At 50.5% G+C, this 121,896-nt stretch overlaps 3 protein-coding genes across 6 annotated transcripts; 1 reads left to right on the top strand and 2 right to left on the bottom strand.

Moving 5' to 3' along the window:
• Window positions 1-1,960: 1,960 nt before the first annotated feature.
• syt11a (synaptotagmin XIa) lies at window positions 1,961-29,509 on the bottom strand. 2 transcript variants are annotated; one of them, XM_063032373.1, is made up of 4 exons: window positions 29,270-29,509; window positions 16,463-17,268; window positions 10,181-10,304; window positions 1,961-2,751 (listed from the first exon to the last, which is right to left on the bottom strand). In XM_063032373.1, exons 1-4 carry the CDS (start codon window positions 29,481-29,483, stop codon window positions 2,441-2,443), a joined length of 1,455 nt encoding a protein of 484 aa, XP_062888443.1. In that variant the 5' UTR covers window positions 29,484-29,509; the 3' UTR covers window positions 1,961-2,440. The 2 variants fall into 2 exon arrangements, with proteins under 2 accessions (XP_062888443.1, XP_062888449.1); XM_063032379.1 differs by having other exon boundaries at window positions 1,962-2,751; window positions 10,184-10,304; window positions 29,270-29,508.
• Window positions 29,510-34,719: 5,210 nt separating this feature from the next.
• Window positions 34,720-99,975, top strand: LOC134343032 (GON-4-like protein). Of its 3 annotated transcripts, none has more exons than XM_063041855.1 (31): window positions 34,720-34,841; window positions 45,309-45,592; window positions 48,120-48,338; window positions 51,474-51,670; window positions 54,360-54,434; window positions 55,331-55,381; window positions 56,438-56,488; window positions 60,173-60,268; window positions 61,019-61,138; window positions 63,194-63,391; window positions 65,718-65,907; window positions 66,702-66,794; window positions 69,556-69,596; window positions 73,611-73,711; window positions 74,558-74,756; window positions 75,798-75,884; window positions 79,626-79,812; window positions 80,433-80,577; window positions 82,481-82,631; window positions 83,177-83,293; window positions 84,377-85,720; window positions 88,160-88,409; window positions 89,116-89,297; window positions 89,690-89,887; window positions 91,399-91,542; window positions 92,133-92,276; window positions 93,866-93,979; window positions 94,356-94,536; window positions 96,742-97,075; window positions 98,481-98,583; window positions 99,012-99,975. In XM_063041855.1, exons 2-31 carry the CDS (start codon window positions 45,334-45,336, stop codon window positions 99,153-99,155), a joined length of 5,715 nt encoding a protein of 1,904 aa, XP_062897925.1. In that variant the 5' UTR covers window positions 34,720-34,841; window positions 45,309-45,333; the 3' UTR covers window positions 99,156-99,975. The 3 variants fall into 3 exon arrangements, with proteins under 3 accessions (XP_062897925.1, XP_062897926.1, XP_062897924.1); XM_063041856.1 differs by lacking the exon at window positions 34,720-34,841 and adding an exon at window positions 35,198-35,247 and having other exon boundaries at window positions 63,197-63,391; XM_063041854.1 differs by lacking the exon at window positions 34,720-34,841 and adding an exon at window positions 35,198-35,247.
• Window positions 99,976-100,099: 124 nt separating this feature from the next.
• Window positions 100,100-117,853, bottom strand: msto1 (misato mitochondrial distribution and morphology regulator 1). Its single transcript, XM_063041857.1, has 14 exons — window positions 117,680-117,853; window positions 114,934-115,069; window positions 109,269-109,338; window positions 108,120-108,195; window positions 105,742-105,793; window positions 105,512-105,650; window positions 105,299-105,416; window positions 104,479-104,613; window positions 103,095-103,250; window positions 102,539-102,670; window positions 101,918-102,102; window positions 101,429-101,533; window positions 100,993-101,108; window positions 100,100-100,844 (listed from the first exon to the last, which is right to left on the bottom strand). Exons 1-14 carry the CDS (start codon window positions 117,761-117,763, stop codon window positions 100,606-100,608), a joined length of 1,743 nt encoding a protein of 580 aa, XP_062897927.1. The 5' UTR covers window positions 117,764-117,853; the 3' UTR covers window positions 100,100-100,605.
• Between the last annotated feature and the right edge of the window lie 4,043 nt (window positions 117,854-121,896).

Here is a 121,896-nt window from a genome sequence, read left to right as displayed (position 1 = left end):
GGCCAAATGTACTGGTCTTGATGAACCTCAATTAACTGGAATCTACTCTATACCCTTATAACTATGAGGAGCTCGTGATAACTATAACTATATATATCCTTGTAATTACTGGAGGTTCTTTGTAATTATGGGCGAAGCCTTTATAGAGGTTTAAACTAATTAGTTGGGGGAGGGGGCCAACAGCTTGGAATGTGAGTGCGGTGGGGGCCTGCTAGCTGTACTAAGCACTCTGCACTCTCCGATGTTGGGGCGACTGTGTGCAACCACCCCGCCTGCTGAGTGGTCGCCCTAGTGATGTGGCGGAGCGGTAACACACCTCAGAGGTGGTTCCAACCCCGGACTCCTCCCCACGGAGGAACCATCACCCCAGCCCCGGGCTCGCTGGAAAGCGGCACATCCCATATCCCCCCCCCCCCGCCGAGAGTGCAGGCCATTTGGGTGCTGGAGGCTGGCCCATCCGCTCAGTACCTCGCAACGTGGCCGAGAGGTTTGGTAGTCCAAACTGCAAGACCGTCAGATACAGAGCGAATCAGGCCATTCAGCCCATCAAATCTGCTGCACCATTCAATCGTGTTTGATTTTATTTTTCTCCAACCCATTCTCCCACCTTCTCCCCGGACACCTTAACTCCCTCACCAATCAAGAACCTATCAACCTCTGCCTTAAATATTCTCAGTGACTTGTCCTCCACTGCCATCAGTGGCAATGAATTCCACAGAGTCTGGCTAAAGAAACTCCCCCTCATCTCTGTTCCACAGGGACGTCCCTCTATTCTGAGGATGTGCCCCTGGATGTAAGACTCTGCACATCCACTCTACCCAGGCCTTTCAGTGTCCAGTAGGTTTCAATGAGATCTCCCCCACCCCTCGTCCTTCTGAACTCCACCGAGTACAGACCCTGAGATTTCAAAGAGTCCTCATACGTTAATCCTTTCATTCCTGGGTTCATTGTCGGGGGGGGAGGGAGGGAGCTGGATGTGGGGTCAGCACATCTTTCCTGGAGTAACAGGCACAAAACTGTTCACAATATCAACCTGATTGGGAAATATTTGGAGGACAGGGTACTGACCCCCCCCCACTGTCTTTACATCCCACCCTACTGCTCTCATCCGTGTCACTGTCCAGCGCCACCCCCCAGAAATCCCTGTGGAGTCTGCACGCTCCCACCGCCCCCCCAGGTGCTGCAGTTCTCTCCCACGCCCCACTGAAGTGCGGGGTCAGTGGGTTAACTGGCGACCAGGAGAACCAGGGGCAGGGGAGCCCGGGGGGGGGCGGATGGGCTCACGAGAGACAAGGACGCAGGGCAGCAAGGGGGGGATGACTGGGATCACTGAGGCAGGCTAGAATAGACGGGTCGAGCGGCCTACCAACTTCTCCATCCCTTCACCGCCTGCTTCAGCGGACTCCCCTTCGCCCTGCAGCCTTTTGACCACCCCAGAGAGGAGGCTGGAGAGCCTGAGTGAGGGTGGGAGAAACCGTGGGTGACAAGGAACCCCACAACACCCCCCACCCCCCAAAATCCCCGCCCCACCATCCTCATTGCTTCAGGATCACAGTTCCGAAAAATCTGCCCGTCACAGCCGTGGATACATTTAACGACTCTGCCCCCACCACCCCCAAGCTCCCAGATTCCCAAAGATCTTCAACTCTCCCGGAAAAGAAGAAAGAATTCTCTGCCTAACACAGGCAGCTGAGATTGTTTCCTCCGGTCCTGGATACCCCCAGATTCTCTCAGAACCTGCTACCTTTCAGCAATGTCGCCCCACATCCATCTCGCTTAACTTCCCCTCCCTCACCCTCCTTCCCCCTCCTCCAAACGGCCTCCTTCCTCAAATAAAAAGACCGGATAGGCCCATCCCTTCATCCCCTGCGCTCTGATCCGTGGGTCAGGTGCAAAGCAATTTCCCCCCCACCCCCCGCCAACCTCTCGCGGCCCTCCCTGTGGCGGAGCCTAGCCGAGAATCCCCCAGCGCCCACCCCGCTCCCCCAATTCCCGGCCACCCAACCTGTCAGGGGATGCCGCGCGCCAACGCTTGAGGTCGGTCTCACCACCTGGAGGGGTCTCCCACCTCTGACCTGCTTCCCCCAACGCTCCCACACTGAGAACACACAAAAGTAACAGGTCAACGGACAAAGGTCAAGATTGGGCAACGTCAAAGTGCGTTAAGTATTTGCAAATAAGGTACAGGCTTCGGTTAGACATGCAGGTAACGTGGGTGGTTTGTGGAATACATAAGACTCACGGTTTTTTTGAACTCGACAGCGTGAGTGGGTCACACTGCAGCAAACAAGAATTTTTTTTTGTCACAGTTTTTCTTTGACGTAGTTTTCTTCTACCACTAGATCCGAGTTCCTGTATATGGTTCAAGCTCCAGGCACCCTCCTTTCTCCCCTCTCTCTCTCTCTCTCTCTCTCTCTCTCTCCCCTCCCGTTCCCTGGGTCTAATACTCAATCAAGGGATGCCATTTTGCGAGCTGTCTTCGGGGGGTCTCGCAGATCTCCCGCCAGTGATCGAGGCCGCTGGGGCTGGGGCTGTTGGTACCCAGCATCGCGCACCCTACCACCGCGTTCTTGGTCGTCCGGTCGAAGTCGATGACCAGGAACTCCACGCTGACGTCCCGCAGGCTGTCGGCCCCCACGTCGAAGATGAAGGACTCGTTGAAGACCGGGTTCAGCGTGCACTTCTTGACGTGCGTCTTCTTCTTGGCCACCCGTCTCTGACCGTAGTAGACGTTGACTTTGACGTAGGGGTCTGTGGGGAGAGGGACGAGAGAGAGAGAGAGAGAGGACAAAAGTTGTGCAGAAGTCAGGACTATAAAGGAAACAGGCCACTCGGCCCTGCACACCTGTGCTGACCATTGGGCACCCAGGTGTATCAATCCCAATCCCCAACACTTGGCCCACTCCTCTCTCACCACGGACATCCTCTCCTCGCCCAGGCCTTGATGGAAAGCATCCTCTCTGGTCCAGCGTGTGACGGCTAGAAACTACAGAGAGTTGTGGACACATCTCTGAACCAGCCTCCCCTCCCTGGACTCTGTCTACACGTCTCACTGCCTCATTAAAACTGCCAACATAATCACAGGCCTCACCCACCCCAGACATCCTCTCTTCTCTCCACTCCCTTCGGCAGGAGATACAAAAGCCTGAAAGCACATCCCACCAGGCTCAAATGCTGCACCTATCCCACCACTAGAAGGCTATTGAGTGGTCCCCTGGTACTCTTGACCTCACAATCTACCTTGGCATGTCCCTGCATCTTATTGTCTGCCTGCACTGAACTTTTTCTGTAAGTTAACCATAAGACATAGGAACAGAATTAGGCCATTCAGCCCATCAAGTCTGCTCCACCATTCCATCATGGCTGACTTATCATCTCTCTCAACACCATTCTCCCGCCTTCTCCCCGTAACCTTCGACACCCTGACTAGTCAATAACCTACTAACCTCCACTTTAAATATACTCAATGACTTGGACTCCACGGCCACCTGTGGCAATGAATTCCACAGATTCACCACCCTCTGGATAAAGAAATTTCACCTCATCTCTCTTCTAAAGGGACATCCTCTATTCTGAGTCTTTGCCCTCTGGTCCTACACTCTTCCACTATAGAAACATCTCCACGTCCACTCTATCCAGGCCTTTCAATATTCAGTACTTTACAATGAGAACCCCTCTTCTTTATTCTGTTATTCCTTTTCCCTTGTGTAAGTTTATTTAACCTATTGTTTGTAAATTACCTATATTGATGGCATGCCAGACAATGTTGTTCACTGTACATCGATATGTGTGGCAGTATAAAACCAATTACCAAAGCAATTAAGGTGCTGATCCAGACACCGAAAACATGTCCTTCTGAAGATTCCAGCTTCTTCAGCCATTTACCTCTTCCACCTATCACCTGCCAGCTTCACTTCACACCCGACTCACCCACCTTCCCCCTCACCCGATCTCACCTATCACCTGCCAGCTCCTCACTTCACACCTCACCCGATCTCACCTATCACCTGCCAGCTCCTCACTTCACACCTCACCCGATCTCACCTATCACCTGCCAGCTTCACTTCACAACCCACTCACCCACCTTCCCCCTCACCCGATCTCACCTATCACCTGCCAGCTCCTCACTTCACACCTCACCCGATCTCACCTATTACCTGCCAGCTTCACTTCATACCCCACTCACTCACCTTCCCCCTCACCCGATCTCACCTATCACCTGCCAGCTTCACTTCACACCCCACTCACCCACCTTCCCCCTCACCCGATCTCACCTATCACCTGCCAGCTTCACTTCACACCCCACTCACCCACCTTCCCCCTCACCCGATCTCACCTATCACCTGCCAGCTTCACTTCACACCCCACTCACCCACCTTACCCCTCACCTGATCTCACCTATCACCTGCCAGCTTCACTTCACACCCCACTCACCCACCATCCCCCTCACCCGATCTCACCCACCTTCCCCCTCACCCGATCTCACCCATCACCTGCCAGCTTCACTTCACACCCCACTCACTCACCTTCCCCCTCAACCGATCTCACCTATCACCTGCCAGCTTCACTTCACACCCCACTCACCCACCTTCCCCCTCACCCGATCTCACCTATCACCTGCCAGCTTCACTTCACACCCCACTCACCCACCTTACCCCTCACCTGATCTCACCTATCACCTGCCAGCTTCTCACTTCACACCCCACTCACTCACCTTCCCCCTCACCCGATCTCACCTATCACCTGCCAGCTCCTCACTTCACACCCCACTCACCCACCTTCCCCCTCACCCGATCTCACCCATCACCTGCCAGCTTCACTTCACACCCCACTCACCCACCTTCCCCCTCACCCGATCTCACCCATCACCTGCCAGCTTCACTTCACACCTCACTCACCCACCTTCCCCCTCACCCGATCTCACCTATCACCTGACAGCTTCACCACACTCCACTCACCCACCTTCCCCCTCACCCGATCTCACCTATCACCTGCCAGCTTCACTTCACACCCCACTCACCCACCATCCCCCTCACCCGATCTCACCCATCACCTGCCAGCTTCACTTCACACCCCACTCACCCACCTTCCCCCTCACCCGATCTCACCTATCACCTGCCAGCTTCTCACTTCACACCCCACTCACTCACCTTCCCCCTCACCCGATCTCACCTATCACCTGCCAGCTTCACTTCACACCCCACTCACCCACCTTCCCCCTCACCCGATCTCACCCATCACCTGCCAGCTTCACTTCACACCCCACTCACCCACCTTACCCCTCACCTGATCTCACCTATCACCTGCCAGCTCCTCACTTCACATCCCACTCACCCACCTTCCCCCTCACCCGATCTCACCCATCACCTGCCAGCTTCACTTCACACCCCACTCACCCACCTTCCCCCTCACCCGATCTCACCTATCACCTGCCAGCTTCACTTCACACCCTACTCACCCACCTTCCCCCTCACCCGATCTCACCTATCACCTGCCAGCTTCACTTCACACCCCACTCACCCACCTTCCCCCTCACCCGATCTCACCTATCACCTGCCAGCTTCACTTCATACCCCACTCACTCACCTTCCCCCTCACCCGATCTCACCTATCACCTGCCAGCTTCTCACTTCACACCCCACTCACCCACCATCCCCCTCATCCGATCTCACCTATCACCTGCCAGCTTCACTTCACACCCCACTCACCCACCTTCCCCACCTTCCCCCTCACCCGATCTCACCCATCACCTGCCAGCTTCACTTCACACCCCACTCACCCACCTTCCCCCTCACCCGATCTCACCTATCACCTGCCAGCTTCACTTCACACCCCACTCACCCACCTTCCCCCTCACCCGATCTCACCTATCACCTTTGGAGGGGAATAATCAGACAATATTTCAGGCTGTCCACCCTTCCCATCATCTATTCCTTCCTCTCTGTAGATGCTGCCTGACCTGCTGAGTTCCTCCAGCATTTTTTAAGTGTTCTTCCGGATTTCCAGCATCTGCAGAATCTCATGTTTACAATATAATCCCACTATGATAACTTTTTCTCGATTGGGGAGAAGGTTAAGAACACGTACCACCAGGGTCGAGAGGAGCCTCAGTGAAGCTGTCAGTGTCAGCAGAGACCCCGCCCACGTTGGACTATTCTCTCTTGTCCCCTCTCCCATCGGGCAGAAGATACAAAAGCCTGAAAGCACGTACTAGCAGGCTCGAGGACAGTGTCTATCCCGCTGTTATCAGACTGTTGAATGGGCCTCTCACTCTAAAGATGAATTCTTATCCTCTCTATCTAGTTCATCGTGGCTCCCGCACTTCATCCGTCTGTATCATACTCTGTCTGTATCTGTAACACTCTATTCTGTATTCTGGCACTGCTTTTCGTTTTGTACTACATCAATTTACGTTTCCAGTGATCTGTTTGGATGAGGGTCTTGGCCAGAACATAGACTGCTTATTCCCTTCCTGGACGCTGCCTGACCTGCCGAGTTCCTCCAGCATTTTGTGTGTGTTCTTGCTCAAGATTTCCAGCATCTGCAGGACCTCGTGTCACTGAAATGTTGTCAGTGACCCTGCGTCCACTGCTCCCTCTGGCAGTGACCCTGCGCCCGCTGCTCCCTCTGGCAGTGACCCTGCGTCCACTGCTCCCTCTGGCAGTGACCCTGCACCCGCTGCTCCCTCTGGCAGCGACCCGGCACCCACTGCTCCCTCTGGCAGTGACCCTGCGCCCGCTGCTCCCTCTGGCAGTGACCCTGCACCAGCTGCTCCCTCTGGCAGCGACCCCGCATCCGCTGCTCCCTCTGGCAGTGACCCTGCGTCCGCTGCTCCCTCTGGCAGTGACCCTGTGTCCGCTGCTCCCTCTGGCAGTGCCCCTGTGCCCGCTGCTCCCTCTGGCAGTGACCCTGCGTCCACTGCTCCCTCTGGCAGCGACCCTGCGCCCGCTGCTCCCTCTGGCAGTGACCCTGCGTCCACTGCTCCCTCTGGCAGTGACCCTGCACCCGCTGCTCCCTCTGGCAGCGACCCGGCACCCACTGCTCCCTCTGGCAGTGACCCTGCGCCCGCTGCTCCCTCTGGCAGCGACCCTGGGTCTGCTGCTCCCTCTGGCAGTGACCCTGCGCCCGCTGCTCCCTCTGGCAGTGACCCTGCGCCCGCTGCTCCCTCTGGCAGCGACCCTGTGCCCGCTGCTCCCTCTGACAGCGACCCTGCTCCCACTGCCCCCTCTGGCAGCGACCCTGCACCCACTGCTCCCTCTGGCAGTGACTCTGCATCCGCTGCTCCCTCTGGCAGTGACCCTGTGCCCGCTGCTCCCTCTGGCAGCGACCCTGCTCCCACTGCTCCCTCTGGCAGCGACCCTGGGGTCTGCTGCTCCCTCTGGCAGTGACCCTGCGCCCGCTGCTCCCTCTGGCAGTGACCCTGTGCCCGCTGCTCCCTCTGACAGCGACCCTGCTCCCTCTGGCAGCGACCCTGCGTCCGCTGCTCCCTCTAGCAGTGACCCTGTGCCCGCTGCTCCCTCTGGCAGCGGCCCTGCTCCCTCTGGCAGTGATCCTGTGTCCACTGCCCCCCTCTGGCAGCAACCCTGCTCCCACTGCTCCCTCTGGCAGTGACCCTGCATCCGCTGCTCCCTCTGGCAGCGACCCTGTGCCCGATGCTCCCTCTGGCAGCGACCCTGCTCCCACTGCTCCCTCTGGCAGAGTGCTCCAGCTACTCACCGCCCTCCGGTGGAGAAGGTCCCCCTCAGATTCCCTCCAAGTCTCTTCCCCCTTCCCCCTTTGGTAACTGCTTCATCACTGTCACACGTACTGAGATCCAGTGATATTTTTGATCCTTCGGTTAAATTTGAAGAGACCTGGAAACCATTTATTCAACACTTTCATATGACATAATTTGACCTTTCCGAATCCCTTGTATTAACTTAAAATATCTGAATAGAGGAGTGGGGTTGATGACATTACTGAACCTGTTCGATTTAAGATATTGGTCTAGTCTTGTTTTGTTCTGTTTGCTTTGTTAGGTTTAGTATTTAGTTCTTTTTTTGTGGGGGGGTTTCTTTGGTTTTTTTAAATTTTTTTTCTATGATTAATTACATCGTGAGTTTGGAAGTCTACTATACTTGTTATCTGAAATTTTTCTGTATATGTTTATTAACAATAAGATTATTCCATTCTCTTTATATCAACATTGTTATTTTGTCTATAATCTTGGAAAAATTAATGAAAAGATTTTTTTTAAAGTGGAGGGGCCGCAACGAGGTCCGCTGGGAGGTCAAGAGTTCATCCACATAATGCACACACACTCACACACACGCTCACACTCGCGCACACACACGCTCACACTCGCACACTGAAGAATAAACTGAAGAATCAGACTGAGAGGCCCAACACCTAAACGACTCTCTCTGCATGAGAGAGTTCAGTTGTTCCTTATACTGGGGGAGTCTGGGACAAGAGGGCACAGCCTCAGAATAGAGGGACGTCCATTTAGAACAGGGATGAGGAGGAATTTCTTTAGCCAGGGGGTGGTGAATCTGTGGAATTCATTGTCACAGACGGCTGTGGAGGCCAAGTCATGGGGTGTATTTAAAGCAGAGGTCGATAGGTTCATGATTAGTAAGGGTGTCAAAGGTTACGGGGAGAAGGCAGGAGAATGAAGTTGGGAGGGAAGATAAATCAGCCATGGAAAATGAAACAGACTCAATGGGCCATGTGGCCGAATTCTGCTCTAGGTCTTTTGACGTTAACAGTGGGACAGGAGTCTCTGTCCTCGGGCTTCCCTGTATTCACTCGCACTTGGAGTACTGTGTACAGTTCTGGTCACCCCTCCCCTCGTTATAGGATGTGGAGGTTTTGAAGAGGGTGCAGGAGAGGTTCACCGGGGTGCTGCTCAGATTGCAGGGTACGAGCACTGGACAAACATGGGTCGTTTTACTCTGGAGTAGAGGAAGCTGAGGGGAAGACCTGGGAGGTCTCTAGTCTGAGAGGAGTAGATAAGTAGACAGAACCTTTTCTCCCAGGGTACAGACATCAAGTACCCGGGGGGGGGGGATTTTAAAGGAGATGTGTGTGGGGCCAGTTTCAGTTTACACAGAGAGTAAGTGGGTGTGTGGTGGAAGCAAGAGATGACTGAAACACACGAATATGTAGGCTGGAGGGATACAGATAGTGTGCAGGCAGAGGTGGTTTAGTGTAGTTGGTGTTCCTTTTTGCACCTTGTGGAGAAGCGGGTGGCATTTTTGCCACTTCGTAGAATTTGACTGTTTTTATGAGGAAAGCAAGGGGATTCGAACCCGGGACTTTTCGCCTCGAGGTCTGTTGCTGATACCACTATACCACCAGCTGGCCACTTTGGTTTAGTGACACACAAACACATAAAATGCTGGAGGAACTCAGCTGGTCAGGCAGAAGGGGCATAAACAGTCGGTGTTTGTGGCCGAGACCCTTCATAGTAGTCATAGTCATACTTTATTGATCCCAGGGGAAATTGGTTTTCGTTACAGTTGCACCATAAATAATTAAATAGTAATAAACCGTAAATAATTTTATCAGATCTTTGCCCCCTCTGCAGATGTTGTTCAGCTTGCTGAGTTCCTTCGGCACTTTGTGTGCATTGCCAGTGTCTGCAGAACCTCTTGTGTCCGAGCTTTCGTTTAATTCAACACGGCGGGCACTGAGGGGCCTGACTGTTCTATGAAAGGGGCGAAGGAGGGTGAGAAGTGGCTTGATAGAGGTGGACAAGATGATAAGAGTGGGCAGCCAGAAACAAAAATGGACATCATTTTAAGATGGTTGGTAGAAAGTATAAGGAGGGGGGGATGTCAGAGACAGGTTTTTGTTTTACACACAGAGCGGTGGGTGTGTGGGACACCCTGCCAGGGCAGGTGGGAGAGGCAGATATATAAGGGACATTTAAGAGACTCTTTGATAGGCCTGTGAGTGAAATAAAAATGGAGGGCTCTGTGGGAGGGAAGGGTTAGATAGATCTTGGAGTAGGTTAAAGGGTCAACACAACATTGTGGGCTGAGGGGCCTGTAGCGTTCTGCATTTAACTTCAGCTCCGGTGTCTGAGGTTTCGTTTATCGGGTTAAGCACAGACATCGCAAGCCGAAGGGCCTATTCCTGTCCTGTTCTACCAAAGGACACAAGAGCTTCAAGAGGGAGGCTTGGAATAAATAACTACTACCTGAGAGGCCGCTGATGTCCATCTTGGGCAGGTGCCTGGCCTTTAGCACCACCACACTCAGCCTGTGTGTGACGGGCTGGTAACAGAGAGACACCAGGAGTTCCCCTCTGCTGACGCACTTCTGCAAGAAAAGACAAACAGGCGGGTCAGGCTCGGCGAGGCGGGGAGGGGGCGCGCTGGAGTCCAAATAGTCAGGCTCGTGAACGCCCACCCGCCCCGGACGCATCACATCGCCCCTTCGCCGCTACCCCCTCCCTCCCCTCCCGCAACAACACCCTCCAACTCGCGGCCGACGCACCTCCAACTTGCCCCAGAACCGACCGAGGAACTCAGCGGGTGCAGTGGTGTCTGTGGAGGTTGGGGGGGGGGGTGAGGGGACTGGTCAACGTTTCAGGCTGGGCAGGGGGAGGAGAGACCCAGGGGTCCCGAGCAGACTGGGGGAGAGATGCAAGATAATGGATAATGTAAGAGGTGTGCCAAAGGAGTGGGGAGGAAAGTTGGAGCTGGGAGACGGGGTCAGGTGAATGAGACACGTGGGTGGGGGAGGGTGAGGGTGAACAGACAGAGAGATACACACACACACACGTCCTGGGAACGATGGCCTCATCCGAGAGCAGATGGAGACACCGGAGTGAAAGCGAATATTGTATCATTTCTTAATGCATGCATTACTAAATGACAATAAAAGAGGACTGCGTGTCCTCATAACCTAATCTAATCTGAAAAAGAGACAGTGGGGTGGGACGAGGCGTGACCTCAGCAGCCACTGGGGTTGGGGTTTACAGAATCAGCAGATGGTTTCTCCCCTGAGACAGGTAGAGGAGGGGGTGGTGATGTGGGGAAGAGAGAGAAGGCAGAAGCTGCAAGATGGACCCGCGAGTATTTGGCCGCCACACGTTGACCAGCTCCTCTCCAGTCTGAGAAACGTTTATAGACGCACTGTGGAGGGCTTTCTGACTGGGGGGGGCGTCACGGCCTGGTATGGAAACAGCAACCAGGACCCAAACACAGCCCAGTCCATCACAGGAAAAGCCCACAACAACTACAAGGACGTTGACAAAGCGCACTGCATGAGAAAGCAGCATCCGTCATGGAGGAGTCCAACCATCCAGACCGTGCCCTCTTCTCACTGAGGGAGCCCCACCGTCATTCGGCAGGAGGCACAGACCCACGGACCCAGGTTCAGGAACAGCTATCACCCCTCAACCATCAGGCTCCTGAACCAGGGGGGATAACTTCACTCACCTCAACTCTGAACCGGTTCCACAACCTACAGACTCACTCAGTGACTTGACAACTCCTTGTTCTCAGTGTATTTATTCATTTGCTATTTTTTACTATTTGCATAGTTTATATTTTGCACATTAGCTGTTTGTCAATCTTTCTTATTTATCAGTTTTCATCAATGGCATTCCCTGACGGAACCGGTGGTGATCCCATCACTAATGGTCTGCAGCCTCCTTCAGTGCCCAGAGCATCGCCTCGGACTCTCTCCCGCTCTCCAGGTCGCTCTTTGGCCACAGCCCAGCAGATATTCCTTCTTTCCGAACCATTACCTACTCTTTCTCACTGTCACACAGCAAGGAGGCTTTTGGGCCCATCAGTTCTGTTTCTCCCTCAGCTGTCATTTCTTCATCCACCTATCCCCCTTTCTCCCCCTCTCCATCTCTCTCCATTCTTAATCTCTGTCCACCTCTCTCTATCTGCCTCCTTCCATCTCTCACCATCCCTTTCTCCCCTCCCCATCTCTCTTCTCCCTCCCCATTTCCCTCTCCCCCAACTCTCTTTCTCCCTCCCCTTTCTCTCTCCCTCCCCCGTTCTCGATCTCTCACCCCTCCCTCTCTTTCCTTCTCTCCCTCTCTATCTCTCTATCTCCCTCCCTATCTATCACTCTCCCCCTCACCTGCCCAGGGACTTGCCCTTTAACCCTTTCTCTTGTCTACATGAAGTGCCAGCGCCAGGGAGAGCGTGCAAACTCCACACAGACAGTGCTGGAGGTGGAGAGCAAACCCAAGTCTCTGGAGTTGTGAGATGATGGCCCTGCACGCCCCCCCCCCACCCCGACACTGTGACAAACTTTGAGGTAAGCTGGTGCCAATCATCACTCTGCTGCTGATCAGCCCTCTGGCAAACACTGGGACCCACCTCGTCTTCTCTGGCAAACACTGGGACCCACCTCGTCTTCTCTGGCAAACACTGGGACCCACCTCGTCTTCTCTGGCAAACACTGGGACCCACCTCGTCTTCTCTGGCAAACACTGGGACCCACCTCGTCTTCTCTGGCAAACACTGGGACCCACCTCGTCTTCTCTGGCAAACACTGGGACCCACCTCGTCTTCTCTGGCAAACACTGGGACCCACCTCGTCTTCTCTGGCAAACACTGGGACCCACCTCGTCTTCTCTGGCAAACACTGGGACTCACCTCGTCTTCTCTGGCAAACACTGGGACCCACCTCATCTTCTCTGGCAAACACTGGGACCCACCTCGTCTTCTCTGGCAAACACTGGGACCGGCCTCGTCTTCTCTGGCAAACACTGGGACCGGCCTCGTCTTCTCTGGCAAACACTGGGACCCGCCTCATCTTCTCTGGCAAACACTGGGACCCACCTCATCTTCTCTGGCAAACACTGGGACCCACCTCATCTTCTCTGGCAAACACTGGGACCCGCCTCATCTTCTCTGGCAAACTCTGGGACCTGCCTCTTCTTATTTTCCCATCAAAACCCCCTTCCCACTTTGAATGCATCGCAGCTCTCTGAACTCTGATGTGAACTCCAGCCAATCACCCAGCACCACCCTGATGTACGCGGACAGGAGGATTACCTATTCCAGCACACACAAAGTGCTGCAGGAACTCAGCAGCCCAGGCAGGAGGGGAGAAAACAGCCAGCGGTTCCGGCTGAGATCTGACGTCAGAGCTGGAAAGGAAGGGTGGGGGGGGGGCAAAAGCTAGAATAAGGAAGTGGTGGGAGTGGGAGAAGAACAAGCTGGCAGGTGACATGACCACTTCCTTTCCAGTCCTGATGAAGGGTCTTGGCCCAAAACATTGCCTCTCCATAGCTGCTGCCAGACCTGCCGAGTTCCTCCGGCATTTTGTGTGTGTTGCTGACTCTAATTGTATCGAAATTATAATTTCTGTCCAAAAACCTTCCTGCTGTCAGTTTATTCGCATCCGTATCTGACCCAAGTTCCTGCAGCATTGTGTGTGTGTGTGTGTTGCTCTGGATTTCCAGCATCTGCAGAATTTCTTGCTTTCAGAACGATCTATTCTACCACTAATTTCAAGATATTTCTCAGAGAATCAATCAATCCTCAATCCAGTGACAACAAAACAGAGAGGTGCTGAGCACACATAGCCAGGAAAGGACAGAAATGCTGGAATTCACAAAGGCAAAATAGCCGGGAGTTTGACCTCTGGAGTTTGTGACAGGACAGTGTAGGGGGAGCTTCACTCTGTGTCTGACCCCGGGAGTGTGTGACCGGACGGCGCGGGGGGAGCTTCACTCTGGGTCTGACCCCGGGAGCGTGTGACCGGACGGCGCGGGGGGAGCTTCACTCTGGGTCTGACCCCGGGAGCGTGTGACCGGACGGCGCGGGGGGAGCTTCACTCTGGGTCTGACCCCGGGAGCGTGTGACCGGACGGCGCGGGGGGAGCTTCACTCTGGGTCTGACCCCGGGAGCGTGTGACCGGACGGCGCGGGGGGAGCTTCACTCTGGGTCTGACCCCGGGAGCGTGTGACCGGACGGCGCGGGGGGAGCTTCACTCTGGGTCTGACCCCGGGAGCGTGTGACCGGACGGCGCGGAGGGAGCTTCACTCTGGGTCTGACCCCGGGAGCGTGTGACCGGACGGCGCGGAGGGAGCTTCACTCTGGGTCTGACCCCGGGAGCGTGTGACCGGACGGCGCTTCACTCTGGGTCTGACCCCGGGAGCGTGTGACCGGACGGCGCGGAGGGAGCTTCACTCTGGGTCTGACCCCGGGAGCGTGTGACCGGACGGCGCGGAGGGAGCTTCACTCTGGGTCTGACCCCGGGAGCGTGTGACCGGACGGCGCGGAGGGAGCTTCACTCTGGGTCTGACCCCGGGAGCGTGTGACCGGACGGCGCGGAGGGAGCTTCACTCTGGGTCTGACCCCGGGAGCGCGTGACGGGACGGCGCGGAGGGAGCTTCACTCTGTGTCTGACCCCGGGAGTGTATGATGGGATGGTGTAGAGGGAGCTTCACTCTGTGTCATCTTCCTGCTTCATGACCCTCCACACCCACCCCCATCCATGTACTTATCCAAACTTCTCTTCAATGTTACAATTGAACCAGCATCTACCCATTCTTCTGGCGGCTCATTCCACACTCGCTTCTCCCTCTAAGTAAAGAAGCCTCCCCTCAGATTCACCTTTCACTCTAAGCCCACGTCCTCCAGTTCTGGTCTCACCCAACCTGAGTGGAAAAATTCTTGCATTTACCCCTATGATATCTCTCCTCATTCTCCTTTCGTCCAGAGAATAAAGTCCTAACTTCTTCAGTCTTTCCTTTTAACTCAGGTCCTCAAATCCCGGCAACGTTCTTGTAAATTTTCTCTGTACTCTTTCAATCTTATTTATATCTTTCCTATAGGTTCAAAGTTCAATGAATGAACAAAGTACATATATATATGTCACCATATACAACTCTGAGAAGGGGAGGTAGGTGACTAGAACTGCATATAATACTCCAAATTAGACCTCATCAACATCCTGTGCAACTTCACCGTAACATCTGAAGTCCTGTACTCCTGATTTGTGAAGGCCAGTTTCGAAAAACTCTCTTTATGACCTCAGGTACCTGTCTTGCCAGGTACAATTCCTAATGTACCTGCCTCAACTACTTTCTCTGGAATCTCATTCCATATACAGACCACTCTCTGGGTGAAAATTGACCCTCAGGTTGTGATTAAACATTCCCCTTCTCACTTTAAAGTTTATTCACCCATTCACCAGGGCACTATGTCAGGATAACGGTTAGTTGTAACTCTTTTCTACGCCAGCGAATTGGATTCAATTCCCACCGCTGTCTGTAAGGAGTTCGTACGTTCTCTCTGTGACCACGTGGGTTTCCTCTGGGTGCTCCAGTTTCCTCCCACTTTCCAAAAAGGTTGAAAGGCTCAGTTTATTGTCAAGGTATGCGTGTACAATACAACTCTGAGATCCGACTTCTCCAGATAGCCATGAAATTCAGGAAAAACTACTGAAAGAAGTCATTGAAAGAAAAGACATCACCCCCCCACACGAAAAGAAAAAAATAAATAAAACTCCCAAACCCTAACCCCACCCAACTCCTCCCTTGCACAAAAAAAAACTAACAGATTGACCACACGGAAAATGGCTGACAGAACATCAAAAACCCCTAACCCCCAATCCCCTCCCATGTAAAAAAGCACAGCACCAACATCAAACCCCCAACCCCCTCCCCTGTAAAAAAAAGAATAGCATCAACAACATCAAACTCCCAATCCCCCCTCTCACACACAAAAACAATAGGTGTTTGGGTTGAAGTTGGGAAGTTATGAGCATGTTCTGTTGGCGTCAGAAGTATGGCAACATTTGACCTGTGCTCCAGCACGACGTATTTCACTGTGTGTTTTAAACACAAGGAAACCGTCTCGTCCCGAAACATTGACTGTATATTCTCCTCTGCAGATGCTGCCCGACTTGGTGTCTGTTTCAATGTTTTGACGTACAAGTCACAAATTAATCAAACCCTAATCTAAGACATAAACAGAAAGGATTCTGCAAATTCTGGATATCCAAGACAAAACACACAGAAGGCTGGAGGAACTCAGCAGGTCAGGCAGCATCTGTGGAGGGGAATAAACAGTCGACATTTCTATACAAGATCCTTCATTAGGATTGTCACAGAAGCAAGCTGATCCCATTCATGCTGAGTTCTTCCAGCATTTTGTATGTGTTAATCAAATGTTATGCATTTGTCGTTAATGCAAATGATGCATTTTACTGTCGAGCATGTTTCAATGCTTGTCTCTTCCAAAATCTCACTATTTTATGCACCTGCATAACACCTCCATCCCTCAATCTACATTGTGCTGGAAAAAAGTCCCAAACTGCTCAGCCTCTCTCCATAACCCAATCCCTCAAGAATTCTGAAAACCGGATAGGTTTATACACAGCCTCATCCCTTTAAATTGGTGGAAATTTTCTCCGAGCTCTTCCCAGCTTCAAGGCTTCCCTTACAGCAGGGCAGCCCCAGCCCCAGCCCGATACTCCACGTACGATGCCAGCCTCACCTGTATGCTTCGGGGTAAGATCTCCCGCGTCAGCTGCACCCTCCCGCTGCCGGGGTCAATCCCGGCCAGTGGCACCGTCACCTCTCCGATCACGTCGTCCCGGGAGAACCGGTCGAAGCTGAGGACCAGGAAGTGGAGGAGCAGTTCTTGAAGCTGGCTGTAGGGGATGCCGTAGAAAGTGAAGGTCTCGTCGAACACCGGGTCCAGGGTCTTCCTCATCACCCGCGTCTTGACGCGGTGCTTCTTCTCGGGCAGTATGGTCATCTTGATGTAGGGGTCAGAGGTCAGTGTGGTCTCGTCCATAACCGGCAGGCCATGGGCCCCCTGGATCATCACCACCAGGGCCTTCTTCGGGAAGTTGTAGTCCACTGTGATGCTCAGGTTGCCCAGGCTGACCTCCGTCTCTGGCGAGGAGGGCGAGGGCGTCTTGCTATCCAAGGAGCTGGCGCTGTCCTTGGGAGAGGCTTCCTCATCCGGGATCTCCTGGTAACCTGATGTCAAGGGCAGCCCCTCGACGAAGGGGGCGGAGCAGTGTGTGGACTCCGGAGGGAAGCCGTCACCCCCCGCCTCCTGCCCCCCTCCTCCGGCACCATCCTTCTCCCGCCGCGAGCGTCCCAGCTTCTTGCGGCTGCTCAGCGTCTCTGGGTAGATGCTGATGCCCTTCAGCATGTGGACGAACTTGTAGGGGGGGTTCTTGGTGTTGCCGGCCAGGCGCCTCTGGCAGCAGGTCCACACGAAGACCGTCAGTGAGACCGACACCACCAGTACTGTGGCCCCGATGAACCCAGCCACGATGGGCGAGACATCTGAAACAGAGAGGACAGAGCCAGGTCAAAGTCAAAGCAAACTGATTAAGGCAAAGCAGTGGAAGTTGCTCAGTCGCCATTTTATTAGGTACGCCTGTATACCTCGTTACTGCAAATATCTAATCAGCAGCTCAATGCACAGAAGCATGCAGACATGGTCAAGAGCTTCAGTTGTTCAGAGCAGACATCAGAATGGGCAAGAAATATAATCTAAGTGACTTTGACCATGGAATGATTGTTGGCGCCAGATGGGGTGGTTTGAGTATCTCAGGAACTGTTGGATTTTCACAGCAACACTCTCTAGAGTTTACAGAGAATGGTGCAAGAAACAGAAATATCTGGTGAGTGGCTGATCTGTGGATGAAAACTCCTTACTAAATGAGGTCAGAGGTGAGAGGAGAATGGCCAGACTGGTTCAAGCTAGCGTGCAGGCAACAGTAACTCAAATAACCACGTGTTATAACAGGGGTGGGCCGGCCGGTGGATTAGTGGCATCGGCGCCGGACTTCGGAGCGAAGGCTCCCGAGTTCGAATCCAGCCGGCTCCCCCCAGGCACACTTTCCATCCGTGCTGGGTTGAGCATCGAGCGAGCGACTCAACCTCGTAAAAAAGAAATTGCCTGCTACAGAAACATCAACAGCAAAAAAAGTTGATGGCCTGTGCTCTCTCGTGAGTTTAAAAGGCAATTTCCTTTCCTCTATAACAGGGGTGTGCGGAAGAGCATCTCAACATGAACCGCGAAGTGGATGGGCTACAGCAGCAGCAGACACTGAGTGTACATTGATCTTAGTAAGGCGTTCGATAAGGTTCCCCACGGTAGGCTCATTGAAAAGTCAGAAGGCATGGAAACCTGGTTGTGTGGGTTCAGAACTGGTTTGCCCACAGAAGGCACAGGGTGTTTGTGGCAGCTGACGCATTGGTTAGAATGATTTTGGAGTATTCTGGGTAGTTTTGGGCCGCTTATCCAGAAAGGGGCGTTGCTGGAATTGGTGATGGTCCAGGAGGTTCATGAGAATATTCCCAGTAATGAAAGGGTTAATGTCTCAGGAATGTTTAGTGGCTCTGAGCTTAGAAGAATGAGGGGAGCTTAGAAGAATGAAGGCATGGATAAAGACACCATGAAAACCTTACAAATTTTGAAAGGGCCAGTTAGAGTTCTAATAGTGGGGGGAGTGTGGGATCAGAGGGAACAGGCTCAGAATAGATGAATGTCCATTTAGAACAGAGATGAGGTGGAATTTCTTCAGTCAGAGCATAATGAATCTGTGGAATTCACTGCCATGATCGGCCGGGAAGGCCAGGCCACTGGGTATATTTAAAGTGCAGGTTGATAGGTTCTTGATTAGTTTGGATGTCAAAGGTTATGGAGAGAAGGTTGGAAAATGGTGTCGGGAGGGATAAGAAATCAGCCGTGATGGAATGGTGGAGCAGACTCGATGGGTTGAATGGCCTCATTCAGCTCCTGTATTTTATAAATGGAGCATATTCTACCCAGAGGTCAGTAATTAATAGCGTTCTGCTAGATACCATTCAGGGGCCCCTGATCATTGTGACTGTTATAAATGACCTGGCTGAGGAAGTGGAAGGCTGGGTTATTAAGTTTGCAGATGACACAAAGATTGGTGGAGTTGTGGATAGTGTGGAGGGTTGTTGTAGGTTGCAATGGGACATTGAGAGGATGCAGGGCTGGGCTGAGAAATGGCTGATGGAGAACAGTGAAGTGATTCACTTTGGAAACTCAAACATGAGGCAGAGTATAGGGTGAATGGACTCTTAACAGTGTGGATGAGTGGAGAGCTCCTGGGTCCACATCATTAGATCCCTCAAAGCTGCTGTGCAAATTGATAGGATAGTGAAGAAAGCCTTCACTAGTCAGGACATTGAGTTCAAGAGCCGTAAGGTAAAGTTGCAGCTCTATAAAACCCTGGTTTGATCACACTTGGGATATTGTGTTCAGTTCTGGTCACCTCATTATAGGAAGCTTTAGGGAGGGTGCAGAGGAGATTTACCAGAATACTGCCCGGTCTAGAGGGCACGCCTTGTGATGATAGGCTGTGTGAGCTCGGGCTTTTCTTTCTGGAGTGAAGAAGAATGAGAGGTGTACGAGATGATAAAGAGTGGACAGCCAGAGACTTTTTCCCCAGGGGTGAAATGAGAGGGCATAACTTTAAGATGGTTGGAGGAAACACTGGGGAGGATGTCAGAGGTACAGTAGACATACGAGTGGTGGGTGTGTGGAAGATGCTGTCTTGGACGATGGTCGAGGCAGATACATTAGGGACATTTAAGAAATAGATTGATCTTAAAGGTTGGCACTGTTGTATGTTCATGTTACACGCGCAGATACACGTACTCAAAGGAGATGGCAGAACAAGCTCCTGAGATTGAGAGGCATGGATAAAGATACCTAGCATAAGAACAACTTCTTCCCGGTCGTCATCAGATTTCTGACCCTATGAACGCTACCTCACTATTCCTCTTGTGCGTTATTTATTTATTTTTTTAAACTTATTGTAACTGCTGCGGCAAATCGACAAGGTTGGGAAGTGGTTAGCACAACGGCTTACAGTTCCAGTGACCCGGGTTCAATTCTTGTCACTTGTAAGGAGTTTGTATGTTCTCCCCGTCACCGTGTGGGTTTCCAAAGACATGGGAGTTGGTGGGTTAATTGGTCATTGTAAATTGTCCTAGGGTTAAATCAAGGACAGTTGCATTGCACGGGCTCACTGTATCTCAAGAGATAAATACAAATAAAAATTTCACTTAGTATGTCAGCAAAAATAAACCTGATCTCAAACATATGGAAATCTGCAGATGCTGGAAACCCAAAGCAAAACACACACACACACAAAATGCTGGAGGAACTCAGCAGGTCAGGCAGCATCTCTGGAAATGAAATCCGATCTGATTCCTTTTCCCTAGCATTCAAATGTTTGGCAGTGGAGGCCTTGCATTCAAGTTCAGTTCAAAGGAGATGAGAAGTGGACGTGCTTTATTTCTCCCCCACACAGAGTGTGGTGGACATCTGGAACGGGCAGCCAGAAGTGGTGTTTGAGAAGCTCTATTGGAATTGGATTACTATTGACTTCATGAGTCCTGATGAAGGGTCTCAGACTGAAATCTTGGCTCGTTAATTCACCTCCTTAGATGCTGGCTGACCTGCTGAGTTCCTCCAGCATTTTGTGTGTGTTGCTCTGGATTTCCAGCATCTGCAGAATCTCCTGTGTCTATGATCTGGCGAGTGGCGAGGTTTTGTCCATCGTAGGGTGTTGGGCTTTGGGCGTTTAAATGCCACTGCAGGTGTGCAGTCAATAGTCACTCACTGACAATACTTTCTCAGAAATTCAGCATGTCCCCATTGACCAATACCAATTTTTATGGAGTATTGTGTGCAGTTTTGGTCCCCTAATCTGAGGAAAGACATCCTTGCCATAGAGGGGGTACAAAGAAGGTTCACCAGATTGATTCCTGGGATGGCAGGACTTTCATATGATGAAAGACTGGATCGACTACGCTTGTACTCATTGGAATTTAGAAGATTGAGGGGGGATCTTATTGAAACGTATAAAATCCTAAAGGGATTGGACAGGCTAGATGCAGGAAGATTGTTCCCAATGTTGGGGAAGTCCAGAACGGGAGGTCACAGTTTGAGGATAAAGGGGAAGCCTTTTAGGACTGAGATGAGGAAAAACTTCTTCACACAGAGAGTGGTGACTCTGTGGAATTCTCTGCCACAGGAAACAGTTGAGGCCAGTTCATTAGCTATATTTAAGAGGGAGTTAGATATGGGCCTTGTGGCTACGGGGATCAGGGGGTATGGAGGGAAGGCAGGTACAGGGTTCTGAGTTGGATGATCAGCCATGATCGTACTGAATGGCGGTGCAGGCTCGAAGGGCCGAATGGCCTACTCCTGCACCTATTTTCTATGTTTCTAAAACATCGCCTCCAGATGGCAACGGCAGAGTTTTGTGGATGCAGCTCAGCACATCACAAAACCTGCCTCCCCTCCGCGAACTCTGTTTACACTTCTCACTGCCCCGGTAAAGCAACCAGTGTAATCAAAGCCCCCCCCCCACCCACCCCAAACAATCCCTCTTCTCCCCCTCCCACCAGGCAGAAGGTACAAAAGCCTGAAAGCACATACCACCAACTCAAGGACAGCGCCCACCCCTCCAATAACCAATTTAACCAATTTCCCCCGGGATCAATAAAGTATGACTATGACAATTATCAGACTCTTGTGCGATAAGATGGACTACTGACATCACAATCTACCTCATTATGATCGTGGACTTTATTTCTTACTCACGCTTTCTCTGGAGCTGTTAGACTTTATTCTGTTGCTTTATTCTGTTCCAGCTCAGTGCACTGTGTAATGATTTGATCTGTGTGAACAGCATGCAAGACAAGCTTTGCACTGGGCCTTGGTGCATGTGACAACAGCAACACAGGGGGTGCAAGTGCATCGCTCGCTGAGAGTGACACGGTAAGTGGCTGACCTCCTCAAGGTCAGCCGAGGGGAAGCTTGGCTCTGGTCAGCTTAAGTGACAGTGAGAGTCTGCTGGACAACAGCCCTAAGCCAGGCATCTGGTAGATCTGCCGAACTGTCACTGCTGTTTGAGGACAGTCTGTTCACACGTCTCCCACAGTGACAGACTGTCCTCTCCGAAACATGTCCACGCACCGCTCCCTGCATCCCTGGGACTGAATGACACAAATTAAAGCTCCCTCTACACCGTCCCATCACACACTCCCGGGATCAGACACAGAGTGAAACTCTCTACACTGTCCCATCACACACACTCCCGGGGTCAGACACAGAGAGAAACTCCCTCTACACCGTCCCATCACACACTTCTGGGATCAGACACAGAGTGAAGCTCCCTCTACAATGTCCCATCACACACTCCCGGGATCAGACACAGAGTGAACTCCCTCTACACCGTCCCATCACACACTCCCAGGGTCAGACACAGAGTGAAACTCCCTTTACACTGTCCCAGCACACACTCCCGGGGTCAGTCACAGAGTGAAACTCCCTCTACACTGTCCCATCACACACTCCCTGGGTCAGACACAGAGAGAAACTCCCTCTACACCATCCCATCACACACTCCCGGGGTCAGTCACAGAGTGAAACTCCCTCTACACTGTCCCATCACACACTCCCTGGGTCAGACACAGAGAGAAACTCCCTCTACACCGTCCCATCACACACTCCCGGGGTCAGACACAGAGTGAAACTCTCTACACTGTCCCATCACACACTCCCTGGGTCAGACACAGAGAGAAACTCCCTCTACACTGTCCCATCACACACTCCCTGGGTCAGACACAGAGAGAAACTCCCTCTACACCGTCCCATCACACACTCCCGGGGTCAGACACAGAGTGAAACTCCCTCTACACTGTCCCATCACACACTCCCGGGGTCAGACACAGAGAGAAACTCCCTCCACACCGTCCCATCACACACTCCCGGGGTCAGACACAGAGAGAAACTCCCTCCACACCGTCCCATCACACACTCCCGGGGTCAGACACAGAGTGAAGCTCCCTCTACACTGCCCCATCACACACACTCCTGGAGTGAGATAGAGTGGGACTTCCTGTACCATCAGGGAGGAGGTACAGGAGCCTCGAGAATCACACCCAATGATTCAAGAGCAGCTTCTTCCCCTCTGCCACCTGATTTCTGAATGGACATTGAACCCATGAACACCAGCTTGTTATTCCTTGCACTTTGCCCCGTTTATTTTGGGAGGTGTGACAGAGATTAATAAAATTAAGAGAGGCATAGAAATGGTAGACAGGATAACTTAAACACCAGAAAGCCTGCTTTTAAGGATGGGGGAATTTAAAATATTTTTTTGTACAGAGACAGTAGTAAGTTCACAGAATCGGTCGTCGGGGTAGTAATGGAAGCGGGCAGATTTAAGAGGCACAAGAACGTGAAGAGAATGGAGAGATATGGATAATAGACAGGGGGAGGACATTTGGGTGTAAATTGGCACTACATCACGGGCCAAATGGCCTGTCCAGAGCTGCACTGGTCTGCGTAATTTACAGACTGTCAGAGGACATGGACAGGATGCGGAGCTGGCAGATAGTGTTCAATCCAAAAAAAAAGTGTGAAGTGATTCACTCTGGGGGGTTGAACTTGAAGGTAGAGTGCAGGGTTCATGGCAGGATTCTCAGGGTCCGTGTTCATGGATCCCTCAGAGTTGCCAGGAATTTGATAGGACGGTTAAGAAAGCCTATGATCTGTTGGCTTTCATTAGTCGGGCATCGAGTTCAAGAGCTGCGAGATAATGTTGCAGCTCTACAAAATTCTGGTTAGAATACACTTGGATATCATGTTTCATTCTGGTCGCCTCATTATAGGAAAGATGAGGAAGCTTTAGAGAGGGTGCAGAGGTGATTTACCAGGATGCTTCCTGCAGTAGAGAGCATGTCTCATGAGGAAAGGCTGAGTGAGCTAGGGTCTTACTTGTTGGAGAGAAAGAGGATGAGAGGTGATCTGCTAGAGGTGTATAAGATGATAAGAAGCAAAGATCAAGTGGACAGCATCAGTTCTCCACCCTCCCCCGCCCCACCAGAGTGGCAATGGCTAATACAAAGGGGATAATTTTAAGGTGACTGGAGGAGAGTATAGGGGGATGCTTGAGGTGGGATTTTTACTCAGAAAGTGGTTAAATGAAAGGTGATTTTCAGAGGGTGGTGAAGAATCAGGAAATAGGAGGGAGATTGAAAATCTGGCTGAGTGGTGCCTCTTACTCAATGTCAGCAAGACCAAGGAGTCTTCAGGAGGAGGAAACCAGTGGTCATCTGACATTCTCATCAGGAGATCAGAGGTGGAGAGGGTCAACAACTCGGTGTTACTCTTTCAGAGGACCTGTCCTGGGTCCCAGCACGTAAATGTAATTACTAAGAAAGCACGGCAGCACCTCTACTTCCTGAGAAGTTTGCGAAGATTTGGCATGACACCTAAAACTTTGGCAAACTTTTATAGATGTGTGGTGCAGAGTATATTGACTGTCCGCATCACAGACTGGTAAGAAAACACCAAAGTTCTTGTACGAAAAATCTTACAAAAAGGAGTGCATATGAGTAAAGCCCTCCCCACCACTGAGCACAGTTACTCGAGCATTGTCGCAGGAAAGCAGCCTCTGTCATCACCACCACCCAGGTCATGCTCTCTTCTCACTGCTACCATCAGGAAGAAGGTACAGGAGCCTCAGGACCTACACCACCAGGTTTAGGAAGGGTTATTACCCCTCAACCATCAGACTCTTAACTCAGAGGGGATAACTGCACCCAACTTCACTTGCCCCATCACTGAACTGTTCCCACAACCTACAGCCCCACTTTCAAGGACGCTTCATCTCATATCCTTGATATTTATTTAGTATTTATTATTCCCTTTTTTCCCCTATTTTTGTATTTGCAGTTTGTTGTCTTTTGCATTATCAGTTGTCTTTTGCATTATTATTCCCTGTTGGTGCAGTCTTTCACTGATTCTATTTATGGTTATTGGATTTATCGAGTAGGCCTGCAAGAAAATGAATCTCAGGGTTGTATCTGGTGACATATATGTAGTTTGATAATAAATTTACTTTGAACTTTAGAACTTTGGTGGGTGCGTTGACGGCACTGCTGGGGTGGAATTAGACACAAGTACATTAGAGGTGATTAGGAGACAATCTTACGTAGGCATCTGGATGAAATTAAAATGGAGGGTTATGGGGGAGCAGGTTAAAGGGTTAGCACAACATTGTGGGCTGAAGGGCCTGTACTGTTCTACTGCCACAAAACAACAAATTTCACGTAACCAAATAAATCTGACTCGAGAGTCATAGAACACTGTGGCACGGAAACAGGCCCTTCAGCCCATCTAAACCAGGTTGAACCATTAACCTTCCTCGTCCCATCAACCTCCGTATCTCTCCCATGCATATACCGACCCAAATTTCTCTTAACTGTTGAAATCGAGCCTGGATCCACCACTTGCGCTGGCCACTCATTCTACACTCTCACCGCCCTCTGAGTGAATAAGTTGCCCCTCATGTTCCCCTTAAACATTTCGCCTTTCACCCTCACCAACCTCAGTGGAAAAAGCCTGCTTGTGTTTAGCCTATCTGTACTGAAGTAAAGAAGGCTGCAGAGGGATATGGACGGGCAGGATGGTGAGGAGGAGGGGGGGAGTGAATTGTCACATTCGGCAAGAGAAAGGAAGCATTTGTCTAAAGGATGAGAAGTTGTTGGACAGTGGGACGTACGTGGTTCTGGGAGAGCTGGTACTGGGCTGGAGTACACTGATTCAGAATGCTAACAACGTGGTATTGTTCATGGTGAAGGGAGCTGAATGCACAAAGAGCCAGGAGGTGACAGTTTTGTTATCAGGGCACGGTTACCACAACACGTTACAACCCCAGCTGTAAGATTCCCTGCATTGTCTGTACAGAGTTTGTGCGTTCACCCCGTGGCTGTGTGGGTTTCCTCCCGGGGCTCCAATTTTCTCCCACAGTCCAAAGACTTGCGGCTTGGTGAATTGTGGACATGCTGTGTTGGCATTAGAAGCATGGCAGTGCTCCAGGCGTGGGCCCACTAAGCCTCCCCCCACCTCTCTTCCCCGCCTCTATCCCCAATCCCCCTCCCTCTCCCCTCCAATCTATCTCTCTCCCTCCCCCTCTCCTTATCCCCCCATCTTTTCCCTTCCTCTATCCCCACTCCCCCTCTCTTCCTCTCTCTCCCCTCCTCCTCTCCCCTTCTCTCTCCCCTCCTCCTCTCCCCTTCCCTCTCCCCCTCCTCCTCTCCCCTTCCCTCTCCCCCTCCTCCTCTCCCCTTCCCTCTCCCCCCTCCTCTCCCCCCTCCTCCTCTCCCCCTCTCCCCCTTCCCCTCTCTTCCTCTCTCCCCTCCCCCCTCTCTCCCCTTCCCCTCTTCCTCTCTCCCCTCCCCCTCTCTCTCCCCCCTCCTCTTCCCCCTCTCCCCCTCCTCCTCCCCCTCTCCCCCTCCCCCCTCCCCCTCCCACCTCTCCCCTCCCCCTCCCACCTCTCCCCCTCCCCCCTCTCCCCTTCTCCCCCTCCCCCTCCCCCCTCTCCCCTCCCCCTCCCACCTCTCCCCCTCCCCCCTCTCCCCTTCTCCCCCTCCCCCTCCCCCCTCTTCTTCCCCCTCTTCTTCCCCCTCTAATCTTTCTCCCCTCCCCTCTCCCCCTCCCCCTCCTCCTCTGTCCCCCTTTCTTCCTCTCCCCCTCTCTCCCTCCCCCTCTAATCTTTCTCCCCTCCCTCTCTTCTCTCTCTCCTCCCCTCTCTTCCTCTCTCCCCCTTTCTCCCCCTCTCTTCCTCTCTCCCTCCTCTCTTTGCCCCCTCTTTCCCTCCCCATCTCCCCTCCTCTCTCTCCCCTACCCTCTCTCTCTCTCCTTCTCTCCCTCCCTCCCTCCCTGTTGAGTTTCACAGGACACAGGAGCTCCTGGAGAGAGTGCAGAAGAGATTTCTGAGGACTTTGCTACCCTGACGTGTTCCTCACTGTCACTGGGCCAGGCACCCGCAGTGAGGAGTGGGCCAGGGCTTTTCTCCCTTTGGGGCGAAGGAGGATGAGAGTGGCTTTACCGAGGTGCCCAAGATGCTAAGAGGCAGAGATCGAGTGGACATCCAGAGATTTTCCCCAGGGCGGAAGTGGTTAGTATGAAGGGGCATAACTTTCAGGTGTTTGAACCAGCGTACGGGCATACGAGGTGGGGGGGGGGCGGAATGTCTGAGGTAGAGTTCTTTTAACGCAGAGAGTGGTGGGTGTGTGGAGCCCATTACCGGGGGTGGTGGTACAGACAGATACATTAGGTTCGTTTAAGAGATTCTTAGATAAGCACATGGATGATAAATGGAGGGGGGGGTTGAGTTAGATGGATCTTACTGCAGTTTGAAAGGTCAGAACTTTATGGACTACAGGGCCTGTACTGTGATGTTCTATGTCAGAGCAGAAGACAGGCTGGAGATCCTCTGGTGAGTTATTCTCAGAATGCCATCACAATTTACAGGTACAAGTCAGCAGATGATGGGACACCCTGCACACAACATCCACCAACTTATCTCTTCACCAGCCATACAGGGGCGAGATGGAAGTCCACAGGTTCTATGGAACTCAAGACCCACGGATGCTCCACACAGATAACACCCCACCACCACCGTCCGTTGTAGGTCAGACTTTCAACCGACCAGTTTTCGGAAGACAGCATCAGAACGCGGCCTGAAGTTCTGGCCCTCTCGGTCTCTACCTGAGCCCAGGTTCAGGAGTGGAAAGGGAACAAGAAGGTGGGGACGGTGGGGGGGGGGAACAAGCTCAAAGGTGGGTGGGGTGGGGGACGGATGCAGTGAGAAACTGGGAGGTAAAGGGCTGGAGAAGAGGGCATCCGACAGGACAGGAAGTGGGAGAAAGGGAATGAGGAGTAGCACTAGTGGGAGGTGATGGGCAGGTAATGGGGGGGTGGGGTGAGGGGTGCCAGAGTGGGGAATTGAAGAGGGAAGGGGAGGGGAAATTTTCATGCTGGGCTTGTAGCCTAGGAGACTGTTCAGGGCTGAAGCGGAGAAAACATTATGAGGAGTATTGACAGGGGTGTAGAGGCCGGAGGGGGTTAAAGAGACTGGGAATAGAGGCTGGAGGAGGAGGGAAAGGGTTAAAGAGACTGGGAATCACAGAGGTGGGCAGGGGTGTAGGACCAGTGGGGGTTACAGAGATCGGAGCCGGAGGGAGTTAGAGAGATGGAGAGGTGTCTACGGCTGGGGGTTCACAGAGACAGGAAGGGGTGTAGGAGCCGGAGGGCAATTACAGAGGAAGGGATGGAGGAACAGGAGAGGGTTGGGTCAGGAAATGAGGGGGGTGTGAAGGGGGAATCACAGAGACAGGGATGGGTGCAGAGATGGCGAAGAGTGTCAGGGATGGAGGGGGAAATCACAGAGACCGGGGAGGGCTATAGAAACCTCCTCCCCCCACACCCCCCGCAAGAGTGCAGCTCTCCCTCAGCATTGCACCGGAGGGTCGGCCTAGATTTCACCTTTAGGACCAGCCTCCGATATGGTCCCTAAATCCACAACGGCTTGACTCGGGAGCCAGACCACCACGCACTGACCCGGCCGGCAATAGCTGGCAGGGGATGGGGAGGGGGGGAGGGGTGGAGGGAGAGAGGGACGGAGGAGGGCCGAGGACAGGCCTTATAGACAATTACTTATGATGTGACGAATTCTTCAGTACAGCCCAACACATCCAACGCAAATGATCTAACCGGCAAGCGCACTCGTTAAATCTCCCCCCCCCCAAAGGGATCTGATGATAACTTCAAAAAAAAAAGTCCATTTGAATTTACTCTCTCTTAACTCGGGGACTGGGCTGTGTCTTTGCAAAAACTGCATTCCATTCTCAGGATTGTCGCTGCACAGTAACTTTTGCTTTAGACCGGCCTGACTTTAGAATTATCGTTGCGGGGGGATTAAAATGCACGCTGGAGTTTGCAAGAGAGTATACTACTTTAATTATACACTTTGTGTGTGTGCGTGCGTGTATCGGGGGGTGAAGACTTACTTGGGTTTGCTAACAATAGCAGCAGCAACTCTCGCTACCTTGAAATAGACATCACGTCATTCTCATAGGCCAGCAACGCAAATACAGGCAAGACAAGGCCACTTGGAGATTGCAAAAAAAAATCATTGCACAGGAATATGGGAATATTTTTTCACCCAAGTATGATGCATCCAGAATACTGTGCCACACATTTAGACCAGCGACAGCTGATCATAGCCCAGCCTGCATTAATCCCCCACTGTATTTGCGTTTCGAATAATATTACGAAATATTGAATTTAATTTTACTAGGTCAAACCTTGCAGAACTCGAACGTATTTTTTATAAGGTGGGTCCTTTCCCCTACCCCAACTGCCCTGTAATTACAACATCATTGCGATTAACGATGAAATATCTTGCATACGGCTGATTTTATTGAATGCAACACTTACCAAAGGATGGTCTGATATTGGTGATTTCAGCCATTTGCCCGGTGTTAATATTGCAATTGTTTTTCCTCTTGTTTATCGAGCCTTGCGGTGTTTTTCCATGTAGCAGCTGATGAAGTTTGGTTGGTAACGGGGGAGGTAAGGGGTAGGAAACGGTGCTCCGCCGTTGCAATCCGCTGTGTCTCTGGTGCTCCGCTAGACGCTGCCGGAATCTCATCAGCACCGCAGCCGCGGCGAGCTCCGGCGGAAACAGCCGAGCGCGGCTTCGGCAAACTCCGGCCCCAGCGAAGGCGTGGGCAGGGAGCACCCGGGGGAACCGCCCCGCTCACGGAAAGAGCCGAGCCGGCGTTCGGCTGCCTGTGGCCCGAGTCCCTCCACTCGCCGCCATCCTGTCGGGTGCCACCCGGCTCACGGAAAAAGCCGAGTGCTCCATCCGCCCCAGCCAAGGACCGGTCCCGACGAGCGGAGACAGCCGAGTGACCCGGAGAGAACTACCCGGCTCACGGAAATACCCGAGTTCACTTCGGGGATTTAAAGGGGCAAATTTAGTTTAAAAAAAGGGTATGAAAAATTGCCTAGCTCTAAAACAGAGGTCCCCAACCTTTTTCTAAGGAAGCTGAGATCCTAAGAATCTTCACTGTATGTAGCCGGATGATGGAGATCTTTTACCAGTCTGTTGTAGCGAGTGCAGTCTTCTTTGCAGCTTTAGGATGGTGATGCAAAAAGACTAAATAAACTCATCAGAAAGGCTGGATCCGTCTTTGGCTACAACCCGGACTCTTTCGAGTCAGTGGCGGAGAGAAGGTCACGAAACAAACTGTTATCCATTATGGACAGTCAGGCACACCCTCTCCATGACCAACTGAATAAGCAGCGGAACACCCTTTCAAACACTCATCCAGCTCCGCTGTCTCAAAGATCGTTATAGAAAATGTTTCCTATCAAATGTAATAAGCATCTACAACAGTTCATCTCTGTGCGACAGGAGAGCACACACCATAGTCTCTGTTTTATTATTCGGTACATTATTGCACATTGGAAAATTAGTATTGTGTATATTATTCTGTCCGTTATTATTAGTTAATATTATTATATTTATTATTGCTGTGTATTTTAAACGTTGCTGCTGTAATGGAATACTTTCCCACTTGGAATCAATAAAGTAATTATTATCATTGTTATTATTATTTTATACCATGGACCCCAAGTTATGAACCCCTGCTCCAGAAGACTCTTATAATCTCACGATGCTCAGAAATAAAATGTCTCACTTTATGTAGTGTCCCAACGCAGGAAGGGGTGGGGGTGTGGCAGTATTTTATGCACAGCAAGATTCAATTAGCAGCGGTGTGACAGTGACCAAGTCTTGGGAAGAAGAAGCTGCCAATCACACTGGGCTGCTTACTTCTTAACAGTTTGATCCGGAACTCATTTTCCCCCTTTTATATCTCGCCCAATCTCTCTCCTTCTTTCCACCTCTCTCTCTCCCTCCTCCTCTCTGTCTTTCTCCTACTCTTCTCTTTTGCTCTATCTCTCTCCTTCTCCTCCCTCTCTCTCTCTCTCTCTCTCTTTTTCTCTCTGTCTGTCTCTTTCTCTCTCTGACTCTCTCTCTGTCTCTGTCTCTATCTTTCTCTCTCTCTCTCTCTCGTTCTCCTCTCTCTCTGTCTCTCTCCTTCTCCTCTCTCTATCTCTCTTTCTTCCTCTCTCTCTGTCTCTCTCCTTTTCCTCTCTCTATCTCTCTTTCTTCCTCACTCTCTGTCTCTCTGTTTGTGAGAGCCATTTTAAGATTAGCTCTATTTGTCACATTGTACATCGCAGCATTCAGTGAATTACATTGTTTTGTGTTGACAACCACCACAGTCAGAGGATGTGTTGGGGGCAGCCCGCTAGTGTCTCCATGCTTCTGGCACCAACAGAGTATGGCCACAACTCGCTGACCCTCACTGTTACGTCCTGGAGAGAGGGAGAGAACTGGAGCACCCAGAGGAAACACACGTGGTCACATAGAGAACGTTGTTACAGACAGTGGCGGGAATTGAACACCGATCTTATAGTTGCCGCTGTAAATCATTACGCCAACTGCTACACAACTGCGCTGCCTTTATTAATAATTATTAATAGCAATAATAATATTCAATGAAACATAGAAATCTACAGCACATTACAGGCCCTTCAGCCCACAATGTTGTGCTGACTAAGTAACCTACTCTAGCAACCGCCTAATCTGCAAATTCTAAATTGGACTCATAGTTACACAGCCTGGAAACAGGTCCTTCAGCCAAACCTGTCCACAGTGCCCAACTGGCCCTTTCTAATCCATTTTATTTGTCCCTAAACACAAGGAAATCTGCAGATGCTGGAATTTCAAGCAACACACATAAAAAAATGCTGGTGAACACAGCAGGCCAGGCAGCATCTATAGGAAGAAGTACAGTTGACGTTTCGTCAGGTCTCTTCCTATAGGTGCTGCCTGGCTTGCTGCGTTCACCAGCATTTTTTATGTGTGTTGTTTGAATTTCCAGCATCTGCAGATTTCCTCGTGTTTGGCTGGCACAACATTCCTAGGCTGGGCAGATGACTCCTTATCTTGGCAGAAATCATTATAGTGGATTGTGAAGCTTAATTAACAGAACGGTCCTGACGAAGGGTCTCGGCCCGAAACGTCGACTGTACCTCTTCCTAGAGATACTGCCTGGCTTGCTGTGTTCACCAGCATTTTTTGTGTGTGTTATTTATCCCTCTTTTTTTTTGAATGGTGAGAGAGGTTAAGTTCAAAGGGCATGTGGATGGCAAGTAGTTTTTACAGGGAGGAGGGAGTCAGGGTCAGTAATATGATGAGGGGTTTAAGAGGCTCTTAGGCACGTGACTGAGCAGAAAATGGAGTGATATGGTCATTGTGCAGGTGGAATGGATTCATTTGATTACTAATTCAATTGTAATTGACACTGCTGAACCTCTCATCACAGCACTAAGCAGTATTGCATCCGTATTGTACTGTCTCAGTACTTTTATATTTGTGTGCTGTAGCACTTCTTTTAAATTCGCAATTATTTAGTAAATAATGCTATTATTTGCATTTCTGGTCAGATGCTAAATGCATTTCATTGGCTTTGTATCTGTACTCGGCATAATGACAATAAAGTTGAATCTAATCTAATTACCTTGACACGATATCAGGGCCAAGGGGCCTGTTTCTGTGCTGTAATGTTCCATGAACCTGCTTCCTTGCCAGCTTGTCACATGTACCAAGATACAGTGAAAAGCTTTGACTTTGGATTCCTCCCGGACAGATTGTTCTGTACGTCACGGTGGTAAAAGAGGAAAGAAAATGCAACTGCAGAGAACGTGCAGTGCAGGCAGGCAAAGAGCAAGGCCACGCTGAGGTAGATCATGAGGTCATGGGCCCACCTTATCGTACAAGAGGTCCATTCAAGAGTGTGCTAACAGTCCTTGAACCTGGTGGCAGGTGCTTTCGGGCTTCTGTACCTTCTGCCTGATGGGAGGGGAGAGAAGAGAGAATGGCTGGGGCGGGAGGAGTCCTTGGTTATGTTGGCGGCTCTCTCGAGGCAGCGGGAAACGTGGATGGAGAGGGCAGCAGGGTGGAGGGGCTGGTTTGTGGGATGGACTGGCCTGTGTCTACGACCCTCTGCAGTTTCTTGCAGCGCCTGGCAGAGCAGGTGCCGTACCAAACCGTGATGCATCTGTACAAATTGGCAAGGGTTGGGGGTCAAATCTCCTGAGCCTCCTGAGGAAGACCGTAAGACAGACGGCAGAATTAGGCCATTCAGCCCTTCGAGAATGCTCCACCATTCCGTCATGGCTGACAAATGCAATATTAGCATTTATTTCGAGGGGAATAGAACATAAAAGCAAGGAGATAATGCTTAGCCTTTCTAAGACACTAGTCAGGCCACACTTGGAGTATTGTCAACAGTTGTGGGCCTATCTCTTGGAAAGGATGTGTTGTCATTGGAGAGGGTCCAGAGGAGGTTCACGAGGATGATTCCGTGATGAAGGGGTTAACATATGAAGAGTGTTTGGCAGTTTTGGCCCCGTACTCACTGGAATTTAGAAGAACGCAGAGGGATCTCATTGAAGCCTACCGAATGTTGAAAGGACTAGACAGGGTGGATGTAAAGAGGATGTTTCCTATGGTGGGGTATCCAGAACTAGAGGGCACAGCCTCAAAACTGAGGGGTGACCCTTTAGAACAGAGGTAAGGAGGAATGTTTTTAGCCAGCGAGTAGTGAATCTGTGGAATGCTCTGCCACAGACTGCGGTGGAGGCCAAGTCCGAGGGTATATTTAAAGGCAGAAGTTGATAAGGCAGTCCTGACGAAGGGTCTCGGCCCGAAACATTGACTGTTCGTTTCCACGGATGCTGCCCGATCTGCTGAGTTCCTCCAGCGTTTTGTGCTTGTTGCTTTGACCCCAGCATCTGCAGAATATTTTGTGTGTAGGTTGATTATTTCCTGATTGGTCAGGGCATCAAAGGATATGGTGAGAAGGCATGTGTATGGGATTGAGTGGGATCTGGGGTCGGCCGTGATGGAATGGTGGAGCAGACTTAATGGGTAGAATAGCCCAATTCTGCTGTTATGTCTTATGGCTGATTTATTATCTCCCTCAACCCTGTTCTCCTGCGTTCTCCCCATAACCAACACACACAACACGCTGGAGGAACTCAGCAGGTCGGGCAGCATCCGTGGAAAAGATCGGTCGACATTTCGGGCCGGAACCCTTCATCAGGACTGTAGAGGGAAGGGGCAGAGGCCCTATAAAGAAGGTGGGGGAAGGGTGGGAAGGAGAAGGCTGGTAGGTTCCAGGTGAAAACCAGTAAGGGGAAAGATAAAGGGGTGGGGGAGGGGAAGCGGGGAGGTGATAGGCAGGAAAGGTGAAGAAGGAATAGGGGAAAACACAGTGGGTAGTAGAAGGAGGAGGGACCATGATAGGCAGCTGGGGGAGGGGGCAGAGTGACATAGGGATAGGGGAAGGGAGGGAGAGGGAATTACCGGAAGTTGGAGAATTCTATGTTCATACCAAGGGGCTGGAGACTACCGAGACGGTATATGAGGTGTTGCTCCTCCAAACTGAGTCTAGCCTCAGCATGGCAGCAGAGGAGGCCATGTATGGACACTAGACTGTATATGAGGTGTTAATCCACCATCTCCCCATAACCCTTGGCACCCTTACTAATGAAGAACATACCAAACTCAGCTTTAAATATTTTGGCCTCCACTATCTGGAGCAATTAACTCCACAGATGCATCACACTTGGGCTGAAGAAATTCCTCCTCAGCTCTCTGCCTTGTATTCTGAAGCTGTGCTTACACTCTCCCACTATTGGAAACATCCTCTCCACGCCCACGCTATCTAGGCCTTTCAATATTCGATAGGTTTCAATAAGATCCCCCCTCATTGTTCTAAACTCTAGTGAGTACAGGCCCAGAGCCATCAAATGTCCTCATACTGTTAACTCTTTCATCTGAAGTCGTTGTTGAGCCGCGTTTGGCCGTGGCGTCTGCTCCCTGCCAGTAAACTGGAAGGCTGCTCTGTCAGCCCTGCTCTTGTAGCTGGTAAGTGCGGGTCGCCCCACAACACGACTTGTTATTCCAGAAGCAAATTCCTCTCCACTCGAGGGCATTGACTTAGAGCAGAGACAATACATTGCTTAAAATGCAACTAACTGCAATGAATTTATCGAGCTGGGGAAAACGAACGTTGCATTTGCGACTTGAACGTCGGTGTTTGCTTTCGACGGTTTACGAAATGTCAAGGGCTGGGGGTTTATGCCGAAACCACCGAGGAGCAACAAGGCGGCTGACGGGAAGCGGACCCGGAACGTTTGTTCGGGGCTCGAGTTGCAGCCGGTGGAGTCGGGAGGTTCGTCCGGCGCGGAGCTGGGGGGCCGGGGGGGGGGGTACCGGCGGAAACGGGGCGGCAGGAGTCGAGGAAACGGGCGGGAGATGTGGGGCTGCAAAGGTAATGGGATGGGGGGAGTGAGTGAAGAGGGAGGGAGGAAGAGAGGAGGGAGTTAGAGGGTGGAGGGTGTGGGGGGAAAAGGACAATGTGGAGGGTGTTTGGGGAGAAAAGGGAAGATATGGAGGAGGGGGTGTAGGGGTGTGAGGACTGGGGGGGATGTGGAATAGTATGGAGATGGGTGGGGGGTATCCCTAATTTAATAGAAAAGTGGTAGAAATTCATCTCCCCTCAGCATTCTCCAGACCTCATTCAAGATCCTTCCCACCCTTGAGGTTCCCTCCACTCTACATAATTCACCCCCCACCCAGACTGTCACCCCTTCAGCTCTTTCCTTTTATTCCCCCTCCCCTACATCTCTATCTCTGCTCCCACCCGTACACCCTCCCCTCTGAGATCCTGGGCGGTGTTGCCAGTATGTTCCAGCGCTGTGGGTTGTGTGGCGAGAATGGAAAAGCAAGGGGGTTCTGCCTTCAGACCAGAGAAGGTCACGGGGACATTTAACTAAAGTTTTCAAAATCGTAAGGAGTTTTGGTGGAGTGAATATGGAAAAATGAGTTGTTTCTTCAGTTAGTTGGGTTTGCTCGGGTGCTAAGGAACGCGAATGCAATATTGGTATTCATTTCGAGAGGACTAGAGTGTAATAGACAGGCTGAAATGCTGACGCTTTGTAATAAGATAATTGATAAATGTAAAGGGGGCATTAAATATCCTTGGGTGTCTTGGGGTACTACACAAAAACCTCTGTTGACCGTTTATATTTTTGTTTAATTAATCTGTACTTGATTATGGCTGTGTAGCTTATGGATCAACTTTAAAATGTTTCGATGTGATACAAGCACAGGTGTTAAATCTGTTGTGGTGCAGTAAAGCTCTGTTTCAGCTTTTCTGGTTGAAATGGGACAATTACCCTTACAGCTGCGGAGGATGAAGTTGTTGTTATCATACTGGGTTAACTTGAGGGGACAGAGAAATGATCACCCTCTGTTAAAGGTCTGTTGAAAAACTGTGGGGAACATCACAAGGGGAGTGTTTTTAGTTTGGGTGGCTGGGTTCTCATCACGCTAGGAATATGGGTTTGCTGGATTACACAATATGTTTCACTGTAGCTTTCTCGGTAACCCCACCGTGGTGTTTTCCAATGGCTTTAGCTGATTTTAGGTTGCATGGTTTAATGAAATCCAAGGATCTTGATTTGCCCGAGAGTCTGTTGGTTCACTAATATGTTAAAGAAAATTATTGAGATATGTTAACCATTTTTACTGATGGATCAAAAGATAATTTAACTAGGAATGTTGGAGTGGCTGTTTTTGTGCCTGAATTACAGGGAACAATAAAGAAACATCTTCCTAGCTATTTGTCAGTGTATACTGCAGAACTGGTTGCCATCATTTTGGGCTTACAGTGGGTGGAGGAAATCTGTCCTTACAAAGTTATAATTTGTTCAGATTCTTTATTTCGGTTTTGACTAGTCTTAAAACAGGTCGTTCTAGCAGTAGGTCAGATTTACTGCTGGAAGCTCTTCAAACTTTATTTCATATTCAAAGTATTGGTCTTCATGTCTTCTTGTGGGTCCCTGCACATAGAGGTGTTGAGGGGAATGAGCGGGTCGATTGTTTGGCCAAAAAGGCTGTTAAAAGTTCACCTGTGGATATCGACCTTCCACTGAGCAAATCAGAAGCGAAAGGGGTTGGTGGGGTGAAGAATGAGGGGATTCTGACAAGACCTGTTGGATAATGGGCATAAGGGGAGACACCTTTACAGAATACATCAAACTGTTGGATTGATGGGAGAAGGGGGTAAGATGAGAAGGGAAGGGATTATATTGACTTGATTTAGAATTGGGCATACTGTGCTTAATTATTCCTTATATCTTGTTGGAAAACATTACTCTGGGGTGTGTAGGTTTTATCATCATTATGAAACGGTTGAACATATTCTTTCACAATGTGAAGCATACAAGGTTGAGAGAAAGCAAATTCAGGCTGCACTACTAGCTTTGGGGATTGACAGTTTTCGCTTAAAAACTTTACTAAGTTATGGACGCAAGCGAGGAAATCTGCAGATGCTGGAAATTCAAGCAACACACATAAAAGTTGCTGGTGAACGCAGCAGGCCAGGCAGCATCTCTAGGAAGAGGTACAGTCGACGTTTTGGGCTGAGACCCTTCGTCTGTCCTGACGAAGGGTTATGGAAGTGACTTTAATTCACAATATTGTCTTTCATTATTTGCAATCTATGGGGCTTTTTGGGGTAACTCAGTTTAAATTGACTAAGAACTAGTAAGGGTTTTATTTCCCAGCTCTCTACACCACACTTGAGTTCAGTCGAAGGCGGTAATGCACCTTTAAGTTGGACTGCCAACCGCCATTAAAGGTCAGAAGAAGAGGCTTTGTAAGGTGTTGGTAAAACTGCATTTGGACTACTGTGAGCAGTTTTGGGCCTCTTAAGAACGTGCTGGCATTGGAGAGGGTCCAGCGGAGTTTCATGAGAATGATCTTGGGAATGAAAAGGTTTATGTATGAATGTTTAATAGCTCTGGGCCTGTACTTGATGGAGTTCAGAAGAATGAGGGTGGAATTTGATTGAAACCTATTGAATATTGAAAGGCCTAGATAGAGTGGATGTGGAGAGGATGCTTCCTATAGTGGGAGTCCAAGACCAGAAGGCACAGCCTCAGAATAGAAGGACATCTATTTACAACTGAGAAGCGGAGGAATTTCTTTAGCCAGAGGATGGTGAATCTGTGGAATTCATTGCCCCACAGACGGCTGTGGAGGCCAAGTCATTGTGTATATTTAAAGCAGAGATTTATAAGTTCTTGATTAGTGAGAGTATCACAGGCTGTGGGGAGAAGGCAGGAGAATGGGGTGGAGAGGGAAAATGAGTCATAATGGATGGTGGAGCCGTCGATTGGCCAAATGGTCAGTGTTGGGAACACTTCTTTTCATGTTATATGTCAATGATATAGATGACGGAATTGATGGCTTTGTGGCCAAGTTTGCAGATAGTTGGAGGGGCAGGTAGTATTGAGGAAACTTAGATTAGAATGGGCAAAGGAGTGACAGATGATATAGAAACATAGAAACATAGAAAATAGGTGCAGGAGTAGGCCATTCGGCCCTTCGAGCCTGCACCGCCATTTATTATGATCATGGCTGATCATCCAACTCAGAACCCTGCCCCAGCCTTCCCTCCATACCCCCTGATCCCCGTAGCCACAAGGGCCATATCTAACTCTCTCTTAAATATAGCCAATGAACTGGCCTCAACAGTTTGCTGTGGCAGAGAATTCCACAGATTCACCACTCTCTGTGTGAAGAAGTTTTTCCTAATCTCAGTCCTAAAAGGCTTCCCCTTTATCCTCAAACTGTGGCCCCTAGTTCTGGACTTCCCCAACATCGGGAACAATCTTCCTGCATCTAGCCTGTCCAATCCCTTTAGGATTTTATACGTTTCAATCAGATCCCCCCTCAATCTTCTAAATTCCAACGAGTACAAGCCCAGTTCATCCAGTCTTTCTTCATATGAAAGTCCTGCCATCCCAGGAATCAATCTGGTGAACCTTCTTTGTACTCCCTCTATGGCAAGGATGTCTTTCCTCAGATTAGGGGACCAAAACTGCACACAATACTCCAGGTGTGGTCTCACCAAGGCCTTGTACAACTGCAGTAGTACCTCCCTGCTCCTGTACTCGAATCCTCTCGCTATAAATGCCAACATACCATTCGCCTTTTTCACCGCCTGCTGTACCTGCATGCCCACTTTCAATGACTGGTGTATAACGACACCCAGGTCTCATTGCACCTCCCCTTTTCCTAATCGGCCACCATTCAGATAATAATCTGTTTTCCTATTTTTGCCACCAAAGTGGATAACTTCACATTTATCCACATTAAATTGCATCTGCCATGAATTTGCCCACTCACCCAACCTATCCAAGTCACTCTGCATCCTCTTAGCATCCTCCTCACAGCTAACACTGCCACCCAGCTTCGTGTCATCCGCAAACTTGGAGATGCTGCATTTAATTCCCTCATCCAAGTCATTAACATATATTGTAAACAACTGGGGTCCCAGCACTGAGCCTTGCGGTACCCCACTAGTCACCGCCTGCCATTCTGAAAAGGTCCCGTTTATTCCCACTCTTTGCTTCCTGTCTGCTAACCAATTCTCCATCCACATCAATACCTTACCCCCAATACCGTGTGCTTTAAGTTTGTACACTAATCTCCTGTGTGGGACCTTGTCAAACGCCTTTTGAAAATCCAAATATACCACATCCACTGGTTCTCCCCTATCCACTCTACTAGTTACATCCTCAAAAAATTCTATGAGATTCGTCAGACATGATTTTCCTTTCACAAATCCATGCTGACTTTGTCCGATGATTTCACCGCTTTCCAAATGTGCTGTTATCACATCTTTGATAACTGACTCCAGCAGTTTCCCCACCACCGACGTTAGGCTAACCGGTCTATAATTCCCCGGTTTCTCTCTCCCTCCTTTTTTAAAAAGTGGGGTTACATTAGCCACCCTCCAATCCTCAGGAACTAGTCCAGAATCTAAGGAGTTTTGAAAAATTATCACTAATGCATCCACTATTTCTTGGGCTACTTCCTTAAGCACTCTGGGATGCAGACCATCTGGCCCTGGGGATTTATCTGCCTTCAATCCCTTCAATTTACCTAACACCACTTCTCTACTAACATGTATTTTGCTCAGTTCCTCCATCTCACTGGACCCTCTGTCCCCTACTATTTCTGGAAGATTATTTATGTCCTCCTTAGTGAAGACAGAACCAAAGTAATTATTCAATTGGTCTGCCATGTCCTTGCTCCCCATAATCAATTCACCTGTTTCTGTCTGTAGGGGACCTACATTTGTCTTTACCAGTCTTTTCCTTTTTACATATCTATAAAAGCTTTTACAGTCAGTTTTTATGTTCCCTGCCAGTTTTCTCTCATAATCTTTTTTCCCCTTCCTAATTAAGCCCTTTGTCCTCCTCTGCTGAACTCTGAATTTCTCCCAGTCCTCAGGTGAGCCACTTTCTCTGGCTAATTTGTATGCTTCTTCTTTGGAATTGATACTATCCCTAATTTCTCTTGTCAGCCACGGGTGCACTACCTTCCTTGTTTTATTCTTTTGCCAAACTGGGATGAACAATTGTTGTAGTTCATCCATGCAACCTTTAAATGCTTGCCATTGCATATTCACCGTCAATCCTTTGAGTGTCATTTGCCAGTCTATCTTAGCTAATTCACGTCTCATACCTTCAAAGTTACCCCTCTTTAAGTTCAGAACCTTTGTTTCTGAATTAACTATGTCACTCTCCATCTTAATGAAGAATTCCACCATATTATGGTCACTCTTACCTAAGGGGCCTCTCACGACAAGATTGCTAATTAACCCTTCCTCATTGCTCAAAACCCAGTCCAGAATAGCCTGCTCTCTAGTTGGTTCCTCGACATGTTGGTTCAAAAAACCATCCCGCATACATTCCAAGAAATCCTCTTCCTCAGCACCTTTACCAATTTGGTTCACCCAATCTACATGTAGATTGAAGTCACCCATTATAACTGCTGTTCCTTTATTGCACACATTTCTAATTTCCTGTTTAATACCATCTCTGACCTCACTACTACTGTTAGGTGTCCTGTACACAATTCCCACCAGCGTCTTCTGCCCCTTAGTGTTACGCAGCTCTACCCATATCGATTCCACATCTTCCCGGCTTATGTCCTTCCTTTCTATTGCATTAATCTCTTCTTTAACCAGCAATGCCACCCCACCTCCCCTTCCTTCAAGTCTATCCCTCCTGAATATTGAATATCCCTGAACGTTGAGCTCCCATCCTTGGTCACCCTGGAGCCATGTCTCTGTGATCCCAACTATATCATAATCATTAATAACAATCTGCACTTTCAATTCATCCACCTTGTTACGAATGCTCCTGGCATTGACACACAAAGCCTTCAGGCGCTCTTTTACAGCTCTCTTAGCCCTTCTTGATGCTTGCCTTGGATTTGTCGGCCTGCCACTTTTACTTTTCTCCTTTGTACTTTTTGCTTCTACCCTCACTTTACACCCCTCTGTCTCTCTGCACTGGTTCCCATCCCCCTGTTGTGAACTAACCTCCTCACGCCTAGCCTCTTTAATTTGATTCCCTCTTTAATTTGATTAGTGCTGGGAAGTGTATGGTAATGCACTTTGGTAGAAGGAATAAAGGCAAAGACTATTTTTTAAATGGGGAATTAATTCAAAAATCAGACGTACAAAGGGGTTTGGGAGCCCTCGTGCAAGATTCCCTAAAGGTTAACCTGCAGGTTGTGTCAGTGGTGGGAAAGGCAAATGAGATGTTAGCATTCATTTCAAGGGGACTGGAGTATAAAAGCAAAGATGTAATACTGAGGCTTTAGAAGGCATTGGCCAATCTATACTTAGAGTATTGTGAGCAGTTTTTGCTTCCTTACTGAAGAAAGAACGTGCTGGCATTGGAGAAGGTTCAGAGAGTCTTTACGGGAGTTATCCTGGGAATGAAAATCCTGCATGTGAGGAGCGTTTGCTGGCCCTGGGCCTGTACTCACTGGAGTTTATTGAAAAACCTTGATAGAGTGGGCACAGGGAAGGTGTTCCCTGTAGTGGGGGAGCCTAGGACCAAAGAGCACAGCCTCAGAATAGAACAGGTGAGGACACACTTCTTTAGCCAGAGAGTGGTAAATCTGTGGAATCCATTGCCCTAGCCGGGCTGTAGAGACCAAGTCACTTGGTATGTTTAAAGAAAAAGTTGCTAGGTTCTTGATTAGTAAGGTTATGGGGAGAAGACAGGAGAGAGAGAGGTTGAGAGGGAAAGCAGATCAGAGCGAGCAGACTCAATAGGCCTAATTCTGGCCCTATTTATTATAGTCTTAGAAGGCAATCAAGGCAAGAAGACTTAAAAGGGTGTGCCTTTGACTCTGAATGGCAGTAGTTGGAAACGGACCTGGGTGAATACTGGAAGGCAAGTTACTTACAGATAATTGTGGTGGAAATGGAGGACCAATTGCAGGGTTCCAGCAAAGAGCAAGCACAGGCACAATGGATCAAATGGACTCCTCGTTGATCTTGGTGTGTAAAACAAAGGAGGGGTGACTTTATTTCAAGCCTGTAAGGGGACTTGACGGTAGATGTTGAGGTGTTTCCACTGGTGGGGTTGTCACAACAAGAGGACAGTTGCTAGATTAGAAGCTGGTCATTTCAATCTGAGGCATGGAGAACTTTCTCATCGCAGACCTGAGGGCAACTCTTTCCACCCCGGCAATGGTCAGTATACGGTACAAAAGGTGCTACAGGTGGTAAATAAGCAACAATGAAAAGAATGTTGGAGTTGTACATGGACAGGATGGGGATGTGGGGAAATAAGACCAACTGAGTTAGGCACAAGAGGTTCTGCAGATGCTGGTAATCTGAGCAACACACGCACACGAAATGCTGGAGGAACTCAGCAGGTCAGAGCATCTATGGGGTAGAATAAATCGTTGACATTTTGGGCAGAGACCTTTTATTAGGACTCTCATCCTAAAACGTTGACTGTTTATTCCCCTCCATAGATGCTGCCGGACCTGCTGAGTTCCTCCAGCATTTTGTGTGTGCTGCTCTGTTAGACGTCATAAGAGAAGAGACAACGCCTCTACTTTCTTGGAAGGTTGCACAGATTTGGCATATCATCTAAAACTTAGAGAAACTTCTGTAGATGCACAGTGGAGATTTGGTATGGAGATACCAGCTCTCAAGAATGGGAAACCCTCCAAACAGTACTGTGTACAGCCCAGTCCGTCACAGGCAAAGCCCTTCCCACCGCTGAGCACATCTACAAGGAGTGCTGCCACAAGGTTGGTTGTTCGTCCATCGTTGACGTCGATGAGGACCTCGACACCATTATGATGGTGTCGAGACTAGTGCGTGATTTGGATTTAAGTGAGGGAGAGTTGCGCAGCGTCAGCCTCACTCTCTCTTCCCAATTCCCATCTGGATCCAGTGGCAAGACAGAGTCGAGATGGCTGGAGATGGGACTAGGCGCAGTGGATGACCGGGACGTTTTCTGTGTCTTGTCTTGCTCTACACGTTCCACGACGCTTGCAGAGACCGCTTTCTTGACCGTTGGACCTTCCATTGGTCTCGTCCACTCAATCCGCCGGAGTCTGTCTTCACATGCTGGGATGGACAACTCCCTATCACACCGAGGGTTTGAGACCCGTCAGCTACCCTCACCTGGTTTAGCTGGCTTGTCGAAACCGTTGCCCGGGGTGTGGCCGCTGTCGCATGCAAACAGCTATGGGGAGCCACAGGTGAGAGCTGAGTGCCAGGTGGGGACCAAAGGTGGACAAACCGCCCTGAAAAGGACGTGACATGTTCCCCCACCAGAGGTGCTACCCCTCCCTGACACCCCATGCTGCCACAAGAAAGCAGCGTCCATCATCGAGCACCCCACCCCACCTCCCTCCACTCCCTACCATCCAGACCATGCTCTCTCCTCACGGTCTCCATCAGGCTGGAGGTACGGGAGCCTCAGGTCCCACACCAGCAGGATCAGGAACAGTGAACACCCCTCAGTAATCCGGCTCCTGAACCAGTGTGGATAACTTCACTCACCTCAGCTCTGAACTGATTCCACAACCGACGGACTCACTTTCAAGGATTCTACAACCTGCCTCCGTACTATTTATTTATTTTCTACTTGCACAGTTTGTCTTCTTTTGCACTTTGTGTGACGGTCTGTGCATAGTTTTTAAAGATTGCTCAATGACATTTCCAGTACAGAGGTATAGGAGGAGGAGAAGATGGCGACACGACGCAGCTCGCAGCGGCCACTCCGGTGGTGATGTCTGTTATTTGTCAAGTAGGTTGCCGTGCACAATCCTGATTTGATGGAGATGGACGTGAGAGCACGGAGGAACATCTGGTGAAACTTCTGAAATGCCTGCTTCGCTGCTGCTGCTACTGTGTGATCCAGAATCTCCGGAGGGGAAGGCCCCGAGTCCTCGGCTTTGCTTGTTGCTCGGCGGCTGGGGCGGGGTTGAATCGCTCGGCAGAGGATGGTGCTCGGAGAGGCTGTGTTGGAGGGGCTGGTCGGAGGCTTGAAGTTTTCGGACAGACTCAGAGTCCGCTGCGGTCGGGTGCTTCCAATGGTGCTACATCGGCAAGTTGCCGGTGCTTGGAGGTTCATAGCAGGGAGAGTTCCTCCCTTCTGCCGTCTGCGTGAGATGATGAGTCTATCGGGACTTTGAGACTTTTTTTTACTGTGCCCATGGTCTGCTCTTTATCAAATTATGGTATTGCTTTGCATTGTTGTAATTATATAGTTTTGTCAGTTTTAGTCTTGGTTTATCCTGTGTTTTCTTGTGATATCATTCTGGAGGAACGTATCATTTTTTAATGCATGCATTTCTAAATGACAATAAACGAGGACTGAGTGTCCTCATAATCTAAATCTAATCTAAATATAGGAGACTGAAATAATTGTGACTCCAGATTCAGTGCAGCACAAAAAAACACACTTAAGATAAAGAACACAATAATTTTTTAAAAAACAGAATAAATACCTGTAATAGCTTCTAATCACAGGCTGTTTGTATGTACATAAAGTGGCACGATGCAGGAGTGTGTGTACATAAGGTGACTGACAGGAAATGATAAAGGATTGGTGGGGGGGTGGTGTGAATCCATTGTATTTCTACTGTGAATGCCTGCAAAAAGATGAACCTCAAGGTCGTATACAGTGGCGTGTATGTATTTTGATAACGTAGTTTGAAGACAGGTTGAAGGGCCTTTATCCGTACCGTATGACTCCAGTGTCTGGAATCTTCTGCCCCAGGGGATAGATCATTAGGTATGTTCTAAGTTGGAGTGGGTAAGTAACTTATAGATTGAGGAATTTGAGGACACTAGGGAGCTGGTGCAGAAGATTAGTTGGGAGTCAGTGTAGATTCGGTGACGAGGCAGGACTGAAAGGCCAAATGGCCACCTCATGACGTCCACGTTATCCAAGCTCTCTGTCCTCATCGCGACGTGCTTTCTCTCCACAGACTAGCCCGGGGGGAGGAGTGGGAGATGCTGCCGGCCGAGAAGAGGAAGGCGGTCTCCGCGCCGCCTTCTCCGCAGAGGGCGAAGGCCGCCCGGACGGACGAGCAGACGAGCCCACTGTCTGACCCCGGCGGGGTGGACCGCCCTGCAGCTGCACGGCAGGTGGCCCCCTGCCACCGGGAGGATGGAGAGGAGGAGGAGGGGGAGGCTGGCCAGTGTCCCGGAGCTGAGCACCAGCCAGCGGAGCTGACATCCCCAGAGGACAGTGAAGCCCACAGGCAGGCAGGTGAGGACCAGTCAGGACGGGGGCACGTCGTTAGTGTGCCCCGGGCACTCCATGGCACTGGGGTAATACCATTTTCATTGCAATGTCAGAGGGTGTTTTGTGGCGAGCAGAATCCTATCCTCAGTCGCCCGATGGTGCTGGGTGAGGGAGTGAACCGTTGACATTCTCCCTGCCGTAGTAGAAGAGACCTTGGCTAAGCATGTCACTGAAAGATGGGACCATTCCACCGGGCCCCCTCTTCGTCACCCCTCCCATGGTGCAAGGCGCCTGCCCGGTGGGAGCTGTGAGAAGACGGCGTGGCCTGATGGTGCGGATCTTTGACGATGGACGTTGCCTTCTCGAGGCAGCGCCTCCTGCAGACACGACCGATGGTGGGGAGGGATGCGCCCGTGGTGCTTCGGGCAGAGTCTGCTGCTCGCCGAAACTTTTTGCATTCCTGTGCATTGAAATTGATACAACCGGCCGGTATATCTGTTGAAGACTGTTCAGTGACAAGCTGTACCTCCTTAATAGGAATCATTGAGGAAAAAAAAAATCAGCAAAACAGGCCCTTCAGCCTATCTAGTGTAGTACTGACCTCGATGCCGATCTAAGCAAGCCCTACTTGCCTGTGTTCGGCTCATACCCCTCTTTACCTGGGGTCCATTATTTAATGGTATTGGTTCGTGGCATATGTGGAAACCCCTGCTCTAAACCTTCCCTCTCCATGTATCTGACCAAGTGACTTTTAATTGGTACTGTACTTGGCTCAACCACTTCCTCTGGCAGCTCAACTGATATACCGATCGCCCTCAGTAGACCACCAGTTACCCATTGGGCTCTTTATAAATCTCTCCCCTTTCATCATAAACCTGTGCTCTCTGTTTTTTGATTCCCAGACCTGGGGAAAAAGACTGAACATTTGCCCAATCCATGCCCTCATTATTTAAATAATAATCTCTACAAGATCATATATGTAATTTTTCTGGTTCCTTAAGGTTGTTATAGCTGGGAGCGGTAGTGTGGACTGGCTCCCCCTACTTATAAACTGCTCCCAATGGCATCCACCTCAAATAGCCTCTGATAACCAAGTCCAGCTCCTGGCCTTCACGTGTGGCTTAGTTACTAAGCCCAGCAGAACCATTTCTACTGATAGAAGAGGCAAAGGTGGATTACTGGCACCTTAAAACCAGTCGCTTTGGGCAGATGGGGCTCATCTGCTGTGGTTGGCGGCTCATCTAGGAGAAGGAAAACTCTGATCTCAAACCTCCGTTCCCTTGCGGCTATACCCACTCATGGGGAAGGCTTTGGGAGTAAACCCCAAGGAAAAATATGGAGTTAGAGCCCCTAAGGCAGTCCTATGTTGAGTTCACTGCTGACTGGCAACTGTTACGATGCCATTGGTGTCAAACTGTATCGGTCTCTGCTGTTCCTGTGGATTCATCAGCTGGGGGAGTCTGCTGCATGGGCAGCAGCTTACTCTCCATATCGCACTGCCCTGGCTTGTGTATCACAGTGACAGCAACATCCAGCGGAGGGCCTCAATAATCTCTATAAGATCATCTTTTGTTTTCTCGGCTCCATTCAATAAAGTCCCAACCTGCTCAACCTCTCCCTATAACTCAGTCCCTCAAGTTGCAGTAACAGAATCTCCTCTACATTCTTTCCAGCTTAATAGCATCTTTCCTGTAGCAGGGTGACCAAAACTGCACACATTAATTCGGCCTCACTAACATCTTGTAGAAAGCAGTATCAGTCATCAGGAACCCCGACCATCCAGACCAATGCTCTCTTCTCACTGCTGTAATGAAGGAGGTATAGGAGCCTCAGGACTCTCACTACCAGGTTCAGGAACAGTCATTACCCCTCAACCTGGCTCTTGAACCAAAGTGGATAACTTCACTCACCCCAATGCTGAATTATTCCCACAACCTATGGACCCACTTTCAAGGACTCTTCATGTTATGTTCTTGATATCTATTGTTTATTTATTATTAATATTTTTTCTTTATGTGTTTGCTCAGTTTGTCTTTTGCACACTGGTCGTTTGTCCGTGTTGTGTGTTTTTTCATTTATTCTATCATGTTTCTTTGTATTTACTGTAAGTGTGCACGAAAGTGAATCTCAGGGTAGTATACGGTGACTTTGATAATAAATTTGCTTTCCTAATTTTCATACTCAGTGCCCTGATTAATGAAGCCATTGTGTCAAACACATCCATCAACCTGTCTACCTGCGATGCAACTTTCCAGGAACTATGTACTTTTACTTCTCAGTCCTCTTCTACAATACTCCCCAAGGCCTCACCTAGCCTGATTTGTTGATACAACACCTGCCCTTATCAGAATTGAGCCTATTTGCCATTCCTCAGTCCACATCTCCAGCTGATTAAACCCCCCACCCCGGTAAGACGCTGGTATGCGAGGATCCCAGCGAGAAATTCTGGGGACATCAAAGCTGAACAGAGCTGTGTTCCTCTAGGTTTCTTCTGATGGCCCCTCTGCTTGCTTGAGAGTCCTTTACCTTGCACTGTGCTGTCTTCCTTCAGGCACATCCACCCCTGACAGCTGGGAGGGGACACCTCCTGCAATCGCAGGTCCCTCCGGGAACGCGGCTTCCCCGAAACTAGAGAGCCAGCTGACTGCCCAGGGCAGCCCTGAGCTGGATGCGAGTCAGGGGCTGAGAGAAGGACCGCCCACCCCACAGGGAGCTGCTGCCAGCGACAACGAGAAGGACGAAGGCGAGAGGGAGCTGATCATCACAATCGGTAGGTCATGTAATCATGGGCTGGGTGGGGTGGAGTGGGGGCGGTTGGAATAGAGTACAGATCCTCCCTGGGCAACAACAGGGAACTGTTTGAATCCAGAAATTTGGCTGCCACGCTATATTTAAACAACAGCACGGGCAACCAGAACATTTAACTCAACAATTCAGAATTCTTTACGAGATTCAATGATATTGTAGTTGCCACGAACGTACTGTGTGTGGGATCAAACAGCGGTTTATTTCATCCAGCATTTCAGAAGCATACACTCAGTGGCCACTATATTACATACAGATGCTCCTTAAAGCGAATATCTGATCAGCCAATCACGTGGCAGCAACTCAATGCATAAAAGCATGCAGACGTGGTCAAGAGGTTCGGACCAAACATCAGAACGGGGAAGAAATGTGACCTAAGTGACTTTGACCATTTGGTGCCAGTTAGGGTGGTTTGACTATCTCAGAAACGGCTGATCTCCTGAGACTTTCACACACAACAGAATGGTGCGAAAAACAGGAAAAAAGTTGAGTGGCAGTTTTGTGGGCGAAAATGCTTCGTTAATGAGAGGAATCGGAGGAGAGCAGCCGGACTTGTTCAGGCTGGTGTGCAGAAGAGCATCTCTGAATACACAACATCTCAAACTTTGAAGTGGATGAGGTACAGCAGCAAAAGACCATGAACTCACAGTAAGTGGTCGCTGTATAAAGTCACTAATAAAGTGACAATTGAGTCTAGAAAGTGTATTGTGATCTTGGCAGAAGATGCCTGCAGCCTCACTTCAGCCAGCGGGTCTCCCAGACGCTCCCCCTGTGTGTATAGGGGGCTGTCCGTAAGTCTGGAGTTTGTAACTTGGGAAAGACCTTATTGTACTAAGGGACAATTCAAAACTGTGGGATAGAAGCTGTCCTTGAGCCTGGTGGTTTGTGTTCTCAGGGTTTTGTATCTTCTACCTGATGGGAGAGGGGAGAAGAGAGAATGCCCGGGGTGAGTGGGATCCTTGATTCTGCTGGCCGCAGGAAGTGTGGACAGAGTCCATGGAGGTGCTGCTCGTTCCTGTGACGTGCTGGGCTGTGCCCACCACTGCAGTATCTTGTGGTCATATCCAGACCAGTTGCTGAACTGACCCATGGTGATTCCAGACTGGATGCTTTCTGTGGTGTACTTGTGAAAGTTGGTGAGGGTCAGCGGGTGCATGCTGAATTTCCTTAGCCTCCTGGGGAAGTAGAGCTGCCTGTGACGTCCATGTGGTTAGACCAGGACAAGGTACTGGTGATGTTGATGCCTCGGAACCGGAAACTCCCAGCTCGCAATCTCTGCCCCATTGATGTAGATGGGGAGCATGTGCACTGCCCCCTTCCTACCTGAAACCAATGGCCAGCTCTTTTGTTTGGCTGACTTTGAGAAAAATGTAACGGGAAAGTCAAATACAATTTATGTTTAACTAAAGAGTTGGCATGGTTTCAGCTGACAGAATGGATCTGTTTCTATACTGTACGGCTTGGTAAAAGGCGTCTCTGTTTAAAAATAGAGGCACCCATTGAAGACTGCATTGAAGCAACAGGTTTTCTGTCAGAGGGTGGCGAGACTTTTGGGCAGACATAGTTCGATTCTTGAGAAGTGAGGGTGGGGTGTGGTTATTGGGGACGCAGGACTGCAAGATTGAGATTATAAACATGAGAAATTCTGCAGGTCCTGGAAATCCAAAGCTATGGGCACAAAATGCTGGAGGAACTCAACAGGCCAGGCCTGTTGAAGGGAATTAAGAGACAAAGGCCGAGACCCCGAATCAGGACTGGAAAGGAAAGGGTAGAAGCCAGCATAAGAAGGTGGTGGTGAGGGGGGTGGGGTAGAGGAGTACAGGTGATGGCTGTGAGACCAGGTGAGGGAGAAGGTGGGTGGGTGATGGAGTGGGGATGAAGTAAGGATGTAGGAAGTGAGGAAAAAGGCTGAAGAAGGGGTCTGATGGGAGAGGACAGAGGACCATGAAGGAAGAGGAAGGAGGAGGGGCACCAGAGGAAGGTGATGGGCAGGTGAGGAGTGAGAGAGAAATCAGAATGAAGAATGGATAAAAGGAAGAGGAGGGATGGGGGAGAAATTATGGACATTGGAGAAATCGATGTTGATACTATCAGGTTGGAGGCTACCCAGACAGAATGCGAGGTGTTGCTCCTCCAGCCTGAGTTTGGCCTCCCTCATCATGGCAGTAGAGAAGGCCGTGGACAGACACATCAGAATGGGAAGTCGAATTGAAATGGGTCGTGAAAGGGAGATCCTGCCTTTTGTAGCGATCAGATTGAAGGTGTTTAACAAAGCTGACCTCATTGGCTCTCATGGATGTAGAGGAGGCTGCACTGGGAACACCAGATACAGTCGATGACCCTGAGTGACTCACATGTGAAGTGACACCTCACTTGGGGCCCTGAGTGACAGTGATGGAGGAGGTGTCACACTTGTCATGCTCGCCTTGGATAATTGCCAGGAGGAAGATCAGTGGGGAAGGACGTGTAGACAAGGGAATCACAGAGAGAGCAATGCCTGTAGAAAACGGAGACGGGTGGAGGGAAAGATGTGCTTAGTGGTCAGACCCTGTGATTAGAGCTTTGCTGGTCAGTTCTAGAAGCAAATGGCTGAAGGGAGGTGGCTGCTTTTGAACCTGGCGGAGTGGGACTTAAGGTTTCTGTAACTCCTGCTCGGATGGCAGCTACAAGAGGGTGGCCTGGCCCGGATGGTGGGGATCTTTGGCGACAGACGTTGCCTTCTTGAGGCGGGAATCCACGTAGGTGCACCGATGGTGGGGAGGGATGTGCCCTTGTTGTTTTGGGCTGAGTTCACTGCTCTCTTTGCAGCATCTTGTGCTCCTGCAGATTTGAACTGCCGTGCCATCACAGGCTTCAACAAGTGAACAAATTTTCTCTAAAGCAGTCCTTCATAAACATTGTAATACAAATAAAGTCATGACTGCTCAAATTGTTAAGTGAGTCCAGTTTTGGAATAGTTTCTGGGTCAATGATATGGGAAATAGGCAGGGCAGATAAGGGATCGGTGAATTATTTACTGAGAAGTAGGCATTAGGGAGCGAGCAGCCGCCTCCTTTCTGCCGAGCCCTATGAGACTGTGAATCCTTTCTTTCACTTGCAGAGGAGGGAGGGAGCGAGATGAGAAGGCCGAGGAGGAAGAAGGGTGTGAAGCGGGGGAGGAAGACGAAGGAAACCAAGAGCTCGGAGGCGGCTGATCCCGAGTGTGACATTCAGCTGGACGACAGCTTTGAACGGGCACTGGAGGATGGAGCAAAGCAGCACAACCTAACTGCCGTCAATGTGCGGAACATCCTGCACGTGAGTGTCCACTGCTGTGCCCTTCGCCAGTACCTGAAACAGAACAGAGAACCGTAGAGCTCAGAAATAGGCCCTTTGGCCCACAGTGTCTGCATTGAACGGGATGTCAAATCTAACTGAATCTTCTCTGCCTGCGCATGATCCATATCCCTCCACTCCCTGCTGCTTTAGCACCTCAGTCTTATCTGCTTCCACCCACTCCCACCTGACAGCCCGTTCCAGACACCCACCATTCTCTGTGTGTAAAACAAAAATACTTGTCCCCCATGTCTCCTTTGAACTTCGCCCTCCCACCTTAAGTGCATGTCCTCCAGTATAGACCATGAGATATAAGACTATAAAATATCGGAGTAGAATTAGGCAGTTTGGCCCATTGAGTCTGCTCCACCATTCCGTCATGGTTGATTTATTGTCCCTCTCAATCCCATTCTCCTGCCTTTTCCCCGTAACTTATGCTTCACATATCTGGAATAATCTTCCAGAGGATCCGAAGTCTGCCCCAACTTCAAACTCTTTTAAATCAAGACTTAAAGCTTTACTTTTCACTGTAGCTTTTAATTAGAATCTCCTGCACTATAACTGCTATGTATCATATCTATTTTTTGTGTGTTTTTTTTCTCTTATGTTATCTGAAGTTTGATGTTTGATTTTTATATCTTGTTCTATTAAAGCACTTTGAACTGCCTCGTGTTTGAAAAGTGCTAAATGAATAAACTTGCGTGCCCTTACTAATCAAGAACATATCAGCCTCTGCTTTAAATATATCCAATGGCTTTGTCTCCACAGCTGTCTGTGGTAATGAATTCTGCAGTGTCTGGCACCCTGGGGAAAAACATTCTGACTGTCTACCCCTATGACTCTTATAATCTTTTAAGTTTTGACCAGATTTCCCCTCCGCCTCCTTCACTTCAGAGAAAACAATTGAAAAGTCGACTGCTCTTTCCCCTCCATTGATGCTGCCTGACTTGCTGAGTTCCTCCACAGTTTTGTGTGTGCTGCCCAACCTTGCCCTATAGCTCATGCTGTCTAATCCAGGGCGTATTCTGCACCCTCGTACAGTTGTCCACAAGTGTTGCTTAACCAATGATTTATGCAACATGAATTCTTTGCTCTTATACTCAGTGCCCAGGGAACAATGAAGGCAGGCAAGTCGTATGTGTTCTTCGCCACCCCTTCTACTTGCTTGGCCACTTTCAGGGATTTGTGGGTTTCAACCCTAAGATCCCTCTAAATCAGGGCTTTCCAACCTTTTGAATGTGTAGACCCCTGCACTGAACCGAGGGATCTGTGGACCCCTGCGAAACGCTGCTCTCTGTTAGCACTGTTAAGGGCCCTGCTATCAACTACATACGTTACCTTTATCATTTAACTTCGCCTCACACTTGCTCAGATTAAACTCTATCTACAGAGTTATTCATCCCATTTCTGTAACGGCTGTATATTCTGCTACATCCTGTGATAGCCCTCTACATTGTCCGCAGATACACCAATCACCTGCAATCTCAGCAGCCCGTCTCTTAATGTGGAAAATATCATAAACACAAGATGCTGGAAAACACACACATAATGCTGGAGGAACATTGCAAGAGACAGAATCTCCTGGTGGCTGCCCGTTTCAATTCAACTTCCCATTCCCACTCTGACAGACATGTCTGTCCATGGTCTCCTCTACTGCCACGATGAGGCTAAACTCGGGTTGGGTGGCCTCCAGCCTGTCAACATGAACATCAACTTTCCCAGCTTCTGGTAACTTCTCCCCTTCCCTCCTCCCTTTTTCCATTTGCCACTCTGGTTACTCTCTCACCCCTTCTCGTCTCCTAACCTGCCCATCACCTCCCTCTAATTCCCGTCCTCCTCGCTCTTCCTGATCCACTGTCCTCTCCTATTAGATTCCTACTTCATCGCTTCACCTCTTTCACCTATCACCCCCCCCAGCTTCTCACTTCTTCCACCACTCTCTGTGTAAAAAAACATTTACCTCTGACATTCCACACCCCCTATACTTTCCTCCAGTCAACCTAATATTATAACCCTCTCGTATTAGCCATTTCTGCCCTGAGGAAAAGTCTCTGGCTATCCACTCGATCTATGCCTCTTATCTTGTACACCTGTGTCAATTCTCTCATCCTCCTTTGCTCCAGAGAGAAAAGCCCGAGCTCGCTCAGCCTTTCCTCATAATCCAGGCTCTCTAATCTAGGCAGCCTCCTGGTAAACCTCCTCTGTGCCCTCTCTAAAGCTGCTACATCTTTCCTGTAGATGAGGCGCCCAGAAATGAACATAATATTCCAGGTGTACTTTAATCAGGGTTTCAAACGAGCTGATACATCATCTTGTGGCTCTTGAACGGAATCCCCCGACTAATGAAGGCCAACACACCCTCCTAATTTGCGCGGTCTGAGTGTTGAGTTCAGGAGCTGGGATGTCATGTTACAGCTATACCGGGTGTTGGTAAGGCTACGCTTGTAGTACTGAGTACAGTTCTGGCTGCTCTGCTATAGAGCGGGTTCTGAAGGTCATCACGGTGTACGGCTGCGGAAGCAGCAAGGGTTGGAGTGGTGGGTGGAGTTGTGGGAGTGTAAGGGATCTCATTTGTCTAGGGGGTCGTAGAGCAAGGATATGGGACCTGTCCTCCAGTTGGAGTCTGGGCAGGCAGGAGATGATGCTGTGTCTCTTCTCTTACCCCGTGCAGGAGGTGATCACCAATGAACACGTAGTGGCGATGATGAAGGCAGCGATAAACGACACCGAGCAGCAGCACATGTTTGTGAGTCTCTGAATGTTCGCCACGCGCTCATATCTTGTACGCGGACTCTACAGGCACTGACTGTTGGACCTGAATGGCTTAATTGTCTATGTGTCCCATCCATTTGGCCCCACATCCAATCAGGCCTGAAACATTTTCCTTCCCAACCCCTTCTTCCTGTAACCTTTGACACTAGCCTATCGACCACCATATCTTAAAAATATACTCAATGACTTGGCTTCCACAGACACCTGTGGCATTGAATTCCACAGATTCATCATCTTCTGGCTAAAGAAATTCATCATCTCTGTTCTAAAGGGACATCCTTTATTCTGAGTTTGTGCTCTCTGGTCCTAGACACCCCCACTACAGGAAACCTTCCACCCTTCCTCATCCTTCTAAACTCAGGCCCAGAGCCATCAGATACTCCTCTTAATTCCTGTTAGTTTAAGTCCCTGTGCTCTAGTTTTCCTGGTACATCTCTTGGAATTGATGTGTCTGGCTGGCCCTTGGAGAAGGGGCAGCTGGGCTCTCGGGGGACGGGACAGCAACACTCCCAGCGAGGGGGCAGTGGGGCTCTCGAGAGGCTTGGGCGAGATATTTTTAATTCTTTATTTAGAGATTCTGCATGGAACAGGGCCTTCCTGGCCCAATGAGCCACCCTACCCAGCATTCCACCTCTTTTAACCCCAGCCTAAATCACAGGACAATTTACAATGACCAATTAACCTACGATGTGTCTTTGGAATATGGGAGGAAACCAGAGCACCTGGAGGAAACCCATGTACTCATGGGAAGAACACACAAACTTTCTTACAGAAAGTCCTGGGATTGAACTATGAACTCCAGATCACTTACTGCTCCACTCCTGCAGCGCCTTACGTAATAATTCTAACCCCATGGCTTTGTCTTTTCAGGAGCCCAAGATGACTCGCTCCAAGCTGAAGGAGGTTGTGGAGAAGGGAGTGGTGAGTTCAGACTGGCAACTGCTTTAGTCTGCTGCTCGGTTGGGCATGCAGAGATCATGAGAGTGAGCAGCTTTATACGATAAGGGATGGGGTGGGGGGGGGTTGGAAACTGGAATCTAAATGGGGGAGAGGAGGGGAGAATCTAAAGGTGTGGGAACACAAGCTGTAGCGACACAGGTTGGGAATTACGAGCACTGGGCTTCATTCCCAGAGGGATGAATTTGAAAAGCAGAGAAGTACTTGTATTGAATTTTCATTGGGACACAGTTCTAGTCTCCACGTCCCTTGGTTAGACCACTGTGCACAATTCTGCTCTCTGTTTTCCCTTGGTGCACAAGTGCTCGTGAACCAGATCTCCTGCTACAAGTAGATAACCCCACTGCCTTGTGGGCAGCCTCAGGGGAGACGAAGGCTACGGGAGTAAACCCAGACAGAAAATCCGGAGTGGAACCCCTAAGGAGGCTGGACGTCACTGAACATCCTTCCAACAGCTCCAGCAGCCGAGCTGCTGCCAAACATGTTGGTTTGCTTTCCTTTGGACTGCACCGGTGAGGCCGAGAGGGGGATCTTGACGACTGGGCATCCCAGGATCTCCATACCTTCCACCCAGGCTTCGAGACAGACAGGTGCCATCATTCCCTTGTTTAGACCTCACTGGGAGAACCATGCACAGTTCCAGTCCCTGTATTCCTTGGCAAGACCACAGTGGGAGAAGTGTACACTGTTTTGGCCTCTGCATCCCTGGGTCAGACCCCAGTGGGTCTGGTTTTCATATCCCTGAACTAGAACACACTGGGAGCAAGGTGATCTTGCAGGCTGCCCCTGTGTTGGGCATTGACACAAATGATACATTTCACTGTCCATCTGACAAATAAAGCTAATCTTCATTCCATTGCTGTGGAACAGCTCCTCATCACTGCTCAGGGCTGACAGGGGAAGATGGCACACCAGGAGGGTGGAGGAGTGGGTGACAGAGTCAGAGAGAGATTGAGTATATAAACCTCCGTGCCCAGCCGCGTGAGAGGCAGTCACTGGTGTGTCATTAACTTTCTGCAGGTTCCTCCGACATGGAATATATCCCCAATGAAGAAGGAGAAAGAATCCAAGGTTTGTGAAACTTTTTGATGTTAGCTGCAGCCTTAGAATGTGTAATAGAAAGAAAGGACAAAGCTGCCAACTCCCTGGGTGTTTGCTCAAACCGCCTTCTCTTTGGCATACAGGAGTTGTTCACACGGAGGGGTTGGGTGATCAGTGTAAGATGCAGGGTTAGGGCATTCTACCCCCCCCCCCCAAGCCTGCAGATCCTTTAAGCTAAATGCACAGCAGGGAAGCAAAGGTTCAAAGGTACAATTTAATGTCAGAGAAATGTATACAATCTACATCCTGAAATGCTTTTACTTCACAACCATCCATGAAAACAGAGGAGTGCCCCAAAGCGTGAACAACAGTTAAATGTTAGAACCCCAAAGTACTCCCCAGCTCCCCCCTCCCTCCCGCGCATAAGCGGCAGTGAGCAGCAATCCCCCTCCCTCCACTGGCAAAAATAAAGCACACCTGCTACCAGCACTCAAACGTGAGCAAAGCAATAGCAAAGACACAGACTTGCAGTTACCCCAAAGACTACATTGCTCACCTGATAACTTCACATGCTGCAGGCTCTCTCTTTCCAAATAAGGGAGAAAGAGGTGACTCCATTTTCCAACGAGCGGGAGAGATAGTACAAACAACTCGCCGGTGTACGATGTTCAAAGTCCGTTATGTCGCTTTTTTTCGAACTCTGTCCCTGGAGATCGCAAGGATTCCAGGTCCCCAGGCACACAGCAGATGTTCTGACTCCCCCAACGACACACGGGTTTCCTGTGGCGACACTAACCCTTGATTCGCCCGTCTCCAGTTACTCGAGATCCCAGGCTTCTGAATCCGTGCCGAGATCTTAGGCCGAGACTTTGGCGTGTTGAATAGCGGCTGATAGTGGGACCCCAAGAGCGGGTCCCATTCCCGCAAAGAACCGGCTATTTATTTACAACCACACCGGCCAGCAGTCCCACAATTTAACCCTAATCACAGGACAATTTTCAATGACCAATTAACTTACTAACTGGTACGTCTTGGGACTGTGGGAGGAAACCAGAGCACCCGGAGGAAACCCACACGCACATGGGTGGAACGTACAAACTTTGGATGCTGGAATTGAACTCTGAAACCTTGAGCTTTTATAGCGTCTGGCTAACTGCTACGTTACTGTGGCACCCTGACCCAGACAGCAATCTAACTTGGTCTCATTTGCTGCACGTCCGTCTAATTCATCTTGTTCCAGTCCAAGGGGCTTTCAAATGTTGTTATTGTACCTGCCTTAACCACTTCCCCGGCAGCTTGTTCCACACACCCACCACCCTTGGCATGAAGAGGTTGCTCCTTAGGCCCCCTTTAAGTTTTTCCCTCTTACCTAAATCCCTAGTTTTTGATCCCATAATCCTGGGGAAACTGTGTGCATTCATCCTGTCTATGCCCTTCATAATTTTATGTAAGTTCATCTCTCAGTCTCCTACACTCCAATGAGAAAAGTCCTAAGCTGCTTAGCCTCTCTGTAACTCAGTCCTGCGAGTCCTGGCAGCATTTTCATTAACCCTTTCTGCACTCTTTCCAACTTTCCTACAACCGGATGACCAGAGCTGAGCGCAATATTCCATATGTGGCCTTACAAACATTTTACATAAGTATCATCTGAGACCTGTGCCCTCTAGTTTTTGGTGTGCTAACGCTGGGAAAAAGACTTCATGCATTCACCCATAGAACACTACAACACAGAAAACAGTCCATTCAGCCCTTCTAGTCTGTGCCGAAACTTTATTCCACTAGTCCCATTGACCTGCACCCAGTCCATAGCCGTCCAGATCCCTCCCATCCATGTATTCATCCAATTTATTCTTAAAACTTAAAAGTGAGCCTGCATTTACCACGTCAGATGGCAGCTCGTTCCACACTCCCACCATGCTCTGAGTGAAAAAGTTCCCCCTAAACTTTTCCCCTTTCACCCTAAAGCCATGTCCTCTCGTATTTATCTCTTCTAATCTAAGAGTGGGAAGAGCCTACTCGCATTTACTCTGTCTATATCCCTCATAATTTTGTAAACCTCTATCAAATCTCCCCACATTCTTCTACACTGCAAGGAATAAAGTCCTAACCTGTTCAATCTTTCCCTGTAACTCAACTCCTGAAGACCCGGCAACATCCTAGTAAATCTTCTCTGCACTCTTTCAATCTTACTGATATCCTTCCTATAGTTAGGTGACCAGAACTGTACACAATACTCCAAATACAACCTCACCATAACACCCCAACTCCTATACTCAGTACTTTGATTTATGAATGCCAGGATGCCAAAAGCCTTCATTACAACCCTGTCTACCTGTGATGCCACTTTTAGGGAATTATATATTTGAACTCCCAGATCCCTTTGTTCCTCAGTGCCCTACCATTTACTGTGTATTTACCCTGTCTATGATTTTATACAGCTCAATAAGATCACCCCTCAGTCTCCTGCGTTCCAAACAATAAAGCACTAGCCTGCCCAGCCTCTTCCTATAACTATATATGTTTGCACTCTTCCCAGTTCAATGATGTCTTTCCTATAATAGGGTAACCAAAACTCCAGGTTTGCCCTCACAGGTTGTGAAATTTGTTGTTTTGTGGCAGCAGTGTAGTTCAAGATGTAAAAAAAATTGCAATGTTAGTACAATAAATAGATGGTGCAAATGAGGAATATTTATGGGCCATTCAGATATCTGGTGGCAGATGGCCAGATGCCGTTCCTAAGATGTTGAGTGTTGGTCTTCAGCCTCCTGTACCTTCTCCCTCCGGAATGGTAGTAACGAGAAGAGGGCATGTCCTGGGTGGTGAGGGTCCTTCATGATGGGCACTGCCTTTTGAAGATGTCCTTGATGCTGGGAAGGCTCGTGCCAATGATGAAGATGGCCGAGTTGACAACTTTCTGCAGCTGTTTCCGATCCTTTGCAGTGTCCAGACTGAAGAAGACCAGTGTGTCAAACGTTGTCATCACACCACTTGGCGACACTATTCTGCACTACCCTATAGCCTAGCCTCACTGGGCATCACAGGGCTCAAACTTTCATTTCATGCTGAGGGGTCAGGACGGCACTTGGGTTGGGCTGAGGAATGGGGGTAACTCCCATCCATCAGAGAGATTGAGTACTCCCCACTCAATCACAGCCTGGTACGGAAACACCAAAGCCCTTTTACAGAAAACCTACAAAAAGTAGTGGATATGGCCCAGTCCGTCACGGGTCAAATCCACCCCACCACTGAGCACATCTACACGGAGTATTGTCACAGGAAAGCAGCATCCATCTTCAAGGACCCCCACCACCCTGGCCACGCTCTCTCCTCGCTGCTGCCATCAGGAAGAAGGTACAGGATTCCCAGGAACCACACCACCAGGTTCGGGAACAGTTAGTAGTTCCAACCATCAGGCTCTTGAACCGGAAGGGGATAACTTCACTCACCCAACACTGAACTATTCCCACAACCTATGGACTCAATTTCGAGGATTTCATCTCATATTCCCGATATTTATTGCTTATATTTTGCATTTGCACCATTTATGTTTTATTTTGCACACTGGTTATTTGCCCATCTTGTCGGGTGCAGTCTTTCATGGATTCTATTGTACTGTGATTGCTTGCATAAAAATCAATCTCGGGGTTGTATGTGATGATCTATATGTACTTTGATAATAAATTTTACTTCGAGTGACAATGACCTGTATTGCAGGCTCCCCTATTTATCGACATCCCTCTGGAGGAGGAAGACTCGTCTGATGAAGAATACAAACCCGAGGAAGAGGAGGAAGATGAGACCGCGGAAGAGGTACGCACTCCCATTCAGCATCTACATCGATGTGCCCGTGCATGGCATTGATGTTTGCTGGTAATTGGCTATTGTCCATGCACTGAAATACAGTGCAAAGCCTTTTGTCTGTGTGTTATATGATCAGTTCATCCCAGGTGTACGTACATAGGGGTAGTACAAAAGGAAGAAAAAATGTGTAATAAAGTGTTACAGCTACAGTACAGAGAAAGCACAGTACAGGCAGACAATAAGGTTCAAGGGCCACAAGATAAATAGCTTTACTATGGTCACACACAGAGGTACAGTGAAAAACTTAGTTTTGCATGAATTCCATACAGATTATTCATTAAGCCTGTACATTGTTATAGCACAAGGGACAAACAATAACAGAATGCAGAAAAAATGTTACGGTTACAGACAAAGAGCAGTGCAGGCAGCCAGTAGGATGCAAGGGCCATAACAAGGTAGATTGTGAAGTCAAGAGCCCATCTTATTGTACTAGAGAACAGTGTTATAATAGCAGGGTAGAAGCTGTCCTCGAGCCTGGTTTTACGTGCTTTCAGTCACTTTGCATCTCGCATCTCGCCTCTCTGTTTCGTCCTGTGTCCCCCACTCTCTCTCTCTCTCGCTTCTCCTCCCCCTCGGCCCCTCTCCCATGCGTCACCCCTCGCTCTTGCGCCCCTGCTCCTTCAGGAATCACAGACTCCAACTCCAGGTTGTACCTGTTCTCTTTGCCGCACCCCCTAATAGAGTTTCTCCAATCCGCAGAGCTTCCTGGAGAGCGACAATGAGAGTGCGATCTGCTCTCCCTCCACTGGCCGTCGACCGAAGTTGGCCCAGGATGTGCCCGAGGTCCCGGAGGTGGTTGAGGCTGCCTCTTCGGTTGAGGTGAGTGGGGTACCCTGCGGCGTGCCCACAGCTCAGTAAGAGACAATTTCCCCACAGCTGTTGCTGTTTCCCTCCCACCCACTCCCCTTCTCTTCCCGCTCTGTCATCCTTTTACCCCCGATGCTCAGCTGTGAAACAGGGTTTCATCCCTTCTTCAGGGGAGCAAAGCTGGAGGGTGGCATACAGTTTTGGTCATCCCGTTAAAGGGAAGGTGTCGTTACGCTGGAAAAACGTGCAGAGGAGATTTATGAGGACGTGGCGGGGACTGAAGGGGTTGAGTTATAATGAGAGGTTGGTCAGCTAACATTTTCTTCCTTGGAGCTTGGGAAACTTGAGAGGTGGATAAATTCATGAGGGGCAAATGCAAACAGTGTTCGTCGCAGGGAAAGGGAATCAAAACTAATAGGCATAGGCTCAACGTGAGGGAAGGAAAAATTTAAAACGGACCAGAGGGACAACTTCTTCAAGCAGAGGGTGATATGTTTGTGGAATGAACTGCCAGAGCAAGTTGTAGAGGTGGGTCAAATAGACAATTTGTAAGGAAAATTTTAGAGGGATTTGACAGGTTTGCAGGGACAAGTTGGGCAAAGAGACAAGAGATTCTGCAGATGCTGGAAATCTTGAGCAACACACACAAAATGTGGAGGAACTCAGCAGGTCCAGGCAGCAACTATGGAGGGGAATAAACAGTCGACACTTTTGGGCTGAGACCCTTCATCAGGACTGGAAAGGAAGAATGAAGAGGTCAGAATAAGAAGGTGGGGGGACAGGGGGAGTGCCTGCTGGCAGGTGATAAGTGAGACCAGGTGGATGGGGGAGTGCTGGTGGAGTAGGAAGCTGGGAGGGGATAGATGGAAGGGGTAAAGGGTTGAAGAATCAGATAGGACAAGACAGTGGAACGTGGGAGAAATGGAAGGAGGAGAGGAAACCAGAGGGAGGTGATGGATGGGTAGGAGAAAAAGAGAGAGGATGACCAGAATGGGGAATGGAAAAAGAGAGAGAAATTACCAGAAATTGGAGAAATCGATGTTCATGCCGTCAAGCTGGAGACTGTTGCTCATCCAACCTGAGTTTGGCTTCTTTGTGGCAGTGGAGGAGGCCGTGGACTGAGATATGGGAATGGGAAGTTGAATTGGAATGGGACTTGCCGTGGCTCTTCAACATTTTGTGACCTTTTTCCGTGCTGTATGACAACAGTAGGTATTTAAATTGACGGTGGGTAGAAACAGAGACTAGGGAGTTGCTAACCAGAGGGCAAAGGTATACGGTAATCATTAAGTGAGTCTCAACAGGCAGGCTTTAGGGTTTGGAGTTAAATTGGAAACTGGGTGAATATTTGGAGATAAAGTCTACAGAAAGTCTGTTGGAAGGAGGTACAGGAGCCTTGGGTCCCACACCACCAGGTTCAGAACAGTTATTGCCCTACAAATATCAGGCTCCTGAACTGGCATTGATAACTTCACTCAACACAACCCTGAACCAATTTCACAACCTACGGACTCAACAACTCACCTCAATGTTATTTTTTTTTTTGAGTTTATTTTGCACAATTTTTGTCTTTTTTTGCAAATTAGTTTTTAGTTTTTATATAGTTTTTCATAAATTCTATTGTATCTCAGAATTTTCCTGTAATCTTAGAGTTGTATTTGGTGACATTTATGTACTTGGATAATAAATTTACTTTGACTTTTGAAAGTCGCTAACAAAGTGGGAAAAGAGTGATTGGTAGAGTGCACAGATTCGATGGGTTGAGTGGTCTCTTTCAGTGCGTCATGTTTCTATTCTTCTAGAGTCCTGCCAGGATAAGAAGCGAGAGTTTATATTCGTGTGTGTCTGTGTGTGTGTGTGTGTATATGTGTGTGTCTGTGTGTGTGTGCGTGTGTCTGTGTGTGTGAGTGTGTGTGCGCGCGTGTGTCTGTGTGTGTGAGTGTGTGCGTGTGTGTGTGTGTGTGTGTCTGTGTGTATGAGTGTGTGTGCGCGCGTGTGTCTGTGTGTGTGTGTGGTTGGACAGGGTCCATGCTGCTTTAGTGGCTGTGTTGCTCTTGTGTTCCCCAGCAGCCACAGGAAGAGGAGAAGGCGGAGGAGAGCAGCCCAGCTGTGAGACACCTCAGTGTGGAGGTGATGCCCATGGGGCCGCCCCCGCTGCCGCCCACGGCCAAGCTCGCAGCCAGCAAGGACACCAGCTTCATGAAGAAGCTTTACACCGTGGATGAGGAGCTGGCATTGAACGAGGCCTGCTTGGATTCCTATCAGGTACTGGGGTGGGGTGGAGACTTAATTCATCTCAGAGACACACCGGCTGATCATCCATTCTCCGGTTAACCTTGTACATTTAATTGAATCTCTGAGGGGACAAAGCATTGGAACCAGCATAGGCCAGACAGAATGTTTTACCTAGAAAAAGAACAGGAACAAGCCAGTCAGCTCTTGCCGCCTGCAGTGTTGTTTCACATGATGACAGAATTCCCTCCTGTCTCATCCCTGCTCTCTCCCCATGTCCCTGGATGTCTTTTGACCCAGAAACCTATCTGCACCCTCCTTGAATGCTCATGGACTTGACCTTCTGTAGTAGGAGATTCCACAAGCTTCATCACCTTCTGAGTGAAACAAATTCTCCTGGTATCATTCCTCTTGGGTCCTAAAGGAGGAACGATGCCTTGAATTGGCTATTCCAGAGACCTCTGTTTAGATGCTGCTTCAGTTGTTGACTCAGCTTGTTCGATTTTCTCTGGCGTATTTTTGATTGGTGAGCAACACACACAAAACACTGGAGGATCTCAGTGGGTCAAGCAGCGTCTACGGAGGGGAATTAACAGACGATGTTTCGGGCTGAGACCCTTCGTCAGGACTAGAAAGGAAGTGGGAAGAAGGCAGCAGAATTGATTGGTCGGATTCTTGTGGAGTTAGCTCAGGGATGTTTTTGAATGTCATATCCAAGTTTATTGTGTGTCCACGTGCAGGTGGAATGAAAAATGTGCTTGCAGCTGCGTCACAGGCATTAAGCATCAGATACACACTGGAAAAACATGATACAGAACAGAACAGAATTAGAACAGCAACACTCCCTGTCCATCGTAGGGCAAGGTGGTAACCCTGAGGCCGTGATGAGGGTCGTGCTGGTTGGTTCAAGGTGCGAGTGGTAGTCTGGGCTTCATAGTGACTACAAAGCTGCTATATAAATGCAATTCTTGTCGGAGTTCATTGCAGGGAGTTGGGGATTGGGCAGTGATTTCACTGATTGACTTGGGACCCTCTGCTTGCTCCTCCTGTCCCAGGAGAGTTTTCGGGAAGGAACCTCGAGGAGTGGTGGGGGGACTAGAGAGGAGGGAGTGCTGGATCTTGCCTGCATGATCTGATTCCCAAAGAGGGTCGCCAGTGTAAGTGCCCGATGATCACGTCTTCCTCATCCTTTCCTCAACATCCCTGGGTGCTCTGGTTTCTTCCCACTTTCCAAAGGATCAGTGTTCAAATCCCAGCACTGTCTGTGGGGAGTTTATACGTTCTCCCCGTGACCGCATGGGTTTCCTCTGGGTGCTCCAGTTTCCTCCCATAGTCCAAAGATGTTAGGGTTGGTGAATTGTGGACATACCATGTTGGCACCAGAAACGTGGCAACACTTGCAGGCTGCCCTCCAGCGCATCCTCCCAAGCTGTGTTGCTCATTGACACAAAATGATGCATTTCACCGAATGTTTGGACATATATATGTGACACATAAAGCGACCCCCTCCCTCTCTGCCTTGCCTGGATTCTTGGGGAGGTGGGGACTGGTGCCCGGTGCTCCTGAAACAACCTCCGCTATTTTGATGAGACTCGACGTAAACTGGAAGACCGCTTTGTCGAGCACCTCAGCTCCAACCGCCAAAAGTAGAATTTCCCAGTGGCCAACCATTATAATTTCTATCTCCATTCCCATTTCTACATTTCTTTTGCCACAATGAGGCCACTCTCCAGATGGAGGAGCAAGACCTCATATTCTGTCTCGGTAGCCAACAACCTGATGGCATGAACATTGATTTCTTCTAATAATTTTTTCTTCATGCCTCTCCCCTCTTCTATTCCACACTCTGGCCTCTTACCTCTTCTTCTCACCTGCCTGTCACCTTCCCTGGTGCCCCACTGTCTTCCCTTTCTCCCATTATCTACTCTCCTCTCCTGTCAGATTCCTTCCTCTCCAGCCCCTTATCTTTTCTAGGCTTCACCTATCACCCTCTCGCTATCCTCCTTCCCCTCCCCCCCCCCCAACGTTTTATTCTGGCATCCTCCCCCTTCCTTTCCAGTCCTGACGCAGGACCTTGGCCTGAAAATTCGACTCTTTATTCACTGCCATAGATGCTGTCTGACCTGCTGTGTTCCTCCGCCATTTGTGTGTGTTGCTGTGGGAGAGGGTTGGCAGGTGAGATGAGAGGGGTGGTGGCAGTTTCACGTTCGCGTTTGGAAGCAGGTATTGATGAGATGAGAGGGGTGGTGGCAGTTTCACGTTCGCGTTTGGAAGCAGGTATTGATGAGATGAGAGGGGTGGTGGCAGTTTCACGTTCGCGTGTGGAAGCAGGTATTGAGACCCTCTCCCCCACCTGCAGAGCTTCGACGAGTCACTGATCGCGTCCCGCACCCGCTCGAAATGGCCACTCACCAACGTGTCGCTGGGGCTGCTGGAGGCAGAGCTGAAAGCGCCGGACATCACGGCGGACATGTACGAACCGGGCGCACAGGAGGACGTGTACTGGCAGAGCTGGATGAAGGCCGTGATGAATGACCTAGATTTCGAAGGTGAGCTGATGGGAGCACGGGGCCAGGCCAGGACGTTCTCTCTACCTGCTGCCTCGAGGTTGTCGCTCCGGGAGAACTCGCGTTGCATGTTAGCATAGTGGTTAGTGTAACACTGTGACCAGGCCAATGATTGGGGTTTGATTCTACTGCAGTCTGGACGTTCTCCCCGTGACTGCATGGATTTCCTTAGATTTCCTCCCACTTTCCAAATACGGGTCAGTGGTTATTCGGTCACACGGGTGGGCTTGTTGGTCCGAAAAGGGCCTGCTATTGTGCGTTATCTGTGAACAAATAACTAAATGTGAAAAGGTTCTGCCATCCCTGAGGGTCAGCTGAGGCAGCGTCTCTGCCCAGAGGCAACACCAAAGTTGCAGGTCTGAGTCTGTGTGGTGGCAAATCGAGGGCACGTCGTCAGAGCGGAGGAGTGTGGCGGTTTGGGGGGGGGCAGTGAGGAGGGAGTGGCAAGAGGGGAGCAGTCTGTGGTGGGGAGGGAGCGTGTTGTTGCGGGGGGAGCGGTGGCAAGGAGGGAGCGTCACGCTGCAGGAGGGGGCAGTGGAAAGGGAGCAGCGTGGGGGCAGGGCAGTGAACAGGAGGCTTGGCACCACAGGAGGAGTTGATTGAAGGAAGAGAGTACTGTGTTTCGGGAGGGAACACCACACAGTGGGCGAGGCTGAAGGATGACAAGAATTTCAAGTGTAAATTGAAATATATCCATTTCTTTCCTTCCCTTCACCCTCTCTTCCCATCGGCCTGCTAACTTTCACAATTTATCTCCCCGCGCCCCCAACTCCCAGATGATGAGGATGATCCCGAATACAACTTCTTGGAAGACCTAGACGAGCCGGACATGGAGGACTTCCGGAATGACCGGGCCGTGCAGATCACCAGTACGTAGCTGCTGGGTGTGGGTGCTGGCAGTTTCCCGTGATTTCTGTGGGTGGGGAACCCCTCAAGGTAACACTGGAGAGCGAGAAAGTTGGTGGACGTTTATTCAGATGAGACTGGATTGTAAAGGACATCCTCGCTTTTATAAAGTGCTGGGCAGACCACATTGGGGATATTTTTGAGTCCTGTGTCTAAGGGAAAAATCAGAATCGCATTTATTGTCACTGACATACGAGGGATGATTGATAATTTCGTGGCCTACAGTAGAAGGAGTCAATTTTAGAAAACCTAGCACATTTACTTTTCAACGTAGTCCCCTCCTACATTTACACACTTAGTCCAGCGGTCGTAGAGCATTCAATACATTTCAGAAGAGCAGTTGAGGTAAATTGGTTTATTATGGTAGCATTTATCAAGATACAGTGGGAACACTTGTCTTGCCTACTGTTCATATTGATCAGGGGCTCCCAACCTTTTTTCTGCCAGGGGTCCGTACACCACAGGTTGGGAACCCCAGCTTTAGATCAATTAATTACAATGTATTGAGGTAGTACAAGGTAAAACAATAACAGTGTAGGTTGAAGTGTCAGAGACAGTACAGAGTACAGCATTGGAGTGAAGGCAATCTTGAGTTCAAGAGCCGTGAGGTAATGTTACAGCTATATAAGACCTTGGTCAGACCCCACTTGCAGTACTGTGTGCAATTCTGGTCAGAAGGATGTGGATACCATGGAGAGAGTGCAGAGGAGATTTACAAGGATGTTGCCTGGATTGGAGAGCATGCCTTATGAGAATAGGTTGAGTGAACTCGGCCTTTTCTCCTTTGAGCGACGGAGGATGAGAGGTGACCTGATAGAGGTGTACAAGATGATGATAGGCATTGATCGTGTGGATAGTCAGAGGCTTTTTCCCAAGGCTGAAATGGCTAGCACGAGAGGGCACAGTCGTAAGGTGCTTGGAAGTAGGTACAGAGGGGATGTCAGGGGTAAGTTTTTTTTACAGAGAATGGTGGGTGTGTGCAATGCATTAACGATGATGGTGGTAGAGGTTGATACAATAGGGTCTTTTAAGAGACTCATAGGTAAGTAAATGGAGCTTAGAAAAATACAAGACTTTGCGGTAGGATAATTCTAGTCGGTTTCTAGAGTAGGCTACATGGTCGGCACAACATTGTGGGCCAAAGGGCCGGTAATGTGCTGTAGATTTCTATTTTCTATGCAGATCTTGGACCTCCAGAAAGTGCCCACAGCAGGGGTGATTGATAAGTACGTGGCCCAAGGTAGGAGGAGATGAGTTACACAAAATAATCTGCAGATGCTGGGGTCAAGGCAACACTCACAACACGCTGGAGGAACTCGGCAGGTTGGGCAGCATCCGTGGAAAAGATCAGTCGATGTTATACAGCTCTCGTTACATGCACATGCAGTTCAACTCTTTGAGTGATTATGCAGAAAGTTTGAAGTTAATACCTCATGAAGGGTGATTGATAAGTTCGTGGTCTAAGGTAGAAGGAGATGAGTTATTAACCGCATGTACTAGGTTTTCTAAAATTGACGCCGTCTACCTGAGGCCACAAACTAATCAATCACCCCTCGTACTGTGAATGGTGAGCTTCGTTGTTTTGTGGCAGCAGGACAGTGCAGTACATAACACATTAAAAAGTAAATAGGGTAAAAGAGGAATAGGGAGGTTGAGTGTTCAGAAATCTGATGGCAGAGGGGAAGGAGCTGTGCCTAAAGCATTGAGTGTGGGTCTCCAGGCTGTTGTACCTCCTCTCTGAAGGTAGCGATGTCCTGGATGGCGAGGGTTCTTAATGATAGACGCTGCTGTCTTGGGGCATTGCTTTTTGAAGATTGGTATTGGTTTATAATTGTCATATGTATAAATACAGTGTAAAACTGCACTGTAGATTGAGCTTGAGGGGCAGTTCCTTAGCTGGGGCATTGAAATTATTCTGTAACTACAGTGCCTGGGGAGTCTATTCAGCCCTCCCATATACTAGCTCTCCAGTGCACTGCCCTACTGGAACATCTGAACTATATCCTGCAGGAACCCATTTGCCCCCTCAGTCTACTCCACCGTTCAACGGAACCGTGGCTGATCCTTCACCTGTTCCTTCCTTTCCAACTTCCGTGTCCTGGGATTCCTTGATTGTCCGGCTCTATCAATCCCAGGCAAAAAAAAAAATCATCTGTGACATGTCTTCATCAGAGAGGAGGTATAGGTACCTGAGGACCCACACTCCAAAGATTCAAGAACAGCTCCTAACTCTCCACCACCAGACTACCTCATTATTCATTTTATTGAACTAGTTATTTATTCGTGTGATTGTATAGCGCAGTGCCAGTGACCTGGGTTCAATTCCCACCGCTGTCTGTAAGGAGTTTGTGACTGTGTGGGTTTCCTCTGGGTGCTCCAGTTTCCTCCAACTTTCCAAAGTCATATGGGTTAGGGTTAGTGAGTTGTGGGCGTGCTATGTTGGCGCTGGAAACTTGGTGACACAAACGGGGCTGCCCCCAGCGCGTCCTCGCTCTGTTGGTAGTTGACACAAACTCTGCATTTCACTCTGTCGATGTACATTTGACAAGTAAAGCTAATGTTAATCTTTAATATTCATTGTCTTTGCACTCTACTGCTCCCACAATTCAACACAAATGTCACATTCTCCAAGACAGTGATAATAAATCTGGATCAGGTTTGGGAACTCGTTGCAGACAGTCAGGATTGAGACCTGAGGAAATCACTTTCTTTGTCTCTCCCCAGAGAAGGAAGTGAACGAACTGATGGAGGAGCTCTTTGAGACGGTGAGTTACAAAGCCTACCTGTTTGTCTCTGGTGTCCTGCTGTTTTCCTTCCCCTTTTACCTTCCGGCATTACCCACCGTCCTCTTTCCCTGGCACTGGGGCCGCTGGTTAGATTGATGACTGGACAGCACAGAGTGTGATCCACCTTCCGACCGTGGGCAGAGACAGTAGCTGTACTGTACAGTGTGCCACTGCACTGTCCCCATTGTCTGGTTTTATACACCATCGCACCCAACGCTAAATTTCTCTACCTAAGCACTGTTAATGCACATCGAGACTGGAGCATCTAAACGCCTAGCTCCCTGACAGTAGGGGATGCTTGCCTTCATCACACGGGACATAGAGCCAAGTTCAAGTTTGTCATCTGACTGTACATATGTATACAACCAAACGAAACAATGTTACTCTGGACCATGGTCCATTCACAAAACATGTATCACACACAGCACAAAAACCAAAATATTACCACAAATACAGTATGTTAATAACATAAAGTACGTTAATAAAATAAAACAACACAGATAAACAGTTAACAGAACAGTTAATAGCTGGCTGTTCTAGTGATGAGATCTTGGTGGTGTCAGGATATTCATCAGTCTCACAGCCTGAGGGAAGAAGCTGTTACCCAGTCTGGCCGTCCTAGTCCTGAGGCTCCTGTACCCCGTTCCTGACAGTAGTGGGTCAAAGAGATGGTGGGATGGGTGGTAGGGATGCTGAACAATGCTTGGCCCTTTAGTCTGCAGCTCTGCGGTAGATGTCACAAATAGGAGGGAGGGAGGGAGGCCCCGGTGGTCTTCTCAATGATTTTTTACCGGCAGTCAGAGAGCACTACAGCTCAGGAAGGCCTTCAGCCCATCTAGTCTGTGCCAACCTGGCTTTCTCCCTGGTTCCGTCTACCCGTACCTGGACAACCCCCTCCACGCATGTACAGTACCTAACCAAACTCGTAAATGTTACAATTGATCTTGCATCCTCCTCTTCCACTGACAGTTCATTCCACACTTTCACCGTCCTCTGAGTAAGCAGGTTCCTCATCAGATTCCCTTTAAATATTTCACCTATCATCCTTGACCTATGACCTCTACATTTATCCAATGTCGGGTGAAAAAAACCCACTTACATTTACCATGTCTGTACCCCTCATAATTTTGTATACCTCTTATCAAATCTCCCCTCCTTCACCTGCGGCTCGAGGGAACGAAGTCCTCACCTGTTCAACCTTTCCCTCTAACTGCGATAACCCTTTTCTGTACCCTCCCTGAAGTCGCCACATCCTTTCTGTAATGGGGTGAGCGGAACAGACACCAAATGTGGCTGAACCAAAGTTCTATTCAGCTGCAACGTGACCTGACTGTGATACTCGGTGCCCCGACTGGTGAAGGCAAGCATTCTGTACGCTTTCCTTGTTACCCTGTCTACTCGTGTTGCCCCTTTCAGGAAGCTCCCTCATCATCGGCACTAGCCCACTCAGCTATAATGACATCTATACAGGAAAGAGCCGGAAAAGGACCAGTAACATGAAGGACCCCATTCACCCTGCGCGTGTACCTTTTGTCCCACTCAAATCAGGGAGGAGGCTGCGTATCATCCACACCAGGACCACCAGATTTAAAAACAGTTACTTACCCCACGCGGTAAGACTGATGGATACTGCCACCCACTAACACTCCCCTCACCACCCCCACCACCACTACTTTATCATTTCCTGTCAGAGTCACCTTATGTACAGATAATTCTATGGATATACCATCAATGTATATAAGCTATCTTACGCATTTTTTTCCATTTATTATGTTCTTTATCCAATTAATTTTTTTTTGTGCTGCATCAGATCCAGGCTAACGATTATTTCATTCTCTTCTATACTTGTGCATTGGAAATGATATTAAGTTATCTTGAATCTGTTAATTAATGCTCCTAAGGTTCCTGCCGTTTTCTTGTTCTATGCAATGAAACGTTCCCAGTACTCTGAATGAGTTTAAGTAATGAGTGGTGTGTGATTAAGAGTCATAGTCATACAGTACAGAAACAGGCCCTACGGCCCAACTAGTCGATGCCAACCAAGCTAGTCTCATTTGCCTGCGTTTGGCCCACATTCCCCTATTTCCTTTTTGTGTAGCTGTTTGAATGGACCAGGGAAGCGAGCTGGAATATCCTCTTAGAGATAGCACGGGAACAGGCCTTTTGGCCCAACTGAACCATGCCAGCCCAAGGTGTCCGTCTAAGCTAGTCCCATTTGCTTACATTTGGTCCTTATGAACCTCTAAACCTTTCCTATCCGTGTACCTGTCTAAATGTTGTAAATGTTAATGGTCCTGCCTCAACCACTTCTGGCAGCTCATTCCGCAAACTGATCACCCTCTTGGTGAAAACGTTGTCCCTCGGGTTCCGATTAAATCTCTCTCCTCGTGCCTGAAACCTGATTGCCAGCTTTGGCCATATTTACCCCAGGGTATGGGTACCCAGAGCAACGCAGACAGACACAGGCGCAGACAGACGGAGACAGACAGACGCAGGCGGAGTCAGAGGAGACAGACGCAGGTAGAGACAGAGGAGGACAAACAGACGCAGGCGGAGACAGACAGACGCAGGCGGAGACAGAGGAGACAGACGGACGCAGGCGGAGACAGACGGACGCAGACGGAGACAGACAGACACAGGCGGAGACAGACGGACGCAGACGGAGACAGACAGACGCAGGCGGAGACAGAGGAGACAGACGGAGACAGGAGACAGACGGATGCAGGCGAGACAGACGGACGCAGACGGAGACAGAGGAGACAGACGGATGCAGGCGGAGACGGGCAGACGGACGCGGGCGGAGACAGGAGATAGACGCAGGTAGAGACAGACGAGGACAGATAGACGCAGGCAGAGACAGAGGAGACAGACGGACGCAGGCGGAGACAGGAGACAGACGGATGCAGGAGGAGGCAGGGGCAGACGGAGCCAGGTAGCATCTATGGAAATAAATGAGGGTCGTGGATTTATGGAATTCGTTGCCACATACAGCTGTGGAGGCCGGATCATTGAGGGTGTTTAAGGAGGAGATTGACAGGTATCTAATTGGTCAGGCTATCAAAGGATATGGGGAGAAAGCCGGAAATTGGAACTAGATGGGAGAATAGTCTAGCTCATGGTAGAGTGGTAGAGCTCCTTTGTCTCGTGATCTTGTGAATAAACAGTCAGTGTTTTGGGCTGAGACCCTTCTTCAGGACTGAGAAGGAAGGGGGGAAGATGCCAGAATAAAAGAAGAACGTGTGGGGAGGGGAAGGAAGCTAGCTAGAAGGTGATAGGTGAAGCCAGGTGGGTGAGAAAGGTAAAGGGCTGGAGAGGAAGGAATCAGATAGGAGAAAGGGAAGGAGGAGGGGACCCAGGGGGAGGTGATAGGCAGGTGAGGAGAAGAGGTAAAAGGTGAGAGTGGTGAATAGGGGAAGGGGGATTTTTTTTTGTATCAGAATGATAAATCAATGTTCATGCCATCAGGTTGGAGGCTACCCAGATGGACTATAAGGTTCCTCCACCCTGAGGGTGGCCTCATCTTGGGACAAGAAGAAGCCATTGACCAACATGTCAGAACTGGAATGGGAATCTGAATTAAAATGTTTGGCCACCGGGAAGTTCTGCTTGTGGAGGGTGGAGGATGGAGCGATGGGCACCCAGTCTTTTACCAGGTTAGGGGAGTCCAGAACTGGAGGGCAGATTTATGGTGTGGGGGAATAGATTTACAAGGGACTTGAGAAACAGCCTTTTCACACAGAGGGTGTCTTTATCGATCTGTATAGTGAGGTGGTTGAGGCAGGAACAATTTACATTTAAAATGCATTTGGGTAAGAATGTGGATAGGAAAGGTTTGGAGGGAAATGAGCCAAACATGGGAAAACTGGACGGTGTGAGGTAGAAATTTGTGTGGGCTGGAGGGGCATGATTCTGTGTTGGTCTGACTCTCAGTCTGTGGCCTCGATGTTGAGTTGTGTCCTTGACTATTCCTTTGTACTCTCTCCCACTCCGTAGTTTCAGGATGAGATGGGAGTGCCAGACGTGGAGGAGGAAGTACCAGAAGACGACGTAAAGGAGCAGGTTCTCAGTACCTTCAATACACCCCAGGCACTGCGGTAAGCCTGAACTCCCAAATCTTCAGAGGCGCCATGTTCAATCCACGCAGGGCACAGTGTGGCTTCCCGTCCTCACATATGTGTTTCACGGGACTGTATATCCGGTATGAGTAGTAGGAGCCGTTAAGTCTAACGAACAAATGAACAAACCCGGTTCTTATTCTGTTTCCTGTCCCTTCCCGCCTCGCCTGGCACTCCCCCTTCCCCGCCCTGCCTCGTGCCGCAAACTCACCCCACCCTCTGTTCTCTCCCCCCACTGACTCCACTCCCTGCCTCTCGCCTCTGCTGTGAAGGCCATTCCCTGAGAGGAGAGGAGGAGGGGTAGTGATGATGAAGGTGAGTCAGGACACAGTGGGTTTTTGTGGAATTCCCAGTGACTGTCACCTCCTTCACTACGGGACAGCACGGTCGCAGCTCAGCCGCTGCTGTTTGGGTGAGGAGGCAGAGAAATAGCTCGTGTCTCCTGTGGTTTCTCCGCCCATTCTCAGGACGATGGCTGCGGAGTGCGCTGGTGCCACGAGTGACACTGGAAACAGCGGGTGTCCGGATCTGTGTTTGACTCGTTCAGTGGGAATGTGGGTTTGTCTGGTTAACCTTCTGTGTCCCCGTCTCTGTACAACCCCCCCCGCATACAACTCCCTCATATGCCCCCACCCCCCATCTGGACACCACCCACCCTCCCCCTCTCTATACACCAGCCCCCTTACCTCCCCCCACTTTAAGTTCATTGCTGGTGTGGTAAAGGTTGAATGAGGGTTACGGCCAGCAAGCTCTAGTGTTCTCTGGGGCCTTTGGCTCGGGGGAAACACCCAGCCCAGTAGCTATCGTCTGTTGTTGCTGCTGCAGGTTTGAGGAGCCGCTGGTGAACATCCTGACGGAGCAGCACCGTACGGTGAAGGCACAGATCGAGCAGCTGCGGCAACGCAAGGCTAAGCGGCAGGCTACGGCCACCGAGGCCAAAGCGGCGGCCGGCGGCAGCCAGGATCCCGAGACCCTGAGTCTGGACCCAGCACAGAAACTTCAGCTGCAGCAGCAAATGCAGCAGGTAACTGGGGGAGGGGAAACAGACGCCCATCTGCACCCAGCTCGGACCCCAGTGACCCGTCTCCAACTGGTACACACCCTCCCAACGTAAACCCCGACTCGCTCGCTATCCCCACTCAGAATCGGGTTTCTCCCATCGGGCAGAAGATACAAAACCCTGAAAGCACGTACCAGCAGGCTCGAGGACAGCTTCTGTCCGACTGTTATCAGAGTACTGATCGGACTTGCTGTACAGTAAAGTTGAACTCTTGATCTGTCAGTCTACTTTGTAATAGCCCTTGCAATTTGTATTGTGTCTGATTCAGATTCAGATTCAATTTTATTTGTCGCATGTACATTGAAGCATGTAGTGAAATGTGTCGTTTGTTTTAACACCAATACAACCCAAGGATGTGCTGGGAGCAGCCTGCAAGTGTCGCCACACGTTCCAGTACCAACAGAACGAGCCCACAAAGCTCAGCAGAACAACACGGAATATGACAAGTGACAAAACAAGCTCCTATCTTTTCTTTTTCTCTCTCCCCTCTCTCCCTCCCCAGTATATGTGACAGTAATGGCTTGCTGGCAATTAGGGCAGCAATGAAAGTCCTCCATCTCTGGTGGTGTTCAGGGCTTCCTTCATCCTGTCAGCAGCTTCCACTCGGTTTTCACTGCGGTCAGTCATGCAAGCCCTGGGTGGAGACTCAGGAATACTGTCCAATACAGATGTAGAAGGATTCTTCATGGCTGTTTCCATAACAATTTTGTTTGACCAGTCAGGGTTGTTATCCCTGAGCTGAACCTCTGACCCTGGAGGACCGGTTGGCCATTCTTAGTCTGGCCTCTACCCTTTGACCTGTTTGGCATGGGTGACCCTACTGAGAACCAAAGAACAAAGCCCTGACTCAGGCAACATAGCTCTCCAGGTCATTGAGGTATGCAAGCCTCTAAACCATGATAAGGTTGTGGTCCTCGTGGAGGAGACAATGAATCTAAAATCAGTACCTTTCTGCCTGGCACAGTCACCTCTGTTAAACAAGGGCCTTGTCTTCTGTTTCCCCAGCACATCCAGCTTCTGTGCCAGGTCCATCTTCTGACCAGCATCTGTGAGGGCCTCCGACAAGAGGCGGATATGACCAAACTGTTCTTGGTGAGTGTGGGGACCTTGACGGTCGATCAGGGAATGTTACAATTTTTCTGCTGGGTATATTCCAAGTATTCCATTGATTCATCATCCTAGCTTGGTCAAACCAAACAAGAATGTGTGGGTTGTGGGGAGGGTGCAGAAGAGAATATTATTGGTTCAGGATGGGATATGAACCCTTTCATAGTGGCATACTGGCTGAGTTTACAACCACTGCACTTATTTTACAATTCTGTTCAGTGGCTCCTCCATCGCAACTGGTGATGCAACCAGTCAGACGGCTCTCCATCACACATCTGGAGTCTTTGGTGACATACCAAATCTCCTCAAACTCCTCCTTCATGATTACATCACTACGTTGGGACCAGGATGGATCTTCAATTTCCCTAACGATGGGAAAATAAAACTTGCAATGATACGTATGAAAGCCCTGGTGTTTCTTCTGATACGGAAATACTGGTGATTGCAGATGCAGCCTCTGTGGGGGAAGAGAGGAAATGTCAAAACCCTGTGTCAATCCTGCTCGACCTGCTAGGTTCCTCCAGCAGATAATTTCCTCTGATATATCAAAGTAAATTTATTATCGAAGTGTATAAAAGGTTATGGTGAGAAGGCAGGGGAGTGGGGCTGAATGGGAGAATGGATCAGCTCATGATAAAATGGCGGAGCAGACTCGATGGGCCGAATGGCCGACTTCTGCTCCTTTGTCTTATGGGCTTATGTATATATGTCACCAAATACAACCCTGAGATTAATTTTTTTACGGGCATACTCAGCAAATTGAATAGAATAATAACTGTAATAGAATCAGTGAAAGACCACACCAACTTGGGAGTTCAACGGGTCTGCAAAAGACAACAATCTGTGCAAATACAAAGAGAAAGAACTAATAATAATAATGCAAAATAAATAAACATGAAATGAAGAATCCCTGGTAGTGGATTCATTGGAGTTCTCCCAGTTGAGGGAACTGAATGGATAGGAAATTTATATGACAAGTAATGTTTATTCCATTTCTTAACATTAACACAGTATCAGTTATCAGTCACTTGCAAATGAAGTAACCAATTTGAGTTACTGAATTGCACTGAGTTTTGGCCACCCCGTTACAGGAAGGACGTGGAGGCTTTGGATTCTGCCTGGATTGGAGAGTATCTGCTGTCAGGAGCGGCTGGACAAACTTGGGTTCTCCTCTCTGGAGTGGCAGGGACTAAGGGGAGACCTGACGGAAGTTTATAAGATTAGGCAGAGATGGAGTAGACAGCCAGTATCTCTTTCCCAGGCTTGAAATGTTTGATACCAGAGGGGTATGCACTTAAGGTGAGGAGAGATACATTCAAGGAAAAGTGGGGCAAGTTTTTATTAATAGTGGAGGGTGCCTGGATTGCACTGTCAGGGGTGGTGATGGAGTCAGATACGATAAGAGGTATTTAGGAGGCTCTTAGATGGGCACGTGGCCAAGTGGTTAAGGTATTCGTCTAGTGATCTGAAGGTCGCTAGTTTGAGCCTTGGCTGAGGCAGCGTGTTGTGTCCTTGAGCAAGGCACTTAACCACACATTGCTCTGCGACAACACTGGTGCCAAGCTGTATGGGTCCTAATGCCCTTCCCTTGGACAACATCGGTGGCGTGGAGAGGGGAGACTTGCAGCATGGGCAACTGCTGGTCTTCCACACAACCTTGCCCAGGCCTGCGCCCTGGAAACCCTCCAAGGCGCAAATCCATGGTCCCACGAGACTAACGGATGCCTATGTACAGATGGGCATACGGATATGCAGGGAATGGGGGAACGTGGGCATCGTGTCAGCAGAAGGGACTAGGTTTTGTTCAGAATCGTGTTTATTATCAATGATTTAAGTCATGGAATTGGTTGTTTAGTGGCAGCAGCAGAGTGCAATAATAAGAAAAATTACAATGAGATACAATAAGGAATATGTAAAAATAATAGTTTAAAAAGAGAGCAAAGTAGTTTCATCGTAGTAAGAGATTCTGCAGATGTTGGAAATCCAGAGCAACACACACAAAATGCTGGAGGAACTCAGTAGGTCAGGCAGCGTCTGTGGAGGGGAATAAATGGTTGACATTTCAGGCTGAGACTGTTCATTCGGACTGGAAAGAGTGAAGAAGTCAGCATGAGAAATGGAGCCTGGCGGAGGATGAACTAAGAAGCTGGGAGGTGATTGGTGGAAAAGATACACTCTTCTCTCAAACAAGATTCCTTCTTCTCCAGCCCTTTACCTTTTTTTCCCTTTCACCACCCAGCTTCTTAATTCACACTCCCTCCCCCCACCTTCCCCTTCTTTCCAGTCTGGATGAAGCGTCTCGGCCTGAAACGTCAACTGTTTATTCACTTCCATAGATGCTGCCTGACCTGCTGAGTTCCTGCAGCAGGTCGTGTAGGTTGGAGAATAGTGAGGTAGTGTTATTGGACCGTTCAGAAATCTGAGGGGAAGAAGCTCGGAATAAAACGATGTCTGGTTCCTCCTCCATGATTGTAGCAATGAGAAGAGGGAATGTCCTGGGTGGTGAGGGTCCTTAATGATGGACGCCACCTTCCTGAGACCTCCTTGGTGGTTGGGAGTGTTGTGCTGCCTGAGTCTACAGCCCTCTTTTGATCCTGAGCATTGGGACGGCTCCGTACCAGACCAGCCATGCAACCAGTCGGAATGCTGTCCAGGGTACATCCGTAGAAACCTGTGGGTCTTTGGCGACGTACCAGATCTCCTCAAGCTCCTATTGACGTTGAGCCCCACTCAACCTTCCATTTTTCATCAGGCAGTTGAAAATGAACTGGGACAAGAAAGAAACTTTGCGTGAATGAGAATCAGGTTTAATATCACTGACATTTGTTGTGAAATTTGTTGTTTTGTGGTAGCAGTACAGTGCAAGACAAAATATTCCATAAATTACAATAAAATAATAGTAATAGGCATCCGTTAGTCTCCTGAGACCATGGATTTGCACCTTGGAAGGTTTCCAGGGCGCAGGCCTGAGCAGTTGCCCACGCTGCAAGTCTCCCCTCTCCACGCCACCGATGTTGTCCAAGGGAAGGGCATTAGGACCCATACAGCTTGGCACCGGTGTCGTCGCAGAGCAACGTGTGGTTAAGTGCCTTGCTCAAAGGACACAACACACTGCCTCAGCCAAGGCTCGAACTAGTGACCTTCAGATCACTAGATGAACGCCTTACGCACCAACAATTACAATACGTATATTAAAATAATTAGGTAGTGTAAAAAAAACAGGGTAACAATGATAAGGTAGTGTGAGCCAGCCAGACAGAATACCCTCCAGGGTACGTCCGTAGAAACCTGCTGTGTTCTGAAGGGCCTGTTCCATGGTTCATTTTATTTATTTATTCAGATACAATACAGAACAGGCCATGCCAGTCCTTTGAGCCACGCCGTCCAGCAACCCCCCATTTAACCTGAGCCTAACCACAGGACCATTAACCCATGAACTGGAATGCCTTTGGGCTGTGGGAGGGAACTGGAACACTCGGAGAAGAGCCCACACTTTCCACAGGGAGGACGTACAAACGCCTCACGGGGGACGACGGGATTGACTCTGAACGCTGATGCTTCACGCTGAAATAGCATTGCAATAATCGCTGCTCTGCCATATATAACATCTGTAACAGATACCGTATGCATTGTTGGCAGGGCCTTCACCCATCAAATTTATTTACTTTCAGTGCTCACAAAGACAAGATGACAAGGGCACTCACTGTCCACTTTACTGCTCCACAGAACGAGCTGGCCAGCTTTGCGGAGAAGGCCAGTGAGATTCACTCGGCCCAGGTCCCGGGCTTTCAATCCTCCTTCTCAGCCTGCAATCTGAAGGAGGCCCTGTCACTGGTGGAGGAGTTTGAGCAACACGTTAGGCTGCACGTGGAGACTCCGCCACCCAAGGAAGAGGCAAAGATCAACAGGAAGTGTGAGTGGGCGCCCCTTCCATCCCACCTCACCCTCACAGTGAGGAGGCACCTGGCCTGTCACCCTCCCAGTCAGAGGGCATGCACACATCTCCCCACCCCCGTCACTCGCTGCCCACTCTGTTACTATCATCTTACCTTCACCTCTCAGCCCTCCCTCCCTACCTCCCACCCACCCACTCTCATTCTCTGCCCTTCCATTTTCCCTTGCATTCTTTCTCCCCCCTCCCTTTATGTTCCTGATTCCCTTTCTCCCTCTCCCCAAGCCCCGTTCCCTCCCCCCACCACCCCTCTCTGTCTCCCTCCACCACCCCTCCATCTCCCCCCCACCTCCCCTCTCCATCTGCCTGCCTACCCCACTCTCCTCTCCCTCTCCCATTGCCTCCTTGCCCCCTCTCTCTCTCTACCCTGCCCCGTCTTCTCTCTCTCGGTCCTCCCCCCCCGCAGTCTCCTCAGCCCTGCCTTCCGTGATCCTCCTACCCTCTCTGTCTTCCCTCACCTCTCCTCTCCGCACTCTTTCCCCTCTTTTCCCCACTACCCTTCCTCCGCTGCACCCTCCCCCACCCCCACCCAGTGCCATGTTCTGATGTCTCTAAAGCCGGTTCTCTTCCCTCGGGCACAGGTGACGAGTCCAGCTACTTGCCGAGAGAGCTGGCGTGGATCCTGGCCACCCGTGGCATCTTCATGTACCCAGAGCTACTGCCTCACGTCGCGCTCCAGCCCAGGCAGCCCAAGGACAAAGCCTCCTTCACCAAGGGCGAGGACAAGTAGGTTCCACGGCGTCGTGCACCCCTGCGGCCTCCGGGTCTCCCATCTTCTTCCACTGCCTGATCTGGCCCAGGACTCGAGGGAACTGTCAGCCGTGCTAGGCTTTCATTCTTGAGAAAGGATGTGCTGGCATTGGAGAGGGTGATCCCAGGAATGGAAGGGTTAACATATGAGGAGTTTTGATGGCTCTGGGGTTATATTTGCTGTGGTTCGGATCTCATTGAAACCTATCGAATATTGAAGGGCTGACATAGAGTGGATATTGAGAGGATGTTTCCTGTAGTATGGGAGTAGGACCAGAGGACTCAGCCTCAGTATAGAAGGATTTCCATTTAGAACGGAGATGGACGCAATTTCTTTAGAGAGCGGTGAAAGTGGAATTTATTGACACAAATGGCTGCGGAGGTCAAGTTGTTGAGTATATTTAAAGCAGAGGTTGCTGGGTTTTTGATTAGTCAGTGCATCAAAGGTTGCGGGAGAAGGCAGGAGAGTGAGTTTGGGAGGGATGATAGATCAGCCATGATGAATGGTAGATCAGACGCAATGGGCTGAATGGCCTAATTGTGCTCCCATGTCTTTTAGAAGCGTATAAAGTCAAGAGGGGTAAAGATGGGTGAACACACGCAGTGATTTTCCCAGAGAAGGGGAATCAAAAACCAGAGGGCACAGGTTTAAGGTGGGGGGGGAGAAGGATTTAACATGTGAACACACACACAAGATGCTGAAGGAGCTCAGCAGGCCAGGCAGCAGCTACAGAGGGTCAACGTTTCAGGCCCAGACCATTTTCTAATTAATTAGTTTAGAGATACAGGACAGAGTGGGCTCTTCGCCCCTCCAGCAACCCTTGGGAGTGATTAGCACAACGCTTTACTGTGCCAGCGACCTGGGTTCAATTCCCACCACAGCCTCTGAGGAGTCTGTACGCTCTCCCCGTGACCGCATGGGTTTCCTCCGGGTGCTCTGGTTTCCTCCCACAGTCCAAGTGGTTAGGTTAATTGGTGAATGTAAACTGTCCTGTGATTGGGTTAGAAGTGTTCAGGGGTTGCTGAGCTGGAGGGTTCCATGCTGTATCTCAATCAATCAGTCAATAAACAAACAAGCTGCTTGAACTCTGAACTCCAACGCCCCGAGCTATAATAGCATCGCTCAGGAAACTGAGGGGCAACTCCCTCACACAGCGGTGGGCATAGCGAAACACCGACGAGAGGAAGTGGTTGAGGCAGGTATGATGGGTGGGAAAGATTTAGAGTGATGTGAGCCAAGTGCTTGAAGTCGGGACTGGCTGAGGCGGTCAGCATGGAAGAGTTGGGCCTGATGTCCTGTTTCTATGCCATGTGACTTTGTGATGTTTTGGTGCATGGTGTGGCAGTATCCGATGTCAGACTAAGGTAGAGCCCTCACAGTGAAGGGTTGGGTTTCATTCACACAGACAGTTCATCGCTCTACAGCCAAACAAGTTCCAGGCAGATCAGAGTGGGTCCCTACACCTCCCTGTCTCTATAAACCCCTCCCTCCCCATCACTGTAACTGCTCCCTTCCCTAAACCCTTTTCCTTATCCCCCTCCAGGCCTTACACCCCTCCCTACTGCTGTCCCTATATCCCACCCTGTCTTTGTAGCCAGGCCCTTCCCTGTTTCTGTAAACCCCTCCATCCCGACTCACCTCCCTATCCCTGTAACCCCTTTCCTTCCACTAAAACCCTCTCCATCGCCCTCTACCCCAACCCAGCGTTGTAACAACCCACTTCCCTTCCCTAAACCCCTTTCCATCTCTGTACCCGCCCCATGGCCCTTCCACCCCTTCCTGTCTGCGTAACCAACCCCCTGCGAGAGCAGGTCAGGGGCCTGGGTGTTCATGGGTCCCTTCTATTCTCCATCACTTGTTCTGTTCTTGTCCCTGCAGCTTGCTGGCCCTGGGTCTGAAGCACTTTGAGGATACAGACTTCCCCAAGCCACTCATCAGTCAGTACCTGATGCCCCCGAAGACCTACCACCAGCTAACTGTCCACATCAAGAACCTCAGTGTGAGCCGGGCGCCAGACAACGTCGTTAAGGTGCGAGAGAGAGTGGGGCACGGTGGGAGGGGGGGTGGGAGAGAGTGGGGCACGGTGGGGGGGAGGGTGGGAGAGAGTGGGGCATGGTGGGGGGGAGGGATGGAGGTCCATCGATGCTGGGAAGAGAGAGTCCGACTGGGTCCAACCCCCTAGTCCCGTAGGGCTGATCTGGGACTTGATGGAGAAAGGGGTTCCCTCAGAGGAGCACACTGGGGATTGGTCGAGAGAATGGGAGGTTGAAAGCTCCAGCTTAGAACTGGTGGGGGTGGGGGGTACTTTCAGGGAGGGAGGGGGATGTTCAGGAAAGAAGGGGCGTTTAGGGGCCGGCGGGGGACACAGACAGGGGGGTGTGTAGTGGCCGGAGGGGGGTCACAGAGACAGGGGGGGGTGTAGGGATGGAGGGGGGTCACAGAGAAGGGTAGGAGTGTTGTGGTCAGAGGTGTTCACAGATGGGAAGGGTTGAGTGTGGCATCTCATGAAGAGGAGAGGTGTGGGAAGTGAGTGTTCCCCTCCCCACATGTGAAGCATCACTCATTTTCTTGCAGCTGTTCAGGAAGAGGAAGGTGCTACCACCCATGCCCAGCCGGATTACAGCTGTGCCCCCGGGGGACATGTGCCCACCCATCCAGCGAGGGAGTGGTCGGCTGCCCTACTGGCTTCAGGTGAGCACCGGGCAAAGTCTCAGCTTAAATCAGAAACAGAGTGAAGCTCCCTCTACACCGTCCCGTCACACACTCCTGGGGTCAGACACAGAGTGAAGCTCCCTCTACACTGTCCCATCACACACTCCCAGGGTCAGACACAGAGTGAAACTCCCTCTACACTGTCCCATCACACACTCCCGGGGTCAGACACAGAGTGAAGCTCCCTCTACACCGTCCTATCACACACTCCCGGGGTCAGACACAGAGTGAAGCTCCCTCTACACTGTCCCATCACACACTCCCGGGGTCAGACACAGAGTGAAGCTCCCTCCACACTGTCTCATCACACACTCCCAGGGTCAGACACAGAGTGAAACTCCCTCCACACCGTCCCATCACACACTCCCGGGGTCAGACGCAGACTGAAGCTCCCTCTACACCGTCCTATCACACACTCCCGGGGTCAGACACAGAGTAAAACTCCCTCCACACCGTCCCATCACACACTCCCGGGATCAGACACAGAGTGAAACTCCCTCTACACTGTCCCTCAATGAGTGTGTGTTCTCCTGACGTCCCCGTCCTTGATGCTGCTGATGTTGAATGCAACCAGGACTGAGGACATTGGAGCAGAGACTCTGGAACTTGAGTCCCCTTTTCACTGAAGACTAAAGTACCACTGGTCTTACTGACTGGTCAGTGTATCTTTGCTGAGTCACGGGGAGTGACAAATTGGGTGGTGGGGGTAGTTGTGACATGGGAGCCAGCAGCTAGAGGAACAGGGTTGAGGAAGTGAACAGCCGCTTCAGGCAACTGGCTCATGTTGGCCACCCAAGCTCGTCCCGTTAGCTGGCGTTTGGCTCAGTCACTGCTGTACCTGGACACTGGTGGTTTTGCTCTCACACCTTGCATTGCGTATCTCGTGCATTAAATTTCCACTCTCTGTCTGCCCCCCTCACCGCTCCATCACTGTCCCCCCCACCCCGTCACTGTCCCCCCACCGCTCTGTCAGAGTGGCCTATCCTAGTATTGTCTGGGCTCGGGGACTAACCCTGCTCGTCTTTCTTCAATTTCCCTTCCACCCTCTTCCCACCCCTGCAGAAGAGCCTGCCAGTGATTCGGAAATGGATGGAGCAGAGAGGGGCAGGAGGGAGCCAGGAAGGGGCAGGCGGCAGCCAGGAAGGGGTAGGGGCAGGAGGGAGTCTGGAAGGGGCCGGCGGAAGCCAGGAAGTGGTGGAGGGGAACCAGGAAGGGCTGGACTGGAGCAGTGGTTTCCCACTCCTTATCCCTGCGGGACTGCTCCTGCAGCTGAGACCTAGGATTACCCACCTGTCCCGACAGGACCTTCGCCGGCGGAGACACCGTACTCCGGTTGTCAAACCCCCTGTCCCCATCCACCCAGCACCAGCCAAGGCCTCACCCAGGCAGGCAGGACCCTTCCTCCCAGCCAGGCAGCAGGCCATCCGTCCCCGCCCTCGCCTCATCCAGCCGGCTCCAGCACCCTCTTCCACCCTGCACCCGGCTCAGCCTGCCCTACCGCCTTCCTCCTCTTTGCCCTCCTCCTCCTCCCGCAGGAGGCCCTGGGGAAGGCGAGCTTCTGCCCTGGTCACCCGACCGCCTCCTCCCATCCCTCGGGCCCCTGTCCTCCTGGCTGTCCCCGCTGGTGTGAAGCTGCTGAGTCTGGGGGCAGGCTGCAACGTGATTCAGTCCTCAGTCACCGCTGGATACCCGGGGCAGACCCTGCAGGTGGCCACGGTAGTGGTGGGGCCGGCTGCCTTCCCTTGCGGCTTGAACCATCCCCCTGCCCCGCCAGTCGCCAGCCCCCAGACCACCGAGGCCCTGGACCCCAGTAGGGTGTTTGAGGGTCCATGGGGGTCTCCTGTGTCCTCCACACCACCTGCTCCGAGCTCCCTCCCCGAGGAGCAAACAGAGGGCCCCTCGGCGAGCTCCCCCCATGAGGGAGAGGAGAAACCCAGAGCAGAGAGCCCACCCCGGCCTGCTCCCTCTTTTGGACAGACAGAGGGACAGCCACTTATCCTGGATCTGGGCCAGGAGCTGGACGTGGGAGCACCACCAGATAATGCAACCATGGAGTGCCCCGGTGAGGGGGGGCAGCCTTTTGCCAGCCCCCCCGAGTTGGGCAAGGCTGAGGAGGAGGAGATGGAGGAGGATGAGGAAGTGGGGAGGGGGGAGGAGGAGGATGAAGGAGAGGATGGGGGGGAGGAGGAGGAGGAGCGGCTCCCAGAGAAATCCGATGACACGCTGAGTGCCGGGGAGTCCTCGGTCAACCTGCAGGATGGGAAGAGCCAGTCGGAGAAGGCGACGAAAGTGGGGCTGGAGGAGGAGGAGGATGACGATTTCGATGACCTCACCCAGGATGAGGAAGATGAAGAAGTCTTGTCCTCGGCTTCTGAAGAGTCGGCTCTCTCTGTCCCAGAGCTACAGGTAAGTTGCCAAAGAGGCAGAGAGACTCAGCACGGAAACGTTCCCTGTGTGGAAAATGTTGCCCCCTCAGGACCCTTTGAATCTTCCCCCTTACACTTTAAAGCCACGCCCTCTTGTTTTGGACCACACTGAGAGAAGGCCATAAAGCACAGGAGCCCGTGTGGAATCTGCTCTGCCATTCCATCATGGAATTTATTATCACCATATGCAACCCTTCTTGTGCACATACTCAATAAATCCATAGAGTAATTACCATAACAGAAACAATGGAAGACCACACCAACAGTGTGCAAAAGAGACCACACTGTGCAGATACAAAAAGAATCAAAAAATATTAATAAATAAATAAGCAATAAATACCAAGAATGTGAGATGTAGAGTCCTTTAAAGTGAGTCAATAGGTTGTGGGAACAGTGAAGTTATTTCCTTTGGTTCAAGAACCTGATGGTTGAGGGGTAGTAACTGTTCCTAAACCTGGTAGTTTGAGGGATTATTATCTCTCAGCCCCATTCTCCTGCCTTCTCCCTGTAATCTTTTAATACCTTTGCTCATCAAAAATTAATAAGCTTTCAATACACCCAATGACTTGGCCTCTACAACCGTCTATGGCAATGAATTCCAGATTGTCCACTCTCATGACCTTACTTACGCATCCCATGATTTTATAAACCTCTGTAAACCTCAGCTTTCTATGCTGTAGGGCGTAAAACCCCAATCGAACTGATCTCCTTATAACTCCAGACCTTGAACATTCTTGTAAATCTCTTTTTGAACCTTCTCCAGTTGAGTGACATCCTTCCTCATAGCTGTGTGACCAGAATTGCAGGCAATATTCCAAATATGGCTTCACTAACTTCTTGTACAGCTGTAACATGACATCTCAACTCCTGCAGCATTTTGAATGCCTTTTTCACCACAGTATGTCTACCTGTGTCCACACTTTCCGAGAACTTTGTACCTGTACCCCTAGGTCCCTCTGTTTTAATTACCCTGCCGCCGGGCTCCACTGTTCGCTGTGTAAGTCCTGTGTGACTTGTCTCATGTATAAATTTTTAATGAGGCCCCGGTTGGAGTATTGTTTGTGGTTGTGGTTGGAGAGAGTGCAGAAATGGTTCACCAGGATGCTGCCTGGATTGGAGAGTATTAGCTATGAGAGTTTGGACAAAATTGTATTCTCTGGGACATTAGAGGCTGAGGTGAGACCTGAGCTAGTAGTAAGGACGGCAAATGCAATGTTAGCATTCACTTTGACAGGGCTAGAGTATAAAAGCAAGGATGTGATGCTGAGACTCAAAAGGCATTGGTCAGACCATATTTGGAGTATTGTGAACAGTTTTGGGCCTCATATCTAAGAAAGGATGTGCTGGCGTTGGAGAGGGTCAAGAGGAGGTTTATGAGAATGATCTCGGGAATGGAAGGGTTAACATATGAAGAGGGTTTGATGGCTGTAGGCCTATACTCACTAGAGTTTAGAAGAATGACGGATCAAAAATGACGCACATCAAATAGCAAGAGGCTGAAGAATAGTGGATGTGGAAGGGATGTTTCCTACAGTGGGGGAGTCTAGGACCAGAGGGCACAGACTCAGACAGGAGGAATGTCCCTTTAAAACAGAGATGAGCAGGAATTTTTCACCAGAGGGTGGAAAAGCTTTGGAATTCATTGCCACAGACGGCTGTGGAGGCAAAGTCATTGGGTAAATTAAAAATGGAGACTGACAGGTTAGTCCGTCCTCAAAGGCAGGAGAATGGGGTTGAGAGGGATAACAAATCAGACATGATAGCATGATGGAGCAGACTTCATGGGCTGAATAGTGTAATTCTCTTACATCTTAAAAGTCTTATGGTAAAATTCTGAGAGGTATAGATAGGGTCAACAGAAACTTTTTCCCTGGGTAAAACTGTCTGGAGGGTGGAAGGGGAGTTTGAAGGGGAGTTGTGGGTCAAGTTCTTGTTTAGATGCAGATTAGCTGGGTGCCTGGAATGGACTGCCATGGTTGGTGACGTTTTAGACAATGGATATGGATCACGTGCCAGCAGAAGGGACTTGGTTTAACTTGGCAACACGGTTGGCACAAAGGTTGTGGACCGAAGGGCTTGTTGTACGTCAGAAGTTCCTGTTTCCCAGAAGTGCTGGGTTGAGGGACGGGAGGAGATGGGGTGGTTTGAGAGGGAGCTGAGCCCCATTAGTCATATAGTACTACTGCAGAGAAACAGCAACTCTTAATCTGCTTAGTCCCATCGATTTCCTATCCATGTACCTATCCAAATTTCTCTGTAGGGGTCAGATCTGCATCCACTATTTTCGCTACAGCTTGTTTTCACACTCTCACCACCCTCTGAATGAAGCAGTTCCCCTTAAACATTTCACTTCTCACCCTTGACCCATGAGCCCTAGTTCTAGTCTGCAGGGTTTGACCCTACCCTCTGCTCCCTGCAGGAGACGATGGAGAAGCTGACCTGGCTGGCTTCCAAGCAGCACCAGGACCAGGAGGGTGACTCAGAGGAAGAGAACTCGCAGGAAGAGAACACAGAGCCCGAGGAGGAGGAGGAGGAAGAGGAGAGCGAGGGGCTGGAGCTGCTGCAGAAGGAGGGCGACCAGGCGGCGGGAGAGGCAGCCTTGAGTGAGAGCAATGGGTCCCCGTTGTCTTCGGCCGGCCATGATGTCCACCCGAGCAGCCGGCTGCCAGGTAGGGGCACCGCTGGGGTCCCAGTGCCCTCCGTGTTCATCAGCATAGGGGCTTCAATGCCTGTCTGCAGCTCAGCAGAGCCACGAGGACACAGACACTCAGAGGCAGAGCCTGGGTTGATGTCTCGTTTCTCCTGCCACCCCCCAATCCCCCCGTACTGCAGACCAGAACTCAATGCCCTGTAGCCTTTCTAGCCGCATCTGTGCAGGCAGGGGGATGGTGGATGTTTGGTGTTAAATGTCGACTGTCCATCTCCTTCCACACACACACTGAGTTTATCCTGCGTCCTGTGTGTGTTACTCCAGATCCCAGTGCCTGCCGGCAGCCCTGTGTCACTTTGTGGTCTGGGAACCTCATCCTTGGACAGGATATCTGTAGCTTCCACTCCCCTGCTGTGCCTCACTCACCCCCTCATCGCTCCATACCTTTCACATCCTCCCCCTTTCATTTATTGATCACGAGTCCATTGAAACACCAGGGAAAGGTTTGTTACCAATACAGCCTAAGGATTGGTCTGGAACTCCACCCTTCCCCATCTCTCTTTCTCTTTAGACCCCGCTTCTCCCACCCTCCCCTTGCCTCACCCTCCCTTGCCTCTTGGTCCCCGATCCTTGGTGTTGGGAGGTGATTCTGTGGTGCTTCTCCCACGCTGGCTTCTGTTCTCACCCCTCATCCCCGTTGGTGCGTCTGCATCTGCCGCCCACAGGTCAGGGAGCGAAGCTGCCGGGCAGGGGCAGGGCCGGGTGCCGGTCCCGGGCGAGGAGGGGACGCAGGAGAGTCAGCAAGGACTCCTCCAAGCTGCTGCTGCTGTACGATGAGGACATCCTCAGCAACGACCCGCTTCGCCAGCAGAAGGACATGGCCTTTGCTCAGGCCTACCTGACCAAGGTGAGGGGCCGGGAGCATACCTGGGCAAGGTGATGGGAGCAGAGGTGGGTGGGTTTTGCACACTAGGGGAAGGTGAGGTGCAGGGGTCTGCACTGGGTGAGCTGAGTGTGTGGGGGGAATGTTGAGGAGGGGCAGGTGGGGCGTGTACCTGGTTGAGGTGAAGGGGTTTACATTCCTGGGCAAAGTAAGATGGTGGGGTTTCGACTGGGTAAGGTGAAGGTGTGAGTGATGTACCTGGGCACTGTGAGGAGGCAAATGGGCAGGTACTTGTGACAATGGTGGGTGGGGTTTCTGGCGTTGCAACCCCGGTCTGTGGGATTGGACCCTTGCTTGCGTTGGCCATGTGGGGTCACCTGGACCCCCTCTGATCCTGGGCTCTCCCCGTTGCCCAGGTGAGAGAAGCCCTCCAAGATGTTCCCGGCAAGTATGAGGAATTCCTGCGGATCCTGTACGATTTTGAGACCAACTGGGACCAGCGGACGGTGGTCGATCTCTACGGGGACCTGTGCGAGATCATCCAGGACTGGCCACAGTTGCTCAAGGACTTTGCTGCCTTCCTGCTCCCCGAGCAGGCTCTTCAGTGTGGGCTGGTGAGAATGTCGGTGGGGACGGGGGGTGGGGGGGGCGGCCAGTGGGGCAAGCATCTCATCAGTGATAAGGGTGTGGTTTCACTGGATAAGGACTGGTGGAATGGAGCCACAAGGCAGAGAGGGCCCTTGCATCAGTCACAAGCTAAGTCCAGCAGCATCCTGTCACCGTAGGATAGGTTCAATGGGCTGAGTGGCCTGTCTGTTGCCGCTTTTGTCACCTAAACCATCGCCACTTCACTGAGCCCTGTTTCTGGGGAGACTTGTTGTCCAGCGGCTTCCTGCTGGGGACTCTGAGTGAGGAGGAAAAGCCGGTGATGAATCCACTCACCAAGCGTCTGGTATTCGGTATTGCATTGATTTTGATTTTTTCTGTAGGACAGATGTTACTAAACAGGAAAGTGTGTGGAAAAGATTTATGAGGAAGACCTAATCAATTCACCTTTCTCAGTGAATAATTAGTGTCAGTCCGATAGTAATCAACCCTACTTCAATTCTCCTCTAGGCAGCAAAGCTGGAGTGTGGTGTACAGTTTTGGTCACTCTGTTACGGGAAAGATGTCATTAAGCTGGAAGAAGCGCAGGAGATTTACAAGAATGATGCCAGAACTCGAGGGACTGGGTTAAGGCTAGGACTTTATTCTTTGGGTTGCAGGAGATTGAGGGCCATATAAAATCGTGGAAGGCACAGAGGGGGTGAACGTGTACTGTCTTTTTACCAGACTTATCTGCACTGTGAGCAGATTTCAGATGAGATGGGCGATATTTAATTGAAGCCTGAGGGGCAACTTTTTCACCCAGAAGGTGATGTCTGTATGGATCGAGCTGCCAGTGGAAGCAGCTGAGGCGGGTACATTAACAACATTTAAAAGACAGTTGGGCAAGTACCAACAGAGGAAAGGTTTAAGGGAGATATCGGCTTCAGCACCTGTCTCCAAGAGCCTTTCCCACCCACTATTCACATTATTCCTAACTTTCCTGGGACTCTGTCATGAACCCAGGTTACTGCCAGTATGAGCCCTTGCCCAGGTAAAAGTCTGTAACTGATCTGACCCAGACTCCGCAGCATTTGTCAGGTGGGGGGTTAGGATGTTGGCTGCTGAAGTAAGCCTGTAACATAAACAGCTAGGGAGGGGTGGGCTTGCTATTTCACCATCCCCTGCCCCCACCGTTCCAAATCCTGGCAGCCCCTGCCGGGTCAGGATTGCGAGTCGAGAAGGGTGGGGGCAGATGGCAACCCCTCCTTAAAGGGGATCCCCATCCCTTAAGCCTTTATGGGATCATTGCACACAGCCCACAGGTCTCGTGACCTTCTTACCAGTGCCTGTAATCCAGCTCTCAAATCCAGTCACCATCCACTCCCTCCCCCCATTCTCTGTTTGCTGTGGGTTACACAGGGTACACAATTGCAATGGACTGAAAGGTGCTGGGCTGCATGGGAAGGGAGGTAAAGAAGGGCCCCAATCCCCCTCCTACCCTGAGTGTCTGCTTGACGGTCTCCATTCCCCTCCCCAGTTCGAGGAGCAGCAGGCGTTCGACAAGAGCCGCAAGTTTCTCCGGCAGCTGGAGATCTGCTTCGCTGAGAACCCCTCGCAGCTGCAGAAGGTCATCAAGGCGCTTCAGAACTGCGCAGTGTGCTCGCCACCGGACGTGGCCGAGGTGAGGGCAGAAAGTGCGGGCTCCAGGGGGTGCTGTTGGCTTCGGTAGAGAGAGACAGGGTGTCGCATGGTGTCTTCACTCTATGTGCGATCCTGAGAGTGTGATGGGACAGTGTGGAGGGAGTTTCACTCTGTCTGACCCTGGGAGTGTGTGATGGGACGGTGTAGAGGGAGTTTCACTCTGTGTCTGACCCTGGGAGTGTGTGATGGGACGGTGTGGAGGGAGATTGACTCTGTGTCTGACCCCGGGAGTGTGTGATGGGACGGTGTCGAGGGAGCTTCACTCTGTGTCTGACCCCGGGAGTGTGTGATGGGACGGTGTAGAGGGAGTTTCACTCTGTGTCTGACCCTGGGAGTGTGTGATGGGACGGTGTGGAGGGAGATTGACTCTGTGTCTGACCCCGGGAGTGTGTGATGGGACGGTGTAGAGGGAGTTTCACTCTGTGTCTGACCCTGGGAGTGTGTGATGGGTCAGTGTCGAGGGAGCTTTGACTTCGGGAGTATCTGGACATCCTGAGTATTGTTTTTATACTTGTCTGTATCTAACACATGCTCCTGCGTCCTCTCCTGCCTTGTCCCTTCCCCTGGAAGTTGAAGGTGCAGGTCTGGCAGCTCCTGAAGGGCCATCACCACCTGCAGGATGAGTTCTCGCTCTTCTTTGATCAGCTGCGGCCCCCTGCCAGTCGGATGAATGACTTTGAGGAGGTCAACTGGACCGAGGACAAGGAGTACGAGGTGAGCACTAGGGCCCAGGTGGCGTACTTGATTGCAGTGGGGCTGACAGATTGGGAGCGTGCACCCACTCGGGTGGGGATGCTATTATCGGGCTTTGGGTTTCTTTGCAAACGCTAACAGTCTGGTAGAGTGACTGCACAGAACTGGACCATTCAGCCCGTCTGGGGTTTCTAGTCCAACAGAAGCTGCAGGAACGTCGGTGCTGAGAGTTTCCCCCAACCGCAGCTGCTGAATGGTCACCCCTGTGGGGAGGGACTGAGTTGGAGTCCGAGCCCCCGTGTATCGAGGGCCTTTAGCTGTAAACCATTATCAAATCTCCCTCACTTCTGGTTATCCAGGGTGAGTCTGGGATGCGGTGGGGGTTAAGCTGTCTGTGAAAACCACCTCTCAGCCTCCCCTACCCTGTGTTGGAGACCCCATTGTGCAGGTGAGATCCTCCATACTTACTCCCTCTCCCTGAACAAATCTGAGGGAAAATGCTACTGGGGAAGTTTCCTTGTGAGTGTGTGCCGGGCAGGAATGTTCACTGAAATCTGTGCAAGGTGCTGTCACTTCTCCTGGAATTGTAGAGTAGATACAGGCCATTCAGCACATTGGGTAGGAGCTTCACCACTTCCAATAGATGTTGGGAGAGGCCCTGCCCCTTTGGGCTATGTGTTGCAAGCTGAAGCCAGCTTTTGAGTGAGAAAACTCCCCCTCTGGTTCCCTGAACCTCTGCCACCACCGCCCCCCCCAACTCTATATGTACCTCCTTCCTCCCAGTCACCACTCCAGCCCAGCCTGTCCAGTCTTTCCTTACAACAGGAAAACTGATCCAGGCAGCGTTGGGGTGGATGCGCGTTGATTGACCAGAGGGTACTTGCAGCTTCTGGATGCCCCACCCACAGGAACAGGCCATTCAGCCCACAATGATGCCAAGTTAAACTGAACCTTTTATTCCCCCCCCCCCCCGTACAGTTTCCGTGCGATCCCTGCATATTAATGTCTGTCTAAATGCCTTTTAAACATCTAGGAGCTGATATTTCTATGACAAGGTCTCTGACTTCTACCTTATTCATGCCCCTCATAATTTTACAAGCCTCCGACGCTCCAGAGAAAACAAACCTTGTTTGCTCCTGCCCTCTAATCCTGACAGCATCCCGGTGAACCTTCTCCAAAGCCTTCATGGGCCGAGCATAGCTGTATATAATACTCCAAGGTTTTATACGGTTACAACACGGCTTCCTGACTCGTACTCAGTGCCCCGACTGACAAAGAGAAGCATGCCAGACGCCACCTTTACCACCATGTTACCACACTCAAGATGCTTTGTTGGACAGGGACCCTGGGGTGCATGCGCAGGTGGTCTCTGCAGCAGGGAAAACGGGGCACTGGTTGTCTGGCTCTGGGATGGTGGGGAGGGTGTGTGTGTGTGCGCGTGCGCGCCAAGTGCTGGGGATTGTATGTGGAACCCAACCCAGGAACCAGTGCGTTTGGAGATGGTCCCTGCTGTGTGGATGCCAATGGTGAGCACTACAACCCCCTGCACCATTGCTGGGTGGCATGTGGGCGCTGTGAACCCCACTCATTTGTCTCCCCTGTGCCTGCAGTTCGATGGGTTCGAAGAGGTTGTGCTCCCGGATCTGGAGGAGGAAGAGGAGCTGCAGAAAATGGCCCCACCTCCCAGGAGCAAGCGGCGGAGGGAGGGGCACTCACATGAGAAGGTATCAGGGGGCCGGTGGGTTGAGGGGGTGGGGAGACAGGTGTGTGTGTATATATATATATCTCAGTCAGAGATAAGGGATGGGAGGGGTCAAGGAGACTAGAGGGAGGGCGAAGAGTGGCGTTGGGAGGGTGAGGGGTCAGAGTGGGCTGAGGGGTTGGGGAGAGTGATGAGATGGGGAAGGCGAGGCATTAGGCAGTTCAGAGTGGTAGAACATTCGGGGGTCCCGGATGGGAGAGGAGGGTCAGATGACAGAAGCTGGTCCCTGCCTCCTCTCCAGTGTCCAGTCTGACCACCCACCCACCCTTTAACCTTTCACTCTACCCTGCTCAACATTTTGACCTCTGCTTCTTCCGACCCCCCCCCCCCCCCCCAAGGCTCTGGAACACAAGGCGAAGGGCAAAGACTCAGTGAACACCAGTGTTCCAGATGACTGGAGCCCCCAGCCCGGACTGAAGGATTCTGGAAAAGTTGGCGACGCTGTGGAGGAAGACCAAGAAAGGAGGGAGGAGATGCGAGTGGCCGGCAGCGGGGAGCAGCAGTCGGTACCCACTACAGGTTAGTGAGTGCCTGTGGTCAGCTGGGCTGCACAGGGAGATTGGTTTCCACCCCAGTCTGTCTGTTTTAGAGAGCTCCCTCATCTTTGGCCATTCATACCTCCTGAACTACTTCCACTTGTTTGATTTTGGTCCACATCCCTCAAAACTTTTCCCATCCAAGTACCTTTTAAATGTTGTTAATGTACCTACCTCAGCCACTTCCTCTGACAGCTCATTCCATATCCTGGCCACCTGGGTGAAAAAGTTGCTTCTCAAGTTCCTGTTAAATTTCACCCTGCTCATCTTAAAACCCGTTCTCTTCAGTACAGGTCAACCTTATAACCTACTCTAAGATCAATCTAACCCTTCCCTCCCACATAGCCTCCATTTTTCTTTCATCCAGATGCCTATTTAAATGTCCCTAATGTATCTGCCTCTACCAACCCCCCCGGCAGAGTGTTTCACACACCCACCAGTCTGTGTAAAAAAAAACACTTGCCTTTGACATCCCTCCTATACTTCCCTCACAACATCATAAAGTTATGCCTGCTTGTGTTACCGTTCTTCATTCTCTAACCCTATCTACGTCCATGATTTTGTACACCTTTGCAAGACCACCCCTCGTTCTACACTCCACTGAACAGAGAGAGTCCCAACGTGCTCAACCACTCTCAGTCCATGTACTGGCGACATCCTGGTGAGTCCCCTCCGCACTCTGTCCTGGCACTCCAGCAGGTTGGAGCTGGGAGCTCTTCTCTGTCCTCTCACTGTCCATGCTACAGCTGATAGGTCAGGGTTTTGTGTCTGAGCATAGGCACACGCTGCCTGTGTGTTTGCCAGGGTATGGCACAGGGACGAGGTAGACTATTCAGGCTGTGGGGGAGACTCCCCAGCTCAGCTTGGGATCGGGGATCGTGAAGCCTCACACAGCAAAGCCACTGCACCACGCACAGGCATCTGGGGTGTGGTGCCACTAGTAAAGGGCATTCTCAGTGTCTGTTCCACCCACTGAACATCAGTCACTCGACGTCAGCTGCTAACCGGAATTCTGGTGGTGCTGGATTCGTACCTGTTGTGCACCAGAATCACTTAATTGTTTAATTTAGTTATGCTGGGGAAGTGAGAGGGGCCTGGCGGGTGGGAAGTACGTGTGGAACTATCAGACATTCTACAGTCGCAAACACGAGGAAATCTGCAGATGCTGAAATTTCAAGCAACACACATAAAAGTTGCTGGTGAACGCAGCAGGCCAGGCAGCATCTATAGGAAGAGGTACAATCGACGTTTCGGGCCCAGACCCTTCGTCAGGACTAACTGAAAGAAGAGCTAGTAAGGGATTTGAGAGGGGGAGGGGGAGGGGGAGATCCAAAATGATGGGAGAAGACAGGAGGGGGAGGGATGGAGCCAAGAGCTGGACAGGTGATTGGCAAAAGGGACATGAGAGGATCATGGGACAGGAGGCCCAGGGAGAAAGACAAGGGGGAGGCGGGGGAAAAAGCACAGATGATGGGCAAGGGGTATAGTCAGAGGGAGAGAAAGAACACATTTAATTCCACGTCCCATTCCCATTCTGACATGTCTATCCACGGCCTCTACTGTAAAGATGAAGCCACACTCAGGTTGGAGGAACAACACCTTATATTCCGTCTGGGTAGCCTCCAACCTGATGGCATGAACATTGAGTTCTCTAACTTCCGTTAATGCCCCACCTCCCCCTCGTACCCCATCCGTTATTTATATACACACATTCTTTTTCTCCCTCTGTCCCTCTCACTATACCCCTTGCCCATCCTCTGTGCTTTTTTCCCCCGCCTCCCCCTTGTCTTTCTCCCTGGGCCTCCTGTCCCATGATCCTCTCATGTCCCTTTTGCCAATCACCTGTCCAGCTCTTGGCTCCATCCCTCCCCCTCCTGTCTTCTATCATTTCAGATCTCCCCCTCCCCTCCCCCTTTCAAATCTCTTACTAGCTCTTCCTTCAGTTAGTCCTGACGAAGGGTCTCGGCCTGAAACGTCGACTGCGCCTCTTCCTAGAGATGCTGCCTGGCCTGCTGCGTTCACCAGCAACTTTGATGTGTGTTGCTAGACATTCTACAGTGTTGGGGTGGGGGGAAGTATGTGTGGAACTATCAGACATTCTACAGCGTTGGGGTGGGGGACGCTCGACGGGCTGAGCCGGAGGCCACCCACGGTGTCCCTCCTCACTGTGTCGCTGTCTCTCCTGCAGGTTGGAGCTGGGAGCCATCCAACAGTGAGGAGGGGCGGTCCCCTGAGGAGACCAGTGAAGGCGAGGAGGGCCCTTTCGAGGGCTCACCCCTTTTGCCGAGAGAAAAAGAACTGTCCTCGGCCTCGGGCAGTCGTGCCTCGGTGAAGTTTGCCTCAGCTGGGGCCCGGCTACGATATAGGAACTGCCAGGAGATGGCCCTGGCGCACAAGGCCCTGCAGGACGGTTGCTCGCAGGGGCTCGGTGAGACGGAGGGGCCGGCGCCCGCATCTGCATCCGTCTGTGCCAAGAACACTTGCGTCAACTCCATCGGTGAGCGTGTGGTGCTGTGGACCAGGTAAGGCTGCTCCGGGGCTCAAACAGAAGGGTCAACCCTCCAGAGTGTAGCACAGTGGTTAGCTTAACGCTATACAGCACCAGTAACCCAGCTTCAATTTCCACTGCTGTCTATACTCTCCTCGTAACCATGTAAATCTCCTCCAGGAGCTCCAGTTTCCTCCCACAATCCAAAGGCGTACGGGTTAGGGTTAGAAAGTGCTGGACATGTCACAAGAAGCACAGTGACACCTGTGGGCTGCCCCAGCACATCCTCAATCTGTGTTGGACATTGACGCATTTCCTTGTATGTTTCAAAGCTTCGAGATACATGACAAAAAAAGCCAAATCTTTAATCTTCAAACTGGGGTGAGCTGTAACTGTTTGCCTGTTGTATAGCAGCAAACGAGCAGCTTCTTTGGCCCACGATGCTGTAGTAAACTAATTAGATATTTCAACCCTGGGGGAAAGATCGTGGCTGCCTATTCTTTCATAAACACAAGAGATTCTGCAAATGCTGGAAATCTTGAGCAGCTGAAGGAATTCAGCAACACAGAATGAACAGTCGTCTCAGCCAGAAACGTTGACTGTTTATTCCCTTCCATAGCTGTTGCCTGACCTGCTGAGTTCATCCAACATTTTATGTGTCACCTGTTCCTTCTCTGTCTCTTATAATCCATAAAATTCTACCAGGTCTATCTGCTTTGAGCTTGCCCCTCTCACCTGTGCTGGTGGGCAAGACAGAACTAAGGTTAGAGCTCAGTGCAAAAACCAGCAGCTGTCCACCGTACCTCTGCCTCCACAGGTGCTGCTCGACCTGTTGAGCTCTTCCAGCAGTTTGCTTGTGGCCGAAGAGTTCCAGCAACTGCAGTCTCTGATCTCCTGAAACAGAGGAGTTGAGTAGTTCTACCTGGCCTGCTGTATTGGTCTGTATTGTATACAGTTGGTCTCTCAGAGCAGAGCAAAATGAAGCAAACTGCTGCACATAGACAAAGGAAAGGTACGTCGCATCTGGAGTTTCTCCGGTTAGCGGACCATTTCCCTCCACGGCTCTCTGACGTAATGAGAAATCAGGTATGGGGCAAGTTATAGCGATGGTTTGCCATTGCCTTCTGCCGGGTGAGTTTCCAGAGAGATCACCAGCTTGTAACCCAGCACGGATGGAAAGCGTGCAGGGGAGCCGGCTGGATTCGAACTCGGGACCTTTTGTCCCGAAGTCCGACACTGATGCCACTACGCCACCAATCAGGTATTCATAGACAAGGAGGGATAAAATCCTGGTGACAGGAGGGTCACAAAATTTCAAAATTGTGAGATAGGACAGTGTAGAAGGAGCTTCACTGTGTGTCTGACTCTGGGAGCGCTGCTTTTACCTCGGGAACCTGGCTGGTGGAACGTCACTCTGCTTTCTGTTTGTGCTGTTGCAGGGAGGCAGATCGAGCGATCCTCACCGCCTGCCAGGAGAAAGGGGCCAACCAGGAAACCTTCAGCTTGGTGGCACAGCAGCTGATCGGCAAGTCAGCCCAGGAGGTGAGGACAGGGGTTCCCTGAAGGCGGAGGATACCAATTTTCCCCCTTATCAGGTCATGGTGCAGCTGGTAAACATGTTCCCACTGGTTAATACTGCTGGGCATAGGTTTGAAGAGGAGAGGGACAAGATTTAAGAGAGCGGAGGGGCAAGCTGGGGGGTCTGCGGTTGAGGCAGATACAGGAAAGGCCCAGACCGGAGGGACATGGGAAAATGGAACCTTGGGCTGCAGGGCACCTTTCACAACTTGAGGCTGGCGGTGCTGCTAGTTTTGTTTGATTCCATTGGGAGTTCTCTGAAGGTAACTTGTGGAGGAATTAAATAGAATGACTATCTCCATGATTCACGCTGCCGGCCTGCGTTCAGCTGCTCGAGACACGCCTCCTGCCCTTGCCAAAGGTAACCAACCATAGCACCTACCTGTTTTCAGGTGTCGCAGCGGTTCCGGGAGCTGATGCGTTTGTTCCACACCTCGGGCGATACCAGCACAGACGAGGAGGATGACAGCCTGGCGAACAGTAACCCTGAACAGCAGCAAGCAGACTGGCTGATCTCAGACGAAGATCAGGACTGAGCCAGTGGCTCTGCATTGTTGTTTGGGAGGGTGGAGGAGGTTTCCTGGACTGTTGGACGAAGCGTATTTCCCAGGGAATCCAAGCATATTTAATTCTCTTTTGTGCTGTTGTGTCCCTCCTGAGGATCTCCAATCCCACTAACCGCCCAGACTGGTCCGTGTTGGAGAGGCTGGGCTGGGTAGGATGGCGAAGGCCACAGCATTTCAGCTGTCTTGTGCACCACACGTTGCTTTGTGGGATGTTCCTCTCCCTGGAACATCTCAAATCACGGTTTGCCCAGTCTGCAACCAAGTCAGGTGCTGTCAGTGTTCCCAGGTAAAGGGAAAAAGCACACATGTGAAGTCTGGGCTTTGACAGACTGTGGCAAGTGTAATGTTCAATCAGTTTGTTAAGGCTACCTGTACTGGACAGTCTGGCACTGACTAGTGCAGATGCTGGAGAGGATGGAGCCAGTTACACCCTTGGTGAATCAGGCACACTGGGTCTTGTTTGGTTATCACCACCTCTTGTCAGCCAAGTGTCTCCTGTAAATATGTATGTGAAGTGTATCCTTTGTACAATTTTAAGTTATAGTGACTGTACATACATCAAAACTAGTAGTGCACAACTCCTATGTAATTCAATAAATCTTTTTCCCTCTGTAGGGTTTCTGCTCTCAATGGTGTGCCAGCTCTAGGACAGGTTATACACAGAAAAGCTCCCTCTGCCAAGTACAGGGAGTTGACACAATGATTGATGCTGTCACCAGTTAATCCATCCAGTCAAACCCAGTTTATCCCGCACGTCCCACCAGAGGATACTGTCCTACAGTGGTCTGTAGGGTAAAGAAAGTTAAACTGAGTGCAACTCCCCCGACACCATGTGGAAACTGGGAATGGTGAGGGCACTTGGTGTGCTGCTCTGTCTAGTATGCAGTCGCTGAGCGAGCCATTGTCCATGGTCAGCCCAAAAGGGTGAGACTTTATTACAATGTTTAATCAATAAACCAGCAGTAAATCCTGCCAGAAACAGCTTCTTTGCTCAGATGAAACACGAGAAACAATTACTCCTACCCTGCAATCTCTCATCCCCCACGCCACCAGTGAGGCTGTAAGCCCACAACCTTTAACACCCGGAGTGGGATCTCAAATTCAGCTCCTGCAAGAGGAAGCAAAGGCAGGCAGTCAATCTCTGCCACCACTAACCACACGTCTGGGGATTCAATTCCAGCAATTTGAACGGGAACCAGGTTAGATGCTCTCAACCAGAGGGGTTCTCGTCCCCAGCTCGAGTCTGAAGGTGCCCACATCCATCGCACAAGCCCAAGCTCCCCACTGAGCATACTGGGTGGGAGGAGGCACCACTCCACACCCTCCCACCACCACATTTGCAGGTGGGGGGCAGGATGAGGCTCCCACTCGCACACGTAGGAGCACAGACACAGTCCTGGGTCACCGCTACTGCAAGTCTTTATTCCTCATCAGAGTCATCATCTAAATCGTCCAGCTCAAAGTTCGTTCTGTAGCACTGGGCCAGGGTCCTCAGCTCCTCGAGGGCCTCTCGGAAGTCGTCCAGCTCTGTGCCTGCGCTGAAGAAGGTGCTAAATCGCTGCAGGTTGAGGCGACTGACTTCGTGGTACAGGGCGTGGAGGCCATGATAGGTGGTGGCAGTGCTCTGCAGTGCACTCAACACAGGGATGCTCTGCACAGCTGTGGACAGACAGAACCATGTTCAATGTTCACCAAGGGTACCTCATCTGACAACCCCACTACCTCTGGAACAGCCCAAGGTAAATCCAACCCTCCCCCCGCGCAGCAGTCCGACGCCAGGCTGGATCCCCCACTGCATGGCACTCACCATTTCCTGAGGAGAGACTACCTCCCACCAGCTGCCCCCGTTTGTTGAAGGAGTCTGAGAAAATCTGTGGATACGGTGTAGTCACTCTACATGGGGTCTGAACAAGATGGATGGCTCTGGGGAGAGAGAGAACAGGGTCACCAGCCAACATCACACTGTATTCCTTTGTATGCATCCCCAAAGGACAGAACCATTTCCCATTCTCCCTCCCTCTTTTCCAACGAGGACTACATATTCCCAAACCTGTTGCTGCTCACTTCCCAATGGACCAAGCCTCTTCCACTCACATTACAAAGTAATGAATCCACACCCACACCCCATTTCACTCAAACGTCAAAGTTGGCTGTCCACAATATGGTGACATTTTACTGCCAGTGCCATCTTTTGATTTTTTTGTGTTTTTCCAGTGCACACAAAGTGTTTGCCACTCACGTACCTCACTGCAGCTGGGAAGTGGTGTTGCAGGAACGTTTCAAGGACATCTTCTCCTGATGGACAGCTGTGTAAAATGGAGGGTCCTTTCACCCCCGGTGGAAGGTTACTGAGGAAAAGAGATACAGGCAGATTCATGATGTGAACATTTCTTATGGTGTAATTTCTGTTACTGGACAATTGTTTCTACCTAAATTTCAAACTTAACACTGATGTCTTCAGCCATGGAACCCCCAAATGATGATATTTGGGAAGGGGGGGTGGGGGCAATATTGATACTGTATTGATATTGACACAGGGGTACAGTACTGGTGGGGACAGGTCTGTCACTGTATAACACTGGGTTATGGAACTACCTTGCATTACAGTACCCGTGAGAACAAGTCGATCACTGTACAACACAAGTGCAGAGCAACAGCTCAGGTACATACTGTGAGAGAGTGGACAGCAAGGAGTGGTGTGCCCAGAACTGCAGACGGTGACCCATACCCACCTGATTTGTTGCTCCCTGCTGACTCCTCGCAACACTACAGACTGTGCGAAGCACTGAACATCCTTAACCTCGCCATAGGGGGTCAGTGGTGTCCACGGTGACGCGGCGTGTTGCTCGGCCAAGACGTCCGGGAGAGTGTCGGTGCTCTTCATGGCGAAGGGGATGGCAGCAGACGCAGTGACCACCTGCCGGGGACAGACCCAGTTCAGTGCCAGGATGGAGGCTGCTTCCCAACATCAAAACCACTGGGGGGCACCTGACCCCATCCACCCACAGAACGTCCCAGTGAGACCAGAATCGGGCAGGCAGCCATTGCTTGTTCCTTCCTGGCGGGGTAAGGGTGGGGTCCTGGCTGTGACAGCAGGAACACAAGGTGATTCAGTTACAGGTAAGTGGACCCCCATCTATTGGTGAAGGAGCATGAGACAAGGGATTGGGTCTGCACCTCCCTGCGTCGAGCACCTACTGCATTCTAGTGCCTGGGTCAGATCACGTCCACACTGACCACCCCCCCCAGGTCTGAACTCTCCCCTCCTCTTCACATTCCCAACCTACTTCCCACACGCCCTCACAATGCTCCCCGACTCCCACCTTCAGTATGATGCTACGGGGGTGCCTCACCTTCCTGCTGGAGACAGTAAGTGCGTTGGTCAGCTGGGTAAGCGACATGGCGTTAGACTGTAGTCTGTATGGGACGCTCAGAGTCTCCAAGGCTGTAGCCAACAGTGCGCTGCTGTGATAATTGAGGGATGCCTGTTGGGGGGAAAAGCAGAGGTGAGTGAAGACTTTCGGTCCAGCGAGGGTGACAGGATGACCACGTTCTGTGTGAACTCCTCAGGAAAGGGCTGGGACTTCAGCTGGGATGAGGGACCAAATCTGGTGCAGTAACACAAATCCAGACCCTCGTTCCTGCTCCTCCGAATGCTGACTGCAAGTGTCTGATGGCGTTCTCTGTTGGAGGGTGGGTTCCCTTACACAGAGGGGCTGCTCGGCTACACACCCTGTCCACCATGGCCCCTCCAGCCTTCACCAGACTTACACACCCTGTCCAACAGTGGTCCTCTCCATCACCACCATCTCCCCCAATCTTTACCCTTGTGCCCCGCTACACATCGTTGGCCACTGCCCATGCCCCTCCACACCCTGTCCACCACCCCTCCTGCCCGGAGATACTCACGTCATAGATGACACGTGGGAAAGGGACTGGGGTCACTTGCTTGCGCCCCAGGAAGCTGCTGTCCAGCGACATGGGGCAGAAGGCGGAGCTGCGGCTGGACAGGTGCACGATACCCATGACGGAGTTGAGCAGACGGTAGACGGTGGCCATGGAACCCTGCAGAACCAATCACAGCCAGCGTTCAGAGACCCCCGGGCATCGCAGAGAGCTTGACCCCACCCCACTGTAAGCCTCCAGTAAGGATACGAAGGCACCAGACCACTGAGCCCCCCAAACCTGTTATATGGGAACAGGCTGTTCAGCCCATCTAATGAACTGTGCCTACTGTAATCTTACTCTTTCCAATATCCCTTGGTTAACTTAAACTGATTTACCTCAGGTTTAAGCCAACATTAACTGGGAGGCACGGTAGTGTAGCTATTAGTGTAACACTTTACAGTGCCAACAGTTCAAGGTGTAAGGAGGTTATATGTTCTCCCTGTGACTGCGCGAGTTTTGTCCGGGTGCTCCGGATTCCTCCACGTTCCAAAGGCATACAGGTTAAGGTTAGTAAGATGGCGCTAGCGAACAATGATTCCCCGAGTGACATCCTCCAGATACCAAATCTTTACAATTATTTCACTTTTTCTATGCTTTTCACTTGTTTGTGTTATGGGAACTCTTGGAGCCTGTGACATGCAGTTTGGAACTTGACCGAAGCTCTCCAGCATTATGCTATGTCTGGAGAGCTGATTCGTGGAGATCAGAGACCGGGGGGGGGGGGGGGCGGTTCAAAAAGACCAGAGAAAGAGCACGGGGTCATGAACTCCACCTCGAAGTGGCAAGGAAGACTGAAGTGAATGTGGAGGCCGTCTACAATGGCTTCCCAATGGACGCCACTGGGGTCGACAGTCAGCAGCTGGATCACTGCACTCAAACCAGGGTCAGTGGTCACTCTTTACAGAAGGACTGAGTTCGTGCGGCCGCTCTCCTTGTATTCAGATAAAAAAATGCTTCCGATATTTAAGCGATTATGGGACTGTACTTTGTATTGGTTTCCTTCAGATTTTCAGTTTTTTCTTTCTCGTTGCCAATTGGCAGGTGGGTGATATGTTAATTTTTGTGTGTGTGGGTCAGTGAGGTTTAACTGGCCACTGTAAGTTACCCCTTCTGTGTGGGTGAGGAGTAGAATCTGTGGGGAGAGTAAGACAGGTGGAAGTAGGTGGGTGCTTGACAGGCTCAGGAGTAAAAGAGCAAACTCTAATCTCCCAGCCAGGTTTGCAGAGATTGGAAGGTGGGGGGGGGGGGGGGTGCGGATGGTTACAGTCCAGTGCTTGGTCAGGGGAGCGTGGTGGGTGGGGCAGTCACTAGGACCACTGACAGTGCCTCTGCTCAGTCCTCTCACCGTGTCCATGTAGCTTGTGGGCGCAAAGCCGCAGGTGAAAATGGCTTTCCCTCCGTATTCATCGTGTAACAACTCCACCACCTTGGTGGCAAGGCCAGCAAAGCCATCCTGCAAATCACAAAGCACCTGGAAGCCCTGGTAACGAAACACACCATCTGTCAGTAACAAGCAACAGGACCCTAACCTGCACCATTATTAACAGACTTACACTTCTCTTCTGAGGCAATGTCAGTCAAGCAAGTTGAATAATTAGACCCGTCCCCACCAGTACCACGCCCCAATGTTAAATGGTTAACAGAGCTGTCCCTGCTGGTAATGTACCCCGGTGTTATACAGTGACAGACCAGTCCCCACCAGTACCATGCCCCATCGTTATACAGTGACAGACTTGTCCCCACCGGTACTGTACCCGTGTTATACAGCAACAGACCTGTCCCCACTGGTACTGTGCCCCAGTGTTACACAGTGACAGACTTGTCCCCACCAATACTTTACCCAACTGTTATACAGCAACACACCTGTTCCCACCAGTACTGTAGCCCAGTGTTATACAATATAAAATCACCCTCATCAATACAAAAACTAGTAAGACTGAACAGATAGTGTCTTTTCACACTGGCAGAAAGAACACTGAGAAGTGATCTTATTGGAACACATCACCAAGTTAACCTGGAAGCATGATGTTAATCTCTATACCATGTTTTTCTCTTTTAGTTAATGGAAGGGAATGGTATCTCGCTGGTTTTCCTCTGTTCTTATCCAACCACTTGTTGGCAGGAATGGTTTCATCTGCCTCCCATCCCTCCTGCACCCCAGTTACCTGCAGGTAGTCACATTCCTCGATATAAAAGTGAAGGCGGTCTTCAAGGTCATCTAAGAAAGTTGGATCACGAAGGAGCTTCTCACCAAACCCAAATGCTTCAAAGCGATTGGAAGTGCTGTGCATGTTAAAGGAAAAACCGGGGTCAGCTCTCAGCTTGGCACTCTGGTGGACCAGGCTGTGTCTACTAGGGTGCATGCACCTGTCACTGACCTGTTGTGGTTATACTGTTGGATGACAGAAATGGTCTTTGGATGCAGGTGTACCCCAAGATAGTCTGACCAGACCCTCACACTGTTCTCCAATCGCTGGGCACCCTGAGACAGGTCGAAGGTTCTCTCAGCCGCAGACCCTGACAAAATAAATATGGTCAGAGTGGGTGAGGAGTGGATATTGGGACAAGGTGGAGAAGCTACCAGTATCATAGGGCAGATGGCACTCACTCTCTGCTCCCTGGGCTGTTGTTGAGGTGACATTTTCACTGTGCGCATCGGTCTGTGGAAAGACAACATAATACGGATGAAGAGGAATCTGTCTTGTACAAGCTTTCCGCAGCAGCCGGAAACACAGAAAATAGAAGCATCCTGCATCAGCGTCTGTTAGGGCAATTCCAATGCAAGAGGCTGCCAAGTAGACACAGCCTGATACATCACAGGCACACCCCTCCTATCACTGATGGTTCTGGGCCCGCTCACGCTGGAATTTAGAGAATAGAGGGGAACCTCATTGAAACCTATGGAATATTGAAAGGCCTCGATGCAGTAGATATGGAGAGGATGTTTCCAATAGCGCGAGAGTCTACGACCAGAGGGCACAGCCTCAGAGTAGACGGACGTCCAGTTAGGACAGAGATGAGGAGGAACTTCTTTAGCCAGAGGGTGGTTCATTGTCACAGATGGCTCTGGAGGCTGTCATTGGGCATCTTTAAGGCAGAGGCTGATAGGTTCTTGATGTGCAAAGATGACAAAGGTCATGGGAAGAAGGCAGGAGAATGGGGTTGAAAAGGAAACTAAATCAGCCATGATTGAATGGCCAAACAGACTCGATGCACCAAATGACCCAACGCTGCTTCTGTGTCTTATGGTCTTTATTATCAAGAATCCCCACCACTTGTTCCTGTTACTCACTGTACTTGCACATGTGACAATAAACTTGATTTGACTGTATGATACCATTATGGCTAATCACCCAAATTCACTGCCATCCCCATTTTCTCAAGTGCCTTAGAACTCAGTTCAATACCCCAAACATATTTCACTCCTCTTCTACTGCCTTCTGTGATAGAGGTTCACTGCTCTTTGGATGAAGAAATCTCTCTACAGTCCAGGGCCATGTATCCTTGTACCTTGCCATGGCTGATCTCAGGAGCAGGTTTAGGCACAGCTCTCAGCAGGTTGGGCGAGGAATGCAGAGACCGTACTCCGAGCAGCTCATGGGATCGCTGACGCTACCCTGAACCATGGATCAGGAGGGTGCAACCAGGATTGTGCTGGAATGAAAGTGCATCCTCATTTCCTCTGACCATGAGGAGTTGCATCAGGCAGTGTAAGCGCCGGGGTGACCCAGGAGCTTCCTGCATGGAAGATGAACCACAAGGCTGGCTCGAAACTACCCCTGTAACCGAGTGAGCTGACACAGTGAAATGGGGGGGGGAGAATAGCAATGCAGAATGAGAAGTCACTTCTCACAGCCCCAGGACCAGATTTTGATTCCGACCTCCGGTGCGTGGAGTTTACACGTTCTACCTGTGACTGTACAATTTTCCTCTAGGATACACCAGTTCCCTCCTTCAGCCCAATGAATATGGGATGGTAGGTTAACTGCACCTTGTCTGTAGAGAACCTGGGAGTTGATGGAAGTGAAAGTTGAGGGATGGCATGGACTTATTGGGCTGAGGGCCACTACAGTATGACTCTTCCACACTGCAAACTATGCGACAAACTGCTCCAAGAATGGCCGTGCCGATTGGACTGTACTGGCCAACAACCAAGCTGCAACCATGGTAGTTCAGTGGTTAGTTTAACACTATTATACCCGAAATCCTTGAGGTTGTTATAGCTGGGGGTGGTAATGGGACAAGCTCCCATTAACTATTAAATGCTTCCAATGATGTGTGCCTCAAATAGCCTCTGACAACCAAGTCCAGCTCCTGGCCCTTTCCACGTGGCTTAGCTACTAAGCCTGGCAGAACTGTTTTCAGTGACAGAGGGGCAAACGTGGGCTACTGGCGCTTTAAAAGTAGTCGCTTCAGACAGATGGGGCTCGTCAGCTGTGGTTAGCAGCTCATCGAGAAGGAGGAAAACTCTGATCTCAAACCTTCGCTGCCTCGCGGCTATACCCATGCATGGGGAAGGCTTCAGGAGTAAACCCCAAGGGAAAAATCTGGAGCTGGAGTCCCTAAAGCAGCCCGACATTGAGTTCAATGTAGACCGGCAACTTCTCGGCCTCTGCCGTTCCTTTGGGTTCATCAGATGCGTGGAGAGGGGGAGCTTGCTACATGGGCAACAGTTTGCTCTCCATATCGTACTGGCCAGGCTTGTGTATCTAGACAGCTAGGATGCAACATCCACGGTCAACTCTGACCGAAACAGGTCTCAGCAGCAGCATTATATCAGTAATGTGGGTTTAATGCCAGCTGCTGTCTATACGTTCTCCCAGTGGGTTTCCTCTAGGTACTCTGACACAAGGGGTCAGAGGTAAATTGGTCACATGGGTGTAATGGGGCAGCACAGGCCTGTTACCCTGCTGTATCTCTGGTTGATGGACTCACTGAGCTCACGGTGCCACCTGATGGCCAAAGGGTGAAGAACAAGACACTTACACCCAACCTGTTGAGTTGCTGCAGAAACTGGTTCTTTGTCACTGGATCTTCTTTGTGCACAGTCAGACTCCCATTCCTGGATTAAAAGGGGAAAACAGAACAGGGCAAGTGATTTTATTTTTACTTTAACACCACACAATCCTCCTCAGAGGCTGCACAAAGGTCTTCCACTGATCAGGCTTGAGGCCAAGATGGTTGAACAGTTTAAACAGCATCTGTTGGTCAGCTGCTGCACAGCTCTCCCTCCCAGTCGGCCACAATGCTCCCGTACCCTCAGAGCCAACCACACTAAGAACACGGAAAAAGGACAATGAATTTCAAACATGGGGTGGTCGTTGGATTCCCAAGTGCAAGTAACAGGCTTAGCCTCCCAGCAGGAGGTGCACGCAGATATACAGATAAACGCTGACCTGAAGGCCCCATGATCCAAATGGAGTGATCTCGTCCTTTACACAACCTGCCCATCATCCTGAACGTAACATTCTCAAACATCCCAGCAATCTAAATGAGCTTTATTGATCACATGTACATCCAGGCATACAGTGAAAGGCAATGTTTGCATTAATAACCAACGCAGTACGAGGATGTGCTGGGGTCAGTCCACAAGTGTCGGCCCACCAGGTTAGGATTTTCCAAACCCAACCCGTACACCTTCATGATGTGGGAGGACACTGAAGCACCCCGAGGAAGCCCATGCGGCCACAGGGAAAACTTACAAACCCCTGAGACAGCAGTGGGAAATGACCCCAATCTTACCATCGCCGTCCCTAATCCGTGTGAAGGTGATGTGATGCATACTAGGACCTCTCTCTGACCCTATAATGGGAGACCGTTAATGAAATGATTGTACTGAGCGAGCCCACAGAACGTTCACCCAAAGCAAAATTCTGCTATGAATGTCCCAAGAATGGCTGTGGGAGGAGGCGGGTTGCAAATGGGGCCAGCAACCCCATCCTGTAAAGATCGAGAGCTACAGAAACTCCAAAGACCTCATCCCCGGGAGAAGGAGGATCTTTGAAGATGGGTTACAGCTGGGACAACTTGAAAGACTGGCCCAGGGCAGGGGACTTTGGTGGCCTATGCCCCAAAAGGGACGATGCATTTTAGCAAGTAGGGCCCGTAGAGTGAACCCAGGGCTCCAATCCTTACCATGCTAGTGCAGGCACGGCCTGGCTGGCTCCATACAGAACTCCTTCCTGCTTCAAGCTGCTCAGACTCCCTGTAACACACAAGGCAAGGCCATTAGCCTCCACCCAGCAGGCCATCAGCTGCACCACTACAATCCTGATGGTGGAGCCCTGAAGGGTAAAGCTGTTGACGCGAGAACCGGAAAAAAAGGAAATGAGACACTCAGCGGGTCAGGTGGCATCTGTAAAGAGAAGGGCTGCAGTTTGTGCTGCTGTCAAAATGAAGGGCCTTCCAAACTGAATTGTGAGGTTTCTCTTTCCACGGATATTGTTCAATGTTTCCAAAATTTTCCATGTAACCTGCCTGATAGAGTCCTCCCAAATCAAAATAACCTGCATGATATTGTCCTCCCAAACCAAAATCATCTGCCTGATAAGAGACCTCCCAAATCAAAATACAACAATACAGTCCTTGTACATGCTTTCACATCTATCACATTGAGAAGCACATGCAGGAAGACAGAGTCACAACTGAATCTGTCATGATGGAAGTCGAGGGGCCAGCATCGGAAAGGGTGAGCAGTTCCCAGGCGTCCACATCGCTTGAGAATCTATCCTGGGCCTAACATATCGATGCAATCACAAAGAAGGCATGACAGTGGCTACATTTCATTCCAAGTTTGAGGAGTGAGGTATGTCACCAAAGACTAGCAGATTTCTACGGATGTACTGTGGAGAGCAATCTGACTGGTATGTGGGATCCAATGCATGGGCTCAGAAAAGCTACAAACTCAGCAAGTTCCATCATGGGCACCAGCCTCCCCAGTATTAAAGACATATGCAAAAGGCAAGGCCTCAGGAAGGCTGTGTCCTTCGTGAAGGAGCCTACCCAGGACACGCACCCTTCTCATTACCACCACCAGGGAGGAGGCACAGGAGCCTGAAGACACACACTCAACATTTTAGGACCAACTTCCTCCCCTCTGCCATCAGATTTCTGAACGGAGTGTGAATCCACCAACACTGCTTCACTATTTAGCTCTTTTTGCACTATGTACTTGACTTGATTCTTTTTAAATGTCTCGCACTGTACTGCTGCCCAACGCATGTCAGTGATTATAAACCGGATTCTGAACAGGTAGTTCAAACATGGTTATCAATGAGATGCTCTGTTTAGTATTCCTGCTCAATCCCCAACTAGAATTTCAGGATGTATACTGGATACATTTCTCTGATATTAAATGTACCTATTGAACTTTGCAGCTCTGCATACTCTTTAGTGCTTTTACACTGAGTCAGGGAATCATCGTCGTGTTGGTGAACACTACAGAAAGGTGTGTCTAAACAGAGGCACCAAACTGCCTCAGTGCTCACTGTGTAAGTGTTAGAGACGAGTTATAACCAATGGATCCGATGCAGGTAAACAATGAAAGCTGTTTTAACAATCTCCCTGTCCTCAGCAATGACTGGCGACGTACAAGTGCCAAAGGCAGCAATGGAAATTTCTCTGTGGAGTGGCCCCCATCATCTCAAAGCCAGTCATCACATTGTGACAAAGACTGAGTGCTCTGGTCACACACTCAGTCAGACTATTGCAGTACAACACTGCCCCATTACAGGCTATTGCAGTACAACACTGCCCCATTACAGGCTATTGCAGTACAACACTGCCCCATTACAGGCTATTGCAGTACAACACAAGCCTTGTACAACATGTGCGTGGAAAGTCATGTCTGACAAATCTTACTGAATTTTTTGAAGAGGTTACTAGGAAAATTGACGAGGGTAAAGCAGTGAATGTTGTCTATATGGACTTCAGTAAGGCCTTTGACAAGGTTCCACACGGAACGTTAGTTAGGAAGGTTCAATCATTAGGTATTAATATTGAAGTACTAAAATGGACTCAGCAGTGGCTGGTTGAGAGATGCCAGAGAGTAGTGGTGGATAACTGTTTGTCAGATTGGAGACCTATGTCTAGTGGTGTGCCTCAGGGATCTGTACTGGGTCCAATGTTGTTTGTCCTATATATTATTGATCTGGATGATGGGGTGGTAAATTGGATGAGTAAGTATGCAGATGATACTAAGATAGGTGGCGTTGTGGATAATGAAGTAGGTTTTCAAAGCTTGCAGAGAGATTTAGGCCTGTTAGAAGAGTGTGCTGAAAGATGGCAGATGGAGTTTAATGCTGATAAATGTGAGGTGCTACATTTTGGTAGGACTAATTAAAATAGGACATACATGGTAAATGGTAGGGCATTGAAGAATGCAGTAGAACAGAGGGATCTAGGAATAATGGTGAATAGTTCCCTGAAGGTGGAATCTCATGTGGATAGGGTGGTGAAGAAAGCTTTTGGTATGCTGGCCTTTATAAATCAGAGCATTGAGTATAGAGTTAGGATGTAATGTTGAAATTGTACAAGGCATTGATAAGGCCAAATTTGGAGTATTGTGTACACTTCTGGTCATCGAATTATGGGAAAGATGTCAACAAACTGGTGAGAGTACAGAGAAGATTTACTAGAATGTTACCTGGGTTTCATCTCCCAAGTTACAGAGAAAGGTTGAACAAGTTGGATCTTTATTCTTTGGAGCGTAGAAGGTTGATGGGATTTGATAGAGGTATTTAAAATTATGAGGGGGATAGATAGAGTTGACGTGGATAGGCTTTTTCCATTGAGAGTAGGGGAGATTCAAACAAGAGGACATGAGTTGAGTCAAAGGGCAAAAGTTTAGGGGTAACATGAGGGGAACTTCTTTACTCAGAGAGTGGTAGCTGTGTGGAACGAGCTTCCAGCAGAAGTGGTTGAGGCAGGTTCGATGTTGTCATTTAAAGTTAAATTGGACAGCTATATGGACAGGAAAGGAATGGAGGGTTAAGGGCTGAGTGCAGGTCAGTGGGACTAGGTGAGAGTAGGAGTTCAGCACAGACTAGAAGGGCCGAGATGGCCAGTTTCTGTGCTGTAATTGTTATATGGTAAATACTGCCCCATTACAGGAAGAATGTGGAAGCTGTTGAAAGGCTGCCCGGATTAGAATGCATGAGCTATAACAAACTTGAGTTGTTTTCTCTGGAGCAGCAAGAACTGAGGGGAGACTAGATGTAAGGTTATGAGAGGCACAGGTAGGGTGGACTGCCGAAATATCTCTCGAGGGGGAAAACGTCAGATACTAGACGGTGTGCATCTAAGGTGAGCGAGAGGCAAGTTGAAAGGGTTTTATTTATACAGAAAGTGGTGGGTGCTTGAACAGGCTACCATGTATGGTAGTGGAGGCAAATGTGACAGAGGAATTTAAGAGGCTCTTAGACAGATACATGGATGTCTGGGAATGGAGCGATATGAGCATTGTGTAGGCAGAAGGATTTTGTTTAGTTGTTACAGCAGTATGTTGTGGGCCAAAGGGCCTGTTCCTGTGTTGTATTATTTTGTGTGATGTCAAGAGGTGGTCACTGCCAAGTTTGTGTGATGTCACAAGGCGGTCACTGCCAAGTTTGTGTGATGTCACAAGGTGGTCACTAACAAGTTTGTGTGATGTCACAAGGCAGTCACTAACAAGTTTAGGTGATGTCAAGAGGTGGTCACTGCCAAGTTTGTGTGATGTCGAGAGGTGGTCACTGCCAAGTTAGTGTGATATCAAGAGGCGGTCACTGCCAAGTTTGTGTGATATCAAGAGGCGGTCACTGCCAAGTTTGTGTGATGTCGAGAGGTGGTCACTGCCAAGTTAGTGTGATATCAAGAGGCGGTCACTGCCAAGTTTGTGTGATGTCGAGAGGCGGTCACTGCCAAGTTTGTGTGATATCAAGAGGCGGTCACTGCCAAGTTAGTGTGATGTCACAAGGCGGTCACTGCCAAGTTTGTGTGATGTCACAAGGCGGTCACTGCCAAGTTTGTGTGATGTCACAAGGCGGTCACTAACAAGTTTGTGTGATGTCACAAGGCGGTCACTAACAAGTTTGTGTGATGTCAAGAGGTGGTCACTGCCAAGTTTGTGTGATGTCGAGAGGTGGTCACTGCCAAGTTAGTGTGATATCAAGAGGCGGTCACTGCCAAGTTTGTGTGATGTCGAGAGGCGGTCACTGCCAAGTTTGTGTGATGTCGAGAGGCGGTCACTGCCAAGTTTGTGTGATGTCGAGAGGCGGTCACTGCCAAGTTTGTGTGATATCAAGAGGCGGTCACTGCCAAGTTTGTGTGATGTCGAGAGGCGGTCACTGCCAAGTTTGTGTGATGTCGAGAGGCGGTCACTGCCAAGTTTGTGTGATGTCGAGAGGCGGTCACTGCCAAGTTTGTGTGATGTCAAGAGGCGGTCACTGCCAAGTTTGTGTGATGTCAAGAGGTGGTCAGGGTTATGACTGCTCAGGGTTCCACTTAATTTGCACAAAACCAGTTCCACAGGAGAATTTGTTAGGAGTGTGAGAAGATTTGTTATATTACCAAAGATTTTTACAAATTGCTACAGATGTACAGTGCATTGCTGTCTGGTATGGAGGCTCCAATCCATGGGATCAAAGAGACTCTCTGCAGAAGGTTGTAGACACAGCTAGCTCCATCACAGGGACAACTCCCCCCCCCCCACCTTTCTCCTCACCTACCAGCGAGTACTCCTTTCACCCCCCCCCCAAACTTCTTGCCCCTTCCTTCCTAGTCTTGATCTGTGAAATGAGCCATTCAGCACACTTGGTGGAATCTCACCCTTCCTCAGTATCTCGGTGTATATCTTCACCCTCGAACACCCAGTCTTCTGGGTATACAGCCAGAAAAATGATAATTCAGTGTATCTGACATTATAATGACTGGGTAACACACACAAAATGCAGGAAGAGCTCAGCATGTCAAGCAGTATCTATGGAAAGGAATAAAGAGTCAACATTTTGGACAGAACTCTTCATCAGGACTGGCCTAATGATGGGTTTCAGCACAAAGGGTCTCAACCCAAAACACTGACTATTTGTTCTTCTCTATGGATGCCGTCTGACCTGCTGAGTTCTCCCTGTATTTTGTGTGCGTTGCCCTGGACTTCTAGCGTTTATAGAATCTCGTGTGGTTATAGATACAACTCTCCCCATCACTGAGGACATGGTCAAGAAGTGGTGTCTCAAGAAGACACCATCTACCACAAGCAGCTACACACACAAAATGCTGAAGGAACTCAGCAGGTCAGGCAGCATCAATGGAATTATCAGCATCTGCAGAATCCCTTTTGTTTGGCCGTCAAAAGAACTCTGTTTTTGTTACTACCATATAGGGAGGAGGTACAGGAGCTTGAAGACCCACACTCACTGATTCAGAAACAGCTTCTTCCCCTCTGCCATCAGATTTCTGAACCCATAAACACAACCTTGTTATTTGCACTGTTTATGTCTGTAGTTTTAGAGTAATTTTGAGCCATTCAACTGTACTGCTGCAAAACAAGTTTAATGTCATATAAATCAGGGTTAAAATCTCAAAGATATTACCATTACTGAATTCCTCACTGCCAGTATCATAGATGTCAGTAGTGACCAGAAACAAATATAACAGCAGCCCAGAGGCTGTGTCATTGAGTGAGAGATTTGCCTTCGAGATGGGGCGTCTTAAGCCGCCCTGATCAGAGGCCTGTACTCGGAAAGCTCAACACCGTCACAGCACCTCACTCATTGGCACTCTGGCTGGGAGATCTGACTTAAGCAGAAATGGATTGCTGGCGTACCTTTGAGGTCCATGAGAATGAGGCGAGGAGTGTAGGTGGGCTGGCCTCGCAGTGTCTGCCCCTCACGGAAAAGGACATTGTTGTTGATCTCGGAGTATGTGTCACTGCGATCTGAATCGTAGCACAAGGCAGCATCCTTGATGGAGACAGAGTTATCAGTCACACAGTTGGACTCTCGATGGGGTCAGCACGTTATTTATCAACGAAGACCACTACTCGTTCACCCCCTCAATCCAACCCAATTTGTGACTTTACTCCAACAGGGCTAGTGCTCCCCTCTCCTCCAATACCCACTTCTTCCTCTTTACTCTTCCCGTGGCTCAATCCTACCCCCCACCCCCTTCAGATACAGGAGACACCTTCTTTGAGCCTCCCTCAAGTCTCGGACCCCCACCCCCAGACCCTCCACCACCGCCTCCCCTTCCTCCAAACCCCACCCCAGCGAATCCCGGTCCCTCCGCCTCCCCCTCAGCCCCAGATCCCGGTCCCTCTGCCTCCCCCTCAGCCCCGGCTCCCGGTCCCTCCGCCTCCTCCTCAGCCCCGGATCCCGGTCCCTCTGCCTCCCCCTCAGCCCCGGATCCCGGTCCCTCCCGCCTTCCCCCTCAGTCCCGGATCCCAGTCCCTCCCGCCTTCCCCCTCAGCCCCGGGTCCCGGTCCCTCCGCCTCCCCGTCAGCCCCGGATCCCGGTCCCTCCCGCCTTCCCCCTTCCCCTCAGCCCCGGGTCCCGGTCCCTCCGCCTCCCCCTCAGCCCCGGGTCCCGGTCCCTCCGCCTCCCCCTCAGCCCCAGGTCCCGGTCCCTCCGCCTCCCCCTCAGCCCCGGGTCCCGGTCCCTCCGCCTCCACCTCAGCCCCGGGTCCCGGTCCCTCCCGCCTTCCCCCTTCCCTTCGGTCCCGGTCCCTCCGCCTCCCCCTCAGCCCCGGGTCCCGGTCCCTCCGCCTCCCCCTCAGCCCCGGGTCCCGGTCCCTCCGCCTCCACCTCAGCCCCGGGTCCAGGTCCCTCCCGCCTTCCCCCTTCCCTTCAGCCCCGGGTCCCGGTCCCTCCGCCTCCCCCTCAGCCCCGGGTCCCGGTCCCTCCGCCTCCCCCTCAGCCCCGGGTCCCGGTCCCTCCCGCCTTCCCCTCAGCCCCGGGTCCCGGCCCCTCCGCCTCCCCCTCAGCCCCGGGTCCCGGTCCCTCCGCCTCCCCCTCAGCCCCGGGTCCCGGTCCCTCCCGCCTCCCCCTCAGACCCGGGTCCCAGTCCCTCCGCCTCCCCCTCAGACCCGGGTCCCGGTCCCTCCGCCTCCCCCTCCCCCTCAGACCCGGGTCCCGGTCCCTCCGCCTCCCCCTCAGCCCCGGGTCCCGGTCCCTCCCGCCTTCCGCCTCCCCCTCAGACCCGGGTCCCGGTCCCTCCGCCTCCCCCTCAGCCCCGGGTCCCGGTCCCTCCGCCTCCACCTCAGCCCCGGGTCTCGGTCCCTCCCGCCTTCCCCCTTCCCTTCAGCCCCGGGTCCCGGTCCCTCCTGCCTCCCCCCTTCCCCTCAGCCCCAGGTCCCGGTCCCTCCGCCTCCCCCTCAGCCCCGGGTCCCGGTTCCTCCGCCTCCCCCTCAGCCCCGGGTCCTCCGCCTCCCCCTCAGCCCCGGGTCCCGGTCCCTCCCGCCTCCCCCTCAGCCCCGGGTCCCGGTCCCTCCGCCTCCCCCTCAGCCCCGGGTCCCGGTCCCTCCGCCTCCCCCTCAGCCCCGGGTCCCGGTCCCTCCGCCTCCCCCTCAGCCCCGGGTCCCGGTCCCTCCGCCTCCCCCTCAGCCCCGGGTCCCGGTCCCTCCGCCTCCCCCTCAGCCCCGGGTCCCGGTCCCTCCCGCCTTCCGCCTTCCCCTCAGCCCCGGGTCCCGGTCCCTCCGCCTCCCCCTCAGCCCCGGGTCCCGGTCCCTCCGCCTCTCCCTCAGCCCCGGGTACCGGTCCCTCCGCCTCCCCCTCAGCCCCGGGTCCCGGTCCCTCCGCCTCCCCCTCAGCCCCGGGTCCCGGTCCCTCCGCCTCCCCCTCAGCCCCGGGTCCCGGTCCCTCCGCCTCCCCCTCAGCCCCGGGTCCCGGTCCCTCCGCCTCCCCCTCAGACCCGGGTCCCGGTCCCTCCCGCCTTCCGCCTCCCCCTCAGCCCCGGGTCCCGGTCCCTCCGCCTCCCCCTCAGCCCCGGGTCCCGGTCCCTCCACCTCCCCCTCAGCCCCGGGTCCCGGTCCCCGGTCCCTCCGCCTCCCCCTCAGTCCCGGTTTCTCCGCCTTCCCCTCAGCCCCGGGTCCCGGTCCCTCCGCCTCCCCCTCAGCCCCGGGTCCCGGTCCCTCCCGCCTTCCGCCTCCCCCTCAGCCCCGGGTCCCGGTCCCTCCGCCTTCCCCTCAGCCCCGGGTCCCGGTCCCTCCGCCTTCCCCTCAGCCCCGGGTCCCGGTCCCTCCGCCTCCCCCTCAGCCGAAGTCTCATCTCTCCAACTGCCCATCCACACTACCCACCCTGATTTAGGTTGTTCTTCCACCTCACTCCTTCAAGTTTCCCATTTCCTCCGTCTCCTCATTCCCGCGGGCTGGCTGCGGCCCCTCATTGCCCACCACTGCTTAGGGCTTGGCCAACCCCTCACCCGATGGTCGTCCCTTCCAGCCTCCCCTCTGCCTACCCCCTCTTCTCCTGACACCATCCTCCCTTCGCCCTTCCAGACCCACCCGACCCCCGATGGGTGTGGGATCCGAGGGCAAATCTCCATGGTAACGGCCCTTGCCCGGGAGCTGCTACTCACTTGGATGTTCCACCAGTGGGTGCCCACGAAGTTGGTGTAGTGGCCGAGCTGCAGCGTCAGCACCTCCCGGCACACGCCGCCCATCAGCTGCGTCCGGGACTCGGTCAGGGAAGCACCGCCAACCGCTGCTGCGATCCAGGCCGCCGACCGCCAGCCCCTCCGTCAAAATGTCCGCCCCTCTATTCCCATTGGCTTACTCGAGCGTCACTCACACCCAACGTTCATGACGGATTGGATGTGCTTTTCTATCACGTGCCGCAACGCCCGCCGGCCACGCATTAACTGCCCGCCCCGCCACCTCTATTGGCTGTCATGCTCGTCACTCATTGACACAGCTTGCGGCCGATTGGATGAAAGATTATCACGTGTATAAAGCCCCGCCTATTCCTGCGGGCGAGAGCATATGCGCTTCAGGATCTCCGATTGGCTGTACTAAGAGAAAGGAAGGTTAAAGGTCCACTGTGTCGCATCAATTGATGTCCGGGCTATAAAGTGGAGAAGCAAAGTTCCTGTTCCCGCAGTCGTATTGCGCAAATAGCCATTCAAAGTAAATTTATTATTAAAATACATTTCTGTCACCATATACTACCCCGAGATTCATTTTCGTGCAAGCATTCACAGAGCAAAGCAGCACAATAGAATCAATGGAAAACATAGGCGGACAAACAAGTGTTCAAAAGAATGCATACAAAAATAATTAATGAATGCTGAGAAAATGAGTTGTAGTGTGTCCACAGGTTGTGAAATCATTTCAAAGTTCATGTGAGTGAAGTTAATCAGGAGCTGGCTCTTGGTTGAAGGTTAACAATTGTTTGAGAGCCTGGTGGTATGGGAACCAAGGCTCCTGTATCTCTTTCTCGATGGCAGGCAAGACAAGAGAGCATTGTTGGATGGTGCTTTCTTGTGGCACTGCTCCTCATAGATGGGAGGTAGGTAGGAGATGGCTGTGCTTGTCTAGCTGCACTGGGTCAGAAGTTAGTCCCATTTTGTGCTCCACCAATGCATACCCTTTCTATTGAAACAGACTTCTTTTGGAAATTCGCATTTCATTTGCTTAATCACATTTCACTCAAAAAAAAGTTTCCTCCAATCCCCTTTCACATTAAAAACTCTACTATGAGATAATGTCCACATTAGTAACAAACCATCAAAAAAGATCAACACAGTTGGTCCTACAGGAACTCAGCAGGGCAGGTGACATCTGTGGAGGAAAATGAACGGCCAACAGTTTGGGTCAGGCCTACCCATGCCTCTCCTTCACAGATGCTGTCTGACCCAGTGCATGTCTTCAGCATCTTGTGTGTTGCTCCAGATTCCTGCATATGGATTTTTCAAAAGTATGCTCTTGAAACCTATTCCATCTTTCATTAGGATTGAAGGCAATCCTCCTCCTCGTTTTTACCTACCCGATTCTTGTTGACATGCCTCCATCTACAGCCTTATTCTGAGCAGAGCTTACTACCCAAAACACTGACAGGTTCTTCCCACAGATACTACCCAACAAGCTCAGTATATACAACAAATTCAGCTTCACTAAATACTTGGTGACCTGGGGAGTGGACACTGTGGCCTGCATGGAATTGTTGAGCCAAAAGGATTGCATCTGTGACAGAAAATCCAGGGCCCCCTTGGCTGATGAGTTTCAGACATATTTAAAATGGCTGAAAAAAATCTCACACACACCAGACTACAAATTCAGAGACACTTCAGCTAGTGAAGACAACTAACACAGTCATTTCTCTTCTCTCATTTTTGTTTCAAATTCATCATTACAGAGTAGATGTGATAACACCTCCTTGCTAACCATCAACACAGGCATAGCTCAAGGGTGTGTGCTTAGCCCACTGCCCTACTCTCTACTCATGACTGTGTGGCTCAGGCCAACCCAAACTCCATCTATAAACTTGCCAACAACACAACTGTTATTAACAGAATCTAAGGTGGTGAGGAGGAGGCACACAGGAGTGATATAGTTGACTGGAACAACCTCAAAGTCAACATCAGTAAGACCACGGAATTGATTGAGGACTTTGCGAAGGGAAAGTCAAGGAACACACACCAGTCCTCATCAGCTGTGGAAAGGGTGAGCAGTTTCAAGTTACTGGGTGTCAACATCTCTGAAGATCGACAGTACTGTGCAAAAGCCTTGGGCACATACATATATATATATATATATATATAAAACCAGGCTGTCTAATACTTTTGCACAGTACTGTATTTGTTAATATGGAGCAGAGAGTGAGTTTGTAAATCTGGATGGAGCAAACAATGTTGGGAATGGTGAGGGTGCAGAAGAGGTGTGGGACAGTTGGCAGAGGAGTGCTGGGGTGGAGGCTGGCACCTGGCAAGGTCACTTGATTCCAAGCAATTAGTTTATTGATCATTACAGAATGTCTCTCTGCTGCTTCCTGCTCCGTCCTCTCCACCTTCACCTTTTCCCAACCATGATTCCCCTCTCCCTGCCCCCTTCCCAATCTCAGTCCACAATAGAGACCCATGTCAATAGACAATAGACAATAGCTGCAGGAGTAGGCCATTCAGCCCTTCGAGTCAGCACCGCCATTCACTGTGATCATGGCTGATCATCCACTATCAGTATCCAGTTCCTGCCTTATCCCCATAACGTTTGATTCCACTATCTTTAAGAGCTCTATCCATCTCTTTCTTGAAAGCATCCAGAGACTTGGCCTCCACTGTCTTCTGGGGCAGAGCATTCCATATATCCACCACTCTCTGGGTGAAAAAGTTTTTCCTCAACTCCGTTCTAAAGGGCCTACCCCTTATTCTTAAACTGTGGTCTCTGGTTCTGGAATCACCCATCAGCGGAACATGCTTCCTGCCTCCAGTGTGTCCAATCCCCTAATAATCTTATGTTTCAATCAGATCCCCTCTCATCCTTCTAAATTCCAGTGTATACAAGCCTAGTCGCTCCAATCTTTCGACATATGACAGTCCCGCCATCCCGGGAATTAACCTTGTGAACCTACGCTGCACTCCCTCAATAGCAAGAATGTCCTTCCTCAAATTTGGAGACCAAAACTGCACACAATACTCCAGGTGTGGTCTCACCAGGGCCCTGTACAGCTGCAGAAGGACCTCTTTGCTCCTATACTCAATTCCCCTGGTTATGAAGGCCAGCATGCCATTAGCTTTCTTCACTGCCTGCTGTACCTGCATGCTTGCTTTCAGTGACTGATATACAAGAACACCTAGATCTCGTTGTACTTCCCCTTTTCCTAACTTGACTCCATTTAGATAATAATCTGCCTTCCTGTTCTTACCACCAAAGTGGATAACCTCACATTTATCCACATTAAACTGCATCTGCCATACATCTGCCCACTCACCCAGCCTGTCCAAGTCATCCTGCATTCTCATAACATCCTCCTTACATTTCACACTGCCACCGAGCTTTGTGTCATCTGCAAATTTGCTAATGGTACTTTTAATCCCTTCATCTAAATCATTAATATATATTGTAAACAGCTACGGTCCCAGCACTGTACCCTGCGGTACCCCACTGGTCACCGCCTGCCATTCCGAAAGGGACCCGTTAATCGCTACACTTTGTTTCCTGTCAGCCAGCCAATTTTCAATCCATGTCAGTACTCTGCCCCCAATACCATGTGCCCTAATTTTGCCCACTAATCTCCTATGTGGGACTTTATCAAAGGCTTTCTGAAAGTCCAGGTACACTACATCCACTGGCTCTCCCTTGTCCATTTTCATAGTTACATTCTCGAAGAATTCCAGAAGATTAGTCAAGAATCAGAAGATTATCAGAATCAGGTTTATAATCACTCACGTCATGAAATTTTGTTATTTTTTGGAGCAATAGTATAGTGCATATATAAAATTACTGCAGTACTCTGCAAAAGTCTTAGGCATCCTAGCTATATATACGTACCTAGATTTTTGCACAGTACTGTATCCTGGGCCCAACATATTGCTGCAATTGTGAAGAAGGCATGAGAGTAGCTATACCTCATAAGGAGTTTGAGGAGATTCAGTTTGTCACCAAAGACTCCAGCAGTACAGATGTCTACATCTACTCTCTACAGATGTACTGTGGAGAGCATTCTGACTGGTTGTATCACCACCTGGTATGGAGTCTACAATGCACAGGATCAAAGGAAGTTGTAGACTCAGTCAGCTCCATCACCACCCCCACCAGTACCATACACCAAAGTTATACAGTGACAGAACCATCCCCATCA

The sequence above is a fragment of the Mobula hypostoma genome, chromosome 2 (genome assembly GCF_963921235.1).
Source record: "Mobula hypostoma chromosome 2, sMobHyp1.1, whole genome shotgun sequence".
Lineage (NCBI taxonomy): Eukaryota > Metazoa > Chordata > Chondrichthyes > Myliobatiformes > Myliobatidae > Mobula > Mobula hypostoma.
Note: the sequence above shows the minus strand (reverse complement) of the source record. Positions and strands in the feature narration are given on the sequence as shown.

What these genes read in the sequence shown, in the direction of transcription:
- LOC134343032 (XM_063041855.1), top strand. Translation starts at nt 45,334, where the DNA reads ATGCTGCCGGCCGAGAAGAGGAAGGCGGTCTCCGCGCCGCCTTCTCCG. An exon ending in AGGCTCTTCAGTGTGGGCTG is followed by an intron (nt 89,888 to 91,398) that starts GTGAGAATGTCG and finishes TCCCCTCCCCAG; the next exon opens with TTCGAGGAGCAGCAGGCGTT. An exon ending in TCGGCAAGTCAGCCCAGGAG is followed by an intron (nt 98,584 to 99,011) that starts GTGAGGACAGGG and finishes ACCTGTTTTCAG; the next exon opens with GTGTCGCAGCGGTTCCGGGA.
- syt11a (XM_063032373.1), bottom strand. Translation starts at nt 29,483, where the DNA reads ATGAGATTCCGGCAGCGTCTAGCGGAGCACCAGAGACACAGCGGATTG. An exon ending in CAATATCAGACCATCCTTTG is followed by an intron (nt 17,269 to 29,269) that starts GTAAGTGTTGCA and finishes TCTCTGTTTCAG; the next exon opens with ATGTCTCGCCCATCGTGGCT. An exon ending in TCTTACCCCGAAGCATACAG is followed by an intron (nt 10,305 to 16,462) that starts GTGAGGCTGGCA and finishes CTTTTCTTGCAG; the next exon opens with AAGTGCGTCAGCAGAGGGGA.
- msto1 (XM_063041857.1), bottom strand. Translation starts at nt 117,763, where the DNA reads ATGGGCGGCGTGTGCCGGGAGGTGCTGACGCTGCAGCTCGGCCACTAC. An exon ending in AACAGCCCAGGGAGCAGAGA is followed by an intron (nt 105,651 to 105,741) that starts GTGAGTGCCATC and finishes TTATTTTGTCAG; the next exon opens with GGTCTGCGGCTGAGAGAACC. An exon ending in CCACAAGCTACATGGACACG is followed by an intron (nt 103,251 to 104,478) that starts GTGAGAGGACTG and finishes TTGGTTCTGCAG; the next exon opens with GGTTCCATGGCCACCGTCTA.